The 136,775-nt window shown below is 33.7% G+C and overlaps 12 protein-coding genes across 14 annotated transcripts in view; 8 read left to right on the top strand and 4 right to left on the bottom strand.

The window, feature by feature from the left end:
- Nucleotides 1–15,772: 15,772 nt before the first annotated feature.
- On the top strand, nucleotides 15,773–16,951 carry LOC122587199 (heavy metal-associated isoprenylated plant protein 39-like). Its single transcript, XM_043759301.1, has 3 exons — nucleotides 15,773–15,885; nucleotides 16,160–16,235; nucleotides 16,378–16,951. The coding sequence occupies exons 1-3, from the start codon at nucleotides 15,880–15,882 to the stop codon at nucleotides 16,761–16,763; spliced, it is 468 nt and encodes a 155-aa protein (XP_043615236.1). The 5' UTR covers nucleotides 15,773–15,879; the 3' UTR covers nucleotides 16,764–16,951.
- A 5,481-nt stretch (nucleotides 16,952–22,432) lies between these two features.
- Nucleotides 22,433–23,170, bottom strand: LOC122589027 (uncharacterized protein PAM68-like). The gene has a single exon (XM_043761262.1). It carries the CDS (start codon nucleotides 23,090–23,092, stop codon nucleotides 22,559–22,561), a length of 534 nt encoding a protein of 177 aa, XP_043617197.1. The 5' UTR covers nucleotides 23,093–23,170; the 3' UTR covers nucleotides 22,433–22,558.
- A 206-nt stretch (nucleotides 23,171–23,376) lies between these two features.
- LOC122589635 (DUF21 domain-containing protein At2g14520) lies at nucleotides 23,377–26,778 on the bottom strand. The gene is made up of 13 exons (XM_043761949.1): nucleotides 26,598–26,778; nucleotides 26,434–26,510; nucleotides 26,261–26,344; nucleotides 26,066–26,179; nucleotides 25,733–25,819; nucleotides 25,492–25,631; nucleotides 25,320–25,407; nucleotides 25,146–25,219; nucleotides 24,906–25,051; nucleotides 24,648–24,814; nucleotides 24,426–24,472; nucleotides 24,076–24,343; nucleotides 23,377–23,572 (listed from the first exon to the last, which is right to left on the bottom strand). Exons 1-13 carry the CDS (start codon nucleotides 26,776–26,778, stop codon nucleotides 23,528–23,530), a joined length of 1,518 nt encoding a protein of 505 aa, XP_043617884.1. The 3' UTR covers nucleotides 23,377–23,527.
- A 4,385-nt stretch (nucleotides 26,779–31,163) lies between these two features.
- LOC122589706 (DNA-directed primase/polymerase protein) lies at nucleotides 31,164–37,510 on the top strand. The gene is made up of 14 exons (XM_043762030.1): nucleotides 31,164–31,367; nucleotides 32,121–32,257; nucleotides 32,422–32,585; nucleotides 32,706–32,852; nucleotides 32,956–33,007; nucleotides 33,492–33,666; nucleotides 33,968–34,050; nucleotides 34,189–34,401; nucleotides 34,502–34,618; nucleotides 34,861–35,002; nucleotides 35,126–35,233; nucleotides 36,048–36,113; nucleotides 36,208–36,425; nucleotides 37,211–37,510. The coding sequence occupies exons 1-14, from the start codon at nucleotides 31,310–31,312 to the stop codon at nucleotides 37,298–37,300; spliced, it is 1,770 nt and encodes a 589-aa protein (XP_043617965.1). The 5' UTR covers nucleotides 31,164–31,309; the 3' UTR covers nucleotides 37,301–37,510.
- Nucleotides 37,511–38,038: 528 nt separating this feature from the next.
- LOC122588516 (dnaJ protein ERDJ2A-like) lies at nucleotides 38,039–43,610 on the bottom strand. The gene is made up of 10 exons (XM_043760649.1): nucleotides 43,512–43,610; nucleotides 41,783–42,010; nucleotides 41,605–41,700; nucleotides 41,285–41,512; nucleotides 40,877–41,094; nucleotides 40,247–40,424; nucleotides 40,029–40,148; nucleotides 39,849–39,935; nucleotides 39,469–39,579; nucleotides 38,039–39,055 (listed from the first exon to the last, which is right to left on the bottom strand). Exons 2-10 carry the CDS (start codon nucleotides 41,966–41,968, stop codon nucleotides 38,237–38,239), a joined length of 2,043 nt encoding a protein of 680 aa, XP_043616584.1. The 5' UTR covers nucleotides 41,969–42,010; nucleotides 43,512–43,610; the 3' UTR covers nucleotides 38,039–38,236.
- A 2,912-nt stretch (nucleotides 43,611–46,522) lies between these two features.
- On the top strand, nucleotides 46,523–49,455 carry LOC122589693 (heterogeneous nuclear ribonucleoproteins A2/B1-like). Its single transcript, XM_043762017.1, has 6 exons — nucleotides 46,523–46,793; nucleotides 47,023–47,063; nucleotides 47,832–47,995; nucleotides 48,238–48,343; nucleotides 48,430–48,599; nucleotides 48,711–49,455. Exons 1-6 carry the CDS (start codon nucleotides 46,582–46,584, stop codon nucleotides 49,263–49,265), a joined length of 1,248 nt encoding a protein of 415 aa, XP_043617952.1. The 5' UTR covers nucleotides 46,523–46,581; the 3' UTR covers nucleotides 49,266–49,455.
- A 10,896-nt stretch (nucleotides 49,456–60,351) lies between these two features.
- LOC122587266 lies at nucleotides 60,352–69,038 on the top strand. Of its 2 annotated transcripts, none has more exons than XM_043759380.1 (8): nucleotides 60,352–60,811; nucleotides 64,997–65,091; nucleotides 65,194–65,273; nucleotides 65,673–65,842; nucleotides 65,942–66,122; nucleotides 66,644–66,822; nucleotides 67,871–68,089; nucleotides 68,581–69,038. In XM_043759380.1, the coding sequence occupies exons 1-8, from the start codon at nucleotides 60,450–60,452 to the stop codon at nucleotides 68,894–68,896; spliced, it is 1,602 nt and encodes a 533-aa protein (XP_043615315.1). In that variant the 5' UTR covers nucleotides 60,352–60,449; the 3' UTR covers nucleotides 68,897–69,038. The 2 variants fall into 2 exon arrangements, with proteins under 2 accessions (XP_043615315.1, XP_043615316.1); XM_043759381.1 differs by having other exon boundaries at nucleotides 60,744–60,811; nucleotides 64,977–65,091.
- A 4,681-nt stretch (nucleotides 69,039–73,719) lies between these two features.
- LOC122588020 (probable WRKY transcription factor 27) lies at nucleotides 73,720–75,223 on the top strand. The gene is made up of 3 exons (XM_043760167.1): nucleotides 73,720–74,075; nucleotides 74,552–74,665; nucleotides 74,854–75,223. The coding sequence occupies exons 1-3, from the start codon at nucleotides 73,720–73,722 to the stop codon at nucleotides 75,152–75,154; spliced, it is 771 nt and encodes a 256-aa protein (XP_043616102.1). The 3' UTR covers nucleotides 75,155–75,223.
- Nucleotides 75,224–78,052: 2,829 nt separating this feature from the next.
- LOC122587097 (probable NADH dehydrogenase [ubiquinone] 1 alpha subcomplex subunit 5, mitochondrial) lies at nucleotides 78,053–82,752 on the top strand. Of its 2 annotated transcripts, XM_043759173.1 has the most exons (3): nucleotides 78,053–78,460; nucleotides 81,786–82,010; nucleotides 82,462–82,752. In XM_043759173.1, the coding sequence occupies exons 1-2, from the start codon at nucleotides 78,136–78,138 to the stop codon at nucleotides 81,983–81,985; spliced, it is 525 nt and encodes a 174-aa protein (XP_043615108.1). In that variant the 5' UTR covers nucleotides 78,053–78,135; the 3' UTR covers nucleotides 81,986–82,010; nucleotides 82,462–82,752. The 2 variants fall into 2 exon arrangements, with proteins under 2 accessions (XP_043615108.1, XP_043615107.1); XM_043759172.1 differs by lacking the exon at nucleotides 82,462–82,752 and having other exon boundaries at nucleotides 78,054–78,460; nucleotides 81,786–82,163.
- A 3,197-nt stretch (nucleotides 82,753–85,949) lies between these two features.
- Nucleotides 85,950–87,676, top strand: LOC122589349 (UDP-glycosyltransferase 88B1-like). Its single transcript, XM_043761636.1, has one exon. It carries the CDS (start codon nucleotides 86,142–86,144, stop codon nucleotides 87,528–87,530), a length of 1,389 nt encoding a protein of 462 aa, XP_043617571.1. The 5' UTR covers nucleotides 85,950–86,141; the 3' UTR covers nucleotides 87,531–87,676.
- A 2,610-nt stretch (nucleotides 87,677–90,286) lies between these two features.
- Nucleotides 90,287–92,198, bottom strand: LOC122588854 (flavonoid 3',5'-hydroxylase 1-like). The gene is made up of 2 exons (XM_043761070.1): nucleotides 91,215–92,198; nucleotides 90,287–91,061 (listed from the first exon to the last, which is right to left on the bottom strand). Exons 1-2 carry the CDS (start codon nucleotides 92,142–92,144, stop codon nucleotides 90,426–90,428), a joined length of 1,566 nt encoding a protein of 521 aa, XP_043617005.1. The 5' UTR covers nucleotides 92,145–92,198; the 3' UTR covers nucleotides 90,287–90,425.
- A 44,178-nt stretch (nucleotides 92,199–136,376) lies between these two features.
- LOC122587322 (UDP-glycosyltransferase 88B1-like) overlaps nucleotides 136,377–136,775 on the top strand; it is a 2,329-nt gene continuing 1,930 nt past the window's right edge. The window contains exon 1 of the mRNA XM_043759456.1: nucleotides 136,377–136,775. This exon is cut by the window's right edge and continues 309 nt beyond it. Coding sequence (XP_043615391.1) covers nucleotides 136,466–136,775 — 310 coding nt within the window. The 5' untranslated portion in view covers nucleotides 136,377–136,465.

Genomic DNA, 136,775 nt, shown 5'->3' with positions numbered 1-136,775 from the left:
TCATTTTACGTGATCATATTCTAACAGCTCCCACTTGAGCTCGTAATGAATGAAGGTAATAACATTGGTTAGCGTCTAGCAACACGCCAATGCTCCCGAAAACATTTAAGTATAGTTTTAAACGGTTAAGGCATTTATTATCCCTTTGTTCCGATACCTTTGTTAAATATGAATATGGATTAAGGTCATTTCATAATTTAACGATTATGTTTCTCATTCTATAACTAATTAATGATTACCAAATATAATTGAGAACCATCTGGATTTATTTGGGCACGGCCATGCAAACATCTTTAATTAGTCCTAATGAGGGCGCCAAACGGTATCATGCTTCAATTTCAAATTGAAGGAACAAATCCTATATTGATTACAAGTGTCAGTCATCATACTTCACGACGCTTTCTGAAAATAGCCCTTTATGTACCCCCTTATTCAGGTGAGTTAGAACTACATCTAGTAAGTGCGATTCATACATGCTGACCTACTTGCATCTCAAGTCAAAGGATCAATAAAAGTAACCATTTACGAATTTCACTTAATGACGATGATCCATAAAGTGATAATTCGTTAGTGGGGTAGTCCGATATGCATTCGCTATGGATATCATGTGAGTTTGGTGGGAACCATCCATCACATATTCCAAGAATATAACCAATCACTCACATTTGTCTTCGTTTAATTATATTCCCATATAATTAATCGACAATGGACAATTTAGAATATTTAACAATATATAAGAATATTAAATGAAATATTCAAGGATTAAACATGCAAATATAGGACACAATTTAATATTGAATGAAATCAAACATATCAAGTACTTTATTTCAATATGGAAAATATAAATTGTTTAACATCCCTTATCCAAATACCGAACCAACAGATTTACATGAAATAACTAGCTAATATAAGTCCTATGCCCTCGGTATGCCTTTCAAGCTTGGGCCTAGACAAAGCTTTTGTGAAAGGATTAGCTAAGTTAAAATCTGTGTGAACTTTGAGTAATTTAATTTCACCTAGTTCGATCTGCTCACGAACATAGTGATATCGTCTAGCATAATGTCTGGCACCTTTCTGAACTCCAGGTTCGTTGGCAATGATTAATGCACCGGTATTATCACAGTACAAATCAGTGGGCAAGTAATTTGAGGGGATCACGTTTAGCCCGCTAATGAACTTCCTTATCCAGACTGCTTCCATTGCAGCTTCTGAGGTGACAATGTACTCAGACTCTGTTGTAGACACGGCAACTGTGGATTTTAGCTCATAGCATTCCACCGTGCCTTCATTTAAATAATGAAGACGTATCCCGACTGATATTTAGAATCATATTTATCAGTCTGAAATCCAACATCATAAATTCTATTACCATTTGAATTCTTGATCGGAATTTCAACCATACACCAAGAATAATTCTTTAGTAGCACACATGTACTTAAGAATATTCTTTACAACAATTCAATGATCCTATTCAGGATTTTGCTGATAGTGGGTAACTATATTTTGCGCGAACGCAATATCAGGTCTAGTGCATCTTACTGCATACCTAATAGATTCCTCAGCCGAAGCATAAGGGATTTTTCGCATACGCTCCACCTCATTAGGTGTAGAAACACTGTTCTTGCTAGATAAGTTAAGTCTTTCTTGCATGGGAGCGAAACCACGCTTAGAATTCTTAATCTTGAAATGCTTTAAGATCTTATCAATATAAGCATTTTGACTTAGTTTAAACAACCGCTTTAATCTATCTCGGTAGATCTTGATTCCAAGAATAAATGCCACTTCTCCTAAATCTTTCATGGCAAAACACTTTCCAAGATGAGATTTAAAATCTTGCAACATTGGAATGTGTTTTCCTATGATTAATATGTCATCGACATATAAGACAAGGAAAGTAACATTACTCCCACTAGCTTTGCGATACACACATGGCTCATCGGGATTTTGAACAAAACCAAACTTTTTGATTTCTTCATCAAACAGTTTATTCCAACTTATTGATGCTTGCTTTAGTCCATAAATGGATCTTTGAAGCTTGCATACTTTGTTGGGATGTTTCGGACCAATAAAACCTTCCGGTTGATCCATATAGACTTCTTCATCCAAGTAACCATTTAAGAAGGCAGTCTTAACATCCATTTGCCATATCTCAAAGTCATAGTACACTGTTATAGCTAAGAGAATCCTAATAGCTCTAATGTCCGCGACTAGAGAAAAGGTTTCATCATAATCAACACTGAAACGTTGAGTATAACCTTTCGCCATGAGACGAGCTTTATAGATGTGTACATTTCCATCCATGTCCGTCTTCTTCTTGAAGATCCACTTACACCCAACAGTTTGAGCATTTTGTGGAAGATCAACCAAGCTCCAAACTTGATTGTCTTTCATGGATTTCATTTCCACCTTCGTAGCTTCAAGCCATTTGTCAGATTCCGGATCTGATAATGCAGCTTTGAAATTCGGAGACTCATCAAGATCTCCAACAATGTCTTCTTCTACCATCAGACATAGTCTTTCGGTAGGACGTCTTGTCCTTTCGGACCTATGAAGTGGAATCGCTTCATTATCATCGACTTGAGGTTCATCACTTTGAACATTCCCCCCTCCCCCCAAGTTGATGATTGCTAGTATCTTCAGAAGGTGACACATCTTCCTCTTGAGTCGAGTCAAGTTCTACAACCCTCCCACTGTTCTCTTGAACTAATTTCTTTTCAAAGAATTCAGCATATCGAGCAACACGAACAGTGTTTTTAGCGGGGTCATAGAAGTCGTAACCCATCGTTTCCTTAGGGTATCCGACAAAGATGCACTTAGTAGTTCTGGGTTCAAGTTTGTCAGGCATATCGCGCTTCATAAGTGCTTCACATCCCCAGAATCTTAAGTAAGACAAATTAGGGACATCACCATGCCATAATTCGTACGGTGTTTTGTCAACCTTCTTGGTTGGAACCATATTGAGAATGCGTACAACAGTCTCTAGAGCATAATCCCAAAATGAAAATGGGAGAGTTGTACGGGCTATCATTGATCTTACCATGTCTAACAAGGTTCGATTTCTCCTTTCATATACTCCATTATGCTGAGGAGTATATGGAGGAGTAAGTTGTTGGACAATTCCACATGCTTTAAGATAATCCTTAAACTCTTGGCTTAAGTATTCACCACCTCGATCCGAACAAAGAATCTTGATGGTTTTACCGAGTTGATTTTCTACTTCATTTTTAAACTCTTTGAATGTTTCAAAGACTTCATGTTTATGTTTAAGCAAGTAAACATAACCATAACGACTGAAATCATTCATAGAATAATGAAGTAGTTAGCATATTTCCTTGACACATGCCTAAATGGGCCACATACATCGGAATGTATTAGTCCAAGTAGTTCCTTAATCCTCTCCGGTTTTATGCGGAAAAGATATACTTGTCATCTTTCCGAAAATACAAGATATGCATTTGTCAAATGATTCATCATTTGATTGTAAGATCCATTCACGTTGAAGTTTTTCAATGCTTTTCTTGCTAACGGTAATTCGAAAGACACACATTTATCAAACAATTCATCATTTGATTTGTAAGATATCTTCACATTGAAGTCTTTAAATGTGTTTCTTGACAAAAATTAAACAAGATGACCATGTAAAAGATAGAGTCCAAGTTAACTTGACTCTTTTGCTATTGAATTATCATTTGAATCTCATCAACACTTATAGTTCAGTTAAGAAGATACTTGAAGAACTGGTTAAACCAACTTGCTTATCTTCATGTTCAACTCAGCTAGATACTTAGGACAATTCCTCTTCCAGTGTCTCACTATAACATAGTGATGACAAGCCTGGTCTTTAGCCGTATGCTCATTTTTCCAAAGGGTCTTTTAAGGTTTTGAGACTAAACACTTTGTCTTCTCTTACCTAAGTTCTTGCCTTTAGCTTTAAGGTTGTTTTGCTTTCTAAACCATTCCCCCCTTGATCATAAGAACTTGGGGTATCTCAGATTTCTTGGAAGGTTTTCTTCATACTCAATCAACTTGATATGAAGTCCAACTATGCAAATCTACAATTATCTCTTATACCAATAAGAATCGACAGAAGATACGCATAGTTTAATTCTTTCCACAATGCTCAAAGTGACTCTTCATCTTAAGTACATGAGCATTTACCGGTTTCCCATACTCGTGTTCAAGTTATGGAGTGACTCAATTAGCTAAAGTAATTTCATCTCCAACTTGTTTTCCGTACATAGACTTGAGTTATTTGATCATATCACACGGATTTTGCAATCCGAATTGCTTTTTGAAGCTCAGGAGACATGCTTCTAGCATCAAATAAGCAACCTCAATATGTCTATTGTACCAAATATTTTATGCTTCCAACTGCAAAGCAGTGGCATTCGCATTAGGAATAGCGGTATCTGAGTTTCAATGACATCGGTTTTCTTTTCAACTCTTAGAACAATTCTCTATTGACAAAAACAGTCATTGAAATTGGTTTCAGAAAGTTTTCTCTTTCTAGCATCGACCTGAAAACCGATTGGTGTATGTTTTGTGAAGGATTTGTTGCCTTTTACAAAACAGATTCAAGTTCAATTATCGGTAATTTCGATAATAAATCCTTAAGAAATTAATTACCCAATGTTTATAAAATAAATAATTAATTTCATTAAGGCTAGGATCCAATTGACATACAACCATTTCATCAGTTGATCTGCTAGAAATAATTGCACTCAAAAGGTAAGTGACGATCAGTAATTGCATTACAAGTGCAATTCCTAGAAAGTATGGGACCTACGTATGACACTCGATTCATCAAGTGATCTTTTGTAGTCATGTTTTGTCCCATCTTTTGCCACGGGTCAAGGTCTCACCACTTAACTCGCTTTAAGTCGTCCAACTAAGAACGTGCAAAATTGACCACCACTGTGTACCAGTGAATGGGTTTCGCCATGCAATCGCCATTTTACCACTGTGTACCAGTGAGTAAAACAACGACCCCATGTGTCCTTGACAAATTGGATGGCAAATGACTTAAGTTTATTGGGTCATTCAATTTGATATGTGATCAAAAAGTTATGTTTCGAAGATTCATGCATATCTTCTAAACATAATATTTAATAAAATCATTTGTATAGTCTTAGCAACACAAGAGAGCTCGGTAGCTCCATTTGAACGCACAAAGAAGCGCAAGGGCAGCCCTTTTAGAAGGCTAGCGCACTCCGACTTATACCTCTCTTAGAGTTTGTTCAAATGGGTGAGCCGGTGTATCTCAAGGTTGTAAGACTCTAATTTTATTAAAAAATCTCTATTTCTATATTGCTTAGTCAAGTTTATATTTTCTCAAAACAATTTGACATCACAATTTATATCACAATAAATATGTAAAATCATAAACTATAACTTTTAAGCATGCAACGAGTTATGGTAGGCCACCTAAACATGTCACTATGGTTTATTCATGTCTAATTCGGCTCCCCTTCAATGACGAGGACCACATACATCAAGTCGCCTTGATTGCGTAAGCCTTAAACATATACAACACAATCAATTATCATATAAGCACATAGTTTGCTCACTGGAAATTACAGTAGCTTCACGACCTGTTTAGACATGTTTCTGGTCCGATTCAGATTTCGACCAGAATTACAAAGTTTTAGCCCTATGTGTTGAGCATCTACAGTTCAAAGAACAACCTCTAACTCATTACGGATTAAAAGATATGAATTTTTTAGTAAACTGTCACAAAACAGAAAATTTACACGAAAAATTCACATTGTCACACAATTAATTATCCAATTATCTAGCATAATTAACCCTAATGATCAAGATTTCATATCAATATATCTAAGTAAGAATCATGAATTATTTGCATGAAAAATTCATGATTTTTACTTCTTTTTAACCATTAAAATTAAAAGTACAACATATAATTACATACAATTTATCACATAAACATGTAATTAATCAAAACTTGGATTAGGAACCCTAAAAAAAACTTTTTTTTTATTTTCTGGAAATTTCGATCCATATATATATATATATGTATATATTAAAACTTCTTTCATATTTAAATAATGTAATTAAATTACAAACTCAATTTAACAATATATATATATATAATCGAAAATTTTTAAATCAAGAACCCTAACCCCTTTCAAGTTTTGATTCTTATTGGTAATCAAAAAACATACATAGTAGGCTCGTGATACCACTGTTGGGTTATATAACTATTATCAAATCAAATCACAAAGCGCGCAGCGGAATATAAAATCTATGTAGTTTATTAATTAACCAAGAGAAAATACGTGTACCTTAAATTGGAGAGAATAAAGCAAGAAACCTTTATAATAAGGTTTAAATTAAACCTCTCTACGATTACACACACAACGTTAGAACGCACGTATGCTAATACTTGATCACGAACTCACAAACCCGTTGTGTATCTCCCTTTAAATGAGCACCCATGAACCGTAACCCTTTGTTGTTTAATAACAAACAAAACTATAATTAATGCTAGAAGCATTAATATGATTCATGTAAGTTGTCGAATGAAACAAAACAAAACAAATATATTTGTTTTGTAGTTTTGGTCGAATGGAAAAGGCACAAAACCCAGACCCATTAAAGGGTGTTTGGCCGAACCAAATAAGAGGAAGAGAAGAGGAGTTTTTCTTATATGAATTGATATCAAAACCTTTTTAATTAAGTCCTTTATATATAGGAATATATTTAGGGTTTTAATGACTTGGTGACCAAGTTAATCAAGGCCCTAAAAGGCTTCTCAAAACCGGCCCCCTTTAGGGAATTAGGGTCCAATACTAATTTTCTAATTTCACATTTAATCCTTCTTCTAATTAATTTAAATACAATTAATCCTTTAACTTATTTAAATTAATTATTTCGTGATCAAATTAATCAATAAATCACATTTAATATATTAATTAATTATAGTTACATTCACGTTGAGGTGTGACTCCGTAGGCTTAAATATTTTTCGGACATACATTTATTTTACGTGATCATATTCTAACATGAAGAAACTTCGACGATGAAATTTTGGCCAAAAGTAAACTTAATTGTAAGGTGATATCTCAAAAGTCGCATTTTGAATATACATGATCAAGTTATTCAATATGGGAAATAATTGTTTCTCAAAATACGTGTGCTCAAGTGATATACAAATTGCTAGGGAACTTAAAATTGTTCGAAATCGATCATAGCTAAGTCGCATTTTGAGATATGGTGCAACTATTGGATATGTGTATGTGCCCTATAAGTCTATAACATAAAGTTTTAGTTATATATAATAACTTAAGTTTCAAAAGGATAAGAACAATACTTTGATTATGATGTATTAAATCGAGATAAAAAAAATATGGAGTAAATTGAAATTTATTTGAAATCTTTGCACACAAAGCTCAGGAAAATGATTTGAGAAATCGACAATTTGTTGATAAGGTCAAAGAAAGAAGATTTTGTTTAGATTTGTATTTTTCTGGCTTGGCACTTAACTGATTTGATTGAGTTAGCTATTTTGTAACTTTTTGGTTGAAGAATACAAAAAACTAAATATAGTACTGAAAAAGAAATAATTCCATGACAACCGAAAAGATGTTACTGCTTCCTAGCGTTTATGTGAACCGTTAGATTGATCAGTTTTGTGCAGATAACAAAGGCTAGCTACATATACAAGTTAAAACTATTATTCGTTTATATAATTATATGTTAAAACTATTATTTACCCTACTTTAATCTATTAACTTAAAACTATCATCAATACAAATGACAATATATCCAAAACTCTAAAACCTAAGAGGTTGTTTTATATTACGGTTGAAATGATTATTTGATTATTAAAATATTACGTTTGTAAAACACAAATAATGTAAGAAAGTTTTTGGATGAAAAATTGACTATCTGCTATTAAAACGTAGTTTTTAAGAAACATGTACATATATATGTTTTTCAAACGCCGCAGTTTTGAAAACGCAAAAATATATTTTATAAACACAACACCAAACACCCTCTAACTAGGCGGAAATCGTTAACGAGTGTTTGGTCATATAGTTTAAAAGGGAGGTGAGGATTTTTGCCTCTATAGAAGGTCTCGCGTTTAAATTTAAACATACGTGTTTAACTACTAATTTGAGATATCACCTTACAATCAAGTTGACTTAATGAAAGTTGCCCTTAAAAGGAAAACTAAGCTGAAATCGTTGCACTGCATACTTACATAAATTAAAGCAATAAAAGTATTTTTGCTTTCTTGGATCTTTCCACCAATATATTTGGGACCAAAATGTGCCCAAACATAATTACCATCCCCTGGCCCAACAAAAGCCGCGGAGTACAATAGCTGAAACTCTAAAAATCCATCAACAATAAAGCCGAACTGCCGAACATTTATTTATTGTTTACTTCGACGAAGCTTCATTTGATCCCATACGTCAACACATTCGTCAATATCAGGAAAATGATAATCATATTCTTCGGACTACATTTAAGTTAGGATAAATTACATTTTTGTCTCGAAACTTGACACGTTTTTCACTTATAGTCACTAAATTTCAAAATTTGTAAATTATACATTGAACTTGCCACACTTTTGGTCACCGCGTCAACTTTGTTACTTTTCCTCCGTTAATTTGCCCAGATTCGTTAGTTTTTTTTCCTTCCAATTTTCGTCCTTTTCATTTATTCCATTATTAAAAGTGATAATCGATGAAAAGTACAATCAAAACTCAATCCATTTATATGATTTATTACAAATTTATATAACACTAACAAAAATATTTACGGTTAAATCATAAGGCGTTATCGATTATTTAGGGAAAAAAAAATCTAGAACACGTTACTCCGGATAACTATTACAATATCTTATTTTTATTATAGCTTAGCAATAGTTAATAAAATGAATTAAGGAAAACTATATAAAATATAACACAAACAAAATATATTTATGGTTAAAGTAAACATAAGAAAACTAAAAAATTCAAACAGAGACACTAAAAACAACCTAACTTTATAAATAAATTTTCAATTAACAATTATTTCATCGTCGTTGTTTGATCAAATAATCGCACTATGGCTCAACCGAGGGTGTCAGAGGGTTTAAAGTTTGTGTTGTGGTTTGTAGGCGATTCCCTACCGGTAATAGGGTTGCGGCCGCTTTACGCCTAGTTTATGTTATGGATTGTTACCGAACCTTGGAGGCCGATGTGATACTGTGTGTGAATGGGGCGTTGAGGGTGATTCGGTATGATATTTGCCGTATGATTCCTCTTTTCGAGATATCTTTTATCTTTTAGGAAGATTTGTGATAATCTCTTAATAAATCATGTCCGAGATATTTGGACTTAAATATGTTGCTTGTTCGGATAATCATGGAAAGAATCTATATCCGATCTTTTTTGATATATTTCTTCGGAACTGGGTATTTGATACCTCAGGAGCTCCGAAAACAAATAATTTTTACTTGTACGAAGGTGTCTTCGTATCTGCTTCGAATACAGAGGTACAACTCCGTATAGGATATATCATCAAGCCCCTCAGTCAGACTGGAGATGCTGGGTGTCCGGTTAGACTTAAATGTGCTCCGTTGCTTCGTGTTGCAACTTGCTCGTCTTATCAGCTAATCAATCATTTAAACGACATTAAAGTCGTTTATTGCAAAGGTATAATTACGGCTTATCCCTTTGTAGCAACTTGTTGGCACAAAACTCGGGGTAACTTTTCAATGGTAGGTACCCGTGATTATTACCCGATATAAATACCAACTCTTTGTTAAAAAAAAGGGCTTTTTGCCTCTTGTTCACTTCGAAAACTCTTCCTTCGCTGCTTCATCATCGGTCTTCATCAGGTAATGTAACACCCCGAGTTTTGAGGTAATTTAATAATAATAAAATATTAGTATTTTTATAATTTTGATATGGATGCAACTTATTTAAATGTTGTATGTAGACTCTATATGTGGTATATGCTAAATAAATTAAAAAGTCAAGAACAACTATCGAGACTCGGCATGTAAATAAGGATACTTAGAATAGACGAGACTAGAGGGATTAGGGGTGTAAATACCCGGGTGTTTATGTGATAAACACAAACAAATTTGACTCATATCTAGTTAACACGTATCACATATTGATACCACGTCAGAAGCTCTAATCTAGTTTCCCTCCAAGGAAGAAAAGATCACGCATGAGCTAGAACAACGAAGGCAATCAATTTCAAGCTTAATCCAATCAGTTTTAAGCTAATTTCTAGTTAGTAATATTGCCCATAATCCTAAGGTAATTCTTATTCTTGATTTTCAAAGTTAAAAGTAAAGGATTTTAGGGTTTTGGGGATGAGATGATGAAATTAATTAAACTCAATTAGGGATTTTGTTCCTATGATATTATTGAACATCTAAGAATTATTAATTTAGATTCTTGAAGAGATTTTTATATAAACTTGAATTTACCTTGTGAGTTGGTATATCTAACTGATAGATATTGATAAGTAGATGTTTACCCATGACTATGGTGGGTTAAATAAGTTTAAATGGAACTACTGATCCTATCTTGAAGGTTAATTTTGGTGAAAGCCACCTAATATGTGTTATGGCTATAACTAGTAATGAAAGTGATAATTTTGACTTTAGAAGTCAACTGTCCAGAATTTAGTTAGGCTGAAAATTTAGTCTTAGCATGTTAATGAGACGATATTGTGATATTTATTTAGGTGCTAAGACTTTGGAAGTGCTCGTGTATATATATTCGATCATAAGACGAACAAGTGAGTATATAGAATTTGTTTTATATAAATCAGTATTATTAGTTAAGCTGGCAGACATAATTATGTAAAAGTTGATTATACATGTGTAGTGAATCCATGTAATCGAGTAGTAGCAAACTAAGGGCAGACTAACAGATTGTATTGGCAAAGATTGGATCCATTACAGGCAGCTTTATATATTTATGCATTTGATATATCTTCAGTTAGGTCTTATTTTAAAGTGTAATATGTATGCAGCTTGTCATCATTGTTTAGTTTCTATATATTCACTAAGCTTTATGCTTACCGTTTACTTACAATGCCGTAGGTGCCGGGAGCTCAGGTGGAAGTGGGTCGGGGAAAGAACTTAAGAAGGAGCGTGGATAAGTGCTACTAGAGGTTGCACTTCTATCTTTAAATCACAGTTGGGTGGTTGATACTTATTTGTCGTTACTCCCGTTTTAACTTTAAAGTGTAATATGTTGTTTAAAGTCTTTTTGGTAAAACTCGTCGTGTTAGAAGATATATGTATATTCTGTGCTATCTAGGTTCATAGCAACTTACGGATATGAATTAAGTCTAAAGACTTGAAGAAACGGGTCTCCTGGCAACATGGGTAAAAGCGCAGAATTGGCCTTTGAGCAATTTTTGAAGGGTCGTAATTCTTTACATGTAATGTTTTGGTCAAAACTAAAAACAGGTTTTGGAACTATAGTTAGAGGGCTTTCAAATGGTATAAGGTTTGCAAGAAACGGGCGTGGCTAGGTCGTTCAAAAATGGCTCACAAAACTGCAGCTGGTGGCTGATTTTCACAACCATAAATGCATAAATTGTTGTTTTCGAAAGGCCATAACTTTTTCTCAGTTGTGTTTAGGAGCAAACTAAAAATATACATTGAAGTATGTTATAATGTCTTTAAAATGAACTAGGTTTGGCTGAAAACGGAGGTGCTTAAAGGGTCAAAAAATGAGATACAAAACAGCCCCTGGACTGATTTTTCTGCAATATCCAATAGTTATAAATAGGTTTGGCTGTTTTAAAAGAGGTTGTAACCTCAAGTATTCTGTAGTTCATAAGGAAGCTAAAAGTATATATTGAAAGTATGTCCAATTGTCTTTGTAACGGTATATAGCATGCTTGTTTTAGAAAGGTCTGAAGTGTCCAAATTTGATGTCCAAAACAGGTGGTCGTGGTTGTCTTCACTTGACCCATCAGTTATGTTGAGTCGAATTTACAAGATTAAGTGTAGTCCTTGACAAGTTGTTATGGTGGGTCGAGTCATACATGTTTGTATTCATCTGAATAGAAGTATATAAAATATTTGAATCATTTACCTTATAGATATTACGAGAGCAAGTACTCGCGCTTTGCGGCGGTGAAATGGTGAGGGTGATAGGTCATAGAGTGTGATAGGTCATAGAAAGTGATATGTCATAAAGTGTCATAGCCAATTAGCCTTAGCCGTATAGGCTCCGCCCTCAAATTTAAAATTCGTCGAAAGTATATCGAATAACATCTCTAATGAAAGAGCATGAAATTTTAAGAACATCCATATAATTTTTATAATTTATCGATGTACGGTTTTTGAGATAAAAGATTTTTAAAAAATTAGAGGAATAAAATGATTTATGGAGGAGAGAGAAAAAAAATGATTGGTTGAGATTTGAGGAAAGAGAAAGAGTATTATAGTTATTTTAGTTAAATATACAATAGATGAGAGAGGTATTTTGGGAAAATACTTAAAATCAATATTGAAAATTTAAGTTCAATGTTGAAAACTTAGAGTAAATCTGCTTTATAATATAGTATAGATAAGCTGTAATATATATATATATATAAAACGGGCATAATAGGTAAACTCCTTATCCTTCTTCTTATTGTATTCCATAATTTTTAGTGATGACAAAGAATGGAATAAGGAGAATCACCAATGTATCAAGTCGTTTTGCCTATCAGAACTTTGTTTCCACTTATTTTGCCCGAAACCCTAATTTAGTCCATTTTTCGGAAAGAGGGCAATCTATCTGCGATCCTCCTGTAGGTTTTGTTGGTTTGTCTATGAAAGCTTTTACTCTTGATAATCTTAGGATCCATCTTTCTTCCCTCTTCTTGGCTGTCTTAGATTATTACCGATGCCACATCTCTACTGTTCATCCAACTGAACAAAAATCATTGCTTTCCAGGTACTCTATAGTGCGAATCGTATAGAGCCTTCGGTAGTACTATTTAACTTCTTTTACAAACTTAAGGAGTCTGGTGATTGGGTTACTGTCTGCAAGAATGGTGATCATGAACTATTTATAGCTGGTGGTACAGAGGTTAGGGATTGGAAAGATTGATTTGTATTTGTTGGTCATTCACTGGTTCCTCTAGAGCATAGGGGCGTGTTAGATACTGATAGGGTGGAGTATAAGTCTTAGGTGTTCCTAGTATCCGTGGTGTGAGGCAGTCTGATGTCGATCGTCTTTCATCTTATGGCATTAAGCTGTGTGTGTATATATTCAGAGGTTGTGTTGTTTAAGTTCGGTGTCGCTTCGTTTTAGGAACATGTTGTTAAGGATTTTACCATAGAATGTGGTGGTCAGGGTAGGTTAATCTATCCTCTACCTTTTTCTTTTTTGTTTGTCAAATATTTTAGTTATTTATGCAAATTGTCTTCATTTTCAGAGATGTCTTTTAAGCAGTTGATCGATAGGCAACCTACGTTGTCTAGCCTTGTTTTCAAGCCAGTTGATCATGCTCCTCTTTCGACCCCATCCTCTGTCGTCCAAGGGTCTATCTGCGGAGGTGTTGGCTGAGACACCCATTCCTTTGGCTCAAGAAGGGGTTGCTGAAGAGCAGGTTGTGGTAGATGTATCTGATGGTATTGGTGAAGATATAGAGGGTGTTGCTCAGGAGAACACTGTTCCCAGTCGTTTGAAGAAGAGGAATAAGTCATCTAAGAGTGTTGGTAGTTCCCGACCAAAGAAGTGGAAGACCAGGAGTGTGCCCGAGCAGTCTACTTGTAAGCTATTCTTGAGTTTTCCTTGTTTGTTCCCTTATTGTTATTAACTACCTCTGTGCTTTGCAGCCTTCGACCCTCTTGGGGAGACTCCCGACGCTGCTTCATGTCATCGCTCTCTTCAGAGTATTGCTTCATCTGGATGGGTCAATGGGCTAATGAACCTGGAGATCCTAGACCAATCTGCCTTTTTTAACCGCTCAATCTTCTGCTGTGCTGTTGTTGGTAGTGCACTGGATGCGAGATTGCGGGAGGTTTATGAGGAATCTGGGCCGACGAAGGAACAGTTTGAGAAGCTGATGTCAGAGAAGCATGCTCCTGAAATGAAGGCGACTGAGTTTGAGGTGAACTGTGGTGCTCTTTAGTCTGAGTTGAACGTCGTGCGAGCAGCCGTGCCAAGAGTCATTGTCGTGAAGGAGAAGGAGTTGGAGGCTCTCACGGATTAGATTCGGGAAAAGGGATGCACAGCTGAGGAGCGCAGGACGCACTTGCAAAACAATCTGGGAAGTGTGGCAGGCTAATTGTTGAAGTTATTCCCCATGTGTGCAAGTCGTTCCTACATGGTCTTGAGGTTGGTACGTTGTTGTCGAAGGTTTGTAAAGAAAACAGGGTTGATGCAGAGGTAGGATTGATGCGTGCTCTAGCTGATGAGGGTATCGTTAATCTAGAGGGTCGTGTTATTCCTGAAGACACAACTGGTCGTCTTGATTCTGCATTGGATGAGCTAACCAACATTGACACTGCATACCTTCGTAAGTTAGCATCCGATCCTGAAGCCTCCCCCTCTGACTTGTTACAGGTTGCTCCATGACTCCCTTTGGTATCTTGGACTTTGTTGACGATTTTTGGTATTGTAAACAATCTTCATATGTTAGTGGCCTGTGTGCCTTTAGACAATTTCCTTCTTGTTGACCTCCCTTTATGTTGGGGGAGGTTTTAGTACATATTATCTTGATGAAATTTCTAAACCTTACCATTGACTTCTTCGTTATAACGAGTCCGTTTTGAGTGGTTTTATGTTTGGTCGTTCCCTTTATTTTGGGGAGGCTCTTTGTTGCTCCATGAATGTCTTAATGGACATCCCCTCGAACATTTACATGGAGTTTTTTTTTTTTGGTTTAAGTTTTACGCGCATTTATATTGTATTGATCGATCTTAAATATGTCGAAAGCTTTATTTATTTATTGAAAAATAATTGGCAGGAGGACAGTGCATACTAAAGTTCCTAGCTGCTAGCTTTCTTTCTTGGGACTTATGTCAAAAGCTTTATTTATATATATGTATAAATAGTGGTTAAGAGGGGTCCACATGGATATTAAATAATGTATAACCGGGTAGAAATATCACTTAGCCGGTAAAAGCCCAACATAGGTGTTTTTGCCGGTTTTTGTCCCCACGATAGAACACATTTTTCTTTGAACCCCAATAATGTAAAAAGTACCATACAGTATTCATTTGTACCGGTGATAAATAAAGCATTCGTGCCCCTTTTGATTTCTCGTAAATTTTATAAAATGGACTTTCTAGAGATCCCCAACGACCAATCCTCGCATGAATTGTTAAGTACTTTTTAATCAATTAGCCCAAAAAGATATTAACTTTTATAATGATATGTTCACTTAAAGATAATTATGCTTTATGTAAATTAGACATTTAGTCTTCTCATGAGACGAGGATCAAACCTTTAACTTCGACTTCAAGAGGCCAAAATGTATAAGACTGAGCTATGCTGCTTGTTCGATTTAAAATATATATCTTATATCTTACATATATTATGAAACTTTTTCAATTATTGAGACTATATTTATCATTTTCTTTATATATACAGGGGGCATATCGTAACGCGCACGGCTTATATTTCACTTGACAAACTTGACTCAAAAACTTTATAATACGTTGACCCATAGACTTAGCCCACGTTACCAAGTTACTTACTAGTGATTTAATCGGGTTCGCTTGACTATCTTGACTCAGTTTAACTTAACCAACCCCCTCTATTTATATCCATACAATCCACCTAGCCTTTGTAAACATATTCTTTTGTTCTCTTTTAGTAAATCTTTGAAGCTTGGCATCCTTTTTTTCTCTGTTACTCATCTCTTCAACCTCTAAGACCCAAAAAATACAAAAACATGAAGGTATTTATATCCCTTTTATATCTTTTCGTATCATATCTATCTATTTATCTATATTTCATGTAGTTATGTTACTTGTGTATATTTGGCAATTATTCATGCAAAAGAACCTAGTAAGCATATTCGAGTACTTTTTAAAATTGGAAAATAAACATTTTTTTATTACAAATATTAAACTTTTTTACGGTGTACGTTTACTTAATGATACAACTCATGAGTATATTATGTGAATTTTTTTATGGGTATCTGAATTATGTCTACTTCAATTATATTGCAGAAAGTTGTGTTGAAATTGGATATATTGGATGAAAAAATCAAGCAAAAAGCCATGAAAAATGTCTCAAGTCTTCCAGGTACACTACAGTCTATAATTACTACTACTACAACTTTATTAAAACTATTCATCTGGGTCTTCATAAATTTCAAAAATAAACCAAACCCAGATCTTAGTTTCTGAAAAAGTTAAAATCTTTAACATCATTTGATCAAAAACAGGGGTGGAATCAATAGCAATGGAGATGAAAGACAAGAAACTGACTGTAACAGGAGATATAGATCCAGTTACAGTAGTCTCAAAACTGAGAAAAATATGTTGTACAGAGATTGTTTCAGTTGGGCCTGCAAAAGAAGAAAAAAAGGATCCTGCTGCTGATAAGAAAAAAGAAGAAGAAAAAAAGAAGGCAGATGATAAGAAAAAAGAAGAAGAACTTAAAAAGAAACAGCTTGAAGAGGCTTTGAAATCAGGATACATTCCATATCCTCAGCCTTATCCTTATTATCAACAACCTTATACTAATTATCATCAGTATAATCATCCACCTACACCATATTATACTAAAGTTGTTCAAGATGACACTCCTACTAATTGTGTTATTTGCTAATCAAGTGATTAACACATGTTAAGTTAAGTCAAGTCAAGTCAAATCTCATGCTGAAATCAAGAAACCAGATCTTGGAAGTTGGAAGTTGAGGTTAAGGGTGTGACAATTTGCAGTTTTTTTGTTTGTATTACAATAATGTAAATCATTTTATTAATTATAGTTTTTAAAGTTATTATTATTAAGGTAAAGATATTTTTGCTAGATCATGAGTTTTTTAAGTCCAGAGTGGTCAAGCAGTGGTGACTTGTGCTGTATGCACTAAAGAGTTGTATGGTGTTCTGGATGTGATTTGGCTCTAGAAAAATGATCTGCCTTTTTTGGTTTTGAAAGGTTCATGATGGTAAAAAAGGTTGGGGGTTGTAGAGTTATGTTCACTAGTACTAGTAAAAAACTTGTTTTTTAGTTACCATAGTCTTTGTGAAGGAAACAAAAGTTATGGTAGTGAAGTTTTGTACCAAAAAGATGTCATCATTTGATGATGTGTTTGTGTATGTATGTATATGTATGGATGTATTAGAGAAGCAGATTCGCTTACGGCCATGTTATTGTCAAATGTATATTGATGTATACTCATCCGATCATAGCTAGTTTACTGTTAGAAGTATTTGTCATTCAATCGCTTGTGACTGGGGGACCTTCTTATATTCATCTCGTGGTTAATCGTTATGTTGGTTCACTCCAACAACCTTCGTTTCATCTATATTTGTAAGATCTGGTTCTTAACTTTTTATAGGTGTAATTTCATCTACACGATGGATGAACGGCCTAACCAGAGAATCAATTGTCGTCCAAGAACTAGAATCTTGTCGATTTAGCTTGACATCTTGTGCCGATCGACCTTTTGGGTCTTTGATGGAATTCTTTAGGACAAAGTTAAGTGACCATATATAAAACTTTATTGGATCAACATCATCAAAATCTTATGATCTTTTGTCAATTGTCAATTTTCTTTGTTGATAGTTGTGCTACTATTCTTTTATATAGAATCTCACTTTTGTTATAGTCATTGCTAGTACGGAGGCAAAAAAATGTTGATGCACGCGTCTTTCATGGGATTTTGCAATTATTACAGAACCCTATATCAACACATCCCTCACACACAAACATATAAAAACTTGTACATTTGTCCCCTTTCATAAATTTTTGAGTTTCAAGTACTATTGGTGACATAAATTGCCTGACATAACAAGGTAACGTTATATGTACCTTATTTTTTTACTTAATATGTTAAATATATTTTAATCAAAAATTACCTTTTTTTTTTTGTGAAAGTTAATCAAAAATGACCTAATGACAAGGATTGAACCATGAACTACATCTCAAGAGACAATACTTTTGCCAAGTAAAGTAATCCACGTTAGCTACTTGCAGTTTACATTTCTATGGTTCTAAAGTCTAACAATACTTTTTTGTGACTATAACCCTATCGTTACCTTCTCACCACTATAATGACGACCAAATGATTTTATCTTTATTGACATCTTTATCAATATCACTTAAACGACGACATATATTGTTTTACCTTTAGCGTTATCTTACCACTTGTGACGCTAATATTGACGTTTTTCTCAAATATATTGTCGTTTCATAATTAACATGTTATATTAAATCACTAAATCTAACTTTTTATGGATATTATATTTGTAAACTAAACTATCACGAAATGCTTTAAAAATTTTAATGTCTAATGTCCATTCCAAACGTGTGATGCCAAGACACATTCAATTTTATACTAAAAAGTCACAACTAGTAGAAACCAATATAATCTTTTGTATTAATAATTATAATTATAATGTCACAATCCATTGTGGAAAATGATATCTTTGGAATGTTTATCATAAGAAAGCACAACAAAATTTTCTTCCCGTAGAATTAACTTTAGCCGGCTGCAATGTGGGTAATTCTTTAATGCCTCCAACTTCTTTTCCCCTCTCACTAAATCGATGAATAAGACATTGGCCCCCATCCATGATATCAGTTTTTTTACATCCAAATTATCATATTTTATATTTCCACATTCTTGAGAAGATCCATTCCATTTCGAATGCCTCGTAAGCATTCCACAATTCTTATCATTAGAATACACAACCATCTAGTAAAGCAATCCAAAAGTTCTAAAATAAAAACCACTTTTGAAAAACCTTTCTATGTAATATCTTTGGTTTATCACAAAAAAAGTCAACAAACGGACACATCAAAGCCAAATGTTTGACTCTTGTTGAATAGTTTGAACAAGAATCTATCTTCATTTTTCATTAGATTATACATACCGTGGGACTAGTTGTTAACGGTAATCGGTTACTCATTTTTCGTTTGCGGCTTGCCAAAAAATTATTAAAAAAATATTATGTTATCAACAATATATGCATAATGGCATGAGGCTGCGTAAACAACTAGACCTTAGCACTAGGCTCAAAGAACGTTGTCATATCTCGGCTCGTGCTAGAAAGGGGTTCTCTCACAAACAAATTTTGGAGGGCTACAACCCCTTTTGGTCTCTATTAAGTTTCGTCCATGCTCACCATGCTCACAAAACACTGAATATGATAGTTCATGTTGAAAATTAATTTGAGAGAATCTTGATTCATATATATTACGCGTGTTATTTAATAAACCCACAAATGTACTATAGAGAATCAGCTTATAATTTAATCTAAGATTACGATTACTAGTCCAAAGATGGAGTCAAAGTTATGAGGCTAGGGGTCGTCAAATATAACTAGACGCACGTCAAAGAAAGTCTATCTTTCATCTTGCTGCTAGCTGGCTTTGGGGAATCTGCATTAATCCAATCATTCACTAGTAGAGACGTGGTCTAATTGATTTAAATATTAGCTTTTTCTCACTTGACTGACTTTATTATAACCTTTTGTATTTTGCGATTACATATTACATTACATCATCTAACATTTTCTGAAATACGTACAAGTAGTGCCCTTTGATTTCATTTGAAGGTCAGTACTGAACTACTCATGATCATGTATTCGAAAAACAAAAACATATGTCTAGGTAAGATATAATATCTTCACAAAGCTGTCTAGACAAGACTATCTAAATCTCATCTCATTCATACTACCCCTCACGGGGATTGAGTACGTCCTGTTGTTGTTGTATATTACACTCGGGAAAGGTGTCTAACTTTAGACACCCTGAAACTCTTAGATGATCGTTCGCGGAACAGATAATCAAAGTTAGATATATGCTTACCATATAAAATAGTATCGATTACATACTACTTTGTTGAAAAATAAGTTGAGATACATTGGAAAGCATTTGTTCTTTTAAGAATAAGTATTTATTAGCAAGAGGACTCTGAATTTCACTTAGTCTTAGGTGCATAGTTAAATGCATGTGTAATTGTGTATGCTTGCACTTAAATATTACAAAGTATATGCTATAAACATAAGGTCTCTTACCATTTCATTAGCAACGACGAGCTAGACAAACCATGTATTTGGTTGTATCTTGTATGCATCAATTATGAAAGGTGAAATAGAATAGCAAAAAGTTTATTGTAATAGAATGAAAATTACTTGTTCTTTTCTTTTATAAGAAATGAAATAGTTCATTACCTTAATAATGTAATTCCACCAATAACAACTACCATTTTGACTCAACTTTTTGGGAGGTTTTGTATCTACTTTATTCCATCTTAGAATGAATATGAAATTACAAATATGATCGATCTTATAACTTCTATAGAAACCAATGTACGTACTACTCTTTATCAAAAACCAATTCTTAACTCCGTTATCTATTTTTGTTTTTTTTTCATTAATTTCATTTGGTTTGACTAATAAGTGGATACGCTAGTAAAAGTTATCGAATTATAATAAGTTTCATATATAAAGAGACGAACAACAAAACTCTAAATTTACGATTTAAAATAGAACATCTTGATTAGTTATTTTTGTATACATCTTTCATGTGTTAATAACAAATCATGTAACTATAACATCATACCATCTATATATTCTTAGAGGGTGTTAGTTAAGTTTATAACTAACATGAGTGCCCACTTAAGACAAGATACACAATGAGAAAACAACTTATTAGTGATCAGAAGATTCTGGTACTTAATATATATAATAATATCTGGATTATTTTCAACTACTCAATAATATATTAAATAATATATTAGGATAAACAAGTTGGTTAGATTGAACAAAGATTAAGTGATTATACGATTACAATATTATTATAGATGTAGTGAATACTTCTTTTTAAATACACGATATATATATATATATAATGTGATATTAAATTATCAAAGTTATTAAATACTACGTTAGTTAAGACCGTGGTTTTTTGAATTCTTGTTATTTTCTTCGTCAGTATATAAAATACTCGTAACACTTAAATTTGGAAAAGTCATTGTCAACCAACAAGATATTTTTATTTTATTGTTTTCTAAAAAAAAAAACCAACAAGATATTTATCTTTACTTTTTTCTATAGTATTTGGATCGATGATTGTTCAAAAAAAAAAAAAAATAAATAAAGAAAATAATTAACAACGTAAATACTTATTTTGGCTGAACAAATAAGAATAACAACGTATACACTTTCTTTTGAGCCAAATGAATATCGATTTTCAAACAAATCTATTGCTTCAAAAGTAAATGACTTGGTCAAATTTGAGTATTTGACATGTGTAGAAATTGATATATATCTTTGGTTAAATAAGCAAGCAGACCATTTCCAAAAGATAGTTTTGTGTTTTTTACTTTTTGATGTATTTTTACTATTAAATAAACTCCTTTTTGTTTTTCACACAAAGTATAAAAGAAAAAAGTAGTGTGAACTCACACTTAAGTGTGAGGAACAGAAAAACTTGTCTGAACTCATAATCCTATAAATATTGTTTAGTTTGGCCTTTTACAAGCCACTTATAATTTAATTGGATTTATTTAAGTTGACTTTACATAAAGTCACCTTCCTAATAGGTTCCCAAATTAATAGATGTTCAGTTACTGACTGCAGATTCAATTATTTAATAATTATTACTATAGTAGATCCCAATGTAAAATCCACCATTCTTCTTAACAACATTTTACTGCGCACATGCTGCTGGTCCAAATAAGTATAACTACACATGTCAATGTTATAACTATAGATATAGATTTATTTATATAGATATTGCCCAAATGGGATATCACAATACTAGCTCAAAACCTCAAGTGTAGGAAAGACCAAAAGTTAAAAAACATATAAGACCATAACTGCCCCTAATGAAGCTATTGCAGTTGACACATAAGCCTACATAATACTATAATAGCATAGGGTTCAATTTTAATGTATACAATCTGTTAAATCATACTTATTACATCATTTAGGTTACTTTTAATAGGAAGGACACATACACTGCATTAACCAGAATTGACCCATTCAAGTAAAGGAATTGGCATGAACTATCAAATCTAATTGGTAATGTGGTTGGTGGTCTATTCGGAAAGTTTTTTATCACGAGAGAATTTATCTGGGTTTGAGTTCCACTGTTTATGTTTGTGGGGGTGGATTATTGGAGGGGCTCTCAGACGTCCTGGGTTCCATTGTTGACATTCGTATAATTTAACAATAGGATAGAATGTCGCTAAAAAAATTTATAAGTACTTTAAATGAATTTTCAGCATCTTCTGAGTCTTGATTTCCATCACAGGCACTAGTATATAATCACAATACTAATAATGGTCATGCATTAACTGTTAAGTTTTATGAACCATGCCATACAAACAAAGCACAATTACAAGCTGTAATGTTGTATGATATAAAGATAAAGTTACGCTATCTGCTACCTTAAGAGTTCTCGGAATCGTCTTGTGCCCACATCTCAACCCAATTCTTCTTAGCTTCTTCAAGCCCAAGAAGTGAACCTTTGTTATCAGCATCCCAACTTGTGGACAAAGTGCCATAAGCAATTCCAAGTGTTGAAGCTCCTAATGTGATAAAGGTTGTCAAAAATGGCAGCCAACGCGGTATTTGCATCAAATTATTGTCTCTTATTACACTGAACATTTGAAGTAGGCCTAAACCAGTTACCAAAGGCACCCCAACATTGAATAATATCCTAGTTATCATTCTTCCCATGACTACATCTGGTATTTTATCATCTGCTTCTTCTTGTTTTTTCCTTTTTTCGACATTGGTCATTGAATTTTGTTTATCTAGATTTGGCCTATTAAACCCTTTCGCTTTTGCATGAATCTTCCATGTTTTTGATGGAACGTATGATGGGTTCTTAACCGGTTTGGGAAGTAATAATGGTGCTGAGCTTTTTGATGAAGATATAATGTATTGAGATGTTAGCTCTATATTACACAGAGATTTCATGGCTTGCTATATATTCTTCTTGGTTTTTGCTTCTCAGAGACTAGAGGATTTTATTTCATCATTATTATCTAAGTAATCTTATCCAAGAAAATGAATGGTGTGTGATGATATGCCGGGGCTTGTTACAATTTTCTGTCTTTACTTGCATATTCTATTCTTTTTACAATATAAGTTGTGACATATTTGATTTAAAGTAAAGTCAGGCCACAAAGTTACCTTACTCTGCAGCAATTTTTTTCAATACCATAAACAGAAAACGAAAAGAACATTAAATGTTAACTTCATGAAACTTGGTCAATAGATATCTCTAAGCCAAATCTTTTTTCAAACTCTAGCATTACTCATTTCACAACAGCTACATTCCAAACAATGCAGAACATGATACTGTTGTACATTTATTGTCAAGGTGATGAGGTGTAAGAATCTAAGGAACTATTAACTACCGGGCTTTTCCAGCTTCTCATACGATTTCCTTGAGACCTGCCACATATTAGAAGTTTAGAACCATAAGAGCGTCGTTTAGCAGGAGGTGGCAATCACGATCTGTTTACTTATAAATGAGTTACTTTAGGTAATGTTTTATCTTGAATTGGTCAAACTGGTGAAATAGAACAAAAATAGCTTACAATGAAAAAGGGTCAAACGGGTTGAACAAGTCAAAAGGGTCGAATATTGGTGAATGTGTGTGTTCAATGCATAAGAACCTCCATATTTTTTTTGTTTAAAATATTAGATGATTACTCCGTATTTGAATAATATTCTTGTAACCATTCTTGATAGATCAACTATTAACGAAATAAATTAGCATGTTGATCAAAAAGTATTTGGGGTCAACCCAACCTGACCTATTTCAGCCCGTGCAATAAATTACCCGTTTTGCTCAATCTTGTTAGGACCCATTATCCAAGCCAACTGACTCGACTGTTTTCTCACTTTTAGTAGTAACATGTAACGAGGAGTCGACACAGATTACTGTGGCTTACCCTATATGAAGATGGCGAGCTGCTGACACATCCCATAGGAGAGTTTGGTATAGATTTTGTAGGCGAAGCATATAAAGTTGACTTTTTGAAGGGTGACTGAATAAAAGGAGACATCGGTGAAGTTGGTGCAGAATTCTGATGGTGTGAAGACATTGGCGTATGAGAAGGTGGTGAATGAGCCGGAGATGCCACAAGATTTTTCCAGTCCAAATGAGATGCAGATGCTGCTCCAGATCTTAATGAAGATGGAAGTATGTTGATTTTCATTCTGAAGGCAAAAGAACAAACCGAATTTATATGTTAGAAGGTGTGGGTCAACTTGCTAATAATGCTTTTATCAAAAGACTCACATGTTGTCTACGTCAACGTACTCATTCCTTTCATCTTGTATAGGTTCCTTTGAAATGATATATTGCACGAGAAATAAATGAAAAACAATGCATCAATATAGACTAACTACATATTCAAGAAACAAAAAGGTGCCAAATTTGTGTACGGTGGTGTCACCTTTACAGCCAAGAGCTATATAGACAATAACAATTTTGATGGTAATATTAGTACTAATAGCCAACCTGCAGAAGTTCTTCCAAAACATCTTCCATTGTTATAAGACCAATAATTTCTTCATCTGGATTTGGAAACGAGTCTAATACACCATTTGAAATAGTAGTATCTGGTGCTAAATTTTGAGACGAAGGATCGCTGGAAGATCTGTAGATGCTCAGTTTTGTATTCTGACCTGTAAGTAATGCAAGTTAATTGGTCATTGCTAGAAAAACAAATGATAAAGAAATACGCGCCTTAGGATGACATTCACGAAAATAAGAGACCTGTTTTCTCCACATTAATTTGAGTTAGATTTGAGTTGATGTGTGTCTTGATCGCGCTACTTTTGCTCCTTACTACAACTGCCATATGGCTTTGTCCTTTCTGGAACAAGTTTAGCATCTCATACAGTGGCAAACATTCATGTATTCTATAGAAAATTTAAAACAAAGAGTATATCAGCCTCTTTTTTAACAGAATATAAGAACCAACAAACTATTTCATCATGAAAATAAAAGATATACCTAGGGATTTTTTGAATACTGAGATTCTTAATCGGAACTTCATCTTCAGGTCTCAATTTTATTAGACCTTTTACCTAAACCACGATATGGAATAATAAGCACAAGTTAAGGCCGGTTATATTTTTCTTTTATTTTCTAAATATTACAAATATCTCGAAGCTTCAAACTGCTTACCAAGATAAGGCCAATTATATTTTCTGGTCTTTGTAGATAGATAGGCACTCGACTATGCTTTTTGCTTAGTAGCAAACTCATAGTGTCCCTATGAAAATATAAGCTGTCAGCCTTGACTATTAGATGGAAAGAAAGAAAGAAACTTTATGATAAAAGACAAGTATGTACATACTCATTCAGTTTGGAGTTCAGCTCGAGGGAAAATATTTCAGATATTGGTGTCATAGCATCTTTGACGGTTTTCTGTGCTAAATCCAGAGCTCCGGTTATAATTGTAATTTCGTCATTTGTCAACTCTCCACCTTTCCCTGCCTGAAACGAAAAGTCAATTGGTTGACTCGGTTAATTATCAGCTTAGTGATAAAAATGTAGTCCAGTATATATATTCCAATCTCTGCATGCAATAATCATACCTTATTGCCATGCATATCCACCAATGTTTTGAGTTCTGCGCGCCTCAAAAGCACAGAATGCCCTTTGCCAAGTATGTAATCTAATAGCTGTCAAAGTTTAAATCAGAAAAGTTTCCTCTATGTTAGAACTTCAGCAGCACTTCTACTGCTTGAACTCTTCAAGTGATAAACTAAAAAAAAACTAAATCCAGAATATTGAACTATTATGTATATATCGTGTAATTATGTTGCTGATTTATTTGTTCATTTTCCAGGTTCAAATGAAAGTACTATGTTTAATGAATACTAACATAAAAAAAAAGGACCGCCTAAAGCATAAATGAAGCGAGATACCTTGCTGACAGGATAAGCTATGGGGAAGACAACGATGACAAGCACCCGAACTATGGGTGATAGTTTTGCACCAATGGCTAGTCCATATCGTGAGCAGACAGCTTGAGGTATAATCTAAGGACATAGCCAGCATACTTACGTATGAAAATTTTAATAAGAATAACCAGCCACAGGTGAAAAGAATGAACAACTTACCTCACCAAAAGCTACCACAAGGGTTACTGATATAACTATAGCCGTCCAAGGCAGAAGAATCGAGTCAAGAAAAATTGGCAAAGCCTTGTTGACACAACGAAAAAGAGAGATTTCATGATTTGCAGGTATGAAAAATCATGATGCAGGTATGAAAAAGAGAAAAATTGAAGTACCTCCATTGCCATGGCATTGCATATGAGAAGTGTACACAGAAGTAGGTGTTGATTCTTCACAATGGGCATGATTTTTTCTGCAAAAAAACAGAATGCAAGTAAAATTACAACCGAATTCTGAAATAATTAGTAAACTATAAAGATCAAGAGCTTAATCAATTAACCTGCATTCTTTCGGTCATTAGGCTGACCCGCCTTTATGAGAACCTCAAGATCAAGAAGGCTAAGAGACATTAATCCAAGGGTTAGACCCGACATAAGTCCAGCAAAAGCCACCAAACCAACAGCCGAGGCTAAATAGACCCAAAACATAGTTTCACAACATGGCACATCATTTGCAGCCATTTTGACACGAAACAAGTTAAAAATTAAGAATAACTCAAGTACCAAAAGAACTCGGGTTTAAATAGACAACAAAAGCCAAATATAACTATTAATCTGGCCATTAAGATTATGGGAAGGCGAAAGCAATGGCAGAAATAAAACAAAATTATGACGATAGAAAAAACAAAGAGCTGGCTTTATAATTTCTCTAATACTAGTTCATTCTCTCAACTACTCCATTTCATTTTTTTTTTTATACAAGGTGCAAACCTCACTGGTTTTGTGTGGCAGTTGAGAATAATGGCAAGTACGGACACACAGTTAAGAATGGTACATCCATGACAATCTAGTGCATGTCATGTTTGGCATGGTGTTGCACACTGATTGGCGAAAATAATATATCCAAATCTCATGATTTTTAAACTTTCGACGGAAAAAACTCTTTCCAATTTTTAGAAAATTAGAAAAAAGTTTCCGACAACTTGGCCAATTTTCCAATAGAATTATGATTGTTACTTTTTTTCCTTACTTTGTGTAGATCAAACTACTCCAAATATTTCTTACTATATGATTTATGAGTTACTAACAATTTGAACCAAAACTTACTCCAACAAAACCCTCCGCACACAAGTCAGAGGGTGTTTCATATATGTCATATGCGAAAACCGGCACGAATTGAATGTGTAGTTCTGATTCAATATATTATTTATTTAATAATTAATTTTTAAAACATGCTATGTTTATCATAAGAGTTGTGCAAAATAAAGCCCTGAGGGCTATAGTTATTACTTATTAGTTAAGGTTCATTAAATAGTATACTTTACTATAAATTAAATTTAAAAATGATCTTTTAATATGAAAAGTATAATATTTTTATACACTTCAGTCTAATCACCCCATTTAACATTTTCCTTATTTATAAGACCAAAGTTTATTAATCTCAATCAATCATCTCCCATCTCATTGTTTTTTTATCTCAACCACTTATCTTACCAAACTATTAACAAATATTTCACCCATAACAAAATGTTCGACCCTTCTACATTACATGTATACATTCTAGCTAGTATACTGTATACCTCATAAACAACCACTTATTTATTTCTTGCTTTTTAACCATTATATTATAACATCGTGAGGTAGAAGAACCCTCTTTCGGTCGTATATACAATAATTAACATCACATTATTTACCGTAAAAGACAATTTTGTTTAATCTCTAATTGAACTTGTTACATGTGATTTAGATTTTATTATGATAGTTTAAGTAAGTTTAGGTATCACTTGTCGGTATTAGTATTATCATATAAATAATCAACTATTCGTTAATGGATTATTTGGATGGAAGTATTTTATTTTAACTATTAGCTACGGACTTTTATATTGCTAAAGAAAAGCTATTATTAAAATAACAAAGGTTCGGTCACGTATCATTAACTATTTAAGAACAAATTTAAATATAATAATATCTTTAAGAGGTAATTACAAGCAAATATTTACAAATTTATGTATTATTAGACAAGAAAGAAACATGAAATACATAAAAGATTAGAACTTATTTGATCTGTCTCATAGTCAATATGTATTTGTAATTAGTTTGTCATTTTAGCATTTCTCATTACTTGTTAAAATAGAAATCTCTTATAATTACTTTTAGAAGATAAGATTTAAATTAACAAAATCAAAAGCCGTCACTCTTAGGGTTTTTTTTTTTTAAATGTTTTTCCTTTTTTTTTTTGAAAGACAATTTATCATACCCATACTTCTAAACTTATTTGAATGCTATGATGAAACCTAATACTTTACAAAAATACTTGAATATACCTTACATTGATACTATGCAACTCGACACATTTTAGACTTTGAGTTAAGTAAAACTGGTTTGTGAACTCGGAACTCCTTATCAAAATCGGAGACATGTTGATGCCTGGTTAAGTTGCTAACTCACTCATAAGTGTCTACATGACATTTCATGAGCTAACCACCTCTTCCCGGCCTCCATGATTTTTCAATAAATACATGTTCGCTCCCTAATTGCAAGGAATATCTCCCCACCCCTCCCCGCCCCTCCTCACCCTTTTCTATTTTATTTATTTTTATTCAAATAATAAATTAAACTAATACAATAATTAACTAACACAACAAAATAAAATATGAAACTACAATCTAAAACAAAACGACAACACAATACATAAATAAACTAGCGATCGATGCCCGGGACGAATGTGGCATGAATATGGTCAATGAGATCCACCCGAAAGATCTTCGTGTACGCTTGAGCCCTGTTTCTCTGCTAGTCGAGTATCTAACAGTTGCGGCGCGACGGGAGGATCTGGAACCTCATCCTCCCACGACCATCGATCCTCCTTTGAAATTATTCAAAGTTGTTTTCCATATCTCTAACTATTTTCACAAACAACCGTCTGCTCATCCGAGACCGTGTTTTAAAAAAGTCAGCATCAAATTAACCGAAATAATCTTGAAAAAGATGATTGTGCGACTCAATACGATCGTCTATGTTTGTATACCGTCTTAAAGAGGGTGTAGTATCATGGACCTCTTGATCTATCGCATGATGCGCGATTGTGAAAATGTTAGCTAGTTGTTCCCCCTCATCGGAAGAACTCGAGTCCGATGGCGAAATTAGGGGTGTTGGGCTGGATCAAAAAATAAAGGGTTGTTGAAGAAAGGGTTAATGAATGTTGTGAATATATATGTACATATTGAAATAATATATGGTTGTTGTGATGTTGTTATTGTGCTACTAGTTGGAGAAGAAAAAAAATGGCGGAATCTATATAGAAGAAGAAAAAAGAAAAGTAGAAAGCAAAGAAATTTAACGTCACATGTGGGCCCATTCACTTTTTTTTTTTGTAAAGGTCAAATCCTTCCCCAAGGAAACCGACACCGGGGTCCCCAAATCCCTCCCCACCTTACCCGTACTGGTAGGACAAATTGATGTTCAATCCGGTACTGAACGGGTACCGGTCCGGTTCCCCGGGCACTCTGTTTGCCCTCACAAAACTATAAAATGGCAAAACTATGACTTTTATATATATATATATATATAACAAAATGTTTTTATTTTTTCCTTTTATGAAATTTAAGATTCTTGTATTTTTTTTTTATTTATGTTGTTTTATATGTCTTTTTTAAAGTCTTTTTTTTTGAAATTTATGTTGTGAAATGACTAAAAGGTTTTTTTTTATTTTTATTTTTTATGTGAAAGACTATACTCATTAGTAGATAAGCTAACCTTTATATTTAGAAATCAAATCAACATACCAATCTTTATTCAAATATGTTATGTCACTGGAATATAAGGGGGTGTTTGGTTCACATAATATTTTTGAAGGAATTGGAATCTGTCTAAAGAATTAAAATTTGAAAGAATTGAAATTGGAAAGTTTTAAAATATGTCATGTATTTGGTTGACAGAATTCAATGGAATTCAACTAAAGCATCTGAATTGAAATTATGACAAATGATAAAATTACCCTTTATTAAACTTTTATAATATCTTAATAATATAAATAATATCAATTATCATCATAATAAAATATTATAATATAATAATACAAAACAAATTAAAATAATAAAAATTAAATTAAAAAAATAATTCAATAAACAATAATAATAATTATTATTATATAATGATAATTAAATAATAAAAAATTTAATAATAATATAAAAATAATAATAATTAATAATAATAAATGAATAAAGTTTTTAATCGTTATAATAAAATAATAACAATTATTATACAATAATAATTAAATAAAAACGATATTAAAAATAATAAATTAATATCAATAAATAAAAATATTAATAATATAATTACTAATTAATGATAATAATAATAATAATAATAATAATAATAATACTTTAGAAAGGATATTTTAATCAAGTATATGAATTCCAATGGAATTCAAATCATATGTGATGGAATTGTAAATTAAATGTTTTAAGAAATTTGATGGAATATTTTAAATTCTAATTCCATCGAATCTCCAACCAAACATAAGAATGTATGGAATTTAAATTCCAAATCCAATGAATTTCATGTAATTCCTACCAACCAAATGCCCCCTAAATTCTCTTCTCTAATTACATTTCACAATTAAAATCAAGAGTAAAATTCAAATTTCAAAGAAAACTTCTTAGTCCAACGGTGACAAAAATATGAGACTTGCTTAAATAGCAAAACTACAAAATAGTAAAAAGTTGCCTATTAACAGCGCGAATGATTGACAAAAAAGCTATTTTGGTTTGGGGCGTCGGTTAAGCGATGAGGGGAGACGCAGGGATCGACCCCATGACCAAAAGCTGATATTGATAATAATAATAAATAAACAAAAAAAAAAAAAAAAAAGTGACGAAGAAAGTAAAACAGCGTGACACGAATCGTTGAAAAATACCAAAACCAAAAAAAGAGAAAAAGAAAAACGGGTTGCTAATAAAACAAAAAACGGGCACAATCTAAGATCCATTTGCGAGTTCCCGCCCAACAAAAAAAAACAAACATCGTCACTTCACATAGGTTTACCGCCGACATGGCCGATGATGTTAATCGCCTTTTTGAATCTTTCAAATGTGGAATCTCACCACCTCGTAAGTCATTCCTATATTTATCCCCCTTTTTCTTTTTCTTTTAATTAATAATTTACTATCTGATTTCACCACTCACACACAATGCATGCTTGAGAATTGTTTTGTTTTAATATACCTAATTTAGGCACATGATTATTGATTAGTTGAATTGAGACATGCTTTTTTTAATGTCAAAAGTGCTACTTATGTTTTCATCTGTTTCAATTTAATTAGTCTGTCTTCCTTTTTCGGTATATCTGAGTAATTAAAAGATGGTTTTGTGTCATTTTGTAACTGTTAAATTTAAGGGTATATCTATATTTATAAAAACTTATCTATAATACCATAAATTCAATATGTTAAGATTGAATTAGCCGGTTATTGTTAACAAAATGACTAATCAATTTTAATGATTGTCCAAAAAAATGTATAATGATTGCCACATAATCAATTATAATGTCCTTTAGCAGTCGAATGGTTCGAAATTGCCTAAAATTTATGCAACAACCAACTTTTAATAACCCCTGGCTCAAAGTTTAGAAAAGTTTTCGAATTTGGACAACTGAAAAGCAGGTTGTTATTTTAGATTGCAAGACAAAAATAAAAGAACCCCTTTTGGGGTTTTTGATCTTTTGGAAGTTGGCAGAGAACGATGGTGATACTGCAAGCTTTAATTGTTTGTAACGTACGTTATTTTAGATTCTTCTTTAAGTCGTGCTTCTTACGAGCTATGCTTAAAGACGATACTTAATTACATATTGTTTTTTCATACAGAATCAGCTGCAATATTAAGGAAATGTAAAAAGCGGAAAGTACAGCAAGGCAAGTCAAATGAAGATCCATCAACTTCTACTTCTAGTGATCTGACTTCTGCAGTTTCAAGTGGGAAAAAACAGTTATCTGCAACAAATGTATAGAGCATAACTTTTTTCATTTTATTATCTGTATGCACCGCCATAATATTGATCTGTTGTTTAATTCTCTGTCGCATCGTTAGTTTCCAGCTAAATTTTGCAAAGATATGTTGTGTTATTTGCAAACGCGATAACTATTTGCATGTTTTGCTTTGTCTCAGTTCTACACACCAACTATTGGAAAAAAGAGGCTGAATAACGGTAGTCAGTTCTCCCCTGTTATTTTCTACGGTTCTCCACAAGGTGTGCCTCCAAAAAGACCAGCTCGGTTGTTGCGATTGTTACACGAGATACGTGTTGAACTTGCTGCTCAGAATAAAGCAAGGTACTTGCCCGTTTTTATATGATATTAATTGGTGTTTCTTTGATTATAAAGAGAATATAGCACTTGTTAGTTACTGCTATATGTGGCTTCATAAGTTGTATTTGTTCTACATTTGTGTAGAGAGGATGTCTGGAAAACATTTCCTAGGCAGGATGAGGCTATGAAGTATGCAAAAGACCATGAAGGGTCACGTGTTTTTAGCTACCAAGATCATGCAAGTGGCCAAAGAAGGTTCCTTGTTTCAACATATAAAGAGTTTTGGCGAAGGTGCAAATTTCAGAAGTCACCGTTTATCAGTTTTAAGTTTTTATGCAGATATTATGATTTGCTTCCTCTTTGAATTGATTATTTGCCAACTATTGATTACTAGGTACAAAAACATGAATTCTAAATTTCGTCACCATTACGAAGTTATTCAAGAGGTAACACTTTCTAACAGTCTTTGCCTACATGTAATACCATAATGTTTCCCCGTATTATTGAACAGAACCAATGTCGGTTCAGTTTCACTCATCCAATTTACTTATGGGACCTTATTAATTATGATTTCTCAGTTTGGACTTATCACAGCATTGTGCTTACTTTAAACATATGATTTATTGAGACTTCATGCACTATATAATCGCACCACAGAAGATAGTACAAGCTATCTACTGTCTTTTGCTGATAATAACACAAAACTGTCACATATGGTTGTATGATCTTAACAACTATGTAATACCAGCACACCTTTTTTCTTTTAAGCTCTTTGTAAGTGTTGTGTCATTTTATATTACACATTTCAAGTTGATTTTATGAGTTTACTTCAAGAAAATCGGTGTTGCATTATGTGTACTAAAGAAGTATCTTTACTTCAGGCAATGATCATTTGCTGTTATTTATTTGGTGAAATTGTCGGTACTATAGGGATTGCCATGCCACCTTTATTTCGATTTGGAGTTCAATATAAAAGAAAATGCTGAAAGGAATGGAGATGAAATGGTTGATCTTCTCATATTAGTTATTTTTGAAGCCTTGCTTGAAAAGTACTCTATCGAAGGAGACACTAATTGGATTGTAGAACTTGACTCTTCTACGAAAGGTATGAATTTGGTTGGTTGCATGTGCTTCTTAAAAACCCGAAATTGTGATTGAAAGTTTGAAACTGTACAAGTTTTATAGTTGATCAACTGCCTAATACGTAGTCATTATTACTGGTGGCTTTTATTTGTTCTTCTAGTTTTTCTTTGGTTTTTTTTGCTTTTACGGATACAAGCAACTTAATGTGAAGCTACAAGAATATATGAAGGAAAAATATTATACATGCAGTTTTGCAACAAGACATTGAGATGATATCAATTTGAAAGTATCTTTACCCAAATTCTAAACTGTTTTGTTGACAGATAAGTTTTCGCGTCACTTGATCATCCGCTTACCAGGGGTTGCTTTCAAGGACAACATACACGTTGGCGCATTTGTTGCCGAGGTATCAATATTAAGTCTCCTTATTATTTTCTTCTTGGTTGCTGTTATTTTGACTTTGGATATAACAAACTAGTATACTTTAAAGTTCATTTTCGTTCTTTTTCCAGGTCTTGTTTAACTAATTGCTACATGTTAATAGATATGCTCGCGAATCCATATTGCAAGAGGAAGGGATAAAAGATATGAACAGTTATTTATTATAAAAGATTCTAGCTCAGCTGATGTCCCTTGCCATCTTTTTGTTGACACCGCTGTATATTCCAGAAACCGATGTTTTCGTCTGCACCTTTCAAGTAAAGCAGGGAAAAGTTCACTGCTTGTTCCGACTGGACGGTTTAAATGTAAGGAAATGGTATGAACCAATCTCTATGCAATGATGTCTTCACATCGTGAAAAATTATTTTTTTTACATTCCATGTTATAAGTTTGATCAACACATTTATCTTTTCAAGAACGAGGAAGATGTGTTCATGGCATCCTTGATCTGCAATATAGATGCGGACTGCGAAAAGCTTCTAATCTGTAAAATGGATTTAGATTGTGTCAAGGTTTTGCATTTTGATATTGAGGTAAATTTGACTTACATATAGTATATCTACTATATGTTATTGTATATATTTTTTTATTTCCCTGGCCTTGCAAATTTCAGCTGTTCAGCAGCATCTCTTGTTCGGTTTAACATATCAATTACCTTCATATGCAGACCGGACTCAGTGTTATAAATAATATTTGTCATATCAATCAATAAAAATGTCATGTTGTTTGGCAAGTCATTATTTAAGAGGAAACTGATATTCTGATTTAATGCCAGAGGAACATTGACTACCGTAAACCAGCCGCTCGAGAATTTGTGCCGACTGCTTGCACAAGCAATGGTTATTTCAGTGGAAAATCACCATTTCCAGCATTAGACGAGTTTGTGGAATATATTGCTACCATTGGAAGTATACAAGGTTGCCCTTCACACAATATATTTAAATTTATTCTCTTGATGCTTACTTTAGAAGCTCGTTTTGGTTATTACTAGTTGCATCTTGTTACAGATAAATGCTAATTCTCGGTATATGCACTACCAGGAAAAATTCGAAGCTGGTATTGGTTCTCGGAGGATGGCTTGATGGTGTACAGCATGTTAAGAAATAGATTCTGTGAAAGAATTGGTAGACAACACAAAAGCAATCATGGTAAATTTGAAAATTTAGTTGCTATGATCTTCGACATCAAAATAATTCCAACAAGGCTAGGCTGTTGTATTATTTTCCCCTAAAAAAGTTTACCGATAGCCTTGGCATCTTAGTGTAACAGAAAGTTTTTCGGTAAAGTTTTAAAGTTGAAGTTTTGAACCTGCAAAATTGTGTATTGACTTCATTATTCTTGTTAGATTATCTGTTTGTTGCATTTTTTTGAACTTAAATTAATGAAATTTTGATTTTACTAAAAGTACCTTATTACTAGTTGAGCAAATAATTAAAGAATCTCTTCCATTGTATCTCTGTTCTCTAGTCTGAAATAAGCTCTCTCTGATTGACTTTAAGGATGAGCTTGCTGATGGCAAAGCTGTGCATTTTTCCGTAAATATTTTTGCATTATAGACTGATGTGTTGAGGAATTAGTTGCGATTTTCGAAACATTTACTGATTTATTACCGATTTAGATATATTATGTTCTATATAAACAGTTTAAATGGGTCAATTATAACCTTTTAGTTAAAGCGTAAAGGGGACGGGTCAAGTGGCTTAATACTTATTAGTTGTCCAAAGTCTATTTTAATTGCATACAATCTTCTAAATCGTTTTATTCAAATATATAGGTTATTACTGTAAACTGTATTAGTATATAATGTAATGCAGTAATTATAATTGCTTTTCACCAAATGAAAAACTGCTTGTGGATAACCAGTCTGAACCTGTTTGATATGTTACCAATATGGTCCGACCTGCCCATCTTGCCAAGCTACTGATATAAATCCAAAGACATGAATTTATTCTTCTGTTTCAGTGATGTATGTGGTGGACCTACAGATGGCTGCTTATTATCAAAAGTGTTATGATCCTGATTGCAGAGGTTTGATCAAATTCAGCTTGAACTGTTAAACTGTTCCTTTCTTATAAATAATTCGATATTTTGAACTTTTTTGTCATTTTGGTGCATCTCTTAGGTTATCGATCTCCCATGCGTCCAGTTCCTCCAGGAGTGCTTCCTGATTCTTTCAATTACTCTAAGATAGGGGATCAAAATGGAACTCGGGAGTTCATACCTCCCTGTGGCGAGGAAAGCCCCATGGACAGCTGCCAGAAAGATGAGTGGTGGCGTGAAGCAATGGTAGTTGCAGACAAGGTTGAAAATATGCCAAGAAAGCTAGACCTTTGCAAGGAGGTCAGTTTCTTGCTTTAGGTAGTCAATGGGTCAAACATGATTTGAAAGATATATATTTCAATAATTTTTTTAATTATTTACCAGGTTTTATGCATTAAACAAACCTGATGAACGAATCCTTGCCCCAAGTTCATTTGAAAATATCTTTTAATTTCTATTTAACCGGTCTGATCGCCACATTAAGTATAATCGATATTGACACATTCAGGAGTAAATGGGTAAATTGCCACCTCTAATTAAGATGTTACTACACAAAACTAAGCATCTTTTTTTAAGGGATTAGTGTCCCAGAATGTAGTGAACTATACACGAATGGTCATAATGTGCAGCGTACTTCAATTTTGTTCATTATATTCAAGTAACTTGTTATTTTGTCCAATTCGAGTAATAAACCAACTAAATCCGGCTGCTACCACATAATATGAACATTGATGCATAGTTTGCTATACACATTGTACATTTGTGCATAGTTTCTTACATTTTGGAACACTATTCCAAAGGATTTAATTCAACAAAAATCAATTGGTAACCAGTAACTCAGTAATCTGTTACACGAATTGGACAAAGTAACAAGTTACTTACATACAACGAACAAAATTAAAGTACGGCACACACAATGAACATTCGTGTTTAGTTAATTAATTTCGGGGAACTAATCCCTTCTTCTAATTATAATGTTTCTGTCGCTTTGTGTGTCATCTGTCAAACGGTAGAACTTCCAAAGATGAATTTAAATAGTTCAAGTCTGCCAAGTTGAAAGACTTGTAAACTTCTAATTATCACAGGATGATGTGTGGGATGAGGATGATGAGTGGTGGATGGCCGCTGCAAACACTGCATCGCAGATTGAGCTCACGTACTGCAGACAAGATTGATCTTTGAAAGTGATATGGCTCCCTACGTGACCCACAAAACAAGTTGATTTATTTTGGAAATTTTGATTAATTTATCAAGATGGAGCTTTCGTTTTACAATATCTACTGCTTTCAAGATGTTAAATTTGTAACTTACACCTATTGTTGTAGTTTTAGAGATACATTAAATTGTAGATAGGCTTTAGCTATTGGATTATGGTATAATGGTAATTTATCTGTTGTATAATACAGTTTTAACTTGCTATCTAAATTATCTTTACTGCAAATACAAATTCAAGTTTAAAAAAAAAAAAATGACATTTATAAAACAAAGAGTCACAACACACTCGATTCACATAAGCCCACTCTGGATGTCATAAGTGTGTTCATTGGCTTGTAAAGGCACAAACTGAAATAATTGAACCAAAGACCAACCCCAATCAAGGTGGATGCATCAGTCTGTTCTGGTTTAGGACTGATTCAGTCAAAGTTGAACCTAACAAAGCCTAGGGGGTGTTGATTTAGAAGATACGAGTATATAAGTTTTAAAAAGAGCTTGCTTTAAGCATTATAAATTGTTTTGAAAACATATTAGTTTGGCACTCCAAACCAAGAACCGATTTTAGAAAATATGTTGAACCAGATTTTCAATGTACCCAAGAACTGTACCGGATAGAGCTGGTTCTGATCTGGATTGGCCCTGTTCAGTTCTTCAGTTTTGTTTATTCAAGTTGACACATGACTAACCAAAAAACCAAATTGTCTAAAAATACAAATATGGGTATCTTTCATTTGCTGTTATAACACTAAAGTCTGGAGGTAACCAAACTGATATTTTGGGTTTTGAAACCCTAGTTCACAAACTTAAAAACCAAAACTGAATCTGATGCAATTATCAAGATCACCGTAATGAAAATTTAGTTTGTAGTCCTACCTAAAAAAAGCTATCAACATTCCTCATTCGTCATCTGAGCCGGAACCTGAATTTGATGCCGGTCCTTTGCCATTAGCACGGCTTTGTTTTTTACTATCTTTATTATCTTCCTCATCTTCACTGTACTCACTCTCATAATCTTCATCATATTCCTCTTCTTCATTCTCCTCTTCCTCTTCTGCCCCATCTTCCAACACGGGTCCTTCCTCCATGAAACCTCCACGAGTCCCGGCGCGAGTCCGTTTCACTACTTTAACTTTTACCCCCGTCTTCTTGTCACACCCAAGCCAAGAATCACACAGTAAGTAACAAGTCAAACTGTAATTACCTTCAGCTGGGGCTTGGAACTTCCCCATCACAAGCCGGGACCCACTTTTGACTTTGTCAACCGCGTCTCTCACAGCTTTACTAGTATCCTTTGGGTTTGCACCCAAGCCTTCCATTGTTTCCTCTATAGCTTTTGAAGCAGCAGTCAAAGCTGCAGCTTCATCCATGAAACTTACTTTTTGAGAAAACCAGACATTATTTGAATTCAGGTCTGCAAGAAGAAACCAACAATTTTCTTCTTTGTGAAAAGGATAGTATGGGGCATGGGGAAGAGCACGGGTCAAGCCATTAGCACGTTGCAAGGTCACCCAGGCTTGCACTGTGACAATGTCACCTTCTTGTATACCCTCTTCTCCTTCGGTTCCACAAGTAACTTCAACGGTTATGGAAGGCATCATTTCAAGTACGGATTCTACATCTTGGATTTCAGCAGCAGAGAGACCAGCAGTTTGAGAAAGCAATTCAGCACGGTCTTCCACTGTCATGTCACGAAGCTCCTGAAGGGTTTTCACCTTCTGCAATACCAATAATTCAATCAATTTTGATAAAAGTTGGTCTTTGTTTCATCAAAACTACAAATCATACATATAAAATCCAAGTGTGAACAGCCAGGTCAAAAAGAGCAGCACGAACTGGCTCAAAACAGGTTTTGGTCTATATGGGTACTTAAAAAGGGTCAAAATAGGTCAAATAGACCCACAAATATTTTCTTTTTTACTTTTCAGATACATATACTCGCATCTTTAATGCGTTATTTATAATTATAAAATCTATGCTGTTACTATAATCATCTGATTTATTCGAATAGAGTGATTGGAGGTTTTTATGCATATCAGTCAAATTTTGGGAGGGTTTCGACTTGTTTGATCTGTTCGGTCCGTCTGACCCGTTTCCAATTTATCTAACAAAGGGATATGCAATCTTTTACCTTGCGGGCAATCTTTTTCATCACAGCATCATCAAAATGAGGAAGCTGCAGAAAAGGTGCATTTCCTTCTGAGGATCCTCCACTAGCTTTTCTTGCACTAAGAGGGACAGCCTGCATCAAGTGCACATATAACCAAGTATTACGTATCAGCACTGGAAACTAAAGTAAGGTGTAAGCTTTGACAAACATTTACAATTGGAATATACACAAAACAATGATGCTGTCTACTATCATAACACAGTTCACACATTTGAATATAAAAACAGAGAAGATGCTACAAGGAAAATCTATGGCACTGCAGGCAATAGGTATAGGTATGTTTTCAGATCATAGTAAAGAGATGTACAATATGACTTCGAATGATGAGCTGACTAGTTTACCTGAATGATACATTGAGAGAGCTCAACAACACCAACCGCAGGCCTCAGCCAGCCATGCCCTTGAGATGTGCGTGGTATGACTGCCATCTGTTCACAATAACATCAGAAACTACTAAATACTTGAGCTAGAACAAGGCTCTCATATTTATATAACTATCAAAAACTAAAGAACTGAACAACCTTCATTAACTCGTCAAGAAGACGAGGTGCAAGCTCCACCACACGTTTGAAGTCATTCTGTAACTCCGGGGTTAAGGCTGCTGTTTGACGAGTCAAATGAGCTTGAAGCAATAACTCTGTCTGCAAACAAACCAAATAGGAAACTTTAGCCCAATTTTTGGAGTTCAAAGTAGTATAAAAAAGCCAACATAGTCCATATGCGTCCATCAACATTTTACCTTTACAAGTGCTGGATGCTGCTTCCAAAACTTTGCTTGTTCTTGTTTAATATTCTTGAGATCCAAATTCAACTCACTTCTAACTAACATAAACAGTTTCTGAAGGGGTTCTCCATCGGGCCTACGGACTGGAATTTCCATGTATTCAGCAGCCTTAATGAGAACATCCATAACTTTGCTGTAAAATCGATACATAATTATAAACTGAGGCCAGGTACACAACATAATTGAAACATATACTTGTCCATCAGACATGAGAAAAGAGGAAAACAAGTTGGACAAAAAAAAAACAGAATTAACTGCTTCCATTTCAACGATAACTAAATGGACAGGACAGGCAGGTTGAGTAATGTGTCAATTTTGAATTGGGTACGGCTGTACGGTAGAAACACGCTACTTTGGGGGCAGGATGAAACAAATTAGGGAGAGCTGAGCCACAGCAGTTTTTTGAGGAATTGCAACTCAAAGGCTACACCTACTGGACTTACAAGAAACAAATACCAATACTGGCAAGACACAAATATCAATACCGACAATAAGTTGCTCTCTATCTGATCCATTTCAATTGTCTTATATATTATTTTGATGAGAATAGAAATTGTTGTCATTACAATGACAGTGTGATCATACCTTGGGGCCAAGGAGGGCTTCATGAAGTAGTAGTAAGCGGACAATGTTTGATGCATGACATAATTTCCTGTATACTTAGATGATCTAGATAGATATACAACAGCAACCACCAACGGTAGTAGAATACAAACCCCAACAATCCATAGTAATAATATCCCCCCAGATGCACCTTCAATATTGAGTAGAAACTGAGGAAGAGCTATTCCCATTTGAAACCCCTACATTAAAACACAAAATTATACTCCTACATAAGACATAAAACTTCTTAGATGTAGACTGGTGGCAATGATCGGCGCGCTGGTCAACCGCAACCGGTCAAAGCTAGTTTGGGTTGAAACAGGTCATTCTGATTACATGCCACCTCCAAGTGTAAACTTTCCAGACAAAAATAAGAAAGAAGAAACCTACCTGTCGGCCATCTGGATGACCATACTTCTCAAAATTTTCACGGGAAATTGGATCTGTAAGTGCCTGATATGCCTTAGCAATGGACTCAATAAAATACTTGTGGGCATTTGGATCTGGATTTTTATCAGGATGGTATTGAACAGAAAGTCTCCGATATGCCTTCTTTATTTCGGAGTCCGAAGCTCCAGGTTGTAATCCAAGAATACTGAATGGTTCAAAAACTTGAACCTGATAGAACAAAAAACAGGCCACAAATCAAATATTAGCAAGGATTCATGTAGTTCAAATGAACAACATACTAAAAGAATTCATTTACTCACTTCACGATTTATAGTCTTGATATAGTACACAAGGACGCCCATAATGACCCATAACAACACCAACGTAAAGTTACTCCATGTTGAGACGTTTGAGATCTGTCAATAGATATTAAGATCAAGAAACTTCCAAATTTGCCCAAAATAGAAACTATAACACTATCGAAAAGAAGATGATTACCTTTTTGAAAATTGACTTGCGGTATTTTCCTGAATGAAAACAAACAGAACATTGACAGTTAATGCTTTTTGCTTTCTTAGAGGCAGCACGACAAAGCTTCATTATTGTATAAGGTATAAGCGGCAGTGCAATCATTGTCAAAATAAAGATCGGGAAGAGTCCACTGTTCTCTTCCGAAGCAGCCATCGCAAAATTCTGTCTATAACTTGAATCTGATTGTCAATTCACCTGTTAATAACAAAATACGAAATAATTCAGCACGTATTTGCTAGTCATTCTACATGGTAAGCTTAATGATATGGAGATTAAACATTATAAAAGATAAGTATAAATTCTAAAAATCTAAATGCACTGACAATTCGTTATAACTGACATAATGTTGTCGGAAGACAGTAAACGCACACGGAAATAGACAAAATGTACGAACAAGAAAACAAACGATCACATATAATTAAAAATCGATTACTCATTACAATGGTCCAAATTCCAGATTCACAATCCTACAACCATGCAACTGAATCAAGTAGAGGATGCGGATAAATATCAAATCTGGCAAATCAATTCAAATGTATACATGATTACATTCAATATGTCAGATAATACCTATGACAAAATCAAATGGTCTTTACGAATTTGCTTATAAGCGTCAATTAAAATTTGACGTCACGGAATTTAAACTCTTCAAAAAATTAGGAAAGTTCCAATACTCTGCTGATTCAATATCCACTCCATAGACAATTTCCTCTGAATGTCGTTAGGTACTAAGAAGACAATAAAGACCCATCGAAAGACCATCCACAACTTATTTCACTTAAAAAGTGAAAAAATTATTAATTTAAAATGGCTAACCATGCTAGCATGACATTACAATCATATACAACTGAATACTGATTACTCGTTACAGAGTTTCAAACTAAAACTTCCTTTAATCATGCAACTATATAAAACTAAAGGCTACAAAGAAAAACCAAATCTAAAAAATAATTAATCACAAATCACCTATTAATAGCAAAATGTCAAATAAGTCATCACTTATTAGCAAATAATTCGGCTATTTGCCATTGCAAATTCAACCAAAGCGATATTGAACGGCTGAACGCTATAAAAGATAACTATATCTTCCAAAACTTCCTTAATTCAATATCTAAATAAACAACCATTTTGCAAATTGTTCTCGTAAAGTATTCACAAGACGATGAATGCCCACCAAAAATCGCATCTTTTTTTGTTTTCCAAAAAAAACTTTTCTCAATACAAAAAGGCTAAACATTGTTAACATTGTACAAAAAATATAAAAAAATCCACAAAGTTAAATATCCAAAATTCATGTGATCATGCAACCGAATCATCAACTACACAATACTAATAAAGCTAAGCAAATCATATAAATAAATTCCACACGAATCCACACAATTCTTCGTAATATACACACAATTAAGATCTTAAAATGTTTATCAGATATCCCAAATAAATATTATACAATTAGTTCAATTCAACAGCAAAGATCAAAACTTTATACCAAAAAAAACACAACCCACATCAAGATCCATAATTTATACAATAAAATATAAGCTAAATTTATATTTAAAAAAATAAATAATAAGAACCCATTAAAACCCTGAATTATAACAAAGCTTTGATGTATATATATAATGTAATATATATGCTAAATTGATGGTAGATTGCAAGTATAGTGACTTGAACTGAGTGTATATAATGATGATTTTACCTGTAAGTGAAATTGCTCCGGGGAAGATGAAGCTAATTTTGATTTGGATTTTTTGGCAAGAAAATATGACTATGAAAATGGTAGACGGAAATAAGGTTTTTGTGCAGTGGGCGTTTTTGGTAGAGATTTATTTTTTATTTTCTCAACACTTACAAATAAAATCAATAAAATTAAATTGAGAGAAATTTTTTAAAATTTCCATCTTTGATTTTAATAAAGCTTCATTCATTTCTTGTGATCATTTAAAAAGTAAAACTATTTTATTTTTTTTGTGAAAATTCATTAAAACATTGATCTGAACGTATGATAATGTGTTTTCTAAAAACACATTGTGTTTCTAATAAACACGTTGTGTTAAGTTTCAAATCACAGTGTATTTGACCATTTTTTTTGTTTTCATGAGCTATCAAAAACACACTGTGATTTGAAACTTAACACAATGTGTTTTCAAAAACACATTGTGTTAAGTTTCAAAACATATTGTGTTAATTTTCAAATCATGGTATGTTTTATCTCGTTTTCTAGTTTTCACGAAAAATTTAGTTTTCAAATGAACATTTCTCGTAATCTATAATTTATCATATAATATTATTATTATTATAGAGTAGTATATTATACTGAGATCCAATTACTTTTAAACTATATATATATATATATCGTTGGTTAACATCTTAATTTTTAAAAACAAAGGTTAAAGGTTCAATCTTTACCCATGTCGAAAGTCGAGGAATCTTATTTTATCAATTAGATAGAACCCGGGTCTCTCACGATTAAAAATGGGGTAAGTTTAAATGTAATGAACTATATATTGTTTTAGTTTTCAAATATGTGAAATGAGTTATGAGCCATCTAAAATCATATCATCTCAATATATATTATGATTTACAATATTATGTCATGTGTTATTTTTAACAATTTTTTTTCTAATTATAACCATAAGCATGTCAGCACAATGCAACGACGATAGTGGCAGCGGCAGCCGTAGAGCGGTAGCGGTGGTGGCGGCGGCATAGGTATTTTAAGGGTTAGGGATCCATGTTGTAAATTATTTCATTAACGGTATTAGGTGGTGATGTTGAAACTAGCATATACTATGCGCGTTGTTTTCTTGAACACGGTCTCTTCTTGAAAATCTGGTTATTAGCTCAACTTAACAAATTTCATATATATTAAGTTTGATAACCAAGTAATAATGTTGAAGACTTGGGAGTTCTTTTACATGTAACATTTTGTGGAAGTCAAAGATACAGTAATCCTTAATCAAAGATTGCTAGACATGTTCCCGCATGATACGACAGGGATGGACAATGGTGGCGCGATGATGGTGGCGGTGGTGGTGAAGACGGGTGGTGGGCGACGGTGGTAGGGGGAAAGATGGCAGTGTGGTGATTAATGTAAAAGTAATATTGATGGTTGAAAGATTTATGTTGTAAATAATTTTATTGAAGGTATTATAGGTATATTAGGTAGAAATATTTAAATCAATGAATAAATGATAAGGGTAGTTTGTGTTTATCATGTTGTTTTTTGATAAATTTAGAGGGAGCAAATGGTTTTAGAGGTATAGGACTGAAACAAAAGGCTCGTGAAGGATGGTGATAAATGCTTTACATGATTAGGAAAGTTGTTGGGCACCATTACCCTTTAATATGTCCTTTTGACTGGTGTGTGGTGCACAATTGTGAAGGCCATTGCAAAGACAAAAGCTTATAGACTAGTTTGAATCATAGTTCAAAAGAATCGGTGGTGATGGTATAAGTATAAGGTTTTGATTGGATCCATGGGAATCCAATGTCCCTTGAGATGTTTCCTTATCTTTTTAAGAAAAAAAAGATTAAAAACATTTAGTAGCTAATAAGTTTTGTTTGGATTCTCAGAGTTTTATAAGGATAGGGAATAAATATGTTACTACGGATAGTGTGACTCAAGAAAGTTTTGGAATTGATTTGTTGTTAGATGGTATTACTCTAAATGGGAATAAACATATGTGGTACTTGAATGGGGGAAATCAGAAAGAGTTTTCGGTAGAAGTAGTTAAGGAATTCCTTATAAGTGATAAGGACTACAAAGAAAGATTTGTGATTAATTGGACGAAATGGGTGCCAAAAAATGCAACATCTTCATGCGGATGACGGGGATAGATGGAATTCCAACACTCATGGCTTTAAAGAGTAGAAACGGTTACTTTTGATACGAGGTTATATAAGATATGTCATTTAGAGGATGAGCTCGTGTATCATTTGTTGACATGTTGTGCTCATGTGAGGTAGCCACGGTGATTTGGCAACACATTTGTATTTGGTGTAACACGCCCCATGTTTATTTGGAGAATGAGCTTGTGGATCATTTGTTGTGATCATGTTAGGTATGTATAGTAATTTGGTAGCGCATTAGTAGTTGGTGTAACGCACCTCCTCTTATGTTTTTCATTTACGACTTGTTTGATTTTTATAAGAATGTTGGGTTTGGAAAGAATTCTAAGGTTGTACATGAAAGAGATTGTTTTCATGACTTGCTGGTGCATTTGAAAAGTTGAAAACATACTTTTGTTTTGATATAGTTTCGTTTGTATAGTTTGTCACACCACTATTTGGTTGTGTTAGCCCATGTTAATAAATGTTAACTTTAAAAAAATAATAAATAATAATTGATTAATTATTAACATTGTTAATAATAATTAATTTAATGTGCAAAATACACACAGTTAATCGAATAGCTTTATAATAACAAACCGGGCGTGTACATATATTTTCTTTCTTCTGACCATCGCCAATATATATCTATCTCTATCTCTATATCTAGGGTTTTCTTTTTCCCTTCATTTTCCCTTCTTTAATCATCATCAAAATTCAAAACCCTAATTTCTTCTTAACCCCATTAATTAAACATCTCCTGCTTTTCCAGGTTATTATTACAAATACATACATAATTTCCTTATTTCAACACACACACACACACACATATGTATACATAAAGCACTTTGTATAATATCTATATAATTTAATTTGCAGGGTTTTTTTTTTTTCTTTTATTGGCAAAAAGAATAAAAAAAAAAAGAATTGGGGAAGAAATGGATGGACCATATGTGAAAAGAGAAGATGAGCAACTGCAGTTTGATAACATCAATCATGAAGAAGATGATGAATATAATGGTGACGTGGATATTCATAATAATAATAATAATCAATTTAATAATAACAATAATAATTTAGTAGATGAATTACCTCAACATTCTTCAATCAATAATGATTCTTCAGCAGCAGCTGCAGCTTCAGCAGCTGGGTTAGTATATATATATATATATATTATGTATATATGCATATGTGTGTGTGTTATGTTTAGTTGTATGGATAATAGTTTAGTTTTCGTGTCAAAATCATGAATTGTTGTATGTTTTGTTATACATTATGCGACACGATAAGAAAAGAAAAAAAAGTTAGAAAAGAAGCTTAAAAAGTTTTGTAAATGTGAGTTTGAAAGCTAACTTTTTTTCAAATTTTTTGTGTGATAGAAAACTATTTGTTGGAGGCATTGCTTGGGAGACTTCTGAAGGTATGTATGTTGTATGTTTGTTTCTTTGTCGATGTTGTTTGTTTCCTATATACTATATACTATATAGGAATAGGATAGGATAGGATTGGATTTTTGTGAAGAGAAAGTATGTTTCTTGGAATGTTTATTTGTTTGTTCTGCGAAAGCCCACGATAAGGATATGCAGTACTTGGTAACGAAATATATTTTATGAGATGTAGTAGGATGACAAAGATTATTAAGACCGCAAAAAGGCTGTTCAGGATGTGAAAGCTTTGGTTGTGTATAAGTGAATGGGTTATAGTTATCATATTTAATGAAGGGGTTAGTTGGTGATCGGTAGGTTCTCGTTCTACTGGGGATAAAGAATGAAGATTGGTATCTAACAGATCAACAAATAAGTATATACTAAATTAGTATAATTACAAGTAAGTGGCGCTTTTATGTCTAGCGATAATGTGTTACAGTTTGTTTGATTCTCATTGGCCTTTTTAGTTTAGAGTTGATGCAATAGTTTCTAGAGGCAGTGCCTATTGCGTATAACGGTTATGGTTATGCACCATTGGTGCTTTTACCTGTGTTTTCACAACCATAAATGTCTAATCAATAGTATGCTGAACAGTCAGCATCATTATATTTTAGCCTCTAAAATTTAACGTTTTAAACCAGTTTGTTAATTATGCTTTGTGAATACTGAGATGTTGTCTAGTATTATTGTCAATCTGTATCACTATTATGTGGTTTTTTTCTACATGATTGCTAAATGTATGCTTTGTCTTATGTCTTTAGAGTCTTTCAGCAATTACTTCAACAAGTATGGAGAGTTAACAGATTCTGTGATAATGATGGATAAAATTACTGGCCGACCACGCGGATTTGGATTTGTAACTTTTGCAAACTCAGCTGATGCTGATAAAGTTCTAGAGCAAGATCATGTCATAGATGGTAGACCTGTAAGTGACATGTCTATAATATTATCACTTGAAATGATAAATAATATAGGTGGAAAAAGTACAAGTCATGTGGGCTGGGTAATTTTTTTTTTCTAGAAACAGTAGACGTGTGTGTTCTGTTTGTCATCATGGATATGGGTTTAAATATGTAATAACCGTTAGTGTGGGTCAAAAGAGGCGAGGTTGTTGGATTGACCCACCAAATCTCGTGTGTCCATTTTTGTAATGTGTTTTGTAATCAGGTTGAAGTGAAGAGGACAGTTCCCAGAGAGGATGCACAGGGTAGTAGAGGGGTATCTAGAACGAAAAAAGTCTTTGTTGGTGGTATACCATTGACTTTAACAGAAGGTACCAAACACATTAATATCTGGATGTCAATGGATATATTAACTTTGGAGTTGTGGTACATATAAGGCTGTAAATTTGATGTGCAGATGAAATGAGGGAGTATTTTTCTAACTATGGTGGTATAATTGAGCATCAAATTATGCTAGATCATGTCACAGGACGCTCAAGAGGTTTTGGTTTTGTTACATTTGATAGTGAAGAAGCCGTGGAAAAGATTTTTTCTGATGGTCAAATACATGAACTTGGAGGCAAACAGGTAAATAGATTTTCTTACAGTTCAGTTTCTCTTTTATTTTCCAAATCATCCAAAGTTTTCATATTTCCTTTCAAAGATATAGGAAAACTGATGAATTGTTAATTATGTTAGGTGGAGATAAAAAGGGCAGAGCCAAAGAGAGCTGGGGGTGATTTTTCATATGATAATCGGTCACGTCGTGGTGGTGGTTCTAAGTCTTATGGTAGTGGCGGCAGCGGCTTTGGTAGGGGTTCAGCTGGTTATGGAGGTGGCTATGGTGGGAAATCAGATAGAGGATATGACGGTTATGGGGGTGGTTATGCCGGTTATAATGGTTATGGGGGAGGCTATGGAGGTGGCTCTGTAGGTTTCTATCCTGGTTATGGTGGATATGGTTATGGTTATGGTTATGGTGGACCCATGTATGGTGGTGCTGGATATGCAGGTGCTGGTTATGGTGGTTATAGCGGGTCTGCTAGCTACGATGGGGGCAGGGGCTATGGAAGTGGTAGTACAGGAAGTGGTGCTTATGGTAAAGGGGTTGGCAGGGGAAGTGGAGGCGGAGCAGGTGTAGGTGGTAGTTATGGATATGGATACGGATATGATGGTGGTAAAGCATATGATAATGGCAATGGTGGCAGCAGCGGTGGTAGCACCGGCGGGAGGTTTCATCCATATAGGAAGTGAGACTATATTAATAGCTAGATGATACATCAAAGCTGGAATTTGCAGTTTCAGTAACGCATTTTGATCTATGTGAATTTTTTTTGAACTGTACTGTATTAGCAACTTAGAAACTGAGTCAAGGATGTTGAGTTTGTAACTTACTAGAACTTTATATTTTGACCAATCAAATCAATTGTGTTTTCTTGATCAATTTGGTGAAATTTGAATCATATGTGTATCACTTTTTTGGGAAACTCTGTGGTTTTCAGTTCTCATGAAGGTATTAAGATGAGATTGATTTAGTTGAGATTCAAGAAGTGTAATGCTTATGAAGAGCTCAAGAGGTCATGGGAAATGGTGTAGCTGTATAGGTGTGTATGTTTTGATGATCCGCTGTGCATGTGCTGATTGAAGAAGTATAATGGGCTGCTCGATTATAGTAGTGTAGCAGAGAATTAAGGCTGGGTGATTTTGTTGATGCGGTGGAGGAGTTGCCACTGTTATGCAGGTTATGCTCATGGGCAGGTAGTGGCATTTGCATAGTTATTTTATTTTTCCACTCTACTATGTGCAGGTGAAGGGATTTGAAGGTTTGGATATTTTAGTATAGTGATTTTGTGTTTTATCATTGTTTGGCTATGTTTAGTTTGGATGGTCATGGTTGTTATCGAATATCAATAGATTGGTTGTATAGAGTAGTGTATATAGTGGCATTGGATGACAACTGTAAATGGTGGGTATGTCCACCATAGTTGTGAAGGAAAATTGTATTTGGTTGTGTTTATTAATAAATTAAACGGGGTATCCTTTGATAAAAAAAATTGCAGACTGAGTATATGATTATGTGCCTTTGCAAACTGTACTAAATCACAGATGAGATGATAGTTAAGATTTAGGATCATTGATGTCCAATTACCAAGAAATGTAGACACTAAGAATAACAGTCTGAGCAACCATACAAAACTCACCACCTTTATCCTCTCCAAGAACTTCTTTAATGAACACTTTCACAGTTCCACCTCGAGGTACCTCTGTTTTTTTCAATTTCTAAGATTATGGGTCTAGGTGGTTGCAACTTGCAAGCTTTCCGGAGTCCGGTCACATTACCATGTGGCTCTTCCTCATACCAATCTGGAAGTAGTTGACATCTCTCAAAGTAATATCAATGGCACCATTCCGGGCTGGCTATAGACGCTTCCAAACCTTTTCTGTCTAGACATGCTTAATAATTCTTAGTGCATTTCTAGAGAATACGACATTCTAGAGTTGAAATAAGTGCTAATGGAAGTTTCTCGAGACATTTGGATGAAGAAAACATCTGGTTAACGAAAGACATTTATTTGAGTTTAGATATTGTTTTTCTCTTTTATATTTATTGATTAATAATTGTAATTATAAGTTCGGGAGAAATCTAAGTCATTGTCAATTGATTTATGAAACGGTTAATCGGTCTTTAATTAACCTAAAGTCGTTGGAGTTCAGAAGAAACTAGCGATAAAGATTTTAAACAATAAAATTCATTTTGAGTGTGTAAACGCTTATGATAGAAGGATCTGATAGCAGTTCGAGAGAAAGCTTAAAGATTAAATCATAAAATCAACTTAGGTTCTTAATGCTTAATTGTTTTAAGTAGAAATTATTTGTGGGAGTAATAATTATATTTCGAGCAGTTAAAGTTTCAAGTATAACGGGAGTTAAGCTTGACTACCTTTTAAGTCGTTCAACAAAGCAAGTAATGTTTAGACCCGATGATTGGCATATGAGCCGATCAAAGCAGGTGTTCTTTAATTATTATTGTCATACAAAATCATTTTTACTATCTTTTGAGGACGATCCCGCCCCGGTTACACCGGATTCTTTTCGATTAATCTTTCGGGATCACTAACCATTTTCTAACAATTTGCAACGTGGCAACTCGGCCATAAAAACCCCCTTGAATCACTTTATTTCTACAATTGCTTACAAAGTCCTTGTGTTCGATCTCGGACTTACCAAGTCACTATATTGTATACGAACGGGTACACTGCCCACAGGTGTGTAGTAGACAGTGGCTAGGTAATTCGTGTTATAAATTTAAGACTAGAAATTACACATCAACTCCCAGCACCTGGATCGAAGTAAGTTTTGGATCCTGTAAACAGCAGTTACCTAGAACTCCCTGACTCCCTGTATTCATTGCCCTGCAAAATGCATCCTACTTGCAGTACAATCAGCTGGCCACACTGCCTCCAGCATTGTACCTATCAAGCAATCAACTCAGTGGCAACCTTCCGGTTGAGATTGGCAATATGAAGTCCATTTATACACTTTTCTCAGACTAAACAATTCTCTGCCACCATCCTGATATCATTTCAAATCTCACGAACTTGGAAAAGTTGGACCTTTCCGATAACTATCCATCTGGTCAGATCCCGGCCTCCCTCAAAAGCTTGTACATTTTTGTCATCTTTCAACGTCGCCTACAACAATCTACAAGGTTCCATACCGACCAGGGGCCAATTTACACTACAACAAGCATGTTATTTCTTTACATTTGTTTTTTCATACTTTTAAAAGGTGTGAAAAATTTTGTTAATTTAATCACATTTAAAAGTGTGTAAAAATAATTTTACATTTAAAAGTGTGAAGAAATTTAAAAAATCACAATATTTACACACTTATACATGTGGAAAAGAAAAGCTCACACTTTTAAGTGTGTAAAAATATATTAATTATTCACACTTAATTAAGAGTGTGAAAGTTACTTTGTAACACCTATTTTCTTCACACATGGAGAGTGTGAGAAATCATGTGTTACAAATTAACTTTCACACATTTAAGTGTGAAAATATTTGATAATTTTTCACACTTTTAAGTGTTAACATTTTGTTTACACATTTATAAGTGTGAAAAAATTACAACTTTTAAAATTTATTCACACTTTTAAATGTAATTTTTTTACACATTTTTATATGCGATTAAATTCATAAATTTGTTCACCCTTTTTATAACCGAGTGTGAATAAATGAAATTTTCTTTGTAGTGTGAATAAATGAAATTTTCTCTGTAGTGGTGACACTTTCTTGAACCAGACTTACAAAGGCAATCCGGGTTTGTGCGGTCCACCCATGCAAAATCTTTGCACCAATAATCCTCACTCGACACTCACAACAGATCGATGCTTCTTCGCCACATGAAAAAGGCCCAAACAAGAAACTCATCGCCGGGCTTATCCTTGACAGTTGTTTTGGAGTTAGGCATCACTCTGGCTTGTCTAGCATTGTGGATATTGTCCAAAAGAAGGATTCTCACCAAAGGTGACCCATAAGTCTTCCATATGCACACGGTTTCCTTCAATTTTGCGTCAGCCGTAAAGGTTCCCAAGGATATTAGTGGAGTCATATTGTCCCCACACAATGCAAAAGACATCGAGCCTCTAACCACAATTGATATCTTGAAAGCTAACCGAGGATTTCAGTCGAGCAAATATCATTGGTTGTGGGGGTTTTTGGCTTCGTTTACAAAGCAACATTCGAAAACGGAACAAAATTGGCTGTCAAGAAACTTTCAGGATATATAAGGGTGTTATAAAGTAAAAGCGGGGGCATTATCAACGGCCAATCACAAGAATCTGGTTTTTTTACAAGGTTACATGTCAGTTTTGATGGCCTAAAGCTTCTAAAAGTTTCTTCATTTATGGTAAAGAGAAGCAACATTTTCCATTTAATTTACTTAACCTGGCTACATAAGCCGTCATCTTTAGGAAATGATTTATGTTGTGGTAACTATCATATATTCATATCCATAATCCAAAACCATGATGGAAATAGATTTTAGTGTAGTTCATATATGCTTAAATCTATTGCTTGGAATCTTACCCTGCAGATCCCTTGCAATTCAAATATATTTATTATGTCATTTGCACTTGTGTAGGTAACTCTTAAAAAAATTATAAACCCCATTATATATGTGGTGTGATGTTGATGTGTCAATGATGTGGCACAACACCTTGGTGTGGTGGTGTGACTATTACAAATGCTCTAAGTATGGTACTATGGTTCTGTACTTTTACCAATGGGTCAAGAACCTCATTGACGGTTATATTGAATTATTAATGATTTTTGCTTACCAAATAGTGAAAAGAACCCGGTTTCAAAGAGTCACACAATGTTTTATTTAACACCAACAAATGGAGAAAATGGGAAGCGATAATGATTTGTCTTATAAGTCGCATCAAAAACAACAACGTCACCAAAATGATTATATGACTATCTTGACCTACCATTAGCCCAAAATACATTTCTCAGTGTCCCATCGGCACACAAGTCTATTGCAAAGTAAAAATCTTTATGAAGCTTAGCTTTCTCCTAAAGATGTATGATAATTCAATCACACTCTTTACCCAAGTTAACTTTCCTTTCACCACTAACAATAGCAGAATATTGAACCCGTGTTAGCTTATCCGCTTGGTCCCCTGCATACACATTAACTACTTTTGTGATCTCACTAGGTCTCATACCTGATTAGCTTAGTTACAAGATCTCTACATTCTTTAGAGCGATAAAAGATCTTGTGAGACCATTGTCGGGGTAATCGTGACAGATGAAAGGATGATTGTGTTCATCAAAAACTTTATCTATAACCCACTTTCCTTGCTTATACAATGTAACTTGCATCATAGCTTTACAACCTGTACGTTTAATACGATGGGGTTTCACATCATTAGTTTGCATAACATATTTCTTCTTAGCTTCTTCTTTTGGACCCTGCTTGTTACACACAAATACGTGCCGATATACTTCATTTGTTTTCATGTGCCTATTCATGTAATGCCTTTGAATACCAAAATCTCTAGAAAGACCATGTTCGTTTAAAAATTATTGGCCTCGCTTGCATCATCAAAAGTTTTCCCAATTATACAGCACTCGAAAGACTGACTAGAAACATGTGGCGACTCGTTTTTGGTTCCTTCAAATTGAAAAACCCCATCTTGTTCCATGTCAAAAAATTCACCTGAATATAGTATAATGGGATCAAACCTAACAAATAATGAAAAGTTCAAGAAAATCGTAAATAATGAATAACAATATTGACCATGGTAGATGAGATACCCATTATTATCGATATCATTGATAAGTGTATGTTTACTTTCATTCATATTCAAGTAATAATATTTAGTTAATGTTGGTATCGTATTCCATGTCTGTCATATTTTCTTCTTCGAAAAAACATAATTAGCCTTAATTTAGCCAAAATACCATAGACATACACATAAACCTACTTAACCCACTAACATAATGTTTTTAATACGGGGAATTTGTCGGGTATTTAAGCTTAGGTGTTGAACATTCGCATATTGTTTTTTTAATCCATAAAAATCATGAGGGCCCATGCATTTATTCATTAAACAAGAAATAATAAAATTTTCGTATGTGAGGAGTTCCACACCTAAGCTTAGGTACCAGACAACTTTATATTCCCTTTTCCCTTTTGATATTGAGTATTAATTCTAAAATTAAAAAAGGATAACAAATTTTACCCGATTGTAAGTTTTTTAAGCTTTGTAGATCTTCTTTATTAACAATAGTATCCATTATTGTTCATGTAATCTTTTGACTTTGAGTTTTTACTCGATTTTGGCCTCCACTTGTGTCTTTCTGGAATTCGGGCGGGAGAAATAAAATGATAGAGAGTGGGAGAAATAAGAGATTTAGAGGATAATGGAGTTTTATGGAAGACGTATACTCACTTGTATCAAATTTACTTTACAGTCAAGAGGCTTTTGAAAATAGTAATACGAAAGACGAAAAAGATGAGTGTGGTTGTGCAGGCTGTAACACCCCGACTACGTCGGAAACACGAGATGCCACAAAACGACATGGTACAAAAGATTAAATGGAAAACGTCTTAATTAAAGTCTTAAAACCATTCCAAATTAAACGATTACATAGTTCAAAGTAAATTATTAAAAATCATAACATAAGTCCAAATCCGAAATAAAAGATAAACTTGTTTGCATTACAAGTCTTCGTTCACCATGCAAACACAATGTCCAAAAGCGGTCCATAGGCAAACCTACTGCTCTAAACCTGAAAAGCATGAAGAAAAAGTGTCAACTACGAGAGTTGAGTGAGTTCATAGGTTTTTAACTAATACAATAAGCATATATACATATCATTACGAAATAAATTAGGAATCACCAATTTCCATGAACATTTCCAATTCATCCTTTGATAAACGTTTGTTCAACTCACTTTTAACCCATGTAAATAAATCCTTGTCATATGACCACAAGGGTCTAATTCCATTATCTTAGATGAGTATATGCTTGAGCCACTACTACTACCATTTTATTCAAGTCCGATTACAATTCAATAATTCAATTCATAGCACAAGCTGTCAATCAAGTGCCGTAACATTAATAACAATGATGATAATGGGTCGTGCCATGGAGACGCCCGATTATCTTAAGGTAGTTAGAACACCCGGGGGCCAGACTAGAAGTGGAGGTTGTCACGAAGGCAACCAACCTTCCAACGGTACGCTTTGGGTGGGCGGACGAAACCTAGTTGCCCAACTAACTAACTACAGGCCTCCACTTTTGGAGTAAATAGTAGTGTACCGAACGCCGCGGTTTGACAGAACTCAAGCTCATCACATAAATCCTTTATTATCATTTCATACTCATATATCAAGAATCATTTCATATAACAAACTCTCTTTCAAGAAACATTGCATATATAGAAAGTAGTTTCATTTATCATGCTTTTCACCCCGAAAGTAAAACACATAAAAGAGTTTGAAAGGGGGCTATGACTCACTTGATTTGAGAGTAATGGGGGCTGATCAAATACGAGATGTGTGCCTAGTGATGTCGTTCCCCAAGCAAGCCTAAACCATGGTATTCAAATATACACAACGTAAGTGCGTGTTACATGAACTAGTGAACTAGATCATGAGATTTATGCTAGTAGGCTTGCCTATCTTTGGTTGTTACTTCATTATGGAATCGAAGTGTATTATGATGTTCAAGATGTTTGGTTAAATTGGAATTGATGGTAAGAGTAGTTTTTGCGTTAAGCGTTTTTGCGCGTTTGTTGGAATTTCGGTAATTCGGCTTTGATTCGCGAGATTTCTTTTGCACACTTTGCTTTGTACTACTATTTGATATTGGTACAGTAGTATTTTGGATTTTAAAATATATTTTCTGATTTATATTAATTTCCTTGATTTATTATTATTTAATTAATTATTTATTCTATTTATTCATTAATTAATTAAATAATTCCTTATAATTATTATTAGGTTCTTAAATTACCTTTAAAATTTATAGATAATTATATTTTGATTATCTACTGAGTATTATGCTTTTAAACTTGTAATATTATTTATTTATTTAAGCTTTATTACTTATTTATTTAATAATAGTGATTAATTAGTGATTTTTAACTTAGTTAGTTATTCTTAAATTATGTAAAACTTGGTTCTTTCCTTGAAATTACTTTTCTCCAGTAGGTTTAAGTTATTTTAATCCTATTTATGTGATTTTGTCCAAGTTCATGATTTATATAATTTATTATTGATTTATTTATTCCTTAAAATCCCTTTTAAATTCACTAAATTATAAAAACACTTAGAAATCATCACAAGAGTTTTTGTCTAAAATCCCAGGCCCTTTTTAGGCAACTTTTATCAATAAAAATTTGTAACCATTCAATCTCTCTTGTGTTCTTATAATTTGAGGGCTTTTAAATATAAAATCGTTTACCGAAATAGTGATTTTTGCCTCATTTCTCAACCAATTTAAATGCTTCAAAAGGGATTTTTGTTCTTATTTCATTTTGTCCAGAATGTCCATCATATTTTGATGACCTAAGTCGTGATTGTGGTGGTGGTGTGCTATGTGCAATTTTGTGCTTTCGGTTGGTGATTATTTGACCCGAAAAGACTATTTTTGAGCTTATTCTTGCCATGCATCAAATGACTTGAGTTTTATACTTTTAATATGTCATATTTCCAGTATGTTCATCACATTTTCATGGTCATATAGTTATGGTGCATGTGTGTGCTCAAAATGCATTTTAACAAGTTTTCGGTTTTCGATTTCAAGCCTATTTTGCCTTGTTTGGTTCCATAATCATATTTTTGTTATTACTATAATTTTTCCAGAATATTAACTTTGATTTTAACACATTTTTCACTTATGACAAACCTAGCTTCATCTCATAATCCAAACAATAATCCAACCTTCTTAAATCTAGCATATATGCACTTAAATCAATACTTTTTAACATAAAGCTTTAACTATCAAAAATCCATCATCATAAAAATATATTTTTCATGAAATATTCCAGAAATATATATACAAATATTTATACATCATGTTCATCTTTTTATATAAAAAGTTACTTTACAATCTATCAACACATATCCACCTTTTTGATGCTAGCTTTTATAGATCCAACACTTTATCAATAAAATCTATATTTTTATAAATATTTCCAGAAATATTACTTTCATAATATGTATGAATATAGCCATCTTTCAAAGGAAAAATCACATCAAAGACTATTAAACTTATATCCACACTTTTGGGTCTTAAACTAGTTGAATCCTTGGATCTTTCTTCATGGATTCAACATGCATGAGCATGGAAAGAAAGATCCTATCAACTTTGCCCTCATCAAGTGTATTTTCAAAAGAAAACATGAATAAAACACAATCTTTTGATAAAACCTTTTTAATATAAACAAGAACAAGATTAATCTAATAAAGAGATGAAGATATATACCCTTGAAGATCACTTCTAGATGATGAAAAATGGCAGATTTTCGTGGCCTATATCTCCAAGAATACCCTTATTCAACACTTGAAACAACCCTTAAACTATTCTTGAATCAACCCTTCGTTTATCTAACCTACAACCCTTATTATTATCAAGTATTAAGGTTGATTGTTGTTGGTTTTCTTCTTGTTTCTTGGCTGCCGAAAAAGAGAGAGAAAAGGGAGAGAAGAAGAGTGTTTTTGAGAGAGAATTGATTAGTGTGTGTGAAATGGGAGTGTAGTGTGTGTTGGAGTGGTGAGTTCCAAGACTTAAGGCATGCAAAATTTGAAATGGAGGGATGTATGTGTGTGAAGGGGGGGGGGGATTTGGAGGGGTTTTACTTTTTTTTTTTTTATATAAAATTTTGTTGTATAAGTATAAGTGTAGGTATATGTTAAGTGTGGATTTAATTTGTAAGTGTTTGTTAGTAAAATATAAGTAATTGGTTGTTTTAGTTAGGAATATGTATATGTGTGTATAAGTCATGTATATTTATGTGTGTGGATATATTTTTGTATTTTTAGTTGGTTACATAGGTCATTGGTTGTAAATTTATATTAATTTTTAAGCTTATATGGTTACTTATTAAGTTTTCGACGCTTTTACGTACATAATACGTCCAATTATATTTTTAGTTGAAAATTTTATTTATCATGATCATATACTCTTGATTTGGTTTTATTTTTGATTTGTTGGGCAATCCATAGGAATTTTGATTGGTATCTCAATTTGCGAGCCTTAAGTTATTATTATCGCATCGATTGATCACCTCTAAAAATTTTTGTTCCGAGGTACTTTCATTAGGAAATTCTTTTACATATTATTAGCTTTAGATTACTAATTTGGGGCATTACCTACTAGCTTCAAGTATAACTAGGGCTTGCGGGAACGTAAACAACCTAACTAGCACATATATAATATTAAAAGTACGGTTGTTACACAGGCCACCTTAGTTTGGTCGCAAAAAGAAGTAATCAAAGATAAAGTTGAAAGAAGGGCGGATGATTTGCATTGAAAAGCTTTATCGATCTTTTGTCATAAATAATTGTTCTGGGAGTTACATAGAGTGTGTGACAAAAGTAAAAGAGAAAAAAAATATATATATTGGGACTACAAGACTATGAGAGAGATAGATTCGTATATCACAAAACCAGCACACCGTTTTGTTTGGGATGTGGGTACTGGGTAGTTGTCCTCATGACTCTTATATTCTATTAATTTATTTATTATGCACCTTTTTAGGCATGTGGGCAGATGTAAAAGAATTTATAAATACGAGTAGTGTACATTCTTCCAAAGCAAAATACCAGCAGTTTTTTTTATAATGTAGTTTAAAAGCAAACTAATACCCCTTTTCATAATACTAATCTGTAATTTATTTACTATCACTAGGAGTTCCTAAACTATTTAGCATCATCATACAATTAACTTATAAGTTATAAATTTTAGGAATCGCTATGTGTTCCGGGCAATTGAAACTTTTATCACTTTAGTCAAACTTTTTGTATATAAGCATAATTTACTTTTAAAATTTTTAATATTTAATTTTTATCCATTAACTTTGGATTTTAACTTTAATCATGAAATCTATTTTTTTTTTCTTTCTATCTCTTATTTTAACGCATCTAACTTATTTTCACAGCTTAACTTTTAGGTTTGTTAACGTTCGTCTAACTTTTTTTTATACAAATTTAGTTATAGCTTACTTTTAAAGTTTTTAATTTTTATGAATTAACTTTGGTTTCTAATTTTAATCGTTAAATTTATTTATTTTTCTTTACTTTCAATTTCTATTTTAAAGTTTCTAACTTTTACTATAAAACTCTTTGTTTTGATCACAATTTTTTTAGTTTTAATCCTTATAGTAAATTTTAGGTGTCTAAACTTTTAGGTAATGTTTTATGTACAATATTTGTATGACGCAATGTCGATTCGAGACAACACCCTCTCGGAGGATCGCCCGGGGTAAAAAAACTAGTTATAGACATATCAAAATTTTACGAAGAGCGTAAGCCCACCAGACTAAAAAAAGTTAAACCCCGACCAGGTAGTATTAGCGGCGACGCCGCTAATATTGCGGGCCTCATGTCTGTAATGGTAAATCTGGCAGAGAAAATAGCGGGGCCCCTATCAGTGTCAGAGCATTAACGACAATGTCGCCGCAAATGCCTTAGTCGGGTTGACTTTTGCCAAATTTTATGATACATATCAACTCCCATTTTGAATACACTTGCGGCCCTGCCCATTACAATATCCACTTTCACCACACTAATCGAAAATCAGAAAAACAAAACAAGATAAAATACTCGAACGCATACAACAATATCTCATCAATTCACTGACACACACAACAATCACAAATACTAACTTGGAAAAATAAAAAAAAAAAGAAAAACAATACGATGAACTCAACAACCGAACATCGCCACCTGAAAAACATAACTAACTTCATCAATTCAACCTCCAAAAACATCTCATCAATCTTCACTCCAAAATCACCATTGTCATCATCTATTTATTATAATAATAGTAATAATAATAATAATGAAACGCCGTCGTTTTGTTCAAGTAGTTGTTCCTTAGAAAACTCGGATTCTACGACGACGACAAGGTCAGGAGGGTTTCCATCGACGATGAGAATATCGAATTTGAGTTCAACAGGTGGGCCCGCTTTTGTTGGTCAGGTCTTTAGTATGTGTGACCTTTCTGGTACTGGTCTCATGGCTGTTTCTACTCAGTTTGACATCCCCTTTCTTTCCAATAGGTATATTATATACACACATTTCCAAATTTCCATTACCATTTATAAATATCTGTATATATGTGTTTGCTGTTTTTTATTTATTATTGTGTTAAAAGGGGAGTATATATCTTTAGGGTAGATTACAACAAGACCCAATCCCTAAGCGGGGCATGGGGAGGTGAGCTGTATACAGTCTTACCTCTACCCAAAGGTAGAGAGGTTGCTTCCATAAGGACCTCCGACCAGAAGAAGTAAAAGAAAGAGTTAAGAGTTTAGTTCCCATACTTGTCGGCCGAAAAATTAGCATAGAAGATCTACCTGTCTGCTGAGTATCCCTTGACTACATTAAGAGTAGGGAAGAATAGCGACATGCGCCTAACATACTATATCACAAGTTCTACAATACATATACGATAGCAACCATATAACATATAAACAATATAAACAACATGAAAGTATAAACATATACATACATAATAAATAGGAATTAACTAAGAATTTATGGACTCTATTGCCCACGGATGCTAAACAACCTATGAAACCAAGTAACTAAGACCGCCTAACTAGACTAATCCTAGCCCTCTCTCATAACTCTCAAAACCACTGAACTAATCCTAGTCCTCAAAGTATTCTCTCATTGGTCATGTCCTCCGACAGGCAAAGCATTTTGGGGTGAGCGCTAGAGTAATCTCCCCCCTCGGTTTATGCCTACTCTACTCAAGGCCAAAAACGACTACTGAGGTTACTGAGAACCAAAGTCTAAGTGAAAAGTCTACATAACCTATTTCCCATATGCCTTTTACTCTTTTTCCCTGTCCTCCGCCAGGACACTATTTGAGTGTTCGGTGTATTGTCCTTCCTCCTCCATCGACCTACCTCTTCTCTTGGCGAAGCCCTCTGTATCATCGAGTCACCTTAGTTGGGCCCACCTCTCCTGGCCAAACCATCACTAACATCCTTGGGCAAAGCAATATGAAAAAAATGTCAGTCTTAGTCACACGAAAAACCTACCTAACCTAATCCTCTACTCTAATCCTAGTTCTGTAGGCAGTCCTATCCGACATCAAGTTCCCCGACAATCCAAGCTCCTTTAGGTCCTTCACTAGTCGCTCCTCCCACCTCATCTTAGGCCTACCCCTTCTTCGAATGCCGTCAACGTGAATATATTCCGCCCTCCTTAAAGGTGTTGTTTGGTCTCTTCTCCTAACATGGCCAAACCATCTCAAGCGTCCTTCCCGTAGCTTGTTGATGATGGTCCCTACTTCAAGTTCGGGTCTAAAACTCCCGTGGGGATCCTGTCTGATAGGGTCTTCCTGCAAGTCCACCTTAGTATCCTCATCTAAGCCACCTCCACCCTGGACGCTTGGGCGTTCATCATCGGCCAGCATTCCGACCCGTATAACATAGCGGGTCTAATAGCTACTCAGTTTTAGCGGGATCCTCCTATCGCACATGATTCCATTAGCTGCTTTCTACTTCATCCATCTAGCTTGGATCCTATGTGTCACGTCTTGATCTATCCCCCTGATTTGTGTAACACCGATCCCAGATATCTAAAAGACTCGTTCGGACATAATATCCGCTCCCCAATGTGAATATCCTTATCACCATTTTGTCTTATCTTCTTCTTCGAAGTCACATCGTAGGTATTCTATCTTCTCTCTGCTCACGCACAAACCATTGTCTTTAAAGGCTTCTCTCCATTTCTCTAGCCTACGGTTTAGCTCATCTGTCGATCTCGAAATAAGCACGATGTCATCAGCAAAAATCAGGCACCACGGTAGTTCCTCCCGTAGGCCACTCGACAACTCGTCTAAGATCAAGGTAAAAAGATATGGGCTAAGCGCTGAACCTTGTTGTAGGCCCATTTCTACTGCGAAAAACTCTGTGTTCCCCACAGGAGTTCGAACACTGGTCCTCGCCTTATCGTACATATCCCTGATAACACTAATGTATCTCCTAGTAGCACCTTTTGCATGCAACGTCCTCCAAATCAGCTCCCCGTGGACTATGGTATGCCTTTTCCATATCATTAAGGTAGATTGAGGCTAAATTAAACCAACCTTCATTATATGTGAATGAGTCTAGCAGTTAACGAACTTGTTTTGAGCTCGTTACTGCTGCTTGTCTTGTTTAACGAGTCGAGTTTAAAATCCTAGCTTTTGGCTTGGCTCGTTTAAAAGCGTGTATAGTTGTTTTTAGTTGAATAGGGTAATCGAGCTTACCTAGTCTACTTCTATTAGTTTTTGAGATCTAAAATATATTGTCATTGATGAGCTTATATGAGTTCGAGCTTGGGCTATGAGTTTATTGAACACGAGCTTGTTAACGTGCAACTCGAGTTTGGAAAGTAGTCATGGTTGTAAAAGACGCTAATCAGTACTCGATTGGTCTGGGACATTGGATTGAGTAATCTACCTACGCAGGGTGTACTTGGATCGAAATTTTTCGTTATATACCATATATCTCGAGAAATTATATGTATGACATGTTTTTATGACCTTAGAAGTATGTTTAGAAACATAAGGACAATCATTTAAATGCTTCAAATCAATTGGTTGATCCCTTTTTCACCAAGTTAACACCAAGTTTTTATCTAGTTGGCTGATATCTGTCCAAGTAGTCAATATTGACTAAATTGTGGATCATGCAGTGATTTGGATTATATTTAAATTGCCTCGATCACTAACCTTGTAGCGACTACTCAGCGGTTACTCGGCCTTGGATTTTGATATTAACAACACTGAAATAGTGAAATTAGTCAATTAAAATCAGTCTGGATAACTAAGTGAGCATTGAGCTTGGGCTCGAACTCGAACAATAAAAATATATCTGACTTTGCCTGAACACAAATATGAAAAGCTACAACCCAAGTGTAGCCCAATTTTCTATTATACTCAGCTCGACTAGTTTACATTCCTCTCCGCTAGTTTTTTTCGTCTTTTTAATTTAGAAAAGATATGATTTTGCAATGGTTTAAATAAGCCAGATTGATTAAAAATAGTAAGTGAAACTTTGTATTTTTCTGTCTTCCTATAGCCTATAGTATGATTTTTAATCGATCTAGAATCTTTTCTGATCCCCGAAACGATATTATACCATTATTATCCTATTGAGTCACTTGAAGATGCAGAGTTTAACAAAATGTGTGTATTTTAGCGAAGCTATACTTCATGGACAAAGTGATAGATTAAAGGGTTAATGACATAAAAAATAACTTACTTTTTCAAATGTCCTTATTGTGACAAGTTTCTTTTTATCTCCTAAAGCCTAACCTAAGTTGGCTTTATTGTCCCCATTGTAACTTTGTTGACTTTCAACCTAGCCACATGGCTATGTTGTCGTTGACTATATAATTGACTAGGCAACTTTGCTGGCGTAGAGGCATGTGATGTGACAGATGGCGTGAATTTTTGAAATAAAAAATTTCAAAAGTTTTTGATAACAAAGTTTTTTAATTTTCCATGAATAAGTATTTCTGTTTTTTGTACCAAAGTTCCAAATCACATTTCATGTCAGCAAAATTGCTTCGTCAGCTACCCAGTCAGCTGCCACATGAGCATTTGATTTAGTCGAAAGTCAACCTTGTTACAATGGAGACAATAAAGCCAACTTAGGTTTGGTTTTTAGGAGATAAAAGAGTAAGTTGTCACATGAGGGACATTTGAAAAAGTAGGTTGTTGGCATGGACCCTAGGTTAAAGCAACGAGTTTCACAATTTTAAAACGTTGATTAGAAATTCATGTTTTCATATGCTGGGACTTGTTTGTTGAACATTATCATCATGCAGTTTGTGGTGCAAGAAGATATGAGGACATTATTAAGATTCATATTAACTTAACGTGAGGGTCGGGATGGTTTTCTGACTTTCTCTTATCTTACAAAAGAAATGAAATTGGAAGCACTTAGGCAATAGTTTAAGCTAAGATAAAATATCACTAGAAGGCTTATTTTCAGTTTTTGACTGATGTACTTGGGTTTTAGTGCATATGTATGTTTCATATTTTGTATATGAATTATGAAATAGCTTCTTTTTTCTATTGGTTTGGTTTAGATTTTTTAAACATGTAAACTGTAGGAAAAGAAATCGTTTGTTGATTTTTTTATTACCATAAGCTTTTTATCTGTTTCCTTTCATTTTATCACATGCTTTCTTCTTTCCTCATTATATATCACATATTTCTAGGTGTTTCTTTTCACTCGCAGAACACCACAATGGCTTAAAAAGATGTTTCAAGCAGTTATAAAAAGCGAGAGGAATGGCCCTGTGTTCCAATTTTTCATTGATCTAGGAGATGCAGGTACAACTGTATTACCTTTTTGAACATTTTTTTATTATGCAACCTCAAAGAACTTATTTCATAATGGAGAATATCACATGTTTTTTTTTGCCTTTTTCCCAGTTTCTTATGTTAAGCGGCTGAGTATTCCTAGTGGGGTAGTTGGTGCCTGCCGGCTTGATTTAGCATATGAACATTTTAAGGTATCGGCTTGCTTGATATGACACTACTACTTTTGAACAGGTGGATGTGGATGTTCTATCAAAATGGGACATATAGGCATAATAAAGAAAAAACTTCAAATAATTTGGTAAAAGTATACTGGTTGAAACTTGAAAGCTGTTAGGCTATTTCTAAGCACTTACTAATTCTAGAATGCTGAGTATTTTTCTTTTTCTTTATTCTGATGAGTGGTGCTTGTTAAGTTATTAAAAAATATGGTTTTGCGCCAATTGAATAAGTCATAACTCATAAGGAATATATAGCTGGTTGTTCGATTGATTATTACTTTTTAGACAACCCAATCTTCACAACATTGTTATTCACCGCTATCTTTTAGTATCTTTTTTTCTTCTAATTTTTTGTTTCTTTTCATTATACAGGAAAAACCTCACTTGTTCCAGTTCATTCCAAATGAGAGACAGGTGAAGGAAGCTAACAAACTTCTCAAGAATGCACCACAAAACACTCGTAAGAAGAAAGTTGAAGGGGTTCCGGTATTCACTGCACAAAACTTAGATATTGCTATAGCCACTGCTGATGGGATTAAGTGGTATATATGTTCTTTATTCAACATATATCAAATTCTTTGTCTTATTTCAATTCTGGATAATAGTAATAACACATCTCTTAACATCTTATTTCTTGCTAGGTATACTCCCTATTTCTTCAATAAAAGCATGCTAGATGACATTCTTGAAGATTCAGTGGATCAGCATTTTAATTCTCTAATTCAATCACGACACGTGCAAAGGCGTCAAGATATTATCGACGACAACATAGCTTCAGATTTGCTGGATGACAGTACAGAAAATGTGTGGGAACCCCCAGAGGTATGATTATATAAATTAAGTGCTTCGTATCTATAAATTAAAATAAGGGATAAGTATCTTGTAGTGTAACAAACTTTGAACGAATGTCTATAGTAGGAAATAACTAAAGTTGTGTGTATTGTATGTAAACAATTCGAAAATAATGTTTATTGTATGTAAGAAAATGTATTCAACCAATGAAAATCAGACAAGTGGCACCTCTATATGGTTGCCACGTATGTTTTCTTACATACAATAAACATTTTTTAAAGTTGTTTACATACAATACACAAAACTTTAGTTATTTCCTACTATAGACATTCGTCCAAAGTTTGTTACATTCCAGGATACTTATCCCAATTAATAATGTTATTACTAAGAAAGATACAGAGGTCTTCAATTTCTCATTTTACATTCATGGCCACCTTAAACATACATTTACTTAACTGCCTCTCATTCTACTCTCATACTGCAGTCGGTATTTTTTTTATATTACTCTAGTACATTACTAGTGGTGGGATGTTTTTTGTTTGTCCTAATAGGTTCAGGAAGTTATGGATGAAATTGGCGCTCCTTCTATACCATTGAGTGTCATTACAAAGGCTGCAGAGATACAGCTTTTGTATACAGTTGATAAAGTACTTCTTGGAAACAGGTGGTTGAGGAAAGCCACTGGAATTCAACCTAAATTTCCATATGTGGTTGACTCATTTGAGAAAAGGTACCCCAAATCTCTCTTTTTGCAGCGGTGTCACATGCCTAATCGGTCAAAGTATGTGATGTTTGTTTGGGAGATTTTAGGCTGGATTCGATCGATTAACCCTATTACAATTTTCCCTTTGTCTTTTTAATATTTAATAAATAGTTGGTGTATCAATTATTTCAATAATAAATCTAATTATTTAAACAAAATGATCAATGGAGTTCTAGGCATTAGAAATCACTTTTACAACTTTCAACCCACCTGACTCTATTCAGTTAGATATGAAACATAACTGCTGGTAAAAAAAGAAGATATAAAATGTAATTTGAAACAACCCGTCTATAAGTAAATGTGTCAAAGTTGCTATGTCTAACTTTATGTGTATTGCATCTCCCAAAAAGTTGAATGGTTTAACATTTGGCCAGATACATTATTTAAGAGAAACACTTTAATTAACTATAATAATTTCTTAGATGTCCATTGATTATGTTAAAGAAAGAAGAATTTTGTGAAATCAAATTAATATGATTAAGGTAACAAATGTATAACCAATTCTTGTGGGACATCTTTTGATAGCGAAATTACTTCTCAATAGCTATGTTTATATGAATGATGAATCTGTTAACTTTTGGTAAAAGATGATATGGACTCTAGTAGTCTAGTTACTAGTCTTCCATAAAGAGGATATAATGATATAACTAGTAGTGCCTATTCGGATCCTTTTACTTGCAAATATGTTGATTTAGATTTTAAATATTCAAGTTATCAAATGAGTCAATATAAAACTTTAGCTACAAGGGGAAAGGGCCGAATAGGTTACTTGTCAAACGCGTCAAAAGTTGCCTAATTCTACTTCTCATTGATACAACCTCCTATATGAGTAATAGTCTACTTGTTGTATTCATAATTTATGCATTAACAATTATAAACAAATGCACAAAAAAGTGTCCGTCTCTATCCGACTCGGTATTAGCTACTCATCTTGCCAATTTTGCAACCCCATATGGCCATATAGTTACTTCACAATTATCATTCTTTGTTGAACTTCATGTTTACATCGTTGCAGGAGTGCTGCTTCCTTTCAAAGGGCATCCATGTTGCCTCATGCTGCTCCAGATTCCGAGTCTGACACTGAGAACAAACAACTACAGCATTTTAATTCTTCGAAACATGAGTCTCAGAGTGAGCACAACCAAAAACCGGACTTCCATTACCCCTTTGGAGAATGGTTCACTAATCCATGGTTAAAACCACTTCACGATCATCATAATATACCGGACAACAGGTGACAACAGGCGATGTTTGAATATTTAATGTATTAGAGGTGGCAAAATGGGTTGGTTTGGGTGGGTACCGTGGGTTGAGTAACATGTCAAAAGCAAGGCCAGGGTCCACATGAGTAACTTTTTGGTATGTGCCAGGCTGGATTGGGTTGACCCAGAACCTTTTTGTCCTTTGATGCTTTTATAAATAGTTGTGTCAAACATGACTACAGAAGCTGTATTATGTCGATTCAACAATCTAGTTTTTCGAAAACTCATTTAGGAGGTTTTATGTATTAAAACTTAAAAGTACTCTTTGTTTGATGTGTGATCCATTTGACCTCTTTTTACGTTTAGATTGCTTTTTCATATTTTCCTTTTAAATGATTAGAGATTAATTATAGGCCGAGCTGACATATTTGTAAGGACATGGGCTGAAATTGCCACCGACTTATTTCTAGCTATGTGACTAATGGTTCTTCCCATCTTTTCTCATTTTCTTCATTTCTTACAGAAAGGGAAGTAGTGGCAAAGAATACTTAAAAGAGGAGGAACTGCAGCGAAACCCTTTTCTTCCAAAGATCACCATGGTTGGTGTGGCGACTGCTGAGGCTGGGCCAATGAGCAAGGCGACTTTGAAAAAGACCATGGATGATTTGACGAAGGAACTGGAAAGCACCGATCAGGGAAACACGGCTATCAGTTCTAACGAATATAAATATGATGATGAAAGGGACCCACTTTTTGTAGCAAATGTGGGCGATTACTATTCAGGCTTGTCAAAATCGAGTTCTGCTAGATGGGTTCGCCCTAGATCAACCAGAAGCTAAGTTTTCAAAGATTGCTTCATTTACAAAAGTCCTCTCTTTTCTTTGTAATTCGTCGACAGGAAATGTAAATTATCATGAAGATATGATGCATTGATGCCTGTTGTTACAAGTAAGATGCTGTAGTTAAGTTATATGGGGCTCATTAAATTGTTTTTTAGACTAAATAATGCAGATAGTGTGGCTTAGTATGATTGGTTGACTATGAGGGTAATGATCAATCTTCCTAAGTTATTAGCCTAAAAATCCTCTTAATTAATAAGATACCACATGTGGAAAATCAAGGGGTGATATTAGGAATGAGAATTAGTGGAATCCACGTCACATTGATATAGTTTTAGGAGGAGTTTTAGGGTATTGTTTAGGAGGATTAATCATTTTCCGTTGACTATTTATAGTTAAAACGAGGGTTTTTCATAGTTGTCAAGTTTCTGAGAAATAGAATACGTTTGACTGGGTAAGCATCATAACTAATGGATGATCATAATAAAGTGGTGCTGTGTATTTTCTGGTAGTTCATTGATCTGACCAAAATTTTGGGTGACGCTGATGACAGCTAGTGGTTGGATGTGGCACAATCCATGGCGGTTGGCGAAGGGTGATAGAAGCTGTCAAACCTTTTATTTACCTTTTAGTATTGAAACCATTCTACAATTCATATTTGTTTTGCACTTTTTATATGATAGTATAGATTGAAATAATAGTACCAAATAAGCTTGAAATAATAGTACCAAATAAGCTTTTTATATGACAGCTAGTCGTACTGATTTTTTCATGGATGTCATTCATCATGCATATTGAGCCGTTAGAATGTTGGTGGTTTTCGAAGTTGGTATAAGTCGTGGCTGTGTTGGTTTCAACCTACTTGATGTTGATTTTAACCTGTAATCAACTAGTTTGTTTTGTATAGATTTGAATTCTGCAATACTAGATGTCCATTGTCTGATAGTGTTCAAAGAAACGGAACTCTTATTATGTGCTCATTGTCTAAATGGCAAGTAGCTTATGACAACACGTCCGAATGGTGGGAATTAGGAAGCTTTCATTTTGGAGGTTGTGAATTGATTGTCCGATTATTGCATTCATAACAAATCAACCTTTCAAAACTAGTACTCAATTTTATGCTTTCAGTCTTTCCCTATAATGCTGTTATAACGGTTGGCTTGTTCCTCGAGATAATTATATCTTTTATTCTAGGAACTTAATAAGAAAGTGGGAGATAGAAATGCTGAGGATATATTTTTTTTTTTTTGTAAAGTTAGTTTCAATTGAGACGTGCTGGAGACAATTTTAACCAGCGATTTGCTGGACCTCCAACCCCCTCTTCATGGAAAATACCTTGAGATTAGATACATAAGACTCGAACCTGAAACCTTAAGGAAAACTCACTTCCAAAACTCACATAGTAGATTTAGAAAATTCTTTTAGGCAACCCACCTAAGGGGAATGCATATTGGTAGTTAAGATACCAAAATCTTAAATGAAACCCTCACTCACTCATTCCTTTGTGTGCCAAACCCATTATTTATTTCTCCAATCACCTGTCACTTTTCAATGTTACCCCAACCCCATTTTCTCCATCACACCACTATACAAGCACTATATTTGCCTATTTGAATTCATAATATCTACTTTAAAATTTTTGGTAGCATTATTTTAACTATAGTTTTGTAAAAATTGGGTTAACATTATCAAATTTGAATAAAACATGCAAGAAGCGCTCTAAAAACACAGATTATAATTCGTGAGTTTTTCATAATTTCTTTGAAGAAGCACATCTGCCTTAATATAGAACCGAAAAGTCAACAATATAATGAAAAAAAGGGACAAATGCGTAAATAAATGTATTAATATTGTCTTGTTTTGTGAAAAATGGTATCACTTCAAGATGAGAGGTCATCTTGCTCCATTCCTTCCACCCCTTATATGTATCATAATTTTAAAACCTATATAGTGAATGAAATGGTTATATAAGTCTGTTAGGTACCTAAGTTTATGTGTGAAACACTCACATATTTATTTTTTAATCTATAAAAATCACGTGGGGCCACACATTTAATCATTAAACAAAAAATATAAAAAAGTTAGTATGTGAGAGATTCCACATCTAAGTTTAGATACCGGACAACTTTATATTCGCTTTTCCCATTATATATATATATATACAACTTTCATTTTATAACTATTTCATGGATCTCTAGGCAAGCGTGCGAAGAGGAATTGTAGCGATTACTTGTTGGAGTTTGTGGAAAGCTAGGAACGATTTCAAGTTTTCTAACATTGAGATTAATGTAGGAAAGATAATTATGATGATTAAAACCATAAGCTTTAGATGGTATAGCTGTAGAAACAGGAATGATAAACTTAGTTGGTTGGATTCGTGTAAATTCAATGTAAGTTAGTATTGTATATGTATCTCATGTATGTTTTATACTTTTATCATGAGAGATTCTGTGAATGCAATATACCTTAAAAAGAAAAAAAAAACTATTTCATTGATCTGAATAGTTATTCATTAGATTACAAGTATTTTTGTTGGCGTGACGTCCATATACATTGAATAATTATATAATAAGTCAGCCTTTTTTTCTGTGTGTAAGTGGGGTCATTAAGTGGGGCCATTAGCTATTACATGCTTTATTTTTATTTTTGTGTAACTAGTGTTAAAAATGGTATCATTGTAAAATGAGAGCTTATCTTCTTTTATTCCCTCCACCCTTAGATTATGAAGAGTAGTCCATTCTTATTCTCTTTTTTCGTGTGTAACGCCCCGAAACGCCCTATCTCGATCCCGGGGGTGTTCCGCCCTCTTAAAAAGCGAGCCCCGTCCAAATTCGAATGCGTTAGATGGGGCGGTTTTCTGTAGGGCCTTGGCTGTTTGGGTGGTTAATTTGTGATGAATATCGTGTATATATATATATATATAAATATTAATAGTATATAGATGAATATTAAAGTGATTTTAATAAAAGGTTTGTTCAAAATTTGTTTTTGGAGTTGCAGGTTTTTTTTTTTTTTAAACTAGGATGCAGGTGGGAGCATGAAGAAGACAACACAATCAGATTCCAACACAAACGGATTCCAATGCGTGTATATATCTTTTTTCAGTTTAGTCCCTTGACTTTCAATTATATACAAAATAAATATTTAAACTTTTGGAAGTTTTTATTTTTATTTTTAATACTTATTTAAAATGTATTAACTTTATAATATATAATCTAAATAATATATTTTTATTTTATATATGTTTTCAATTTAGCCCCTGGATTTATATATATATATATATATATACGTTAATACTGACGACGATAACTCTGATTAGTTTTATTTCGAGTTTTTATGTAATGTTTTTTAGTGTGAAGTTTTTTTTAATAAAAAGTAATATGTTTTTTAAATTAATAAGGGAATGCCTTAAAGGGCATTACTGTACCCCAAAGGAATAAGGGAAATGCCCCTTATGATTAGTAGTGGACACATGCCAAATAAGGAGTGGAGGAGGGACATTCCCTTAACTCTCCACTCCTCATAGTCTTATATGTATGATAATTATAAAAACCTATATTGTATGTATTCAACTTTTAATTTATAACTATTACATGTATCTGAATACTTATTCATTAGATTACAAGTTTTTTTTTTTCTTTTTTTTTTTTTTTTGTCGTGACATCCATATACATTGACTAATTATATAATACTTATTTTATTTTATTTTTAATCAATGCGCCCTCAACAAAATTAAACAAAATTGGAAGATACATTATGTAAGTGGGGCAAAACAAGTTTTTTTACTTTATGTTATAATGTATGTATATTTTATTATTTTTAATAGTGTTTTTTAAGATAATATTTTGGGTAAAATGAGTTAAAGTAATAAGTTTGTACAATGTTAAAATAATTTGGCGAGCATGTTAGGCATTGGGTTAAGTACTCAAATATTTGAGGAAGTTAGGCATTGGGTTAAGTACTTAAGTACTTGAGAATTTATGTGTCTTGTACTTTTTTCTATTTGTCGGGAAAATAAACTTTCATCTGGTTCATTATATATAATTAACCTGCAAAGTTGAACGAATCGTGTAAGTAGCCGTCTGGATAGACGCTAACGTGGTACCAATTTTTTGACGTGATACCATTTGACATTTGAGATGTGACATAATGAGGGATGCATCTTGTCTGTTGATTATAAGGTTTGTTCAATTTTGTGAGTTTATTATATACAATGAATTGATGAAAAGTTTTTCACGTAATAAAAAAAAATTACAAGTTATATATATTATGCTTAACTCTTATGTATTTATATTATGAGAAAATGAAGTATGTGACTGTTAGACACCCAAGTTTGGGTGTAGAACCCCTCGATCACATACTAATTTTTTAATATATCTATAAATGCTTAATTCCCCATGCTTTTTATGGATTAAAAAAACAAGATGTGAGAGGTTCTACACCCAAGCTTGAATGTCTAACAGGCACATAAACCCTAACCTCTATATTATACCATTAGATCGAGATGACCTAGTGTATTGCATTGCAGAACCAACATACGGACAATTGTTGGTTGATAGATACAAAGTTTAGTTGGTCCCACTTTTGACTTTAACAAAATACAAAGTCAACCTAAGTGCACATAACATTCCGCCATAGTATAAGTCCAACCTTTTACTTTGGAGACAATATATATTATAATTTTAATATACATTATCATAAGTCAGCGCACAACCTGATTTCTCCGCCATACTAGAGTCCCTTCACCGGAGGTTCATATAAAAATATAAAAGTCAAGGCCATTTTTCATACATATAGTTGTGTTTGATCGGTTTATAATTACGATGGACGATGATGGATGGGATTTGCATGCGGTGGTTAGGAGTTGTGCGGCTAACACATACGTCTCTACTATAGAAAATACTCCAAGGTTGGAGACAGTACAAAATGAAAGCAAATCGATTCCATATACGCGTGAGTTAGAAGAAATTTATAAAAGTGTTGGTAAAAGTTGTGTTCAGCCGTTACATGTAACGGCTGGTGTTGCGGCTGCCACCATATGTACCATGACTACGACCACGACCACGACCACAACCACCTCTATTCCTGGAGAAAGATTTGTATTTGAACGTCCGTTTGGTGATTCTATATCATTTATCATCAACAATGAAGATCATTCATCTAGTCATGCTAGAAAAAGGTAAATTAGGTTCAATTCCCATAAAATTTTGGCTACATTTGGTAATGTTAGTTAGCATGTCAAATAATATTGTTTTTCATGTGTCTTTGTTAATATTGATCGAAGTTGGACTAGAAGCGTGCAACTAGAGGGTTTCGGTTTCTAGGTTAATTAGGATTATAGTCGCCGGCGCCGGTGGTGGTGTAATAAACAATTTTAGGTGTAATAAGTATTATAGTTTTATAACCAATCTATTTGATTTTAATTCTTATCTTTTTTACATTAATGAGGTTGTCTTATACCTTATTGGAAGGTAAAATAGTAATTCTTATGTACTTAAATTTTGAAATTTTATGACGAAACTCATATATGCATGTATGATTTATATATAAAGAAACATAGATATGTGCTTGCTGAAATATAAGTAGCTAGGGAGATTATATATTGATCATTAAATTAATGATTAGTGTTAATATATCTTAATTTTGTGTTTGAAGGAAAAATAAGAGGAAGAAGAGGGTGATTGGATTGAGAGAAGAGGAATTGAGTAATGATGGATGGGCATGGAGGAAATATGGCCAAAAACCCATCAAAGGCTCTCCACATCCAAGGTTAATTTCCTAACTTCTCGATCCATTCCCAATTCCTATATTAGTTTTTATTATTTCTCAAATGTTATAATAGCTACATATAATAGCTACATATATAGATAAGATATGATTTTAGTATGTGAAAGTATTAATATATCATTGATAACTTCTTATAATGTAATTGATATGGTCTTGTTGTGGGTATGTAGAAACTATTATAGGTGTAGTACAACAAAGGATTGTTTGGCAAAGAAACAAGTAGAACGAAGCCCCTCGGACACGTCAAACTTTGTTGTTTCATACTACGGAGACCATTTACACCCACGACCTACACATCTAAGTTCGCTAGCAGGTACCACTAGGAGTACTAAATCCAATATGTTGTCCGCCACATTGCCTGAACTACCAACACTTTCTTCTTCTTCTTCTCCGCCATCTACATCTAGTATTTCTCTACCAACATCATCCAAGGAAGATCAAACTGAAATGAAGGATGAAGGTGTTAATTGATAAATTTATCAGCAACTATATATTGAAGCGAAAATTCATCTATGTAGTGTTGCATAGGTGGTGTCTAAATGTAGCAATTTGATATTTAGAATCGTATAATAATTCACTTTTATTTAAATGACTAATATTAACTAATATTAACATTGTAATGACTATATCTTAATCTAGTTATAGAAAGATATTTTACCCATGTCTATTGTCTTAAGGGTTTTTCTATATATGTTTTTTTTTTCTTGTATATTATTATAGATAAATATGGAATGGATGTCCATGTCCTTTAATAGATTAATTAGAGAGATATTTGTATTATATTAGAAGATCTATTTCTTGAAGAATAAGAATCATTGTATTATATATTGAGCCTCTGTATGAGATGAATAACAAAACTCTCTCAATTCTCTCTATATTCTTGTTCTTCTTTATTGTTATGTTTCTTTAGTTTTACAATACGTTATCAGCACGTTCTAAACCCTAAAAATAAAAACAAAATCTTTCTGCCGACAACTTGTTTATAGCGATTTCCGTCAATTAATTTTGAGGAAGGATGTTCGGATCCATATTGAGCTAGGAGCCAATTTTTGATTAATGAATAAGGTTATTAAACCTACTCTAAGACACATGTTTCATGAATGTTGGGTTGTCATCAGTTATTTTGAGGCGATTCAGTGAGTTGTGACATGTCTAGAAAATTGTGGAATCGAAAAATAAATAAACGCGACGTTGAGATTGATTGAATATGATAGCGCTAAGAGTGTGAATAATGTGAGGATCTTGAAAGCATGCATGCACATAAATTGATATGGTATGAATGATTACTGCTAGTAGTTTGGGACTAGAAGTTCAGGCACTTGAAGGTGCGGAAATTATATGGTGGAAACAACTATTGATAAATTAAAAGTCTGGCAATATGAGAAATTTAGATTTGCGTATAAAAGAATAAGAATAAAGCTCATTTGATATTGAGATTACATGAGGTATATAAAATGAATGAAGCATGTCTTATGATTTAGAATGCTTGAAACACGTGTGAAAAGTTCTCGAGAATAAAAATATCATGTTTGAAACTTATAAAGGAATCCGGATATGAGTATGATATACGTATCATGTATTGTGATGATTTGAATATCAATGGAACTCTGAGAAAGTTTCCAATAATGATTGAATAATTAAATGTGAAATAAAAGACGAGATTTGTCTTATTTATGAATCTTAGTGATAAATGACGTTCATGCTTATGAGGTCTAATGATATTGTAATGCCCTTTTTGACTTTCAAGATAATGATCACAATGTTGAGTTGAAAGTGTCACCGAAGCATTGAAATTGAAGCAAAGAGATTTATTCTATTCAGACACTTAATATGCCAAACATTGAATAAGTTTGGGAATGATAAGTAATTTAAGTGATGTGATCATGAGGGGGAGAAGATACGCGTTGCACTCTTTTTCCCTTGAGAAAGACTTTGTCCCACTGAGTTTTCCTGTCAAAGTTTTTAATGAGGCAACATCCCCAAGCGTATTAAAAGAATTATGTACCGTTTCTCCTTCACTAGAACTTTGTCTCATTGGGTTTTTTCTAGTAAGGTTTTAACGAGGCATAATGTCTTAAACTGATGAATATCCAAGGGGGAGTATTATAGATAAATATGGAATGGATGTCCATGTCCTTTAATAGATTAATTAGAGAGATATTTGTATTATATTAGAAGATCTATTTCTTGGAGAATAAGAATCATTGTATTATATATTGAGCCTCTGTGTGAGATGAATAACATAACTCTCTCAATTCTCTCTATATTCTTGTACTTCTTTATTGTTCTGGTTCTTTAGTTTTACGAACATATATTATATTTGTCTATGTATGTAAATACCTTTGTTTCATTCTAGTAGTATGATATGATAACGTACATATTACTGGCAAAAGATTATCCGTAGTTATAAATACATTGAAAGTCATATTACTTTATACCCTAACATAGGTAACTATGTAAACAAAATCTGGGATGCTAGATTGCTAGTTATGAGATTCCGCCTAACGAGCACTAGTCTTCTTTGACGACTTTGGACTGTGTATTATTTTGTGGTCAAATGATATAACTACGAAGCCATACATGATAATCTTATATCAATGAGATGAGTAATTCTAGTATATACTGTAAATCTGTAATATGAGGCCACTCCCAACTAACCCCATTTTTTCCTCAAAGTTTCCTCAACTCTTAGAATTTGGTTGGCATGAATATTTTCTAAAGGTGTTTTCTCTAAAAATTAGTTTGGATTTTCTCTTGAGAAAAAGGGAGAAAGAGGATGGGATGGGCCACAATAGGTTTCAACCAACGATAAAAAAGAAAATAGTTTACTTTTTTTAGAATGTAATAAATTATTATAGAAAAAAGTGAGAAAAATGTGATAAAAAGTTATGGTTGGTACTTGGTAGTGATATTTCCTCTCTTATTACTACACTACTACTAGTCAGGGAAAAAAGAGAATAACACAGTTTTTTTTTTTACTAAGTTTCATTTACGACTTAAAAAGCACAATGCATAACACAAAAAATATTAAAAAGACTATATTACATTCTCACCATTTAATTTATTTTTTTAATTATATATCTAATTATAAAATATTTTTATTTTCATTTTGATCGTAAATATTTTTATTTATGTTATATAATAGTTGATAAAAGTTACTCGTATATCAATGAAAAATATATTTAAAATTCAATTAATCTATGTAATTTCTATGAAGTGTTATATAATATAAATAAAAATATCTATGTTAAAAAAAATAGAATATTTAAAATCTAAAAATGGAATACTTAATATGAAACAGGTCGTAAAACATTAGGATATATGGGTTTACTATGTCGGGTTCAAATAATGTAAAATTAGTGAACGGGTATGATCCATTTTCCAAACATATACAAAACCAGTAGTTGACACACACCAAGTAACCAAAGAAGAGAAACAAAGACAGCTAAAAAATGTTCCTGCGGAAATTAGGGCGGCCATCATCACTACTGATGATGTCGAAGCTGAAAGAAACAACAGGGATTGTTGGTCTTGAAGTGGTCCCAAATGCAAGGGAAGTCTTGATCGGTCTTTACAACAAGACCCTAACCGAGATCCAGCGGGTCCCAGAAGACGAAGGCTATCGAAAAGCTGTCGAAAGCTTTACGAGCCACCGATTGAAAGTTTGCCAAGAGGAACAAGATTGGGAAGTGATTGAGAAACGTCTCGGGTGTGGCCAAGTTGAAGAGCTTATTGAGGAAGCTCAAGACGAGCTTAAACTCATCGATAAGATGATCGGTACGTTTTTCGTTCGATTTTTTTATTATTTATTGGTGGGTTTTGGTTATTATTAGAGGTAGGTGTTTGGATAAATGAATTGGTGTGTTTAAATTTGATATGAATTAGAGATGAAAAATTGAATGGATTAGAGATGTTTATATTAGACACAATTTTTGGACATTTCTAATCCATTGAATACGGAAAAATTGAATGGATTAGTGATGTTTAGTAAGTTAGACACTTTTTTCGAATATTGAATAGATTAGAATGTAGTCACGTTTTTTAGGCACATTTGTCTGAATGCATTAGACATATTTATTAGACACATATATTGTCGATTTCATGGTTTAGACTCTAGACATGTTTTTTTAGGTACGGATATAATCGATTTCATGGGTTAGACTTTAGACGTGTGATTAAGTGTATGATTTTATGCTTTGAGAGTAGGAAAAACTACTCAAAGAGTCAAAGATACTATTCACTTATGTTCGATACAAATTTTTATTTTTAGGTTTATCGACATTATAATCAAAATATGCTAGAAACCTATTTAAATTGTAGAGAAATACCTACAAACTAACCTCTGCTAAGTTTTCGTGATAACTAATATAACAATCTTTTTTACATCCAACTTAATGGTGACATGCAGTTAGTATGGAGATAATCGATGACTACAATTTAGGGGTCTTTGAACATTCGTGCTTTGTGTTAGAGAGAAAATTTTAGGTTCCTTAATGATTTCACACTGTATGCATCCAACCTAGATTATGGAAATCTAGTGATAATGCGGCCAACTTTCTAGACTTGGGGTTATATTACTTGCACATAAACATCCTGTAAAGGAACACCAACATTTTTCCAACTTCCCATAGTTAGCAATGTTTGCATATGCTTCACCATCACCTTTATATTTTCATTATAGTCAACGGTGGATCAACTAGAACACTATTGAGATTTGTCCATTTTGTCCAGTTATGGTGGTTCATGTCATTAGCATGTCGGAAGGAAGAGGGGGGGGGGGGGGGGGGGTCTTTTGGTACCAGTAATCTCTGGCATCAATGAAATTACTTCAGAAAAGTTATTGGTTTTCAGCCTCACATTTGGGCAACAACCACTGGTTTTTAGTTTGTGCGGGTCGTTTTTTTTTTCTATAGACTGCTTGTCGTACCTACTCATATGCCATATTTCTGAGTGATTATTTATAAAATCGTCTGATCGTGTCTCTTCGCCAAGCCATACGACCTTGCTTTAGAATATTGGATCCTACTTTCTCTTTTAGGTTGCATAAGAATGTTGGTTTCCATCAAGAGTGACTTAACATTCACTTTTATAGTGCGTTACATAGAACGGCTTTTAGTGCCGTTGTTATTTGGGATCTGTGCTACTAGGCCATTGACCTCGTGTGTTCGTATGAGCCTACTCTCACTTCTGCAAATCATCTCCACTTTTAGTCTGCACCTAAACATACTATGCGCATGTGGAAAAAATCCTGGATTATGGTTTTTGTTCAAGTCAATTTGCTTTATGGGCTAAAACTCAACATTATGGCTCATAGATGTAGTATGGTTGGTGACTATTTTGGTTCCAACATGACTTTCACCTTCATGCTTGTTCATTATTTCGATCTTCAGTATGCAATATCTTACACCAAGTGAGATTAAGCCAGTTTTGGGAATGGCATTGTATCCTTGCTCTATTGGACATTGTATCCTTGCACCCTTGATCTTCATAATATCTTGCTTAGTTATGGTTCAATCAACAATCTATTATCCATTTTAAACACCTTGAGAACAAGGTGTTTTTGGGGGCGGGAGTAATGATATGAACTAGAAGTGTAATGGTGTTAATTGTCATTTTTTAGTAATTAGTTCTTATTTTTGGTAACTTTTTGTTCACTAAGTTATGTCATATTTATTAATAAGGCCTGAGAACCATTGTGTTTAGGTATTGAGTCAGATTATATGTTGGTCCTTTGAACTAATTAGGAGTCACTGGAACTCAAATCCAGTTTAGGAGTCCTTGTAACTCGAAATCCATTATCTGTCTAATTGAACAGCCAACTTTTGCTGGCTGGATTTGTGTTATTTGCTCTTAGTATTCTGTCATTTCTGTGTGTTTGCTAGAATTCTGTTCCGATACATAACAGGACGCTTCTCTTTTACATTGATTTCAGCTCGTGGATTGTTTTTTCTTAGCCTTTGCGCTTGTTTACGAACAAGTTACTTTGTTATGCCTTTTGTTTGGCACACTTTATTTGGACATCCTTCTGATTAAACTAGAATGTGCTTTTTTTAGCGAATTAATAAGAATATTGTGATGCTCTAAAGAGTACCCATTCGCAAATATTTTCGTCACAATTATGACTAATAGTTCCACACAATATGTTTACTGAAGAAGGTTGGAGATTACCTTTCTTGTCCTTCCACCATTTTATATTTGCTTTTGTTACTATCGAGCGTCGTGGATGGAATTTGAGAGAAACTTCAAGTTTTCGGCCAACTATCCATCGAATTCCATTCATCTTCTTTTTGAACCATTTTTTTAATGCACCATTTTTTGAAGCATGCTGATGTGTTTCTTTAGTCCCGTAATCAATGGAAAGGATATGTAACTCTGCATCTCATCTCACAGCATTCAAGGACTTATATTACTTTTGGTTTTCTGATCTTTTCAATTACAAGGATTGATGTTGATGAACCATCTTGGTCAGTCGCATGGATGTTGGCTTTACAATCCAATGTTTGGACCGTCTTTCATGCTATGTTTTCTCTTTCTAATATTTATGTATCCTTCTAAGAAAAAATCATGCAGTCTTTAATAAATACTTTCGATTATGAGATAACTCTGTTGATGGTCTTGTTGGTTGATTTATGCTACTTCTGGTGTTTTTCGCCTTTGGGTAAGTTTTATTTTTTTATTGTTATTTTGTCCAAACATCACATAGACCTTAAAGAAGTGTGCGCTAAATGTCAAGTGTCTATATATTTACATATGATGTAATTGCGGAATTTTGATAACGGTCCTCTTGCTAGGTAAAGTTGGCTACCACATTGTAGGCATCCGGACATTTTAATTTGACCTTGTTACAATTTTACGTGGGTGATCTGTCCTTTTCTTCTTTTTGTATATAGGAACCCTGCTTGCTATCTTACGCTGGAAAAGCAAGTTTAATTGCTAGTTTACTGCTAATTCTAATTATGTCGACCCAATTCAAACTGTTTTACCCATTTATTATCGGCTGGCCCACCCATTATGTCACCTTTAAGTAGTACCTATGGTAACCTTGTTTGGAAGCTGCATGTATGTGAATGTTATTGACAATTATTTTGGAATCAAATCACAGAGTGGGACCCATGGGGTGTACCTGATGACTACGAATGTGAAGTAGTTGAGAACAATGCTCCTGTCCCAAAGCACGTGCCACTACACCGACCTGGGCCTCTTCCTGAGGAGTTTTACAAGACGTTGGACGCTTTAATGACTGGGAAATTGGATGCTGCCCCTAAGAAGGATGAGGCCACTGTCCCCTCGAGTTCCCAATGAGCATGAACCCTGTTGGTTGGTTCAGGTATTTGTTTTATGTTGTTTGTTCTATTTATATAAAGCTGAATCATTAGTTTACATGTATGTCTACGTAACAAGGTTTTTTAGGCGGATGGTTTTATCCTGCCAATACTTGAGTTATGAGTTCAATAAACACAAAGTTCACTGGCTTTTGATCCGTCAAGTGTCAACTATATTTTGCTTCCTTCTGTCAAATAAAAGGTCAAAGAGTGTGAGTATATACTGAAAAAATGGTCAAACCAGTGATTTACTTGGAAATTTGGAATAAATTTCACTATTTTTATTGGCATTAATCCAAGGGATGTTAGACTTATTATAATGTTACAAAAAGGTTTGCTACAACTCGAATGCTATGTGTGATAATGGAGATGAAAAAACTAATGTAAATAGTCCAGACCAACACTTTTGAATAACATCATAGTTGTACCACTTATACCATCATGGTGCATATTTAGGCCACATATCTTTCCGGCAAGGAATGGGAAATTATTCTCCTCATCCATCTAGCCAATTTGATTTCCGGAAGATCCATCAATTTATCGTGCTAGTGTTGAATCTGTGACTCAAGGCTCTATTGGTTAAGTTTTCGGATTGGTCATATATAGGACACTTAACTAGAGATGGTGTCAGACAATTTCATCAACCGTCGGGATGGCGATGTAATTGTAATTTCTATTGGAGCATTTTACATTTTTACACTTACAATATTTTTCTCTTAATATATCCAAAAATTGATTATAATTTTACATCGTTGTTTTAAATTGTAAAACTATAAATGAACCACCCCGATTTAGATATTATTAGAAATCTAACCATGCAGTATACGCGGGTGGATTATTTCAAATTTTCGGCTAGGACACTAAGTTAGGGATGGTGGCAGACAACTTCATCAACCGCTGGGTTAGGATTATATTTGACGATGATGTAATAGTCCGTCTTAGTTGGTACTTGGTAGTGAATTCTTAAGTAAGTATTATTTTTTAAACAAATTAATGATTAGGTAGAAAAATAAAAGAGTAGTTTGTCTGCCTTTAATAGTTATAAGACTCGACTCATGTGGTTGTTAACTAGTATATAGATCATTAAGTGTGAGATTTTTGCAACAGCCATACAAATATATACAAGAGAAATTATCACAAATCGTCCCTGTGGTTTGCTCGATTCACATTTTCGTCCTTGTGTTTTTTTTTTTATCATTAGATGTTCATGCACTTTTCATTTTCATTGTCAGACGTCCCTCCCACTAACATCCGTCAAAAAATGTCCGTTAAACCCCTCACGTGCAAAACACGTGAGGGTATAATTGTCACAAATTCTTAAATAACAACCACAGGGACGATTACACACACATTCATCTTCTTCTTTTGTTCTTTTCTTTGTCACCACTGATAGAAGGTTAAAACTTCATTAATCATCACTTCACCATTATCAACCGGCCACCATCACTTCCACACCAACCGACTGACCACTGCATCGCCACCATTCCGACCACAAAATAAAATAAAACCCACCACATTCCAAATCTAAACACGAATATTCCAGAAAATCTAAACACATATATATCAGATCTGAAAATCTATAGAAGACCCGGTCCAAATTGAAGAAACCTGATTTGAGCTTGTGCGTTTTTATTTTTGAATGCTTCGATATTTTTTCATTTAACTGTGCAGATGGGTGATTCGAAGTAAATAGATCAACTAGAAACCCCAAGAAACCTAGATTGATAAGCAGAAAATTTGAATTTTTTTTTTACCTCCGACCGTGATTCGAAGTAATAATAGTTTGAATGGGAATGAATTAGACACAGACGGAGAGGGAGGTTACGAGACGCAATTGTTGTTGCAGATAATATTGTTGAGGTGATGATTAATATTGATTACTTCGGTTGTTATGGATTTAGTTGTCACATTCGAAGTATATTTGAATGCATGTACAGATGTAGTGTTAGTGAAGGTATGATTCATTTATGCTGGCATGTGATATTCTCATTTTTTTTCATGCTTGTATCTAGTCGTTAATTCGTTTGGCATGTTTAATTATTGTCTTTATGTTAGATTTGTTAGTTTGGGATCTTAATTATTTTATTTTATTTTTAATTTTATTATCATGATTTGGATTGAGTTTGGTTTTATTTTGTTTAGTCTTTTGTAAATTGTATAAAAAGATCTTTTAGTTTTAGTTTTGTAGTGTTGATTTTGATTAAAATTTGAAGATGGGGAATGATTAACATGAGAAACAAAGCAAGTGACTTAGAAAATGAAAGTGGTGGGGTATTTAAGAATCGTCCCAGTGGTTGTTATTTAAGAATTTGTGACGATTATACCCTCACGTGTTTTGCACTGAGGGGTTTTAACGGAGCTTTTTTGACGGATGCTAGTGGGAGGGACGTCTGACAATGAAATGAAAAGTACAGGGACACCTAATGATAAAAAAAAAAAAAACACCACAAGGACGAAAATGCGAATCGAGCAAACCACAGGGACGATTTGTGATAATTTCTCTATATACAAATTATTTGCGATTGGTTACATCTCATACCTAACACAAATAAAAGGACAATACAACCTGCAAAAACTTTTGAGTACAAAATTCTGCACTCATCCTCTTGAATGAGACGTCCAACCTTGTCAAAATATAAAACAGACAAACGTTTGCGTAATAAAATACATTAGCTATGATAGGTACAATATTAAAGTTTTGCCCTCAAAATAAATAAAATAAAATAAATACAATAAAGATTATTTATGCACGTAACAATATAACATCAACTTCATATCATCATATAAGATCATACTTAACATGTAACTTATTATCTTTTATTATACTAAAGCACAGTTGCTCTAATAATTTATCGACCAATCATAGCTCTCGATTTCTTAATTTTGAATTTTGTTTTCAATTTTGACTTTAATTTACACTTTTTTGTTTTTCATCACAAATTTACACTTTTAACCCGATAATTTTAATATAATAAACAAATATAATAATAGTTAATATATATCCGACAAAATAATAGCTAATATTTATCCAATAAAATAATAACTAATATATATCCAATTTATAATTTTTACCCGATAATTTTAATATAATAAATAAATATAATAATAATTAATATATATCCGATAGAATAATAGCTAATATTTATCTAATAAAATAATAACTAATATATATCCAATAATATGTTCTAATATATATATATATAATTAAAAATACATTAAATTTAATACAAATATATTAAGATTTTAATAGCAATTGTACTATTTTAATTTTAATATATTTTAAAAAACAGTTGAACTAATAACTTATTAACCAATCATATCCCTCAATTTCATCAAATTGTCTCTTACTGATGTCATCATTTAGTTTTTTACATAATTTTATTCAAATTAATAAAAAACTAAAAACTAAAATAATTAATTTTACAATGTTATTTAAATTGGTTTCTATCTACAAAGTCCGGTTTTCACACATACACAATTGTACATTGCTGTATTTCGAATTAAGTCGATAAGGGGCTTTAAGGTGTTAATATGTGACAAAGATGAAAAGACAAAAAACACTACAAAAATTTTCGTCTATAAAGAAGTCTTTCAAATGATGAAAGAGGGTATATCCTTCCAATGTTCTTTTATCACATTAGTTTTCTTTCTATTAGCTTAACATTCTTGGCATTAGAATTGAATACTTGGTATCCAATTATATCTTGAACTTTGAACTTATAAGCTTTTATGAGTTACATGTATTAATATCTAATATTAATAATGTCGTATGTCTCGTGTCCAGTGTTGGACACGGGTCTAAAATCTGGTATTAGGTATAACCAATACTTAATTAAATCAGCGCAAGCTGAAACTATCTTCCTCCTATCTTCCTTCTTTGTCTTTGTGCGAGACTGGGATCTCCAAAGGAAACATGTTTTGAAATTAATGTCTGTATGATCATCCTATAACATCTATGAGACTGGTAGGATCTAATTTATCATCATTTTAAAGTTCTGAAGAGTTTTAGAAAGGTAATACTTGTACTCTATATATATACACACACCTTATCCAAAATTCTTATAACTTCCACCATTTTCTTATATAAAATTCCATCCCATCTCTCCCTGTCCCTCAAAACTATCAAGAAAAACATAATGGCAACAATAGTTTTGTATCCATCTCCAGGAATGGGGCATCTCATATCAATGGTGGAGCTTGGTAAACTCGTAACCAAACACCATCCTTCATATTCCATCATAGTCCTTACCCTAATCCCTTCATTCAACACGGGCGCCACCGCAGCCTACGTCCGTCACGTCTCCGCCACCTTTCCTGCCATCACTTTCCACCACCTTCCTGATATTCCTCTTGACCCTTTACTTTATCCTTCCATGGAAGCCATCATATTCGACCTTATTCGACGTAGCAATCCTAACGTTGAACGTGCACTTACATCGATTTCTTTATCATCAAACATAAGTGCATTTGTTATTGATCTTTTTTGCACTCCTGCTATGCCTATAGCTGAAAAGTTAAATATGGACGTGTACTATTTTTTTACTTCCGGTGCATGTTGCCTTGCTTTGTTTCTATATTTTCCTACTATTCATAAAAACACCACTAAAAGTTTTAAAGATGTGAATACGTTAATCCGTGCGCCCGGATTACCTCCTATTCCGCCTTTAGCTATGGTAACGCCACTTCTTGATAGAACATGTAGTGATTATTCGGATTTTCTTGTGTTTAGTGAACACTTGCCTAAATCAAAAGGGATCATTATTAATACGTTTGAATCGCTTGAACCTAAAGCAATTAAAGCGATTATTGATGGAGAGTGTGTCTCCGGTGGGCTTACTCCCCCGCTTTATTGCATAGGGCCCTTGGTGGCTGGCGGTGATGGTTTGCATGAGTGTTTGAATTGGCTTAATTCACAACCAAGTCGAAGTGTTGTTTATTTGTGTTTTGGGAGTTTGGGTGTATTTTCTAGTGATCAATTAAAAGAAATTGCTATAGGTTTGGAAAAGAGTGGACATAGGTTTTTGTGGGTGGTAAGGACCCCGCCCTCTAACAAAAAAGAAGACCGGTTTGTGCGACCACCAGAACCGGACTTGGATATGTTATTGCCAGAAGGTTTTGTAAATCGAACAAAAGACAAAGGACTTGTGGTTAAAACATGGGCGCCACAGGTGGCGGTCCTCAACCATGAGTCTATAGGAGGGTTTGTGACACATTGTGGGTGGAACTCAGTTTTGGAAGCCGTGACTGCTGGTGTTCCAATGGTGGCGTGGCCTTTGTACGCGGAACAAAAGTTTAATAAGGTAGTATTGGTGGAAGATATGAAATTGGCTATACCTATGGATGAGTCGGATGGCGGTATGGTCTCTGCTAAAGAGGTTGAGAAACGCGTTAGGCAGCTGATGGAGGGAGAAGAAGGACAAGCACTTAAAGAGGTAGCTAAAGCGAGACAAAAGGAGGCCGCAATGGCAATGGCCGATTGTGGGTCTTCTCGTGCGGCACTAGCTAAGTTGGTTGCTTTGTGGTAGTCGGTTATCAATTCTTACATAATAATCATACATATTATTTAATCTTGTATGATACTATATGATAAGATCCTGATCTTACATTATTTTTTTTTCTTTCAATTATAAACATAATAAATAAGTGGATCAGAGATAATCCGTTGTGAGTATGCATAGCTAGTAGATAAAAATAGGGATTGATCTCTTCATCATAACATTTTTTAGCCATTTGCAACAAATATACATATAAAATATACATTGTACTATGGTATCGGTTAAAAATTGCTCTGAGGATATATTTCCCTAACAAATGTTTGTGTCCTGAAGTAAGATAAAGGAAAGTACTTGTGATTGTGATATGGCATGCGAAAGTCATGGTGGATTTTTATCTGGTAGGTGCTCTAAATGCATGTTTACGTTATCCGCAACTCGTTTTAATTTGCAATTGTGGTTGAATATCCTCCGCTAAAATGGAATCCTATTTCCATAAAAAGACAATGGTGCAAAATGACACTTGGTTAAATGACAAAATGTCGAGTCGCGGATGGGTCTAGATGATTTTTCTTTTTAACAGCCAATAAAATTATTATTATTACTAAGGTGCTAGAAACCCCGAAAGTACATATACAAGCTGGAGCCAAAATGTATATAGATAATAGATATTGTCTAGGGTGGTTTGCTACATGCATGTTATTGTTAACGATTTATCTATAAAATTTATTTTTCCCTTTTACAAGAATCCGAAAGGACCAAAACATAACAGCAGATACATACCCGGCCAGTACATATAAGTCATTACTAACGACAATAAGGCGAGACCTGGAAATCGGCCCAACGCTCCTATGTCAAGTTGCATCATTAAGTGATGAGCTGCCGAACATCGCATTTAAATTCACTGAAATAGGATTAGATGATCTGGCGTCTCGTCAATTACAGCACAAATCAAGCACCAGGTCGTTTGTCCAAGTATATTTATAAAATGTAGTACATTGCTCAGGGCCCAAATATTCCAAGTAAACCTGGAATTGGGTTTTGCAAAGTTTGGAGCCGGTTTTTTAAACTGGCCACTTATAAAATGTAGTATGATCTGCTGCAATGCACAACTTTTTGAATTACAAGCCGGATAATGGTGAGAATTGATTGGCAAGAGGAGAGCTATCTGAATTACAAGCAGCCAGATCGATTGTAATTGTTAGTAGGAATTTAGGAAAATGATGGGTAAGCCCATATATATGTAGGAGAAACAAAGATAATTGATTCAGCCCAGATTGTTACCAGGAAACGCAGCCCAGCTGTTCAAAACTCAAAAAGGAAACAAGTAGCCCATTTATAGCAAATGATAAAGTCAGCCCATAGAGCTGTTTGTATTACATCCTCTTCGTGTCCACACCAGCCTTCTCAAAAATCAAAATGGAACAATTAATCTCTCCCATCTTGGAAAGGCATTAGGCATCCAATGAGTAATAATGAGTCTGATACATATTGTACGTGGAACGTAGAAAATATAAATAATGTGTTATCAAAATCAAGTATAAATTAATGGATAATTAAGATGTGTGGAAAGGACCCAGTAAAATCTTGAATTCGCCTACCAATGTCTATAAATGACATTATGAAATGTTCATAGTCAAACAAATCTTAATTGTTGATAAATGGATTATTTAATACTATAAGATAGTAACGCATACACGAGTACTACGAGTAATTTTTTATTCATGTAGAAAAAAACTTGTAAATACATGATCACAATTTAGCTCAATTAGTTAATTAATTAGTCATATGTTTGTTTGTTTGTTGGTTTGTTTTTATGTTTTCAATTCTTCCGAACATTTACACTTTTTGATCAATGTTGTAACACAATTTAGCTCGTATGGGCTGACTTATCATTTGCTATATATGGACTGCTCGAGTCCTGGCCGGTAACAACAATCTGGCTAAATGATATATGACTAATGGGCTGACCCATCATTTAATTTCCTGTATATATATACATATATATATATTATATAATTAATGGACTGACGTCCCTGGTAACAATAACGAGCTCGTTTTGACGTTGTAATACATGCAAAGTGTTCCATGATATCGCTGGTTCGTGCTACAGGATGGAACTCGATTTGCTTCCAACTTAAAACACCCACACCTGAAGCTTAATTAAAGGATTTAATGTCATTCAATAAAGGTTTTTAAAGTTTACGAGAGCAAGTACCTGCGCGTTGCGGCGGTGAGATGGTGAGGTGATACCTAGGTCATAGAGTATGATAGGTTATAGGAGTTGAAATGTCATAGAATATGATAGTCAAAATGCCTTAGCCGTACGGGCTCCGCCCTCGGATTTAAAAATTTGTCGAAAGTATATCGAATGACATCTCTAATGAAAGAGCATGAAATTTTAAGAACACCCATACAATTTTTATAATTTATCGATGTACGGTTTTTGAGATAAAAGATTTTGAATGAATTGGAGGAATAAATGAGTTATGAAGGAGAGAAAAAAAAAATGATTGGTTGAGATTTGAGGAGAGGGAAAGAGTATTATAGTTATTTTAGATAAATATAGAATAGATATGAGGGACATTTTGGGGAAGTACTTACAATCAATATTGAAAATTTCAAGTTCAATGTTGAAAATCTAAGAAAAATCTGCTTTATAATATAGTATAGATATATAAAGTATAGATATATAGCAAACCAAACAAATTAAGTCGAAAAATTATGAATGTAGTTTATCAACAATAATACTAACTAGCAAGAATTCAGCTAACGAATACAAAATCACAGAAAGTAAATAACAATTGAATCCATTTATTTGTACCACAATGAATTTTACAAAAAGACATTAAACTTAACTTGCAGATCGACCGACCAATGCACCGTGATATGATACACTACGTAAAACGTGGTATGTAACATCGATCATCACATGTAAAGGCTTGGGTCACTTAATCTTTTAGTCGGGACGGCTACAAGCGGCTTCTTTTTCTTGAGTGCAATACCAAACCTCTCAGAGAGGTCAAGTTCTTCGCCATTCGGCAATTTCCAATCAAAGGAGTGCATTAACGAAGCCAAAATGTGCATCATCATTTTCTCGCCTAAAGGAATTCCTGGGCACCTTCTCCTACCAGATCCAAATGGTAAAAACGTAAGATTCGTTCCACTATAGTCCCATTTCTCGGTAGAACCATTACAGTTCAAAAACCGGTCAGGGTTGAACTCAGATGGATCCTCCCAATGTCGAGGGTCCCTTTGTATGGCCCATACGTTTACAAAGATAGTAGCCCCTTCTGGAACGGTGTACCCTCCAACCGTGCATGGCTTATTTGGTGCTCGAGGGAGTAGGAAAGGTATTGGAGGATGTAAACGGAATGTTTCCTTACACACGGCCTCGAGGTACTTCAATTTTGGGATATGCGATTCTTCAACGATGTTGTTTAGACCTACTATTTCTTCTAGTTCATCTTGAACCCTTTTCATCACCTTTTGATCTCTAAAAATCTCCGTCATTGCCCATTCCACCATCGCCGACGTTGCATCTGTTCCTCCTAGAAATATATCCTGTCACAAAATATATATATATATTAATTAATACTACTCTCTCGGTCTCATTTTACATCTGTGTCTTAGTTTGACTTTTTAAATTGGAACAGATTCTTATATAATCTTTTATACCTATATATATGTGAATGATAAAAATCACTAATTAATTACCGAAACAAGGGCTTTTAATTGAGTCATGGTGATCGATGTTCCAGTTTTTTGATCTGTATGCTCTAACAATATTTGTAGAAAATCTTTCCTTCCTTTTTGCTCAACGGTTTCTTCAACGTTTGTAGACTTGGAGTTCATTCTCTCCTTGATAGTAGTCTCTATAATCTTGTCGAATTGCTTCATTTGATCCTTCATTTTTCGTTCAACGCCTTGAAGATCAAACCTTGCAATCATTGGGAAGAAGTCCGAGATATTTAGCCCTTCCGCGATCTCAACAATTCTACATATCACTTTTTGTATCTTCTCACTAAGATTAGCGTAATTCGTCCCGTCATCCACAAACCCTTTCCTCCATATTATGTTGGTAAGCACATTCAACACCGTTGAGAACGATATCTCGTTGATATCGACGTCCATACCAACCCTATCGTACACATATTTAACGGCCTTTCTCACCTCATGTCTACGATACGCATGAGACGCCTCAAGGTTGACGTTGCTTAAGACCTCTTGCACCAAAACTTTACGTAGGTTACGTCGGTTGGCATTATTCGGTGCAAACGCTATATCGTTGCCACCGTAACTTGTTGCTAGCCCGGCAATATGTGGGGCCCGGTTAGCAAAGCTCTCGTCTTGCTCAACGGTTATGACCTTGGCCATTTCAGCAGAGTTCACCACAATGTGAAGCTTGCTTCCAAGGTAGAGCTTAAAAATCGGACCATATTGGTGCGATATGTTGGTTAGTTCTTCGTGAATGTTTGGGCCGAGAAACGGAAGAGATCCGACTAATGGTAGACCTTTCGGACCCGGAGGCAATGGAGGTGTGCCTGCCTTCCGGGAGTTGGAGGTTTCATCACTTTTGTACCATGAAATAAGTATTAACACAAGTGTAACTAATAGTGCTGTAAAAGCAAGCTCGTGTGATACCATTTTTTTTTTTTTGTTGGATATTTTGGGAAAATATATAATCAACTAAAATTGCACCATGCCACCATATATAAGATATATAGTACATACACAACGGCATATATAAGCTACCACCGGCCAAACAACATTGCTACAAGCCGCGCCCACTGGAATAAATATAATTTGGATGGACATTAACATAATTACAGGTCTCCAATTCATGTAGCATTATTTTTTGGAATGTAACAACATGTTATATTTTTACGTAAATACAGTTTTTAATATTTTGGATTGTCTATGAATTTACTTTTTTTATATAGACATATATATTGACATTTACTACTTTTAAATTACACGAATGTTTTGGATGTAATTACATTGAATGTTTTGAATATTTTGCATATACTTTTAAAAAGCAATACATTCTTGTGAATGAAATTGTACGAAATGGCCTGTCATATATATATGAAAAGCTAAAATGCTCATGATATATAGGATTGTATCTACTAGATTAAAAATGTTACACATCTATTTCTGATAAACAAGCGCGTGGCAAGTAATTTGCCGTTAAAAAAAAAAAGAAAAAACAAGTCGCAAGGTTTAATGCACAATCACTCTAGAGAGGAAATTTTTGTGGATTGTGATCCCATGTGAAGTTCTTTAATGAGAAAACGAACACAAATAGGTGGACCACTAGCTGGTTCTTTCTATTGAGTAATTAAAAACATTAAATTAACATATTACAATTCTAACTTGGTGGGCTTTCGTTAAAAAGCTAAAAATACCTTTTCACGGGTTCAAAATTTCCCTTTTGTACCATGCATGACTACTTTTTGGCTATATGACATTTTTAGGCTTATACTAGTATATATTAAACAAGTTTTAATGGGTTAAAGTTTTGTAAAGCCCAATATTTTTAGCATCGGCAGTGCCGGATTAATTAAGCAAAATATATTTTGTTATGTAAGTCCTTTTTTTATGCCGGATTAAAATTGTCAAACACTATCGGTGGCCGGGTTTTTCCTCATAATATATATATATAGGGTGAGGATCTTGAAAGAAGGTGTCTTAAGAAGAGAAGGGATAGTAGGTCCTATTAGCTAATCAGAACGCGACATGTGGCAAAATTTAAAAAAAAAAACGCGGTGGGAATTTTGTAAATAAATGAAAGTTTTGTGAAGCTTGGTCAGCTTGGGATCTCAGTGGGTTGGGTCAGCTTGAGTTGGATCAGTTTTGTTTGGTTCAGTTTGATCAGTCAGTCTGGGTCAGTTTGTCTGGGTTAGCTTGGGGTCATGTCAGGTTTAGGCCAGCTTAGGTCAGCTTGGGGTTGGGTCAGTTTGGGGTCTGGGTCATCTTTGGTCATGGTTGGGTCAGCTTTGGGCCTGGGTCGGGTCAGTTTGGGGTCTGGTCAGGTTGGGTCAGCTTAGGGTTGGGTCAGCTTGACACAATTTACACATAATCTACACAAATGTAGATTATGGATTTTGGGTCAGCTTGGGGTTGGGTCAGTTTGGGGTCTGGGTCAGGGTTGGGTCAGCTTGACACACAATCTACACAAATGTAGATTATGGGTTTTGGGTCAGCTTGGGTTCTTGGTTGGGTCAGCTTGGGTTCTGGGTTGGATCAGCTTGGGTCAAGTTGGGTTAGCTTGGGGTCTGGTCAGGTTGGGTCAGCTTGGGGTCTGGTCAGGTTGGGTCAGCTTGGGGTTGGGTTAGCTTGACACAATTTACACATAATCTACACAAATGTAGATTATGGGTTTTAGGTCAGCTTGGGTCACGTTGGGTCAGCTTCGGGTCTGTGTCAGGTTGAATCAGCTTGGGTTCCAGGTCAGGTTGGGGTTGGGTTGGGTTGGGTTAGCTTGGGGTTGACCAAGCTGACCAACCAAGCTAACCACCCAACCCCAAGCTGACCCAGAACCTGGGCTGACCAAACTGACCACCCAAGCTGACCCAGAACCCAGGCTGACCAAAAGTTTGATTTATTTACAAAAATGCCACCGCGCAATTTTTTTTTAAAAACGACGTGTCACACTCTGATTGGTTAATATAACCTTCTCTCCCTTCTCTCCTTAAAAACACCTTCTTATTTGATCTCTCATATATATATATATATATATAGGGTAAAGTTATTTTGAGAATCTTTTTTTTTCGATAACCTTTGAGAACTTTTCAAATCAAGTCTAACCGATGATTGTTCTTTACATGAAAATTGTTTTTTGATTGTTTTTTGAATAACTTATGTATAATTTTGAAGTTTATAATTGTGTGGGACATGGATTATCATCAATTATACAATTATATGGAAATTTGGATTCTTGATCACATGTGCATGAATATTGCTATGATCACATGTATGCAAGTCGATCACATGTAATCATAGCAATATTCGTGTAAATGTGATTAAGAATCCAAATCTCCACATAATTGTATAACCGATGATAATTTATGCCTCCACACAATTATAAACTTCAAAATTACACATAAGTTATTCAAAAAACAGTTTTCATGTAAAGAATAATCATCGATTGGGCTTTATTTGAAAAGTTCTCAAATGTTCTCGAAAAAAAAAATTCTCAAAATAACTTTTTAATATATATATATATATATATATAAAAGCGAATTATTAAAGATTATTAAAGTCGACAATCGTACTTCTTTTTCAAAATATATTTTGTGATGTAATAACTTATTCCATCCTAGAATAATTGTCATGTTAAAATAAAAAAGTAAAAACAAAATATTCTAAATGATTTTTAATAATCATGGTATTGTGTAGCAGCAAAATAACAAATATAAATTTGTGTTTTCAGCAAACTTCTAGGAATTAGCTTTGTGAAAAGATACAACACAAATAATTAAAGCTTCAAAGTGTGGGTAAGTTGGAAGCAAATTGAGATTTCGAACCCCAGTTTGTAATTTACATCGCTTATTAGAGTGCTTGTGATCGATAATTTTTGCACCCCGCGACTATATATGCCTATATAGCCAAAAGGTCGAATATAGATGTCTACTACGACTATTAGCTAGACATTTGGTGCATGCATGTTGCCTCTCTTTTCCTTCGAATATTCAGTTGGAATATTGATCGACTATAGTTCGTTATAAGTAATTGGAGAGAAAAACCTTAAGACTGGTCATCTCTGAGAAAAGAACTCAAAACCTTAGGTAAAACCGAAAGTATCTTCTGACCAGCTAGGCTGAATATCTTTGGTTGATAGATGTGATATTATTCAGATTTTCTTGTGTTTAATTAGTCAACCGTTGCCTAAATAAAATCAGATCAGTATTAATAAATTTGAATTGCTTGAATCGGTTAAAGTGATTATATACATGGAGAGTGTACGTGTCCCCGATGGCCCTACTCGACTGATTTATCATATAGGGCCATTGGTGGTCGATGGACTCATGGTGGTGCATCATGGTTAAGTTTGCATGAATTGGCTTGAACCACAGGTTAGTTGGAGGGTTCATGCAGTGACACATTGTGGATGGAATTAACTTGGTGTTAATTAGAAGCCGTTAGTGCCGGTGTTCCAATAATGGTCACGTAATGCAAGACAAAAGGGGTCGCAATAATAGCAATGGGCCGGTGAGGGTCGTGTCGTACGTACGTCCTGGCAAATATTCTCAATTTTAATGCCTTTCATTATTATGCAAACTTTTGTGTACCTATGTCTAGAGGCCGTCCCGTTGCCGTCGCATTGATAGATACTAGGACAAATTGTTAAGTAATTTGTATTTTACTCACATTTTACAGCATATGCTTTATTTGAAGTGTTAGGTATGCTCAATAGTGCAAATAATTGTATGTTCAACTTGGCTGAAAAAGATAGGTCACTAAAATGTCATTAATTTTATATGGGTACTACAATTTTGAACTATAAATTATAAATCAGTATATATGGGATGAGATTTTTTTCGGTTATTCAACTTGATAGTCAAATTAAAAAAATTTTGACCATTAATTTAAAATTAAAAAATTAATATTAAAAAGTTATTTTTTCAATCCTTAATTTTAACTCAAAGGTTAAGATGAGTCTAACTTGACCCTTTAAGTTATTTTTTTTTTTAATTTAACGGCTAATTTAATTATTACTAAACTTACTAAATACAACTAATTAACTAGATTACCCTATATCAAGAATTGAACTTTGATTTTAACACAAAAAGCAAATTAAAGTCGGCCTCCATGAAGTACATTAATGATTAACCCACATTGTCAAAAATTTAATTTCAGTTTTGACTAACTAGTGTCAGCTACCTCTAGATCTCCAATAGAACCCAGCAGCCAACCATCGATTGGTTTCAATGGGAATAGATTTAGTTTTTGATTCCCATGTATATTTCTTTCTCAGTCTTTTTAAACTTTATTTGTACTTTCTAGCTTCTCGCTTAAAAGGTCGAATGTTCAAAAAAAAAAGATCAATTTGTTTTAGAATAAACTAGAAGGGTATCAACGCAATACTTCGTTAATGATAGTCAGTAGTAGCGGTAACGGCAATAGTGATAGCTGCGTGGTTATTAATTTAAAAATTCTTGATGTAAAATAATGTAATATAGTTATTTTATGGATTTAAAAATGTATACTGTAAATAATTTCATTAAGAGTATTATAAGAATATTAGGTGAAGACAACTAAATTAGTGAATAAAGAAGACTTGATAAGTATTTTGGGTACATTTTAGGTATATTCAATTGATCCAATGTATGGGTTGAGAAAGAATTAAAGATTAAGAGGTAATTTAGGTATTTTAAATGCTGAAAAGTTATAAAAAAAAAGGGTAATTTGTTTTATAAAAGAGTAAAAATTTAGGTTATAAACCCGTACACATGATTATTTTAATTTTAGAGACGGTCACTATATTTCTCGTGATGTATAAAATTAAAATACGTAATGTATCAAATAATGCATGAACATCAATACAGTTGTAACATTTAGTGATATATGTGTGTGTGTCTGTGTGTGTGCACGCGCGTGTGTTCATAAGACTATCTATTATTTATGTCATTTGATCGTCAATTATCTTATGAAACATCTATTTACAAAATGCTTATATACGTATGCTCATGGCACTATTTATGTATGTATGTTCATAGAATCAGTTTCTTTACATAATTATATAATAGATGAAGATCCATGTCTTTACATGATTGTGAAATTCATGTCTTCACATATTTATAAAATTCATGTTCACGACCAAAACTGATAAAATGTTAACAGTTAAGAAGATGATTTGTACACCACCTGTTTTTGACCGTACACCATCAAATATGTTTTAAAGTATTATACTGTATAATACTATATAACATTTTTGGTAGTGTACGATTAAAATCTGGTATTGTACAGATTACTTCCTAGTTAATGTGAAAGTGAGATAGCATTTTGGATCGGTCTGCATTTCTGCATCCATATAGACCATATCTAATGCTTCTATGGTTGTCTATGCTACACGTGCAGCCGTACAGGTCAGATAAAGTAACTCTTTTGGTGTAGTAGGTAGCTTGCTTGGCCACGATATTGCCATGCACTGCAATTTGCATCTATACACTATTCTAATTGGGCAATATTCTAGTTGGGCCAACGAGTAAATTTTATTGTACCATAATATTAATGGATTATTATCTATAAATATAAGGAAAATAATTCGTACCGCAGATTTTACCTAAACTTAGGTACTGTCACATTAAAAAAAATTACATATTAAACCTTTGAATTTAATAAACATACATAACCCCCCTAAATTTTACATAAACTCCCCCTGATTTTTACATAATCACCCCCTGCTTTACCTAAGATAGGTACTGCATGTTTTACCTAACCTTTCCCCATAAATGTAACTATGCTAAAATGTCTTGTAAAGATTTTGTAAAATTTCTATAACATGTAATGAACTTTCAAATCCTGATTATTGGATGTACCTGACCAATCAAAAACTTACACATGGTTCCATATATACCTGGGTACATCCAATAACCAAAATTTGAAAGTGCATTACTTTATATAGACATTTTACAAAATATTTACATAACATGAACATTTTAGCATAGTTAGTTATATCCATAGTTAATTGGTGGTTTAGTTTTCCGATTTTTCACCCATTGTCAAATAATAGGGGCTTATATGATACGTACATACATTACAGGTGTATGTATTTGTTTAGTTTATCAAATATACGTCTATACCAATCACCAAGCACCAGATATCTATTTGTTTATGGAGAATTTATAACATGTTTATAAAAGTTAAATACTTGAATAGTCAAAAGATCTTGATATCTTCATCACATGTTGCAAGTGTTCAATTGCGCAGCATCAAGCTTAGAGATGAAAATAAGTTGGATCTATTGCTGATTTACATGTGATGAAGATTGTCAACCGGCTAATGATCAGCTTACATGTACATTTGGTTTCAGTTAAAATTATTAGCGGATAATTAACCCATGCACTTGATTAGTGGCAAATCTTGAGTGAAATTACGGAGGAGGCGTAAGTCACGCGAACGGGAAATAACACTAATATAAAAAAAAATCGAAAGACATACGAATAAAATAGTACTACTTAACAAAAAAAATGGAAGGGGTTGCAGCCCCCACATGTCCTTAATAAGATCTGCCAAAACACTTGATTACTCATTGACACACCAACAGTATATGTACAATAATTCATCAGGTGACATTTGGTAAGAGTGGATGAATAGGAGAAAATAATTTTTAAAATATAGATTTTGTGAGATTAGACGGGGCATTAGCCATTTATTAAAAAAATGAAATGAAAAACATATATCTTGTTTGGTTGATAATTAAAAAATAAAAGTGAGGATTTATATTCACTTTGCACCTATATTTTTCTTTATAAGACCATTCGTACTCATTTACCTTTTCATCTACACTCACCTTCTCATATTTTTCACTTCTCTTTAATCATTCACTTTCATATTTTTCACTTTCTCTTTTTCTCTTTAATCATTCACTTTCAAATTTACTACCTCATAATACCTCAATATACCCAACAATACCCCAAAATATAACCAATCAATATAAAACAACACATAACAAAATAATAAAAACAAAAGAAATAGACTCATCTATTTTCTTTTTCATCTAGGTGAAACAAATCATCTATCTTCTTTCATTTTTTTATTTCACCTATAACACTTAATCATTAACCTATATGACGCATCATTTCACCTACCTCTATCACATGAGTAATTCTTAAAGATGCTCCAAAATGGGTGGATAGGAGAGAATGAAAAGAATAATAATTTTGTTATTTTTGTTTCTAATGAAGTTTTATTAACTTTAGTTATTTATAAGATGGTATAATATTAAAGTCATGTAATTTTTTATTTATTTTTATTCTTATTAATTTGGTTATTTTTTATATTTCTCTTGCGTCTATTCTTTGTATTTTCAACAACTAAATCTATTACTCTATCCTTTTAAACACTTGTTTTTTTATTTCACAATTTTCATATGGTAACGCATTTTCATTATTTATGATTTTCTTCTACTAAACACCCCCACAATAATTAAGTATCAATTTACAAGTAGTTAAAAAATCTATATATTTCACTACAAAAAATTTGTCGTTTGTACGCACCACTTTTTAAAAATGCGAAAAAATTTACTAAGTTGTTCGCACTTAATAATGTGTACAAATAATCTACACTAAAAAGTGTGAAAATATCGGCGTGGTCTCCGGTACCGGTAATACCGGCCGGTATTTACCGGTATTTAAAACATTGATTCTAAATCAATAACTAGTGTAAAAAAATGATAACATACTATCCGTAAATCACTAAATTGATAAATAATTGTATTTGTAAAATAAGATAGCAAAAATGTCTTTGGAAGACTGATATGTAGTCCACGTCTTTAAAAAAAAATGTCTTTTTACCTTTTACAAAAAAGTAGTAAATTAGCCGTATAAAGATTAAAGAAGAAAAAAGAGCAATTAACTAATGGTTATCGTGCTTCTATCTTTATATATTAACTAACGAGGTCTTTTACCCGTGCGATACGCAACAACTATTAGATTTAGTAAATTTGAGGTAAGCCTACATATTTTTGAAACGATCGACTTCAGGAATCTGGTTATCTATATTTTAGTAGATGAATATGAATCCCATTAAGTAATTACTTGAGTATCTGTAAGATCATAAGTGAATAAATGTCGTTCGTTTTTTCAAAAAGAAGATGAAATTTAAATTAATTTTGGTTGATGAAGGTTAGTAAATGTTACCATGCCTTCAATAATTTTAACTCGGGCGCATTGCAAAATAATTATAATGTTGTCTTCATAAGCTCGAGAAGCAATATTATAAGATGATAAGTGAGTTGCAAAAGTAGCAATGACCATGCAATGAATAATATATCCAAACAAATGAATAATTGTTATTTAGTTGATTAAAATACAAGAAAGATCATTGTTAATTAATATATCAAATCAAACTAATGAAAGATTTTTTAGTTTGTTTATTAATATAATAAAAGATTTTTCCCAAAAAAATTGGATCCTCCAAAAAATCATCCGGGAATTTAACTTTTTTTAAATTTTATTAATTAATATATCAAATCAAATTAATGAGGGAGGTTTGGGAGTAAATAAAGGGTTAAGGAGGTTCGGGATTAGGTTTGGAAGGCTTTTAAAAAGGTTTCGTAACTATTGTTTTAGGGATTAGGTTTGGAAGGCTTTTAAAAAGGTATGGTAACTATTGTTTTAGTTACTCGTATTATATAAATAATAAACAATTGACCTAAGCTCAATTGACCAATCATAATTCTTAATTTTTCAAAATTAATTAAATCAACACAGGTCTAAAATAATTTACACTTTTTTGATTTTTTACACTTTAACCCTATTTAAAAATAATCAATTTACATTTTTTGGTTTTCCATCACCAATATACACTTTCACCCTATTTAAAAATAATCAATTTACCCTTTTTAGTTTTTCTAAAAATAATTAATCCATTATTGCATAATATCTATCTAATAAAAAAAAAGTTATAAAAGTTAGAGAGATTACAACATTTAAATTAATACGAATTAATAATTATATCCTTATTTTATTTTATATTATTTTAATATAAATCAAAACTTTCATGAAATAAAAATATCACAACAAAACTACAAGAAATTTATTTAAATGTATTCTTAAGAAAACAAATACAACACCAAGTCTTGACATGATATTGATAAACGAACAAGTTAAACGCTTTCGTCAATGTTCTTGTATTGCATTTTGTTACTTTGATTTTCATTGCATTATTTATATTTTAATTACCGGTTTTTTTTTAATAATTTTAATTACATTCTTTATATTTAAGTTTATTGGTTTCTTCTTTTACACCTTTTTTCGAATTACATATATTTAAATGTCTTAAACAATTTGTATATTTGATACGGGTCTAAAATTTAATTTCAATAATAGGTCTTTGATTCGATTCTCCTTGTCTACAAAATCATTTAAGCCACTAATTTTAGATCGAATTTTTTTTATAAAATAAGTGAGATAATTTAGTTCGATTACCTTAAAAGTGAACGAGAAATAATATTCTTTATAAAGGATTATTAAAGATGTGGTTTTGCGGTTCAAAACTTTAAGATAACACAAAATTATTTGATGTTTGTTTTACACAAACTAGATTGGTGTCCGCGCAATGCAGTGGCGATAACGGTGACGGTGATGATGTGGTTATTAAAGTAAAAGAAATTTCATTGCGGTCAGAGATGTTATAAATTGTTGCATGAGATATGAAAGGGGGAAGATGGGGGGACAAAATTTAAGTTAGGGTTTTTGTAATGCGTTTCTGCGTAAAGGAGAAATAGATATTGAATTTATTTAAGGACATTTTAGTCACAGTCTATAAAATAGAAATAAGAATGTATTAAAATAGATGGTAAATGTGTTATTTCAGGTTCTTACAATTAAGGAGTGAGAGTTTGTTTTATAAAGGAGTATAAATTTATCATTGTTTATTCAATCCAACTTTTTTTAACAACAAATTTTATATCTAAATACACCAAATAATCTTACATTTTACTCATATCAATGATAGAGCCATTATTTTACTTCAAAAGGTAAAGACTTCTATCAAGTGAGCTAACTTTACGTCCTTACATTACCTTAATCAATCCATCTATCATATCTCACATATATTTACTATATATTTTTTGTTAACAATGTTAGTGTAGCGATTGATTGAGCCGTGACTCGTATCAGTAATAGCCTAGTATTGATGGAAGAGAATGGGAGCGTAAGAAGAAGAAAGCGTGGATGACATTTGAATGAATAAGACGAAAGGAAGAAATTGAGATTAAAGTAACGGACTGATGGCTTTTGCAGATTAAAATTTAAAAGGCTTGTGCAAAGTGATGGTCAAACACTCAAACGTGTATGCATGTATGACCATTCATTGAGTTTCTGTACTTTGACATTTTGTTTTCTTCACCTGTACACATTATTATTAATGAGTAAATTACACTTTTCGTCTCTGAAGTTAACACGGTTTTACTCTTCGTCCCTTAAGTGAAAAAATTATAATTTTGACCTTAAAGTTGGCATATTTTTTCAATCATCGTCCCTCGCCAAACGTCGTTAAGTTTCAGCCGTTAAGTCGGACACGTGCAACACACGTGAGGGACTGAAACTGCAAAAAATGACAAGTTCAAGGACGAAAACTGAAATTTACTTTTCTGTTGTCATCATCTTCATCTTCTCCGGCTGACTTTCGTCGGAAAATTCGCCGGAAAACTTAAAATGTCGATATCTCACTCGTTTCTTCGAATTAGACCACAAAACCACCACCAAACTTTTCAAAATTAATTTTCGCATGAAACCTATGACCAAAACGAGATCCAATGAATCGGTTGTCACACCCGAATTCTTTGTACCTCAATCTACTAATCTAACTATTGTAACAACTTAATAATGTTCACGATTGACTAATAAACTATATCGAAAACCTTACGATGAAACTAACATCTAACTAAATCGCCAAAAATGAAAGGTAACGAATCGCTATGAAACTTAACACAATACTAGATGAATTAATAGTAAACTTGTAACAACTTTCAGAATGAGATTTCAACGTAAGGATTTCACGAACAAAGGATTTAAAGTTTCTATACAAAATATAGAACAAGAGCTATAATCAACCAAATGACGAACTGTAAATTGCTTTGAACTTCTATTACATAAACTAAGAATTGGGTGACGATTATCAGAATTTTTGATCTGAAATATTTGAATTGCGGGGGCTTGTCAGGCCACCTGGTCCTTTCGTCCCTTTTTGCTTCCTCTTTATATATATTTCTAATTTTTCGATCTTATGTCTTTGCCTCATTGACAAAAACCGAACCCACATGAAGGTCTTTCCCCATTTTGTACTTTTCTTTTTGGTACAAAGCTTATGGAATAATAAATGAGGCACACCATTGGTGTCTTAGTGAGAAGCACGTACACCTAATCCAACATGGACTTATTTGCGAAAACAGAAATATTTCATTCTTGGAACAAGCTAAATTGTACAGAAATATTGCTCAAAATCTATGTTATGGGTATTTTGAGTTTTCCGGCAAGTGTTGAATCTGAAATCTTTTGGTTAGGATTCGTGCGAAAATTAATTTTGAGAAGTTTGGTGGTGGTTTTGTGGTCTAATTCAAAGAAACGATTGAGATATCGGCATTTTAAGTTTTCCGGCGAAAGTCAGCTGGAGAAGATGAAGATGATGAAAATAGAAAAGTAAATTTCAATTTTCGTCCCTGAACTTGTCATTTTTTGTCGTTTTAGTCCCTCACGTGTGTTGCACGTGTCTGACTTAACGGCTGAAACTTAACGACGTTTGGCGATGGACGATGATTGAAAAAATCTACCAACTTTAAGGTCAAAATTGTAATTTTTTCACTTAAGGGACGAAAAGTGAAAAACGTGTCAATTTCAGGGACGAAAAGTGTAATTTAATCATTATTACTTGAATTCTTAATCTTAATCTTAATATATATACTATAAGACAGTTGAGTTAATAACTTATTAACCAATCAAATCGCTTAATTTCATTAAATTGATTCTCGCTTATGTCATGATTTAGATTAACTATAAATTACAAATTCTAATAATCATTAATTCATTATCCATTTATATTATTATATTAGTATTTATATTAATTTATAGAAAAAATTCTCATTAATTTATATTTTTTTGTTTTTCATCAATAATTTACACTTTTTATCCTTGAATACTTATTTTATATTTATTTACCATCCTTCTTATTTATTGTTCATATTGAAAAATAATTTTTAACCATCAATAATTATCATAGGATAGATGATTGAGATTAAATCCATTCGTGTTAAGGGCCCGTATTATGATCAAATACGTAGACTTAAATGTCAAGTACATGATCACAAATATGTTTATATTCTAATTCTTAATTATTTTTCACAATAACATCACCATATATGTACAACTGGTTTCAAGAAAATTTATAATAGAGAAATTATTATAGCATGTGTCTTATGGAATTTACGCTAAACAATTTCATCAATATGTCTTAGCTAATAATGATATTCATAAACATGTGATTATTGTACTACAACTTGCAAAGTATAATACTTGTAACCATATATCTTCAAATTATAGGCTTTTATAATTTAAATGTATGAAAAGTGTCTAGTGTTAGACACGGGTCTAAAATCTAGTAAAAAGGAAAACAAAAAAACTCAAATGGTCGATTAAGATTTGAGAGCACCAATTGAGGAAGAATTGGAAATAAATATTTGTTACAGTATTTCTTAAAGTACTCTAATGTCATGGCAACTCCATAGTATTTATAATACTCCATGTTTTTAGTACTTTTTATATCTTTATTTAGTTTAAAAGAATTGGCAACCTTAAACTGACATAATATTATAATTTTTACGTTTATTAGTATCATATAAAATTATTCAATGCTAAAAATCCTGGCTCCGCCACTGCTCATCCTTCACCCGCATCTTTAAAGGATGAGTCATGGGTGCTTTGGAAGCTAATAAGAACTCAATGGCAAACTAAGGAAAGGATATAAAAATCTAATTCACATCCGAAGATACGATCGAGTATATTTGTTATTTAAAGTTTGGTTGTGGATATTTATAAATTAATTGTATATTAAGGCTGTGGTATCTTAAATAACCGAGAGTTTCAAAAACAATCTCTAAAACTAAATTACATTAGTTAATTATGAATTTTGCCTTTTCCAAATAAAAACAAAACAAACAAAAATTAAATTAGGTGATTCACAATGTAATTTTTGATGAAACCCCTTGTTAGCCAAGAAATAATTGAAACTGTTCATCCAATAATTGAATCTTGTCGTTGTTCTCCTTCGTAGTTGTTCGGTTGTTCCCATTCAATATATCCAATAATATTTTGTTTAAAATTCATTTATAAATAACTCATGAATTAATTTTTAAATATATATAAAAGAAAAACCTTAATTTATAATTGGACAAGTATGAACCTTTAAATGAAGTTCAATTTTTAAATAAAGTCATTAGATCAAATGATGATGTTATATACATTATTCAACTTTTTTAAATTTTATTTTATTTTAATAAATTTAAATTATTATTATTTCCTTATTTAAGTTTGTATACGTTAATATTTAATGTTTTTAATTATATAATTATGGAAACTAATATTTTTATATTTTACATCATTTTTTATCTTTAAAATTACTTTTTTATTTTTTTTACAATAAAACTTTCTATTTTAATCTAATACGTTTTTATTAAATTAAATTTTTATAGAGGATTTTTATCATATAACGAATAAAATTTGTTTATAAGGATTTTTGTATAGGATTTTTATCATATAACGTTTTTATTAAATCAATGTTTTGAAAACCGAACCGGATGTAAAAATCAAATATGGAGTCTATAGTATGCTATCACAATTATATATCAAAAAAATAATTGTATGAAAATTGCATGATACTATGCATAATTTTAACTTAGATAAACACAACATGCGATATATAAATTGATAATTAAATTGCATAGTAATTTTCGTGTATAACTAAATTATTCGAGCAACACTTTAAAACACAAGTACAATGACAATACAGACATATCCGGATGAATGAAAAAACATCCAAAAAAAAAGAACCTTACTTAGCGAGATCTCTAATTGATGATGTATCCATTTTTCAACTGTCTGGTCACTGTTAACCAGAATTTAAACAACTACTAATGTAACTTCATGTTTTTTAGTGGTTTAATTCTTACCTGGTTATATATTTTTCAACTTATTATATTATAAAATTTTAACTTGTCATCAATTATATATGTTTTCTGCGTATTACGCGGGTAATAATCTATTTTATTTATTTTATTTCAGATTTTATCTTTTAATTCGATCATAATCTCAAGTATTATTTTTAAATCATTATATTTAGTTTTTTTTCGAGTTTATAAATTCACATTTTTCCCCAAATTGATACCTTGTTTTGATAACAAATAAAAAACATAATACTCATGTAAATTGTTATTAACTAATTTATTTTCATTAAAAGTTAATTAATAGTAATAACATTCAAAAGTTAATTAATAGTAATAACATTCGGTTCTTGAGTGTGGACAATTGTAAGTTGTGGTATCTTGAGCTAAACCGAAAAATATATTTAAGGTGATGATAAACAACAAAAGTCAAATCAAATAATATAAACAAATATTGTCTATATAACAAAAGTTGTTAAAAAAATCTTTATATATAATAAAGAAGGATTGTTTTTTAAACTATTTTTGGAAACAATTATGATGTGTGATGTCTACAAATTTTTTAAAAATGTTTATATTCTATTTATGATGTCATATTTGGTTAATAATCTTTTTAAAATTATTATATTATATTATATAAATAAAAAAGAATTGTGATAACATAAGAGTTTTAAATTTTATGTACTCTCATGCATCTTTTTAATTAATTATAACATCATCATATTAATTTTATAATATCCTTCTTTTTATAAATATATCTTATTAATATAAATTTTTATTAAATGTTCACACTATTATGTAAGTTTTTAATCACCTTAATTTTTCGTTATAATAGGCAGAAAACTATAGTTCTTTTTGGATAGGTTTTTTTTTTTTTTTTTATCATCCGTATGTGTTTCAACATGTGTTCACATCTGCACATGTTCTATTTCCCTTTATTTTCGTTATCTACATAATAACTTATCATAACCTTTCAATTTATTTAACGTTGATATTATACATTTTAACATGATAATATATTTTAAAACTACCCGGATATAATTCAGTTAATTTGTAAAGCGTTTATAAGTTAACCCGGGTTGAACCCGGGGTAATTAACTAGTAAAATATAATATATACGTTCTATGCTTTAGAATTATATCATTTTGATTTGACTTTACCTACTTTTTTAAAATAAAAAAATTTAACAATTAATCTAATCTTGACATGAAATAGACAATTTGTGTATTTAACACGGACATAAATCTTGTTATAACTAATAAAATTAATCATTAAATTCCTATCATGTTTCTCACATATCTATACTACTTATTAAAAAAGCACCCCCTTAAGAGTTACATTAATGAAAATGTTTAAAATGTCATCTCTTATCTATACGATGTAATATGTTTACATTGCATCCCTTAAAATATTTTTACATATAGTAATTATGCCCTTACATATAGTAAATTATGCTCTTAAGATTAATGATTAAATTTTGCTATAAACCTTTTATTTTTAAAATAACTTCATAAACCCTTTAAATCAAGTAATTTTATATCAACTATCTACACTACTCGACATCGAATTCACCACCAACAACCGCTCCCACCACCATACCGTCGTCACGATCACCGTCGTATTACGTGGCTACAGTGCTAGTCTTATTGATAAAAATTAAATTACGTTCTTTATTATCTCGTGCTATCACGCGGCACAATTTTTGCAAAACATAATATTAAATGCTACCGCTTTGTTTTCCAATAGTAGTATCACAAAAAATCTCACTAATAAGTAATTTAGACCACCGTACCACGCAACAATTATCCAACTAGAAATGGAAGACACTATCGTGATGTTCCCATCTTTAGGAATCGGCCATTTAGGGTCAAACTGCATAAAACGTTCTTGTGATTTACATAAATTCGTGGTTTACATCCTTTTAGGAAAATTTTTTAATGCTTTTCTTCCCTAATTCAAGTTTTATTAGCAAGTTACATACTTTTGAGTAACGACGTTAGATTTTCTTTATTAAATGGCATCACATGCCTCACATGTGAGTGTTTTTTCGTCTTTTCCTTCCTCACGGGGACAAAATATACAATTTGGTGTGCAAATTACAAGGACGTTTTATGCAAATTGGTGTGCAAACCACATGGACGTTTTATGCAAATAATTTCTTTATTTAAATTTTTTTTTCATTTTTATACTTATTTTAAAGGATTATTATTTGTAAATGTAATTAATTATTACTAAATATTTATATTATTTAATGATCTCATATATGTCTATATCATATAATAAACTTTTATATCTCAGTTATTGAGTGTATCTGATTATATGTGACAATCATATAAGCTGTTTGTAAGTTTTTTTATTAGTCGGGTAAATCCAATAACCGAGATTTGAAAGCTCATTACATGACATCGACAATTTATGAAACTTTTAACATAAATATTTAGCCATTGTTAGTTACATTCACATGTAATAACTTTTTTTTAATCATATGTTTTAAAAACCAAAAACACCTCTTCAACATTGTTCTCGTTTTTCAGATTATTACATGTGAATCTAACAAACAATGGTTAAATATTGTAACACCAGTGAGTTTACCATTTAAGTTTTTGAGTCAAAATAAAGTTTTCAGTAAATACGACCTCGTAATTTGGACCCAGCCTCGTATTTAAGTCAACATCGTAAATTAAGTGTAGCATCGTATTTGGAGATTAGCCTCGTATTTGGAGTTAACCTCGTATTTGAGTCAGCCTCGAATTTAGGTGTCCGCATCGTATTTGGTCCGACCTTGTGTGGAATATTCTATTTTAACGTACATATAAATACTCTCATTCTTCACACATTCTCATTTTTCCACCAACTTAACCTTAAAGAAAAAAACACACATACCCTTACTACCCTTTTTGCTACCCCATATTTCCTTACTACTTCACTTTACTACCTCACCTTTACTACCTCATAAACATCAAAGTTTTATTGAAATTCAACCTTACTTTTGTTTAAACTTAGTGTCAAAAACTGAGTTTCTACCTTCTAAGCATCATTACAAACATCTATTTTGGTCAAATTTGATGTAAGAATAAAAACTCTTTTTATGTTTTTCTTTTGAATATTTCGGTTTATCTTTTAATACACACACTAGACCCGCCAAGTATCAAACTATTTAAGTCCAAAACGTTTAGAATCATATACTACAGCTTTTGTCAAGGTTTCGTGTGATTTCGTTAACAAAATCTTAAGATATAAGAATTTTTGTACACTTTTTATAAACTTTGTTCAAATGGGTTTTCGGGTTTAAGTCCGTTTCCGAGTTTCCAACGTTAGTAATGTTTTTCTATCATATTTGTGGGTCTAAAAGTACAATCTGATGACACCTTCCAGATCGAAAGAAATGATTAGTGTTTTCTAGAATGAATTTTCAGGAAGAACAACCCAGTTTGCGACTCCGTCGATTTGCGACCTTGCATTTCCACTTGCGACCTTGCATTTCTCTTGCAGCCTCGCATTTCCATTTTAGCCTCGTAATTCTAGCCTCGCAAATCCAATTTTTGTCTTTTAGTGAAATACTACCCCAGATTTACTAGCCTCTTAATTTTTGCCTCTCAATTTTAATTTTGTCCTTTAGTGGAAATAAGACCCCAAATTCTATTTAAGACCTCAAGATCAATTTAAAACCTCGAATTTGAATCGAGACCTAGAACTTCGATAACTACCCCGATTTGGTCAACTTTGGTTGGCTTAGTCAACTTTTGTCAACTTAGTCAAACTTATAATTCGGTCAACCTTGGTCAAACTTGTAAAATCTGGTCAAAGTCAAACTAGTACGCTTCTGGACAACATGGTCAAGACTTGGCGGGACGTTATGAGCACGTTTACCTATAATGAACACACACTTAATTGTGATAACTTGAAACAAATTGTTACGTGTCGGCTACTTGCGTATTGATATCTTGCGTAGCATAATCTTGTTGCTAGCAATTAGGTGAGATTCGTAGTCTCCTTTTTACATGTTTTCTCGGGGCTGGAAGGATACAAAATGTTTTCTTGTAATACTGTAATTATTTGATATGATATTGTTGACAATCTATTTTGACCACACGATTTTTAACCTATTTTGGATACGTTTTGATAACATATTATGGATACACTTTGATAACGTGATTTGGATACATATATAATTTTATGACTTGGATACCTATTGATTTACATTATGGATACATTTGGATGCATTGGATACATGTTATTGAGCACGACTGGTTGTTGAACCGTAAGTCCCTTCCTTTGTTAGCACGACTAGTTGTTGAACCGTAAGTCCCTTCATAGTCAACCTTAGCCCGGTACCGTAAGTGCTGTCAACCTTGATAAGTCCATGGCAACATTATGATTATGTCAACCTTGATAATTCCATGGCAACATTATGATTATGTCAACCTTGATAAGTCCATGGCAACATTATGATTTTGTCAACCTTGATAAGTCCATGGCAACATTGTGATTATGGCAACCTTGTGACAAGGCAACATTGAGTATACATGAAATGTTTCACGTTAACCTGATAGCAAAATCCTACGAACTCACCAACCATTGTGTTGACGTTTGTAAGTATCCTTTCAGGTGCATAGGTTAGAGGTAGTTGAGAAGAGTAACATAGAGCCTTTTATAGCAGACTTTGGACTCTAGAATTCCTTGTTGCTGCTATGTTATCTTATTTTCTCTTTCATGTTAGTATGGCATTATGCCAAACCTTTGATCCCCTGTGTGGGAGTTGAATTATGCTTTATATGTGTTTGGATTCATGTTGAATGTTTGTGTTAATCTACGCTAAGACTATTCATATCAAACGTTTCATTTAGTCTTCCTATGTAACATTCATGACGCGTGTACTATGCGTCGCATCCCAAGATTTCCGCCTTAGTTGAGGTGTGACGAATATTTATGTTAAAGTTTCATAAATTGTCGATGTCATTTAATGAATTTTCAAATCTCGGTTATTGGATATACCCGACTAATAAAAAACTTAAAAGTGATAGCTTATATGGTTGTCACATATGCTGAGGTACACTCAATAAATGAGATATAAAAGTTCATTATATGATATAGACATATGCGAGATCTTTAAATAACATAAATATTTAGTAATAGTTAGTTACATTTACAAATAATAATTCTTTCAAAAAATATAAAAATGAAAAAAATAAAAAATAAAGAAGTTATTTGCATAAAACATCATTGTGGTTTGCACACCAATTTGCATAAAATGTCCATGTGGTTTGCACACCAAGTTGCATATTTTGCCCCTGTGAGGAAGGAAAAGACGAAAAACCCTCACATGTGGGGTACGTGATGTCATTTAACGGAGAAAATTTGACGTCGTTATTCAAAAGGATGTAACTTGCTAATAAAACTTGAATTACGGACGAAAAGCACTAAAAACTTCTTAGAAAGATGCAAACTACGAATTTTAGTAAACCACATGGATGTTTTATGCAATTAACTCGGCCATTTAATTTCAATGGTGGATCTAGGCAAATTCATAATCACGGGCTCATGGCGGACGCTTCTTTCGCCATCACCATCCTCCTCATGCCGCAACATTTTGAAAACAAATCAACCGTCGACTACCTCAAAACCATCACTTTCACTACGCCCCATCAATCACCTACCACTACCTCCCAACCCTCCCTCAAGAACCCGACCGATCGACCCAATTTTGGACCTTGTTTTCCATCTCCTCATAGTCTACAAAACCATCGTCCACGACACCTTAATACCCATACCACAAAATCCAAGTATCATAGGCGTTATCCTTTATTATATATTATTATAATTATTATTATTATTATTATATATATACGTTGTTCAAAAAAAAATATATCATATACAATATACAAACCCATCGTCCACAACACCTCACTACCCATATCAGAAAATTCAAATATCAAAGGAGTTATCCTTGATTATATATATAAATATATGGTAAGGTTCATTTGAGAACCATTCACATATGAATATAGGTATATTAAATGCAATTTGATCCGTTAATATGTGAATGAATTTGTTCACATATACAATTCACATATGAACATCAAGTTATAAATTAAAGGTTCTCATGATTTTTCTAATTCAATTGGTTCTCACATGAACCTTTTCCTATTATATATATGTTACGTGTGTGATTTTCACTTAAGTTAGATATGTGACAACACTCACTTTTTCCATATATTATAGTATATGGGAAAAGGGAATATAAGGCTGTCCGGCACCTAAGCTTAGGTGTGGAACTCCTCACATACTAATATTTTACTATTTATTGTTTAATGAATAAATGCATGGGCCCCCATGAGTTTTATGGATTAAAAAAACAATATGTGAGTGTTCCACATGTAACACCCCGCTAAAGCGGAATATACAGGATACACAGACAAGTACAAATGCACACAGTACAAGTTCAACACAGCCATTACGATTAATCAAAGATCAAGAGTACAATGTCGTTACCAATCATAATTAAGTCTAGAACACAAGTACAACGTTATTACAGCTTATAATCGAAATTGGATTAGTCAATGTTCATAAGACAAAACAAATGTCTTTCAGAACAGAACTTGAACTGGAATAGCAATAAGGTCTTCAGAGCTCCTGAACTTGAACGCACGAACCGTCACCAAAGGAATGAGCTTAGAACGAAAGACTCTTATGCTAAGATCTAAAACCTAGCCTGAAAAGCATGTAAGTTCAAAGGTCAACTACAAAAGTAGTTGGTGAGATTCACATAAAGTACTTTATAAATATACATAAGTCTGATATGTATAAAAGGCTAGTCAAAAGTCGGTATGTCTGTCAAAATATACCTTGCTGTAATAATAATAGTTTAGAGTCTGTAATGTACTTAATATGTATGTCTATTATTACTGCTAATCCGCTTAGCCATGTCGAGCTATGATAATTCAGGGAACTCATGTAATCAGATAGTATATAAGTACGAACTAGGTCAGAACCGGTGACCAGAGCATGTGATCAGAACAGGTGATCAATAAGTCTAGGTAATATGCATTCTCCTGTCCTGAGGAGAATGAGGATGGGCCTACCCTAACAGCGCTGTCCATATACCTACAGTCCATTCCCAGAACTGGTGGGAGATGAATTGATAGCAGTAAGTCTTAGGCCTCATACATAAAATAAGTACATAACAGTATGTATTCAAGATCTTACCCATTCAAGATCTAGAAAACACATTAAGAAAATAAGTATCATAACATAAATAGTCTGTCTGTACGTAAATAGTTTGTCTGAAAGTAGTCTGTCTGTACATAAATAGTTTGTCTGAAAATAGTCTGTCTGTCTCAAGATAGTACGTAGTACAGTCAAGAAAAATATATATATATATATAAGTCTGTATATATATAAGTACAAAATAGTTTTCATGCTTTTCAGTCCCCGATAAAGAACTTTAAAAATGTACGAAAGGGGGAATAAGTGAACTCACAGTGATCTGGTACAATATAGAGAACTAGTACAGTGAACAAGTACAAAGATAGATAAGTATATCTATCGAGATCCAATTACGCCTTGCCGAACTCCTATGCACATAATAACCATATAGAAGTACATATATTAGTCCAAGTGATTATTCAATCACAAATCTCCTTGATGAACTGATGATCTGGTCCTTTGAACGTTTTGACTCAAAATAGTTTTAATTGAACTTTACGTATATGAACTGAACGAAGGTGAGCCTTAAGTCTGTTTGAACTGAACTGTACGAATTTAGACCTTAAATTCGTTTGACTGAACCTTACGAATTTAATCTTAAATTCGTTTAATAGAACGAGTCTTAACTTCATGGCGACTTTTATATTCGTTTAGGTGCTAAAACGAATTTGAACTTGTAAGTCCCAACTATTACTAGATGGGTGCTGAAGACACCTCTATGTCGATGGTGAGTAAACTTTGCAACACGATCAATTAATCTGGATATGACCAGTTTAGATTGATCATGTACCAGGTTAACTGGAGTTAAAGTATTAAGGTGACAGAATATGAAAATCAATACATTGCAATAATATAAATGACAAGTATGTAAACTGGTGAGACAATATGTAATTTTCAAGTGTATTTTATTTATTACTTGTTTAAATAAAATACAAGGTTGTTGCGGAACCAAGATAATACATGAATGTAAATATCCTAACAACCCATGAATTACAATTGATCTAAACTTGGAAATTCTCCTAAACAATCGAAACACTTAGAGTTGTGAAATGTTCCTTTTTGCGATTGAGAGAATATTGCACAAGTTTACCAATATTGCAGAATATATGTATTTGCAAAGTTGTTGAAAATGCTTGTGCAAGGACCTCTATTTATAGTCGAAGATTGAGCATGGGGATCTCAACTTCGACGTACAAATATGGTTGACAGCACACAAAAGTATTGTTAAAATAATCCTTTGTGTGTGTTAAATAAAGTAAGACAAAAGGTTACTTTATTCAACCACTCTACATCTTTGCATCTTTATCCAAAGACAATATCATTGTCCGGTTAAAAGGATGTAGAGTAAAAAGGTCCTCCTCGTAATCAGTGTAAAGCTTTGTAAGAGCATTTACACTGGAGGATTCTCCAGTTGATTAATCTGGTAGATTGTCAACTGGGCTTCGCTGCCATTGCCAATCTCTATCTTCCATTTGTTGTCTTTGACTTCAACTGGAAGGTCTTCAGATTCTAGTCTTCTGATCTCAACTGGAGGAAGTCATCAGTTGCTAAACCTGTACAATGCAACTGGACTTCTAATATTTCGGACAATTCTCCATGCTCTCCAGATGTCGCTGGAGAGCTCCAGTTTAGTTTAAACTGGACCCAACAAATTCCCCCTAATTGTCCTGAAATATTGTCAAGTATTTTCAAACTTGTTTCTATACAAGTTTAAGTTTGAAATACTTGAGTTTGATAAAACCTATTAAGGAAAACTTGTATAGATCATCAGATATCTTGGATTTTGTTTTAATTGTTTGTAGATCTTATCAGATATCTTACTTGTGAGTTACAATCTGGCAACTTGTATATACACACAATTACAAATAAGTTACAAGAAGGTACACAAAATTACAAGCAGATAGTTAGAAGGAAAACTTAAACAGATGGCCCTTCGCCAGTTTTCCTTCTCTTTGTGACTGATGAAATTGGCTGAGTATCCTCAGGATCAAGGCCTAATCTTTCTTCAATGTTTTCCTTGAACTTGATAAGATTTTGCAATACGTACTCCCAGCCTTTTTCAACCTTATTCTTCCTTTTCCTTCCTTCCAGCAACCTCAACATCTCTACATGCTCGGAATGACCATACTGATGGACATCCGGGTTCTCAGTTGTTCTCTTAGGCCCACCAAAGTATTGTACCTCAACAACAAAATGCTTGGCACCAGGCTTGATCGAAACCTTAACATCAGTAATCCTGCCTCTATTGTGCCTTCGACGCTGTACATCTGACAAATATGTGCGAGCTTCAGATTCATTTGTCAGTTTGATTTTGCTCGTGCTCAGCTTTTGTGTAGCAGCTCGAATATCATCAGTTGTGGGTTCGGTTGGTTCTACCCAAGTCCTCAGATTTGCATCTCTTGGCAAGGCTTTTTGTTTTCTTCCTTTGGACTTGGGTGGATTCAACACTTTGGTGACCGCCTTCTTAACTTGCTCAGTCCTCTTGAGAATCCCTTCAGACCTAATCTCTCTGGCCTTCTCCACCGACACATTCAAACACTTTGCATCCAGTTCAGCCTCATCATCCTGGTAGTGTTTGTCCAGTTCAACTTCAAGCATCTCCTTCAGTGCATTGACTATTCTTGGATCTTCTTTGATCTTCTTGTATTCAACAAGTGTCAAGCCAAGGAGTTGAGCATCAGTGATATCAACAAGAGGGGTTGGAAGACTTCTTCTTGATTCAAATTGGTTCACCTTCATCTGTTTCTTCCTTTCCTTGACCAGGTATCCCACTCTTGTTAACTTCTGACTCTCGCTTTCGGTAACTGGAGGCAACAAATCAACATTGCCAGTTTCCAACATTGGTGCATCGGTGGCCGGTTCCATAGATTCATCAGCAATGGCCTTTCCCTTATCAACACTCCCAACCACCACATCATCAAATACCTCAATCTCCTGCTCACCAGCCTCAGTACTGGTAGCCACCACTATCTCCTTCCCTTTACCTGAAGTCTCCACAAGAGTGCGAGGGGCATGTACCGACCTTTCCCCCTTGGCAGCATCTAGTCCGTGCCTGATGGCTTCAAAATCAGCATGACTAGAGGGCAAGCGATCTAGAGGCTGCCATGATTGCATTGACTTGCACTCTTTGAAGGCTCCACAAATCATGCGAACTGTCCTCCATAGATGATTTATCTCTTGAGACTGAGTCATAACATTTCCACTTGTCTGCTCTTGACTCTTTAGAATCTGTTTGAGTATTGAGAGATCATCTGAAGAGAGCCCAGTTGCAGGGACTTCCTTAACACTTTCAGTAACAACCTCCCTTCCTTTGCCAACTTCAGTGGTCAGATCAGATATAGTAGTTGAGTGTTCAGACACTTTGCTGGCCAGTGTATCCAGACTGCACCTCAACCGATCGATCTCAGATGTAATAGGAGTGAGATCGACCTGGGGCGCTGCAATCTTGGTGATCTCAGACATCACCTTTTCAATCAAATTGTTCTCACTGGCAGCCAAAGTTTCTTCGATCTTTAGACCCACTGAAGAGGCCAACTGACTCCCAAGCTCTGTCACATCTAGGCCAGGTTTGTTACATAAGTCTTGCACCTGCCTTTCCAGATTCTTAATATCAACCTCTGATGATCTGACAGTACTGTTCAGCAGGTTGGATATTGAAGATGTGACTCCAGATTGAGTCAGTGCGAATGCCTCCCTTAAAGATGTTGCCAGTTAATTGGAGGATTCCACTAACTCGTTCAGCTTGCCAAACACCAAGTCCTCATTGGCAGAGAACTTGTTGATCCCCAGGTCAACCACTTTAACATTTTGCAAATGCTCCTTGTGGTACCTGGAGAGGGACTTGGTGTTCCTATCGAGTGTCTTTTGAATCTCTTCCACCCTCGCGAGAAGATTCGAGAGATCGGCTTGAAAAGACACAAATTGGCTTTTCAGTGACTGAGGAGAAGGTGTCACTGGACCAGCCGAAAAGGCTACAGGTGCAACTGGACGAGGTATGACAATATTTGGTTCTCCAGTTGCAGTAGCATCAGTTGATAGAAGAGGATGGGTTGTAGAAATGAAGGGAAGAGAGTCAATGTGTCGTTCATGCTGAGAATGCTCAGGTGTGAACGACGGCAACGGTGGTGTTAGGATGTGTCTATTTCTAGGCACACCCATAGAAGAAAGTAGTTAGCGGGAGGCGAATATAGGAGGTATATCTAAGCTTTGTACATTAGTTGGGGAAACTGAAACATGTGGTTCTTGGGGTTGACCAAGGAGAGAAGGGAGCTGATCAAGTACAGTTGCATCAGCCATCTCCTGATGAGATTCCGTCTCAGATGAGTCCGAAGACTCAAGCTGAAACTCACCCTCATTTATGCCAAGATCCATAAATGTTGGGGGTGGCTGAACAAGTTGTTCAGACTCCTAATGACCAGTTTGAGTTGCCTCAATGGTATCATCAGTTCTAGGATCCGTTGCCGAAGCATCTTCTCCCTGGACAGAGGTGACTGGTGCCTCAACTAAAACTGCTCTATCCTCAGTTGCAGTATCACCGGCAGTGGCTTCAGAGACCACTGTCACAGATTGTGACTGGTCAGGTGCAGCAAGTCCAGATCTTGATCTCCTTCTGCTTTTAGAAGACCTTCTTGCTTTAGGAATCGTCTGGACTCCTGCTTCTGCCACAGTTACCGCTCCAGTAGACAAACCGGTGGGTCCCTCATTATTTTGAGGCCCGCCCAGTTGCCTTTCTGACTCACCAGATTGTGGTGCATCAGTTTTAGAGAATGCAAAGATCATTCTCGGGGACATCTGGACTTCATCAGAAATGGACACCAGGTTGTGCAGATTCCTCAACAGTTCTGGCACAGAGAACAAGGATTGAGTTTAGAACTTATGGGAGCACCAGTGGCACGAATAACATTTTGTGATGGATTGTACTCAGCAGTGAGTAGATTCACATCACGAGAACGAGATGAAGAAGAAGAAGATTTAGGAGCCATTTGTGAATTTTGATTTAGGGTTTTGGACTTAAAGAAGAAAGAGAGAAAGGGATCTCGAATTGTGAACGATTGGAAGAGTAAATGAAAAGAATTTTTAGAGAAGTAAATGAGACGGATATTTTGGTGGGGGTATATATAGGCAGTAAAATATTGCCAAGATATATACGAAAAGATATTTTTAGTCCCCAAAAGTTTGAAATAATTTGTAAAAGGTTATTTTCCAAAATTTTGAGAATTCAAAAATATTTAATGCCTCCCATCAAGCATTTAATGCTACGACGGCTGGTATTCCCACTCACCCACTAACTTCATCAATACCCATAAAAAGTGCAGTACATTTCAGCAAAAAGTCTTGACACGTAAGACATGTCAGGTGACGTTTGTGAGTGCGAGGTTAGCACTCGAGTAACATCACGTGTCACAAGTATCCACCAAGTAAAACATAACGTTATGAAATCTGGCTGACCACCATTTTGAGACAAGACCAAACTAGCAAATTGGAAAATTTAGATGCCAGTTTCAACTGATGACTTTCAGTTGCATTTTTCAATAAAAGCATTTTTATTTTGAAAAAATATTTTGAGTCTTTTTCCCCCTAAAAATGTGATCCATTTGATCAATGACTAGTCTTCGAGTACATCAAGGCGTTCAATCTCCAACCAATCAAGGATCACCTGGACCATCCTCAACTGAAGGGCCTCTCCAGTTTAATGAGGATTTAACATACCCAGTTCATTGATGAGATGTTTAAAAGTTTTCTCATCAAGAGGTTTTGTAAAAACATCAGCTAACTGTTTATCAGTGGGGATGAAATGTATTTCAATATCTCCTTTCATAACATGATCACGAATGAAGTGATACCTGATATCAATATGCTTTGTCTTTGAGTGCATCACTGGGTTGTGAGATATAGGAATTGCACTGGTGTTGTCATAAAAGATTGGGGTTCTTGTGAATTTCATACCATAATAAGTAACTGGTTTTTGATCCAGAGAATCTGGGCACAGCAACTGGCAGCAGAAATGTATTCTGCCTCAGCAGTAGACATTGAGACTGAAGTCTGCTTCTTACTGGTCCAACTCACCAGTTTTCCCCCTAGGAAGTGACATCCACCAGTTGTGGATTTTCTATCAATCTTACAACCTGCATGATCTGAATCTGAATAACCCATTAGATCTAACCCTGAGCCTTTGGGATACCAAAGACCAAGGCTAGGGCACCCTTTCATGTACCTGAAAATGCGTTTAACAGCATGCAAGTGTGATTCTTTTGGATTTGCCTGAAATCTGGCACATAAACATGTTGCAAACATTATATCTGGTCGACTGGCAGTTAAGTACATCAGTGAACCAACCATTCCACGATATTCTTTTTGGTCCACTGGTTTGCCATTTGGGTCAGAGTCCAAATTTAATGGAGCAGAAATAGGTGTGGTTTTTGATGGGATTGAATTAAATTTGTATTTTCTTAACAAATCTCTGACATATTTTTCTTGGTTAATAAAAATACCATCCATGGTTTGTTTAATTTGTAAACCTAAGAAAAATGTTAATTCACCCATTAAACTCATCTCATATTCTTGAGACATAATTTTCGAAAACCTTTTACACATTCCATCATCAATTGACCCAAATATAATATCATCAACATAAATTTGTACCAGAAAGATATTACCTTTTTCTTTCAAGATGAACAAGGTATTATCTATTGCACCTCTTTGAAAACCATTTTTGAGAAGATGTTTAGTTAGAGTATCATACCAGGCTCTAGGGGCTTGTCGAAGACCATACAAAGCTCTGTTCAGTCTATATACCCAATGTGGATGCTTTTCATTTATAAAGCCTGGAGTCTGCGTAACATACACTTCTTCTTCCAATGTGCCATTCAAGAACGCACTTTTTACATCCATCTGGAAGACCTTGAATTGCAAGTGAGCAGCATAAGCCAAGAAAATTCTGATGGCTTCAAGTCTTGCAACTGGAGCAAAAGTTTCATCGAAATCAACACCTTCTGCTTGATAATAACCCTTGGCAACCAATCTAGCTTTGTTCCTGATAACATTGCCATCTTCATCCATCTTGTTCCGGTAGACCCACCTCGTTCCAATGGGTTCTCTCTTTAACCCTGGAGGACAAGGAACAAGCTCCCAAACGTTGTTCCTCTCAAACTGGTTGAGTTCTTCTTGCATAGCTTCAACCCAGCTTGGATCTGCCATAGCCTCGTCAATCTTCTTCGGTTCAATCAGTGATAAGAAGGTGACGTTCAAGCATTGATCACTTGTGGCTCTTCTAGTCTGAACCCCACTTTCTGGATTGCCAATAATCTGCTCAATGGGATGAGCAGCAGTCCATTTAGTGTATTGACTAGGTAGGTATATGACAACATCAGTGCAAGACACCTGACGATCTCCAACAGATGCAGCAATTGGAGGAGGATCAGTCCAAACTACTTCAACTTCATCATCAGTGTCAACTGAAGAGTTAACATGATTATCTTCAAACAAAGGTATATCTTGAAGAACTGGAGAAGCTTGAACTGGTTCTGATGTTGTTGTGGCACGTACATCAGATCCAATTACCAGTTTTTCAGGTAGGTTAAAACTGATAGAAGGATAAAATGAGGTGTCACTGAAGTTCTGCTTTTCCTTAACTGGTTCCAAGACTTGATGTCTGGAAACATTCTCTGGTGTACTAACTGATTGATGAACCTGATCAGATACACCAAAATCAACTGGGACAACTGAAGATAAATCAAGGGTTGGTCTTTTGTTGATTGCTTCATTTGATTCATCGAATGTGACATGAATTGTTTCATGTACCTTTTGGAGTCTATAATTATAAACTCTATAGGCTTTTCTAATATCTGAATACCCCACAAAGACACCTTCGTCAGCTTTTGCATCAAATTTTCCCAACTGACTGGAATCGTTTAAGATGTAAACTGGACAACCAAATACATGGAAATATTTGGCTTACGATTCCTGAGGACTTCATAGGCAGTCTTCCTGTGTCTCTTGACATAAACTGACCGGTTTTGGGTGTGACATGCAGTTGCCACAGCTTCAGCCCAAAAACAGGTGGGAAGACCAGATTCAGATAACATACTTCTGGCAGCTTCAATCAATGTGCGATTCTTCCTTTCAACCACACCATTTTGTTCTGGAGAACGAGCTGACGAAAAGTTTTGAGAAATGCCAGTGTCAGTGCAAAATGTCTCCAATTCTTTATTCATGAATTCTGTACCGTTATCACTTCGCAACTGACACACTTTCTTGGTATACTTGAGTTCAATCCGCTTGATGAGAGAGATAATTTCACCAGGTGCATCACTTTTTGATCTGATAAATATCACCCAACAAAATCTGGTGTATTCATCGACCACAACTAAAGTGTATCTTTTACCAGCTTTAGTTTGAACATTCACTGGACCAAAAAGATCCATATGAAGCATGTGAAGAGGTTCAGTGATACTGAAATTCTGCCTGGTCTTGAAACTGGCTCTTTTCTTTTTGCCCATTTCACACCCTGGACATGGCTTCTTCTTTTTAAAAGAGAACAAAGGTATCCCATCAACCAGTTGCTTCCTTGACAACTTGTTGATATTTTTGAAGTTAAGATGGGATAACCGTTTATGCCACAGCCAGTTGGTGTCCTCATCAGCCTTGACATAGAAACAATGCTCTTTTGGAGCAGGCTCCATGTCCATGATGTACACATTCCCTTTTCTAGGTGCAATCATGACTACCTTCCAATCCTTGTTAAAAACAGTGCCTTGAGCAATGTCGAACAGTACCCTATATCCATCATCACAAAGTTGACTGACACTTATTAGGTTATATTTCAAACCATTGACAAATGCAACTTTAGTGAACTGGATCTGCCCATTGTCAACAACACCATATCCTTCAGTTTTCCCACTTCCATCATTACCAAATGTCACTGCTGGTCCATTGCAGACAGTAAACTCTTCCAGCAGGGGCTTACATCCGGTCATAGTCCGGCCAGCTGCACTGTCCAGATACCAAATATTCTTCTTTCGATCGCCCTGCACACCCATGTAAGGGATTAGTTATTTTTGTGAACCTATCTTTTCTTGATGGGTCCACTGGACTTCTTCTGAGAAGTCCCAGATGCTTGACTGGGTGTTGAACTGGATGAAGAAACTGGAGGGTTCTCTCCAGTTTTTGGAGTAAAAACAATTGGTTTTAGTGGAACATTGACCTCCTTTTTCTTTTCGATGCTTGCTCCTTTCTGAGCAGATTGTTTTATCTTTTGTTTTTGAGGAGGAGTTTTGACATTTTGTTTTTCAACTGAAGAAGATGCTCCTCCTTCCAAATTTTTAATTCTGGCAGTACAACTTTGTACCTGCCTTGACAAATTTTGGAGTTGATTTTCCATTTTTAACAAAATGCTTTTTTCATCAGGCTGCTGGCCTATGGACTTGGGCTCAGCGGGGGTTTTAGTCTTTTGAGTTGAGGACTCATTTGACTTATGAGGTAAAAGATTGTCACCAGATTCCTTTTTAACTGGAGCTTTAACCTTCTTTGCTCCAGTTTTGACCTCAACAGGGTTGGTCTTAATGGATTCAGATTTGACAGTGTCAGAGGAATCATAAGGTGTTTCAACTCTAACAGATTCTGGCAATTGGTGAATTGTGGGTAAAACAGCTGCCATCTGAAGATCACCAGATTTTCAGGCAGTTTTTGAGCATCAATGGTTTTAGAAAAAGCGTCATAATTTTTACCAGATGCTTGTACCCAAGAATTGATAACCATATGTTCCTTTTCAAGATCAAATTTCAGTTTTTGGTTGTCTCTTTCCAATGCCTCGTTTTTCAAATCTGACTCTTTAAGAGCCAACTGGACACTTTGCAAATCATTTATTTGACTTTTCATGTTGTTAAATTCAACCAAAACTGTTTCTAAGTATCTTTCACAGTCAGTTCTCATGGTTTCAACAAATAACAAGTCATCATTCAATGATTCAGCAATATCCAGTTTCAATTCTGAATCAATTTCGACATCATAATCCCTTACCTTCTTTAAAATGATGTCAACCCATCTTCCAGACACACCATCATCTTTCACCACTGGTTGTTGACTCTCCAATGCCATGAAACACACATCTCTAATCTCTTCTTCATCATCAGATGAATCATCAGAGAGTTCCCATTTCCCTTCAGTTTGAGCCATCATGCACTTGTTCTTTTCTTTCTTGTTATGTTGTTCAAGTGACATGAGAGCAATCTGGGCCTTAAGTTTCTTGTATTTGGCCTTATAATCATCAGTTTTAACAAAGTTTGGGACAATAGGACCAGTTTAGTTGTTCATCTGACTAGATCTGCACTCCTTCATGAAATGGCCTTTCTTACCACATTTGTAGCAGGTAAGATTAGCCTTATCCATAGAAATTGAACTGGAAGCATTAATGGACCCATTAAATCGATTAGATTTATGCTTAAACCTATTAAAGGTTTTAGCAATCATGGCTACCAGATCATCATCGTCAGTTTCCTCACAACCATCACTGAGATTAGTGGTCAGGCCAGAGTTCAAAAAGTTGTTTAACATTTCCTTCATAGAATGTGACTGGACATTCTCAGTAGACATTAAAGCAGCACAAGGTTGCCCAGAGAAGTTGGCGGCCTTGGAACTCTGAGCATGGTTTAAAGCATCTTGCTCAGCCAGTAATCTTGCAGCATCGTTATCTTCAGTGAATCTGAAGGCTCCATAAAGGGAAGCAAGAGTATGGCTATGCAAGGTCTTTCCTTGTCTTAAGACAAGAACCATGTGTGCCCATTTGGATGGCAAAACATCACAGAATTTTTCAAGAAGAATATCCTTATCCTTCTCCACTCCCAAGCCTCTAAGTTGATTAATTAGGCTAGTAAATCTGGTATAAGCACCAGTCAAACTTTCATTGGGAAGAGCAAAGAAAGATTCATACTTCTTGTTGAGAGCAACCTTTCTAGTGGCAATGGTGTCATTTCCTCCTTCAAACTGGAGAACTAATTCATCCCACATAGATTTTGCACTAGGAAATAGTACAAGGGTAGGAATTAGTCCCTCAGGTATAGCAGAAAGAATCATGTTTTTTAGTTTGGTATCAAGATCAACCAATCTGCGATCCTCATCTGACCAATGTTCCTCAGATTTTTCCCTGGTGCCTCTTCTCCCAGTGGGGTCGAGAAGAGGGCTAACACCACTGGACATGGGTATATATGGTCCATCCTTAAGGATTTTCAACATATACTTCTCTATCCCACCAAAATGCAAGAGCATTCTAGCCTTCCATGTACCAAATGTCTCTCCATTCCCATCGAATTTGGGAACAGGAGAATTGGAGTAATGTACATGAACGTGGTTAGCTCCAGGAGTTGGAGGAGGAGGAGGAGGGTTAGTATTTAAAGGAGTAGCAATATTAGGATTAGATTCATTTGGACCAGAACCATTCTCACCTTCAGCAGCCATCGAAGCAAACCTAGGTTATAGAATTTACACTGGAGGATTCTCCAGTTGATTAATCTGGTAGATTGTCAACTGGGCTTCGCTGCCATTGCCAATCTCTATCTTCCATTTGTTGTCTTTGACTTCAACTGGAAGGTCTTCAGATTCTAGTCTTCTGATCTCAACTGGAGGAAGTCATCAGTTGCTAAACCTGTACAATGCAACTGGACTTCTAATATTTCGGACAATTCTCCATGCTCTCCAGATGTCGCTGGAGAGCTCCAGTTTAGTTTAAACTGGACCCAACAAATTCCCCCTAATTGTCCTGAAATATTGTCAAGTATTTTCAAACTTGTTTCTATACAAGTTTAAGTTTGAAATACTTGAGTTTGATAAAACCTATTAAGTTTCCAAGACATTTTTATAGATCATCAAATGTCTTGGATTTTGTTTTAATTGTTTGTAGATCTTATCAGATATCTTACTTGTGAGTTACAATCTGGCAACTTGTATATACACACAATTACAAATAAGTTACAAGAAGGTACACAAAATTACAAGCAGATAGTTAGAAGGAAAACTTAAACAGATGGCCCTTCGCCAGTTTTCCTTCTCTTTGTGACTGATGAAATTGGCTGAGTATCCTCAGGATCAAGGCCTAATCTTTCTTCAATGTTTTCCTTGAACTTGATAAGATTTTGCAATACGTACTCCCAGCCTTTTTCAACCTTATTCTTCCTTTTCCTTCCTTCCAGCAACCTCAACATCTCTACATGCTCGGAATGACCATACTGATGGACATCCGGGTTCTCAGTTGTTCTCTTAGGCCCACCAAAGTATTGTACCTCAACAACAAAATGCTTGGCACCAGGCTTGATCGAAACCTTAACATCAGTAATCCTGCCTCTATTGTGCCTTCGACGCTGTACATCTGACAAATATGTGCGAGCTTCAGATTCATTTGTCAGTTTGATTTTGCTCGTGCTCAGCTTTTGTGTAGCAGCTCGAATATCATCAGTTGTGGGTTCGGTTGGTTCTACCCAAGTCCTCAGATTTGCATCTCTTGGCAAGGCTTTTTGTTTTCTTCCTTTGGACTTGGGTGGATTCAACACTTTGGTGACCGCCTTCTTAACTTGCTCAGTCCTCTTGAGAATCCCTTCAGACCTAATCTCTCTGGCCTTCTCCACCGACACATTCAAACACTTTGCATCCAGTTCAGCCTCATCATCCTGGTAGTGTTTGTCCAGTTCAACTTCAAGCATCTCCTTCAGTGCATTGACTATTCTTGGATCTTCTTTGATCTTCTTGTATTCAACAAGTGTCAAGCCAAGGAGTTGAGCATCAGTGATATCAACAAGAGGGGTTGGAAGACTTCTTCTTGATTCAAATTGGTTCACCTTCATCTGTTTCTTCCTTTCCTTGACCAGGTATCCCACTCTTGCTAACTTCTGACTCTCGCTTTCGGTAACTGGAGGCAACAAATCAACATTGCCAGTTTCCAACATTGGTGCATCGGTGGCCGGTTCCATAGATTCATCAGCAATGGCCTTTCCCTTATCAACACTCCCAACCACCACATCATCAAATACCTCAATCTCCTGCTCACCAGCCTCAGTACTGGTAGCCACCACTATCTCCTTCCCTTTACCTGAAGTCTCCACAAGAGTGCGAGGGGCATGTACCGACCTTTCCCCCTTGGCAGCATCTAGTCCGTGCCTGATGGCTTCAAAATCGGCATGACTAGAGGGCAAGCGATCTAAAGGCTTCAAAATTGGGCCTTTATCTTCGTTTCAAAGGAAACGAACATTAAGTTCGCGCGGTGGCTTAATTTCGTTTGGGCTTACGAAAGTAATCTTTATTTTCGTATGTAAGTTACTAACTTCGTTCAAGACAACTTAATTTCGTTTCTAAATTCGTTTTGGGCTATTGAACGAAGTTAAGGGCTGAAATTAATATAAACGCGAGTTTTGAAGATTAAGACATGTTACGACCAAAATTTGATCACAAAACAGTTACTAGACACATTTAAACATAAACCCATTAATCTTTAACACGTTTTTGACATCAAAATCAACCAAATCATCAAGAACACAAGTCTAAAAAGTTTATTTTTAATTTCATCAAAAACATAAGATTTGTTGTTGTTACCTCAAAACCGATTTCAGAAACACGTTTTGATGATTACAAGGAAACTAATGATATCAATGATTTCACCCAAACCAACCAAAATCAGGAGATGAATTTAGTGTGTGTTTTAAGGTGTGGGGAGTGTGTGAAGAGAGGTAGGAGATGATGAATAGTAAACTTTTAGGGTTTTACACTTTCTTTTTATACCTTACCATAAAAATGAGATTTCACAACTACAAGGACCATTTTGCAATTAATTTAGGCTGAACTCTTTTATGAACTTTTAACATTTACGAACCGAACATATTATATTATTGCACGTAATCACGAACTCGTCGTACAATATTAATATTTAGATCAATTTGAAGTTCATGTAAGCACATAATGAACATCTAAAGTACGTCTAGAACTAATATAAATTAGACTGTCTGGCCGATCTAGTGGCATATGTACGTTTTTAAGAACTTAAATAGAACATTTCTGGGACGGTTGTTACACCACACCTAAGCTTAGATACCCGACAGCCTTATATTACCATCCCTCATTATATATATATATATAGTAAAAAGTTATTTTGAGAACCCTTTTATTTGCGAGAACCTTTGAAACTTTTCAAATCAAGCCCAAACGATGATTATTCTTTAGATGAAAATTATTTTTTAATTGTTTTCTGAATAACTTATTTGTAATTTTGAAGTTTATAATTATGTGAAGGCATGGATTATCATCCGTTATACAATTATGTGGAGATTTGGATTTTTGATCACATGTGCACGAATATTGCTATGATTACATGTGATCAACTTGCAAACATGTGATCATAGCAACATTCGTGCACATGTGATCAAGAATCCAAATCTCCACATAATTGTATAACGGATGATTATCAATGCTTCACACAATTATAAAATTCAAAATTACATGTAAGTTATTCAGAAAATGTTCAAAAAATAATTTTCATGTAAAGAACAATCATCAGTTGGGCTTGATTTGAAAAGTTCTTAAAGGTTCTCGCAAACAAAAGGTTCTTTAAATAACTTTACCCATATATATATATATATAGGGGTGAGATATTTTGAGACCACCTCTTATTTTAGGACCAACTAGGACCATTGATTTTTTACACCATCATCATTTACTACGATATACAAGACTTTTTTGTAAAAACACTAAGACTTTCCGGCGACGGGCCCACCAGAAAATCATGTGTAAGTTAACTTACACAGATTTTTCTGCGGGTCCGTCGCTGGAAAGTTTTAGTGATTTTACAAAAAAGTCTTGTACACGTGATTTTTCTGTGGGCCCGTCGCTGGAAAGTCTTAGTGTTTTTACAAAAAAGTCTTGTATATCGTAGTAGATGATGATGGTGATGTGTAAGTTACGAAAATCAATGGTTCTTTTTTGGACTTTTTTTAGTTGGTCTCAAATTATCGTTTCTATATATATAGGGTATATATATATATATATAGGGTGACCATCTAATAAAAACGGATTAGAAATAAGAACCATGTAAGAACCAATAGTACACTTCTACATTATCAGTCATTAAAAGGGGTAATTTAGACAATTGAAAAATACAATTAATTTATAATTTTATTCAAGCAGTTATTATCCATCTAACGGTTACTGATTAAATAGATGATTCACTTTTCCAAATTCAATTTTACAAAGGATGATCGGAATGGCTTTTTCTAAAATGGATTTATGGATGCATAATCTATTTCAAAAGTGTATGCACAACCTATTATCTATTTTTAAAAATGGATGCACAACCTACTGTAAAAGTGGATGCATAATCTATTTTAAAATTTACAACTATCTATTTTAAAATTGGATGCACAGCCTATTGTAAAATTGGATGCATAGTCTATTCTAAAAGTAATAACTGCTTTACTATTTCCTCAATTCCATCGTGCATTACAATTGAAAACGAATTTTTTTTTTTTCCAAATCTGTTTTTGATTACCATTCTGTCCTTTAATATCTAGACTCCCTTTATAAAGAGTATTGGATTTCTTAAAATCCAGCACTTTTTTTTCTTTCTAAAATATCTCTACTTAAACATAAAACTCTTATATACCCTCTTTTCCCTCATTCTTTCTAATCATTACACACTCTCATCGACCTCTATCACCCTCCGCCACCGTCCTCCTTTTCTACCGCATCCCTCGATCTCCACCACCGCCTCCTTTTATATATTCATCACCTTCTAGCCGCCGCAAGGCGCAGACACTATACTCGTATATGTAAAATGACACCTCTGACATTAATTTTTTTTATTATTTCAAAAATACTCTTAATCATCCTAGCCTTTAGATTATTTCATCCAAAGGATGTAAATCATTCTTACTGTTCTTATTTTAAACATGTTCTCACTGGAAAGTTACTATATATAATATATATATAATATATATATATATCTATATATATATAGGGTTAAGTGCACGGAAAAGTAAGTAACTATGGTCGAAAAGTTATTGTGTGCATGAACATACAGAACCTCTATTGTATGCATGAACAAAACCGAAAACGTTATAGAATACACGATTGACCTGCTATTCCCTTAGCAGGTAACCCTTGTGAATTATTAGCTATCTGCTGACGCCAGCATGACATCAGCAATTTTGTCTTATTCTTATTTTTCTCATTTTCTGCATTTTTTTTTTAAGTTTTCATTTTTTTTTATGATTGTATATTTTTATAGTTTCTTATTTTTACCACTTAACTTTTTAGGTTTTATCGCTTTAGTCTAACTTTTTATATACAAGTATAATTTACTTTTAAAGTTTTAAATTTTTATCAATTAATTTTGGATTTTAACTTTAATTATCAATTTTTTTTATATTTTTTTTTCTACTTTCTATCTCTTATTTTAACACTTTTAACTTATTTGTACCACTTAACTTATTGGTTTTTTAACTTTAGTCTAACTTTTTGTATACATAGTTAATTATAGTTTAGTTTTAAAGTTTTTAATTTTTATCAATTAACTCTTTGAGTTCCTAACTTTAATCATTAAATCTTTTTTTTTTTCTTTACTTTCTATCTGTTACTTTTAGGATTCTAACAAGTGTCCAAACTTTTAGGTACTGTTGTACGTATAAATGTTTGCATGACGCAGTGTCGATCCCGGATAACGAAAAAACTAGTTCTAGCTACACACATTCATCAATATTTAGAACCATAAGAATTGAAAAAAAAAATTAAAATCGGATCTCTATAGCTTGATGATACTGACGTCAAATAAATGAAGAACAAACAAAATCATTGATGAAAAACGATGTCAAACCACCGCACATATTCCTTTTTTCTATATTTCATCATGAAACAGACAAACAAATAATTCCTTTTACACCCCGCCTCCGGGAGATGTTGTGGGAGATATTGGTCGTCCACTGTTACTGTCTTTTGCTTTTTCTTCTTCTATTTGATTTTATTTATTTTATCTATATATGTGGGAGATGAAAAAAAGAAAAAAAGTGGAAATTGTAAAAATCTTGATACAATTAATATTTATCATAGTTCCTAACATATAATAGAGGTTTTTGTAAGTTCATGCACACAATAACTTTTTGGACATAGTTTATTACAATTTCATGCACTTAACCGGCCCACATAAAGCCTTTACCCGGTTTCGTGATACAATAGAAATTTAGCAGGGTTCATGCATACAATAGTGATTTTTTAAATTCATGCACACAATAACTTTTCGGCCATAGTTAGTTACATTTTCATGCACTTAACCCTATATATATACATATTAAGTGTAGTTTAATGGGGTATTTAAAATAAAGATAAATATGTGGTTATATGATATATATGTAAAAAGATATTTTTAAGAAAGATGTGGCATGTTAATTGAGCTCTTTGTTATGGATTTCTAATGGAAAGTTCATGAAAAAAAAAAAGTTTTGAACAAAAAAGTATTTAAATAACTAATTAGCATTGGAATGAATTACTTATTTAAAAAGTTGATATTCATCAATCTATTCGGTCAAAGATTTTTTTGTATGCTCTCATATTAACTTTTAAATTTTATTTATTAAAATATTTTTTATAACTTTAACTAACACTTTTAATTTAATATCATAATATATAACACAATGAAAGTATTTAACTCTTTATTAGGTTGAACACTTGATGTTAAGATTACAATTTGTTTATCATATAATGATATACATCACATTAATTTTGTTAAAAATCTAATGATAATTCAATTATTCAAATCTCATACCTCTAACTCCAAAATATTATTAAAATAATTAATTTTGATCTACAAATTTGTTTCTATTTTAATAGAAACCTTCCATGATTATCTACTAAAAAATATCTTGAAATAAATTTTTGTTTTTCTTTATTTTGTTCAACTCTAATTTTTTTTTGATGATGTCATAAAAATATCAAGACTATGTATTAACATGTTATGGAAGTTTCTTTTTAAGTAAAATGATATCATCACAATTCTGTTTTATTAATACAAGAGATTTTTGTAACTTTAACTAACACTTTTAATTAAATATCATAAATTAATAATAGGGTAAATTACAAAAATCATACCTGAGGTTTTTTTGAAACTACACTAGTCATACCTACAATTTAAAAATTACGCGAGACATAGCCATCGTTGTCAAAAACTTACACTGACCATACCTATCGCTGACGGTCGTCTATTTGGTCGTTAAGTCAAGTCACGTGTCGTGCATGTGAGGTATCAAAATCGTAATTTCGTGTATACATCAGGTATCATCTGTGTAATTTACCCTAATAAAAATTATTAAGAACTTTAGAGTTTTATTTATACTTCATTATTAAGTTGGGTAGATATAAAAAAAATTTATTAAATTTATTATGAAAAAATAATTTTTTTTATGAAAAATGTATCGAGAAAAATAATTGTTACAAAATGCATTTATTATTATATATGTTATTATTATTTTGTTATATGTGTATAGTAAATATAACAAGTATGAGAACAATGAAACCACTAAAGTTTTTACTTTTATATTATTATTATATTATTACTTTATTTTATTTTTTATGATTTATTCTTTTTAATAGAAACATATCTAAAGAGATACAAATAAAAAAAAAATTTTAAAAAATATAATTTTTCGTATGGTTTGTGTCATCCCCTCAGATTAGAGTGGTAAAGCAAAGTTGAAGACTCATCACGGTTTAGAATATACCTCAAATTAGCAATTTGTAGCGTTTTCGGCTTGGAGTTCCAAGGTTAGTCGTTAGTATAACCTTAGAATTTATAAGCCTAAACATGTATCGTCTGATGACATCGTTTTATAAATTCTTTAGTTTTTATGTTGAAATAGGTTATATATATATATATACATATATATAGTATATATGTGTGTGTGTGTAAATTTGAATATAAAATATCTACCCTCTTTAAAAAATGAAACATATTATATAAATATCTTAATAATTTTTTATTATGGTAAATTACATAAATGATACCTGATGTATACACGAAATTGCGATTTTGATACTTCACATGCACGACACATGACTTGACTTAACGGCCAAATAGACGACCGGTAGTGATAAGTATGGTCAATGTAAGTTTTTGACAACGATGAGTATGTCTCGCGTTATTTTTAAATTGTAAATATGACTAGTGTAGTTTCAAATAAACCTCAGGTATGATTTTTATAATTTACCCTTAATAATAAGGATATTAAAAAAAATGCATGGTAGGCCAATTAGGTGTCTGGTATTCCCACCAGATTTTGTTGCTAAAATTCTGATATGGATAAGGTACACTGTTGACTCTGACAGTCAACTGTACAGTCAAAAAATGGCTTCCATCACGGTCGTGGGGGATCGCCACAACATCACCACCATGAAACGTAGTCATTTAATACTTAAAACAACAAAACAAGTTATACACAAATTAAAAATACATACCACAAAATGATACAATTTTGTAAACAATGATTAAGGTAGAAAAAGATTATAAAAAAAAAATTATCACATATTTACCTTTATTACTTATTTTTTTCAAACTTCCTTTTATAGTTTTATATACTTACTGATCAAATATAATTACTTTTTTACACTACTTTTTATACTTTTTGCAACATACATTTTTTATACTTTTTATACTTATATTTTTATAATTATAATTTTATATACTTTTTAAAATTAGTTTTATGCTTACTTTTATTACCTTTTCTAAATTCTAATACTTTTTTTATATACTTTTTAATATTATGCTTTTAAACTTTTTTATAGTTATTATATATATATACCTTTTTATAGTTATATCGGTATATACTATTTATACTTCATTTCACAATATACATTTTATACAAAATATTTTTCTTAGTTTTATAATTTTTAGAGTAAAATTACACTTTTCGTCCTTGAAGTTGGCACGTTTTTCACTTTTGTTTTTTAAACTTTAAAAATTATAATTTTGACCATAAAGTTGGCCAATTTTTTCAATAATCGTCCTTTGGCCTTACGGCGTTAAAAAATGGGGGTTAACGTACGCACGTGCTAGACACGTGAGGGCACTAATGTCATTTCACCTTACACCGAGGGACGAAAAGTGAAAAAATAGTTACTTGAGGGACGAAAAGTGAAAAAATAGCTACTTGAGGGACAAAAAATGAAAATCATACAAATAAACTTATTTTTCTATTTTTTTGTTTCCGATCATCTTCTCCGATCATTTTTACCGACAACTAGGCTAACTAAGGAATTGGGAAAAAATAAATCATAAATCATCTTCTAGCAAAAATCCCCAAATTGGTTCACTCCAAGAACCCTAATTTCAAAAAAAAGATAGAAACTAAATTAGGGGATTTCAATACCTCAACAAACAGTAAGTTAATGCTAGACTTAAGTTGGAAATCCTTCTTCCTTTCTTTTCTCTTTGAAATTCGGCCACCACCACAAAACCCACAAACCCTAGCTTTTCAATTCTTGAATGAAGATTATTTGATGGTGATGATTGTTATTATGATTTATATCCTTTGATTGAAGGAATTAATCTTTGATTTTGAAAGAAAAAGGAAGAAGATTGCATGGAGAAATGAAGAAGAACAAAGTGGGAGTATGAGTCATAGAATGGGAAAATGGCTGGCACTTCCTATGAGTGCCACGCCCCTTGTCTATTTTTGGTGGTGCAAATACCCGCTATCCGCTAAAGTTTCAACTAAATTAACCCCATATCCAAAAATAAAATACCATGAAATTAACTTAATGTCAAAACTATAAAAACGAATTAATTTCTTTTACCTTAAAATTCTTGGGGTGTTACATATCTATATTTTTTAATACTTTTATTTATATTTTTTAATAGTTACGTTTTATCAATTTTTACATAATCTTTGATCGTCTAACAATACAAATATTCTAACAAATCGCTAAAAAAGTTACATATATTTATAGTTTTAACATATGGGCACTAATACTAACATATCAACACTAATAACATACAAATATTATAATACAAATCACTAACATATCAACACTAATACTACCAAACCTATTAAAAATAAAAACCAACATACCTACACTGATAAAACTAATAGAAATCAATAAAACAAAATACTAACATATAAATATAATCAAATAACAAAACTAACAACACAAATAATAACAATAAAAAAGGGCTAATGGCCGGAAAATACATACCAATGATTGGGATGGTCGGAAAAGTCTAAACGTGACTGCTGAAACCGTAGGGTGGCCGGAAAAGTCGAACCGTGACTGCTGAAATCGTACGGTGTACTAGAAAAGTGTTTAAAGTCGCTGCTGAAAGTCCAGATTGGTCGCTGCTAATACTTAGTCGAAAAAGTGGCCTGAATAGTGGTGGCCTGAATACGAGCCATTTAAATACAAAAATCGAGGCCACTATCAGCAGCGATGTCACTACTGATAGTTTGGTCAAAGGTCAACATCATTAAAGGCGGTAGTTGATGGATTTTGACGTGGCAGTCACTTTTAGCAACGTCGTCTCTGTTTAAAGTGCCTGGTTGGGAATCCACATATTTCCTGGTCAGGGCACTAGCAGCGTAAAAAAAGGAAAAATCGGTGGTAGGTTGATATTTAACGACTCACGTAGACACACAAAGTCTGTGACGTTGGATGGGATCATGGGAAGGGGCCACTAAGTCATTTTGACGGGTGTATTTTTGAAAGTAAATAAAGAAAAAATCTGTGGTAGGTTGATATATTTTTAAACTTTTTCATAGTCATTATATATATATATACCTTTTTATATTTATATCGGTATATACTATTTATACTTTCAGTTCACAATATACATTTTATACAAAATATTTTTCTAGTTTTATACTTTTATACTTTTTTTTACACTTTTTAATACTTACTTTTTATCATTTTTTATCTAATCTTTCATCTAACAACATAAATATTCTAACAAATCATTTAAAAAATTACATATATTTACACTATTAACATATGGGCACTAATACTAACATATCACTAACATATCAATACCAATAACATACAAACATTATAATACAAATCACTAACATATCAACACTAATACTACCAATACTAACAAACCTATTAAAATAAAAAAACTAACATGTCTACACTAATAAAACTAATAAAAATCAATAAAAAAATACTAACATATTAATATTATCAAATAACAAAACTATCAACACAAATAATAACAATCAAAAAGGGCTAATGGCCAGAAAATACATACCAATGATTGGGATGGTCGGAAAAGTCTAAACGTGACTACTGAAACCGTATCGTGGTCGGAAAAGTCGAACAACGACTGCTAAAATCGTACCGGAAAAATGTTTGAAGTTGCTGCTGAAAGTCCAGATGGGTCGCTGCTAATACTTAGCCGGAAAAGTGGCCTGAATAGTGGTGGCCTGAATACGGGCTATTTAAATACTAAATCGAGGCCACTGTCAACAGCGATGTCGCTACCGATAGTTTGGTCAAAGGTCAACATCATTAAAGACGGTAGTTGGTGGATTCTGACGTGACAGACACTTTTAGCAACGACATCACTGTTTAAAGTGCCTGGTCGGGAATCCACATATTTCCTGGTCAGGCACGAGCCGCGTTAATAAAAAAAAAGAAAGAAATTATGTGGTAGGTTGATATCTAACGACTCACGTGACACACGAAGTCTATGACGTTGGATGGGAATCTGGGGATCATGGGAAGGGGCCACTGACGGGTGTCTTTTTTCAAAGTAAATAAAAGAACACGGGCAATTGAGTAGTAAAAGCAAAATCCCACAAACCCATCTGTTTTCCAAGAGTATAAACAAACATCACTAAATAAGATTAGGCCACCGATCCAACCCAAAAGAATGGAAAACATTGTAGTAATGTTCCCGTCTTTACAAATCGGCCATTTGGTTTCAATGGTAGAGCTAGGCAAACTCATCATCACGGCGGACGATTCACTCGCCATCACCATCCTCCTCACGCCGCAACATTACGAAAACAAATCAACCGCAGACTATGTCAAGACCATCACTTCCACCACCCCTTCGATCACCTTTCACTACCTCCCAACCCTCTCTCAACAGCCCGACCCATCGGCCCATTTCTTCGACCTCGTTTTCCAACTCATCACCGCCTACAAACCCATCCTCCGTGACACCCTACTATCCATAT

Source organism: Erigeron canadensis, chromosome 2 (assembly GCF_010389155.1).
Source record: "Erigeron canadensis isolate Cc75 chromosome 2, C_canadensis_v1, whole genome shotgun sequence".
NCBI lineage: Eukaryota > Viridiplantae > Streptophyta > Magnoliopsida > Asterales > Asteraceae > Erigeron > Erigeron canadensis.
The sequence above is the reverse complement of the archived record's forward strand: the minus strand, read 5'-3'. Positions and strand labels throughout refer to the sequence as shown.

Coding starts and splice junctions, on each gene's coding strand:
- LOC122587199 (XM_043759301.1), top strand. Junction 16,236..16,377: donor AAATGTCTCAAGTCTTCCAG/GTACACTACAGT, acceptor GATCAAAAACAG/GGGTGGAATCAATAGCAATG.
- LOC122589027 (XM_043761262.1), bottom strand. CDS start 23,092: ATGAAATCTCTGTGTAATATAGAGCTAACATCTCAATACATTATATCT.
- LOC122589635 (XM_043761949.1), bottom strand. CDS start 26,778: ATGGCTGCAAATGATGTGCCATGTTGTGAAACTATGTTTTGGGTCTAT. Junction 26,180..26,260: donor TTGTGGTAGCTTTTGGTGAG/GTAAGTTGTTCA, acceptor CTATGTCCTTAG/ATTATACCTCAAGCTGTCTG. Junction 23,573..24,075: donor GCTCGCCATCTTCATATAGG/GTAAGCCACAGT, acceptor AATATGTGGCAG/GTCTCAAGGAAATCGTATGA.
- LOC122589706 (XM_043762030.1), top strand. CDS start 31,310: ATGGCCGATGATGTTAATCGCCTTTTTGAATCTTTCAAATGTGGAATC. Junction 31,368..32,120: donor ATGTGGAATCTCACCACCTC/GTAAGTCATTCC, acceptor TTTTTCATACAG/AATCAGCTGCAATATTAAGG. Junction 32,853..32,955: donor TATAAAGAGTTTTGGCGAAG/GTGCAAATTTCA, acceptor ATTGATTACTAG/GTACAAAAACATGAATTCTA.
- LOC122588516 (XM_043760649.1), bottom strand. CDS start 41,968: ATGGCTGCTTCGGAAGAGAACAGTGGACTCTTCCCGATCTTTATTTTG. Junction 41,095..41,284: donor GTCATCCAGATGGCCGACAG/GTAGGTTTCTTC, acceptor GTTTTAATGTAG/GGGTTTCAAATGGGAATAGC. Junction 39,580..39,848: donor TCTCTCAATGTATCATTCAG/GTAAACTAGTCA, acceptor CACTTGATGCAG/GCTGTCCCTCTTAGTGCAAG.
- LOC122589693 (XM_043762017.1), top strand. CDS start 46,582: ATGGATGGACCATATGTGAAAAGAGAAGATGAGCAACTGCAGTTTGAT. Junction 46,794..47,022: donor GCTGCAGCTTCAGCAGCTGG/GTTAGTATATAT, acceptor TTTGTGTGATAG/AAAACTATTTGTTGGAGGCA. Junction 48,344..48,429: donor ACCATTGACTTTAACAGAAG/GTACCAAACACA, acceptor TTTGATGTGCAG/ATGAAATGAGGGAGTATTTT.
- LOC122587266 (XM_043759380.1), top strand. CDS start 60,450: ATGAACTCAACAACCGAACATCGCCACCTGAAAAACATAACTAACTTC. Junction 60,812..64,996: donor ATCCCCTTTCTTTCCAATAG/GTATATTATATA, acceptor TTTCACTCGCAG/AACACCACAATGGCTTAAAA. Junction 65,843..65,941: donor ACTGCTGATGGGATTAAGTG/GTATATATGTTC, acceptor ATTTCTTGCTAG/GTATACTCCCTATTTCTTCA.
- LOC122588020 (XM_043760167.1), top strand. CDS start 73,720: ATGGACGATGATGGATGGGATTTGCATGCGGTGGTTAGGAGTTGTGCG. Junction 74,076..74,551: donor TCTAGTCATGCTAGAAAAAG/GTAAATTAGGTT, acceptor TTGTGTTTGAAG/GAAAAATAAGAGGAAGAAGA. Junction 74,666..74,853: donor AAAGGCTCTCCACATCCAAG/GTTAATTTCCTA, acceptor GTGGGTATGTAG/AAACTATTATAGGTGTAGTA.
- LOC122587097 (XM_043759173.1), top strand. CDS start 78,136: ATGTTCCTGCGGAAATTAGGGCGGCCATCATCACTACTGATGATGTCG. Junction 78,461..81,785: donor ACTCATCGATAAGATGATCG/GTACGTTTTTCG, acceptor ATCAAATCACAG/AGTGGGACCCATGGGGTGTA.
- LOC122589349 (XM_043761636.1), top strand. CDS start 86,142: ATGGCAACAATAGTTTTGTATCCATCTCCAGGAATGGGGCATCTCATA.
- LOC122588854 (XM_043761070.1), bottom strand. CDS start 92,144: ATGGTATCACACGAGCTTGCTTTTACAGCACTATTAGTTACACTTGTG. Junction 91,062..91,214: donor AATTAAAAGCCCTTGTTTCG/GTAATTAATTAG, acceptor ATTTTGTGACAG/GATATATTTCTAGGAGGAAC.